The sequence below is a fragment of the Amborella trichopoda genome, chromosome 4 (genome assembly GCF_054954075.1).
Source record: "Amborella trichopoda isolate Santa Cruz 75 chromosome 4, AtrichopodaSantaCruz75HAP2 v2.0, whole genome shotgun sequence".
Taxonomy (NCBI): domain Eukaryota; kingdom Viridiplantae; phylum Streptophyta; class Magnoliopsida; order Amborellales; family Amborellaceae; genus Amborella; species Amborella trichopoda.
In genome coordinates, this window is record NC_142339.1 from 58306281 (window position 1) to 58419237 (window position 112957).

Consider the following 112957-nt stretch of genomic DNA (forward strand, 5'->3'; position numbering starts at 1 on the left):
AGATCTAGTTTATATGTTAGAAACCTCATGATAGCTTGAAATCTATTTTTATCTTCAATTGTAAAATTTAAAATTTTAAAAATGATACAAATTGAGTAGATCAATCATCATGAAAATAAAGGTTAGATAATTTGCTACAGGATGTGCAAATTTTAGGACTTGAATTTTTTTTTTTGATATCTATACATTTTGAGGACGAGACAATCAAATTGGAGAGTTTTTCACAATCAAATTGGAGAGTTTTTCGCTATCAAAATACTATCTTCCATAGAATTTTTAACATAAATTGTATACAATGAGACCATACAATCATCCGATGTGAAATTTGATAGCTTGGATGTATCACAAAGTTCAAATTTTTTTTTTTTTGAACTTTGAGCTTGGTCAATGAAATAAATTCAATCACCTAATCTCATATCCAATAGTCAAGATTAATTGTGACCACCTTGTAGAAGGTAAATGGTCTCATCCTATACTTTCCCTTGTTAAAATGCATCTTGAATGTTCACACTTTATATAAACTCTTTCTTAAATTATATATGTATATATAGCAGATAATATAAAATTTCCACTTATTTGCCTCCCTAACTCATATAAAGGTCTTGTTAATTTTGCCAGACTCCTCGTCTCTCGTCTCTCTCTCTCGTTACTCAAATTCCTTCTGTCGCTCGTCTGTTTTTCGGTTTCATCGCTATTCACTTTTGAAAACTGTGCAGCGAAATTCTGGGCTTTCTGCGGTTTTATAACGAAAAGTTGCCGGTATATCGTACAAATACCAGGCAACAAAAATTTCAGGAATCGTCTCTTTCTCCCTTGCCATGCCACCTTATCTTGTTTGTCCTATCACTGAAACTAGGATTAGGGCTTTGAAAAAACCTTTTTTTTTGGCCTCATCCCATAGATAAACGAGCCAAGCTTCATTATTCGCCATAGTCTCTCTGATTCTTTCGAAGTGTTTGAGACCATGGCTTCTTCAATGGCTTCTGTTCTTTTACAGTCCTCAAGCTTATGTAATTCTCTTACAAAGACCATTTATAGAGGAAATTATGGGTTTATTACCAGAAATAGAAGGTACCCATTTAGTCTTATTCCTAAAGCTTTGGCCTTTCAAAACAATGGCCTTTGTAGAAGCTTCAGGGATGTTAAAGGCACAAGGAAATCACTGGTTTTAGGAAGAGGGGAACTTCTGATAAGATTTTACAGTTCTAAAGGTTCCCCTGGGATGAATGATCCAGAAAAGGTGAGGATTCTGTTGAAATTGAAGCCGGTGACTAAAATTGGGGAGTTTTGTTTTACTATTTTTTGTAAGATGTGATCTCTCTCTCTCTCTCTCTCTCTCTCTCTCTTACATTGCCAAGTGACAGGTTGTTTTCACTAGATATTATACGAGATTTCATTCTCAGTAATTTATCGCGAATTTATCAGTCAGTTTATTAACAACAATTTTTTTTTCTTGGAAATGAGCAGATTGTGGTTAAAAAGTACCTACACTATATTTTTGGAATTACATAAAAGAAGATTTGAAAGTGTTAAATATCCATTAATGTCAAGTCGTATAGAGCACATAAAACACAAATGCTCATGCTCCATACTGTCAGGACATGAGGTATGATAAGTAAAATATAGCATATGATTGTTTTTAGATTGTGACCACTTAGTACAATGTTGCTTTATGATGTGTTTCTTTGTTTTTAAAAAATTTATTGCACTAAGGTTATTCTATTTGACCTTCAAAAACTTAATTGTAGTGTTAAAATTATGTTTTCTAATTACAGAGCTACAAAACTATTGTTGTTCATAAAGCATTAGAATATCTAAATTATGTATTTGGTTGTATTTTTTTTAGGATTCAGGAGTAGGTTGGCCGATTCTTCGGAGATGGGATGTTCCATGGAAATGGCAAACTGTGTTTCTCACCATGTTTGCATGTGCAATAAGGTGACCAATAATTTCAAGATTTCTAATATACAAATTGGGTTCTCAGTTATTTCTTTTCTATTCATAACCATATGATTCATAACTAATGAATTTGCTTGAATAGTTCAATTGGACAAGCTTTGAGCATAAAATATGGATTCGCAGAGTGAAACTGAGGGTGGGCACTCAGCTTTGTTTTGACAGGATTGGTGGAGACAGCAGTTGTACCATATCTAGGGTTCAAACTAGAGGACTTGAGTTTAGATGACAAGGCTGAACTCCTCTTTGTGGACCAGTTGTAAGAATAACTTCTCCTCTTCTTCTTCTTATTATCATTATTATTCTTATTCTTATTATTATTCTTATTATTATTATTATTATTATTATTATTATTATTATTATTATTATTATTCTTATTTAGGTTACCATGTTTGCTTCTCCTTTTAGGTGAAATTCTTTGTTTACTTGATAGTTTACAGGTCTATTCCTTTCTCAGAACACAAACAATCTTGACCCATTTACCTTTTGCAGCATTGTAACTGCTGTTATACTTGGAGTTGTTTATGGTTTCACTGGCATTTTCAAACCACTTCCAGATGACATTTTCTGCTACAGTAAGTAGTTGGTACTTAGAAGCCATATCATTTGATTATTCGAGTTTATCGAGTCTTAAAATTACAGATTTTGGGATGGTTTTGTAGGTGGGATCAAACCCCAATTTAAAATTCTGGACTTGATTCAGCTAAATAGAAATGAATTGGGGCTTTTTACTTGCATATTTTGGCAAAGGTGGTATTTTTTATATGGAAAACAGAAATATAGACCATCTTTGTCATTTTTGCCATTAAAAAGTCTAGAAAACTTGATTTTGGCCAATTATGATCTTTATACCTGTGTTAGCTCCTGGAAAGTTCCAAAATTATGGCGGCTTTGAAGTTTCCATCTTCGTAGTGCCATTTTTTGTAACATAAAGTAGAATATTTCTTTCAGAGGTCCTTTTTGGAACTATCTGTGTCTTGTTGAATTTTCTTCATTTGTCAAGAAAATTGACTCTCTCTTTTTTGTTGTCAAAGAATTGAAGGATCCATTCAATCTACAGAATGGGTGGCTTCTATGGGCAGGGGTTGGCCTTGTTGGTGCGACTCTTGCAATAACTTTGACAGGAGCTATCCAAGCCTTATTAAATGGCGAGAACCCACAAAGAGAGGTTGGATCAATTGTTTTTTAGTTCGATATTCTTCAATTCTAGCAGTTTCTGTATCATGGGTTTGTTACTTTTTGTATGGTTCAATGAAGTTTTATTGTGATGTAATTGGAACCAAAATGAGGTTTACCAATTGGTAGATATTCTTTTGTTGGTCGAGAAATTATTGCTTAGTTATCAGTTAATAAGAATATTCTACTGATTAGCAGAGAAAGCCTTGTTATAATATGAAATTAGAAACCTGCTTGTCAAAGTAACTTACTCAGGCAGTTATACAAAGCCCGTAACGAATCTGGGGTTGGATGTGTCCTTACTTTATTTAAGTTGCTGAAGTTTCCTCCGACTTTATACTGTGGTCTGGGGGGCTAAATGTTTGTTTAATTGCATGCTCTAAAACATCGAGTTGTAAGTTGTGACTCTTTCAAATCAACTAAGATGGGACTGAATTTTGGATGGAATTGAATTCCATGGACGCCCAGTTTGAATCATTCTTTTAGACTGACATATTTGCCTGAAAACTTCTTTTCAAAAATATATTCTTATATATTTTACTGCAGTTCGATTCACCAGTTGAAATGCATTGTGATTGATGGTATTCAGTTTGAAGTTTATTTCAGACTGATGCATTGGTTCGCTTGCTACCCTTAATTGGCAGTTCAAGTATCAGGTAACTATACAGTTCTGAGGCTTTTTACTGGTCCTTGACTTCTTATCATTTTGTTTCAAGGATTCACTTATGGAGCTCTATCATGAGAAGGAACACATTTATTTTCTTTTATTTTCTATTTTGAAGCACTGCCTGTCTGGTGGGCATAACTGGGGTTCTTGCGCCAGTTCTTGAGGAAACTGTATTTCGAGGGTTTCTGATGGTCTCACTAACAAAGTGGTAATGTCAACTTCTATTGTGGAGAATTTTATGGGCTCTTTTGTTGTGCAGTAATGTATCTTGTGAAGTGATGTTGTGTTGCTTCTTATGCTCAGTGTGTTACATACGTGATAACAATCACTAAATCACATGAACTTTGCCACAAATCAAGATACTTGTTTCTTTTTTTTTTGGTTAATAACAATCAAAGTTAGTTGTAATTTTCGAAGTTATTACCCATTTTATTTATTTTTAAAGTAATTACCCAGTTAGTGTTAGTTATTTTTGGCTTTTATTCTGTAGGGTTCCGACACCAGTTGCTGTGCTTCTGAGTGCGGCAGTTTTCGCCATTGCCCATCTTACTCCCGGGGAATTTCCCCAGCTTTTTATACTTGGTAGGGTCTTTGTGTGTGTGTGTGAAAGAGAGAGCACTCTGAATCAATTTGTTCTTGTTTTATGGTTACAATTGGTCTTTTTCCTTGAGTATGACAGGAGCTGCTTTGGGGTTGGCTTACGCTCAGACTCACAATCTTCTTACTCCAATAACAATACATGCTTTCTGGAACTCAGGGGTGATCGTTCTGTTAACTTTCCTCCAGGTGATAAGTTGCTCGTCCACCTCAGTTTTGAGAGAGAGAAGCGAATACTCTCGAGTCTTTTCAAAAGAATGAAAGACTTGTATTTTATTAGCTCTGATCTTCTTTGTTTTGTGGTGTTTCTTCTTAGAAGCAGCATCTCTGTGTTCTCACTCATTAAACTCATTTTCGAGATTCAACGTGAAAGGGTCTTACATTTAAATGGCTTTTGCAGGTTCAAGGATATGATATACGTGAGCTAATACAGGGATCCTAACCATTTATGGTCGGTGAATATCCTTGTTCACAGAAGAGTTCAATGCATAAGCCTGTCTGCTCAGTCGAGACTGTGATTTGTGTAAACAATTTTTGTTCTTTTTCTCAATGGTCTCTGAGCAGGGTTTTTATGGCCTCACATAGTTAGGCAGAAGTTTCATTGTATTATTGTCTAGTGCTAAATGAGATCCAGAGGGATGCATTAAGCAAGATTGTAAATGGTTATATTGTTAATTAGAAAATTAAGTTTTGCTAGGCAGATGGTAGTTTTAATAGATAACTAATAAATATGGTCCCCGTTCTCTTTTGTGAATGTTAATTAATTAAATTTTCATTAGATAAAAGAGCAAAGCTCCAAAAGTACGACAGTAAAAGGAGGGGAAGAAGTAGAAGAATACAAGTAGTATTCCCTACTTCCAGAGAAGATTCATATTGACTTCCAAACACTGCAAAAGCCCTGACCTCGAAGGATCCTATGCCATTAACTGTCAAAGACCCCATGTAAACTACACAAAGCAGACATCTAGCTCAAGCTTCTCATAAAGACACTCTACATTGTATTAATAGGTGTGAATATAAGCACTGCATATGCCTTCAAATTTCATTTCATACTTAGTTGGAAAGGGTCCTAAACTTTGCTAGAAATAACAAGAAAGAGCTTTCTTCTTCTTCAAGAAAAAAAAAGCTCAAATAGGATTGTGCATATACTATCTTAGTAGCATGCGCAATGACCTAATTATCTATAATTCCAAAGCAAGTGTGCAGGTTAGAGAACTGAGCATAAGATAGATGCTGAGTTTTTATTACCGTTTGAAAGCTTCTTTATACTAACCATGTTCTTCGGCCGAATTGGTTGAAGTCTTTGATCTTAGGTACAAAAACTGAAGCAACACGGATCATCCCCATTAATTTGAATAATCATTGGAAACTTCAACATATATCTCTAACGCAAAAAAGATTTCATGTTCCTGGGGGAGGATCTTGTCTATTTACTCCCTGGAGTAGATTCTAATTTAGGAGCATTTTTAGAACCCAAAATTTAAGATGCAACTTCTTCAACTCGTATACGGAAACTCAATAAGTTTTTTTTTGCAATTCATATTCTCTATGGGCTTCAAGAAAATAATGCCTCAAGATGGAATAGAAACCATGTAATTTTTCAAGGGTGAGCTAAGTGTCAAGAAACTCAAAATTTATTATTGTTTTTTTCTTTTGAATGTGATTGTCTAGTGATTTTAGGTGGTCCCTAAAATTATGGATAAAAAAAAATCTTCTAAAAGAAGTCTTTTGCCCGATGGATAGGGGTGGCAATGGACCCAGACACGGCCCATACCCACCAGGTATCCCCAATAGGTCCTGGTATAGGTCCAAGTTTTGGACCCAAGGGTAGAGTCCGGGTCCAATAAAAGATATCCAAATAGTCTCAAGTAGGATACTGTTATACCCGACCCAATAGGTACCCAGACCCGAATTTTTAGTTTACCCAAAGGCCAAAGCTCCAACTCTAAAATCGTTTCAATACCCGTAGTTCCCCAAACCGCAAAACCTCATCACCATCCTCCCTCTGCAATTCTCACTCTCAATTTCTTGGAGACATAGCTCTCTCTCTCGATCTCAAATGCCTCTCTCTAATCGCCCACCCCTCAAAAATTAGTTCTTTCTTGTTCACCATTGTAGACTACAAAAAAGGAAGCTCATAGTGAGGGTGGCAATGGACCTGATGGGTTGGATTTGGGTCCAAAACCTGAACTCGAATATGTTCAAGTCTGAATCCAGGTCCAGCCGGACCCGACCCATTGCCACCCCTACTGAGGGAGTATACTCTTGTGGGAGCATGGCATACGTGCTCAGACTTAAATGTTCACAATGTATTGAAAAGTTCAAAAAATCCCTTTTATATAATACAATTTCAGTAAAACGCCTCTATAATGTTCAAAATCTAAGAAATTTTACTTTATATATTAAAACTTTGTGAAAGTTGCCTCGATACACATTGTTATTTTTTTATTTTAATTTTCAAGAGTCCACCCAAATACTGCCCCTGATCTGCTGAAGGGCAGACGCACTTTCCTTTCCTAGCCAAACAAGACTCCATGATTGTCCACCCAAGCAGGAAACAAAGGGAAATCCCTCTCTCTCACTCTAAAAATGTGCTCAAATGCTTATCAAGGTAGCAGACCGAGAATGGCAATGAAGCCTCTAACCAACCCAACTCCAATGAACACAATTGGGCTTGAGGAGGCCCCAACCAAGGTGTAAAATAGAGGAACTGCTACAAACCTTGCAATCCAACAACTTGATATCCAATACATGCAACTAAAGCGTAAATAAAACCTTGTCCTCAATACCAAAGAAGGTATTAAGAAATCAAATGAGTTTTTGCATTTTCATCCCATCAAACAATTAAAGTAACACAAAATCAACTACAACATACCCAAACTCAATTAGACAATATATCACAAGAAATATCCTATTTGAGCTTCATAGAAGCCTCAATGGGTATTAGCCATTATAAAGGACTTGAGCTTCATAGATTACTCAATGAATTTAAAAGGGAATTACAAGCATTGCAAAGTTCTTATCTCTCTCTCTCTCTCTCACACACACACACACACAATGCATTAGCACCAGTAATATTATATACTTTATAAAGCATGGTTTCAGACTTTCAATCATGCAAAGGCACAACTGTTGCATCTACCTAAACAATCGGTGGCTCGTTTTTTAATGATTATAAAGGGTACATTCAGTTGCAATTTGCGAAATTAGGAGCATGAAGGAAATGCTGAGGAAGCATCGCAGAGGCCCACAAAATCTCTATGAACAAATAGAACATCACATGAAACACCTCCATAAGCCAAGATGTCTGCATCGGCATATGCCTCCCATCATACATGAGAAGTGGACAATTGCTGAGACGAAGTTCCCTCTTCAATTTCTGCAAATATCATCCCCAAACGCCATCATGCAGTGCGTTCTGGATGCCCACCTTATGACATTGAGGCTGCATATTCAATAATACAAGGACCCTCTACTTCATGGACACAAACCTTCAAGCCTACCAGGAAGAACTTCACCTCTGCAGAGGATGAGTCACAACTTGGACTGTTTGGGACTCACCAGGTTCCCAAGCGTGAATCAGACTGGACCAAGTCTACGTGAATTACATAGAAGAGATCATGACCTGGTGAGACTTAGGTGGGTTGCAAAGTTTCTAATCCAGACTCGGTACCCTGCTGGGTCCCAGTGACTGGATGAGACCAAGCCAAGCACCCCGACTTCCATGTCAATTACTGTTTCCCAGTATACTCCTCCTACAGGGTTGCCTTTAGAGCTCCTATCAAAATTAAGTCTTAATCATCGCACTTGGGGTGAGGTTTTTGTGGGTTGGTTGGGGGGGAGGGGAGGGGAGAGGAGGGGAGGGAGGGGGGGGGTGTACTTTGGGCTTGACTTCAAGGAGGCCACTATGGAGAAGGCTGCTGACCTCCAATCTCCTAAAAAATCCGCCACCTAATAACATCCTCAAAGCTTATCTACTAAGTGCCTAGATAAATCGCATTATTACAAAACCCCTGCTTTGGAATGGTCCCTCCAATTGTCTATACCCTCTAAAGACGTGCGTCTTTCACTTATGCCATATCCCCCACAAAACTGTCACAGTGCAAGACTGCTATTATAATATGGCCGTCATAGGAAGAATAGGGAAGGAGGATATCAAAGCTGCAACATGTTCAGAAGTCGCCCAAACCTAACCAAATAAGTCTAAAAAGATTGAAAACACTGTCATCACAAAGGAACAAGCAATGAGCAGAAAACCTACAGAGGGGAGAGGGGGGGCGGGGGGGGGGGGGACTTTGGGCTTGACTTCAAGGAAGCCACTATGGAGAAGGCTACTGACCTCCAATCTCCTAAAAAATCCGCCACCTAATAACATCCTCAAAACTTGTCTACTAAGTGCCTAGATAAATCACATTATTACAAAACCCCTGCTTTGGAATGGTCCCTCCGATTGTCTATACCCTCTAAAGACGTGTGTCTTTCACTTATGCCATATCCCCCACAAAACTGTCACAGTGCAAGACTCCTATTATAATATGGTCGTCATAGAAGAATAGGGAAGGAGGATATCAAAGCTGCAACATGTTCAGAAGTCGCCCAAACCTAACCAAATAATTCTAAAAAGATTGAAAACACTGTCATCACAAAGGAACAAGGAATGAGTAGAAAACCTAGAGACTAACCTCATGACACATTATTATATACATATAGGGGATGGGCAAGCCCCCGATTCTGAAGGTGGTCTAATGCTAGATTACCATCTCTAAATGTCAACAATCCAAATGCAACAACTCTCATTGGTGCCATCCAACGGCAGCATCTGATTATCAGCAAAATTTATTGATCATGCCTTGTTTATTACAATTTCTAGTTGTGACTTGGTCCCATACAAGTAAGGTGGTGTCATAGCATACAAGGTTATACACTATATGCTTATTGTAGATGTGAAATGATCCCATACCAGTTCTGGATATTCTTCTGATACTTACAAAATATAACATGGTATCAAGAAAAAAATATAGCACAAGATGTCTAAAAACGATGTGGAGTTCAAGTATAAACCTAAAACATATAAATATGACATCTAAAACATAATTTATTATAAGGAAAATAAAGGATTTATATTTTACACTATATCCTCTCAAGGGCTTTCTAGAGAACCTACATTTTTGGTACCTCCCCCAAAACCTGGGTAGGACATTGATGCAAACAGCAAATTATACTATGTACCATAATTTACACCATATACAATAAACAATCATCATCGTCAAGGCCTTTTTCCCAACTAATTGGGGTCGGCTTTATATAATAAAAAATGTATGCATAATTTGCATACAGTGTTCCAAAAAATGCCGGGAGGCACTTAGGTGGGGGGATACCCCCATTTTTATCATTTCCACAATAATTACACCTAAAACGATTTTTTTCATTCGGATTTGGGTTGTGACCATACTTCTAACCTAGATCACCACTTTTAGAAGAACTTGGAGAAGATATTTCCATAAAACAAGGTTCATTTTCTTCCTTTTTTGGTTCTACCAAATTCAAATATTTCTAATCTCGTCCCTAAGAGCTTCAGGAACCATTTTACAAGAAGCAACATTCCTTTTAAAACCGGCTAGGTGTTTCTTGAATCGGTTAATACTCCCATTGGTATTTTTTTCACAAAAATTACACCTTAGACAATTTTTACTGTTTGGTTTTGGGTTATAACCATACTTCCAACCTAGATCACCTCTTTCAGCAGAACTAGAGATAGACTTATCCAAATGACAAGGATTTTGTTCCTGTTTGTGTTTTACTGAACTCATATATTGCTTAATTTCCTCTCTGATAGCTTCAGAAACATTTTTATAAGGGGCAATATTCCCCCTAATAATGGCAAGATGTTTCTTAAACCGGTTTATGCCCACTTTTGTATCTTTTTCATTTATCCAAAGGATTCGGGTTATAGCCATATTTCCAATCTGGATCACCACTTCGACTAGATCCTGAAGAAGACATCCTCAAAATAATACAAGCACTCTAAAAAATAAAATTATGCACTTTGATTGCTCGATCTCCAAACTTCCACTTCTTAGATGCTTTCTTGTGCTAAAATCTTCAAAAAAGGATTAAAAAAACTCCTAAACTAAATCCTATCTCAATGGGTGATGTTTGTATACATTTCTTGTAACTTTGAGAAACCCTCCGATTATTTGAAAATTACAAAATCTTGTTTTTTGAGGTTTTTCTCCCTAAAATGGGCTCTAATGGGGTTTAAGTTTCAAATGAACCTAAAACCCACCTTTATTTTTTTTATAAAAAAAAAAACCCAAAAATGCCCCTCAAGAAGGTGTATTTCCTCCCCTGGACAGGCGCAAGCCCTGGGTGGCCACCTAGGGCTATGCGTTGGGCACCTGCCTATGTAGGTGCCCAAGGGCAGACCGCATATTTTGGCTGTCTAAGCATGGCCGAGGCACCTAGGCCCTCTAGACCGTCTAGGCGCTAGGCGGTCCGCCTTTTGAAACAATGTTTGCATATGAATTATTATAATAGTTAAATCATATACTAATATACATGTATCAACATGTTATATATGAATATCAGATGCTCAAATCCAGACTGTAAGTTCACCTCCTGAATTTTTATGAAGGCCAACTCATATATCCAATGCATATAATTGTGTCCATTGTGTATCTTAGCATGAGATGCTACATCTCTAACCTTGGCAAAAATCCCACCAATAGTCAACATTTCAAATAGGGTTTCAGGACCTCTGAAATATTATTTTTGTAAGAATAATTGCTAGCTAGATTCAAAGACAACCAAATGGTGGATATTCTCCCACTAAAGGTGAGCTGTAAGCTTACCAAGTATAGTTAGCTTATTGGCAGCATAATTTATGTGTCACTAAATAGAGTATGATACATGTTGCTGAAATTATCAGACAACTATTCATACTCCATGGTGACCTTGTAGATGGTTGTTCCTTGGACCTTCTATCACATTAGAAACCCACCTAGCAAGGATGTTCATTCTTACACATAAAAGCAAGTTCTCCTAATACTTGATGATGACAATCAGGTCCAATTTATTTTGTGCCTTCGGCTTAGTTTTCTCCCAGGAATGTGTTTCTTGACTCTGGGATCTCCAACTTCACAATAGAGAAGTACTAAGCCATGTCCACAACATGCAGTGTACTGCATGCTTTCAATCCCTCCTTGATGGAATTGGTTTATACTCAATTCTCTTGTGTTGTTTTTCATTGCAACGCCATTCATTATATATTAGTTGCTTATTATACTAGAAATAACGTAAAAAGTGAGGCATATTGCTACTTTGTAAAGGATAGGTTGCTATAACAATTCCTCCATTACCACATGTATCCAAGGTTGACTCTGGGATCCCCAACTTCAAAATAGAGAAGTACTAGGCCATGTCCACAATGCAGTGTGCTCCATGCTTTCAATCCCTCCTTGATGGAATTGGTTTATACTCAATTCTCTTGTGTTGTTTTTCATTGCAACACTATTCATTATATATTAGTTGCCTATTATCCTAGGAATAACATAAAAATTGAGGCATATTGCTGCTTTGTAAAGGATAGGTTGCTATAACAATTCCTCCATTACCACATGTATCCAAGGTCTTCAAACCAGGGTTTTAAAAATCGACGAGTCGTAACGGACTCACCCGAGTCGACACGACAATCGATCACCCCGTGTCGATTCTTCTGTAAAATCGGGAATCGCCCAATCCTAGAAGAGAATCAGCGATTTTGAGCAGTGAATCGCTCCGATTACGTCATAAATCACGATTCCAGACGCTTTGTGACGTCACAAGGTGAGTCCTTAACTGAGGACATTTTGGTAATTTTGTTCAAAATAAAACCACAGGCGTACCCTTTCTCTCTATCGCGCTAACATTAAAGCTTTTATAAAGATATTTATACCGTGTTAACTTTCTCCAATTCTTCTATGTGGGACTTGCGCTAAGCGATATTATGTTGAAAAGTTATTCAATATGAGTAATTATTGTAGAAGACTCTTTAATAGTGTGCGAAGGGCTGTGGTGGTTAGCAGTAGTGTTTCTATGTGTGACGTCCCAAGCTCGAATCCCAGTTGGGACACTATTGTGCAATTTACTTTTTGTCTTCATAAAAAATAAAAATAAAAAGAAGAAAAGTTTTTACTTTTGTCTTAAAAAAAAATCTAAAATGAAGAAAATAATATCATCAAAAAAATAAAAAGTAATACAACAAGCATTTCTTGCTAAAAAACAAAAAAGACAATACGTCTTCTTTTTTTCTTGTAAAAAAAAAGGTAATAAAATAAATATTTCTCGTCAAGAAAACAAAATAAAAGGTATAAAATATAAAGGTACCAGCAGCATTATTTTCTTATTTTCTTGTAAAAAAATAAAAAGTAATACAACAAGAAAAAAAAAAAGGTAATATAACATCTTTTTTTTCTTATCAAAAAAAAAAAAAGGTAATACAACAATATCATATTTTCTCATTAAAAAAAAAAAATACAAGTATTTCTTGTCAAAAAAATAAAAGATATTTCTTAATACAACAAATATTTTTTTAATACAAACTAGGAATAACTGATCTAATTATAATTTTTATTTTTATAATATGGTAAGCTTTAACATAAATTTAGGAATATTAATTTTAAGATATGATTCATACACATTTGAAATATCTCCCTGTCTCTAACAACTGATCTAATTATAGTTTTTATTTTTAGAATATGGTAAGCTTTAACATAAATTTAGGAATATTAATTTTAAGATATGATTCATACACATTTGAAATATCTCTCTGTCTCTAACAATCTCTTCCATTAAATTTATTCTAGAATTCTAAAAAATTATATTTTTCAAAATTTGAAGTGTTATTTCAAAAATTGACGCGCATTCGAATAAATTATATATTGATAATCAAATATTTTATTTATTTATTTGCATTATAAATCTTGTAATGTATTATTTTTCTTGCAGTTGTCAATAATACATTTTATATTAAATGATATTATAAAATATTTTAAAATTGTTATTATTTATATAATAAAATATAAACCAACAATTTTCGTTGCAATATATAATATAATAGTTAGATAGGTTGTAATAATTTTGGATTATAGTTAGTTAGGTTGTAATAATTTGGCTTTTTTTTTTTTTTAGTGGATTAGGGTTTTCCGCCAATTCGAGATTTTAGTGGCCATTTTTCATCAATTTAATCCATTATTTATTGTCTATGTATGATTGTATACTTTATCCATGGTAATTCTATGTTTTTTGTTTTATGTGATGCAAATTTAATAGTTAATATAAGTTCATACAGGGAAAGAACATCTTAATTATTCGCAAATTGATTACAAATGAAAGTTAATAATGTAATACCCGTATTTCTTATTGGATTATTAAAAAATAACATTTATAATGAATTGTCATAATTTTTTTGGATTTTTTTTAAGGCTTAATTGGACCGATTCGGCTGATTCCCGATCTGGATCGCCAATTCACCAATCCGGATGGGTTTTTGAGCTGCCCGATCCGGGGCACCGATCCGTTTTTTAAACCACTGCTTCAAACTATAAGTATCCAAAGGTCACCAGAATAGTGATAAGGGATCCTAGAAAGGAAAATTATTTGATTGATCCTACTCTAGTCGTTTAGAGAAACAAATATTGTCAAGACTAAATTCAAGCCTTCTAAAACACTCGCACCTCATAAAGGGGCTAGGGTCATGGTGGTAGCACCCCACACCCTAGTCACCACGTTGTGGTTTCCATTCCCACTACTAGCACCACCTCTCTAATACCTTCAAAAAGCTAAAAATTTCATAAATAAAAAAAAAAACACTCGCCCTCAGAAGGTAAATGGAGACCGAATGTTTTCCATACTTGTTCATCCAAACTCTAAATAATGTCCCTCGTGAAAAAAAGGGGAAGCTCTGGGAAAGCAACACCAGTTGGAAGAGCCTATAACATGCATTGCTCACGAAATTCTCAAGCTCAAAAATCTAGAAGTGCAAGGTAGCCTTGGAGGTCCAAAGGAAGATCCATGGTAAACCTAGAGTTTCAAATCCATAATAAGGATTAAATAGGGACCAAACTTTTTCACTCCTTTAGATGAGACAACCAACCTTGCTGCCCAAAGTTTACAACAAAACTCCTCTTAGATCCCAGCAAGGTACCGGGACTGGCCTCGGCGAAGGTACTCTTCCCTTGGCGGAGGCAGGTTACTCAAGCAAGTCTGAGAAACTTGCCTGAGTCTCGTCCGAGTTCAAAAAAAGAAAAAGAAAAAGAAAGTGTGCATATATATATATATATATATATATATATATATATATATATATATATATATATATAAGATTTCCTAAGCTACTAACTATAATGAATAGTATATGTTACTAGCTCCTAGCCGTTGGATCTTCATCGGGCGGTTCAAAATTCTTATCACTATCTGAATTTTAATCTTTTTTTCCAGAAATTAGATCGTAATGAAATGGTGGATGTGTGTACTAAAAAATTGGGCGCACAAAAAAAAAAAAAAAAAGAAACCTAAAATATGAAATGACCAAAATACTCCTAAAAATGATGGTGGTAATTTGGTCATTTTATATTATTGAAAGTAATTGTTTTATATTTTTATATGGTGCGCAAAAGTGTTAGGTATATACACCCAAAATTTCATCTTAATTTAATTTATAAAAAAAAGATTAAAATTAAAATAGTGATATAAATTTTGAACCACCCGATGAAGATCTGACGGCTGGGAGCCAATAGGTTATGCTATTCATTATAGCTAATAGCTTAGGAAATATTTTTCCATCTATATATCTATATCTACATATGTATATATAGACCTTTGTCTCACCTGTCTTAGCTTGTGCCGCCCATTAACACATGGTTGATAGATCGAGCCTCACGATTACAACATTGTGGAAGCCCTTAAAACTAATATATTTACAAGTTATACCCACTTCTCGCAAATACATTGCAAGGGCATCTTGGTTAGACTGTGTTCCCTTAACCAAAATAAAGTGTCACCTCAAATCCTTGTCCGTCATTCTGCTCTATCAAGGGATCGACTACACAAATCTTGGTCCGCCATTCTGCTCTATCAAGGGTCATACCCTTAATGAGGCATTTCGCACTTACCAGGGTTCTGGTACAACACGTTGCTTATGGGGTAACACCCTAGCATAAGAAAATAGGCTTTCGAGCCGTGGTTCATTGGGCACACTAGCTGCGAAGAAAACAACGTGCGGGCTAGTGAACTTAGGCTTTCAAGCCAGTGAAGACAAGTAGGCTTTCAAGCTGTAGTTTGCTGGGTAGATAAACAGACCAACGAATGCACTCTGGCTTTCAATGTAGTTTATTGGGTGCACTAGCTGCGAAGAAAACTATGTGCACGCTAACGCACGTAGGCTTTTGAGCTAGCGAATGCACATAGGCTTTCGAGCTGCAGTTTAATAGGCGCAACGTAGATTCATGATTCATGGAGAGTTTTGGCAAAGTTTTATATTGACTGCCTACTTACACAACCACCTTCTTTACCGGGCTTGGGATGGGATAAGGGAAAGTTCAAGGTCCTCACCCTTCTTAGATGCACATATATATATATGTCTCTTTTTTCTAGACTCGAACAAGTTACTGAGCAAGTGCCTTGACTGAGGCGAGTTCTGGTACCTTGGATCATAGTTGTTGGGATTGGGAGAGGGAGATCATGAAAGACTAGAAGATCCCTATGGTTGGGAGGGCCGTCCGTACATTGCATATGTTAAGGACCGAGATCATCAAGTGCTAGGGATCTTGATTCCAACCTTTTGGGGACGTCGCATGAACCTTAAAGAGTACATATAGTCCAACATATATACTATAGTGTAATATAGATACACTATAACGAGTGATTTCTTTATTTATAACCAACAAACAATGCAACTATGCTCAAAGAAAATCATCGGTTCGAAAGTTATCTTAGTCTTTAAGATAGGATCAAGATCCCTAACAATGGGAATCGAGATCCCAAAATTAAAAATTGAGATCCCTTGAAGATCTTTCCTGAAGTGTCGGAGTGAAATGCCATAATGGGTTTGCCTCCTAAGTTGGGAGATCCTAGCAACAATGGGTCAAATTAGTTCGGCTAGTAAGATTTAGATTCCTTTCCTTCCCCGAAGACATGTATTCTAGATCAATTGTACCAGAGTACAAACATGAGCTGTCTCCACATCATATCTCTCTCATACATGATACTTACATGCAATGGCAAAGCGCAATCCCCTAAACCCCACATGTCAAATATCTCATCCTAAATCTTATTAGTTCCTAACAATTGTTGCATGCTATAGCAACTCATCAGATGATGCTCATAGGGTCTTCCCTCAATCACTAGAGGTCAAAATTAACACTCCTTGTACAATGTCAATCCCATCCTTAATAACCCACTACATGCTTGGAAACAAGAGAAAATTTTCAGCGCCCATCAAATATCCCTAAAAAAGACGAGAGAGATGTTGAGCCCCCATTAACTTCAAATAAATAAAAAAAAAGGGATGCTGAGCCCCCATTAACTCATCTACAAACATCAAAGTTAAGCTTCAAACAGCAACATGCAACAGGAACCAGGGATCCTGTTTGTCGTTAGCTCTTATGCATGAAAATCCATGATTGAATGACTGAAACCAATGCCATTGCGATGTCATTTCACCAATTCACAACTACCATATACATACTCATGCCATCCCTCCAAAAAAAATTTCTAAGATCTACCTCCAGAATTTCACATGTTTCCACTTAAAAGAAGTCTTATATATATGAGAAAGCATAAACATCCCAAAGGGTAGTATTTGTGACTCAACTAGAAAGGAAGAACCAACACCATCGAACATGAAAGCAGTTCCACACAGATTTCAGAAATTGGTTTCAAAATGTATAAAACATTGGAATCGGAATATACAACTTTCATTAGTCATGCAGTCAAATATGTAATGATTTTTTAAAAAGTGCACTCGAACATAACAACAAGAAACAACATTAATAAAAACAGAAAGACTAACAACAATAAACAACCCAAAAAAATAAAAAGGGAACAATAACTTAAGAACTACCAACACCATAGCAGAAAATTATCCAGACACAAAAAAAAATTAGAAAAAAAGAAAAAAGAGATAGAATCTGTAACCATTTCAGTAAAGAGTGTATTAGATAGAAGTAAAGCACAAGTTTGTCAAGGGACATGCAATGAAGCCTAACCAGCCAAATGCATGTCCACATGATGGCACAATCTTACTCAAATGTCTACTAACCAAAATCCAAATAAAGAAAAAGCAACAAAAAAACAAATTCCCCAAAATGTCTAACATTATGAAAACCTCAACATGATTCTCAAGAGGCATCAGCAGGAGGTTGGGTGACCCCAAACCTCACCAAGTAGTTCTCTAGCGAATCAGCCGAGCAAACTTGGTACTTCACCTCACCAGAGGGTGATGGCAAGTATATTTTAGCCAACTCGAGCTTCTCCGAAGTCAAGCTCGTGCTATCCATCGTCTTGCTGAGAACCTTGAGCGCGAGCTGAACCGCCTCCTCTGTATTGATCTCATCCTTATACTCCTGTTTTAGCATTGATTGGGCAGCTTGGTTATTGGCCCCAATTGCTGCAGCTTTCCAACCACCATAGTTTCCACTTGGGTCACTCATATACAATTGAAACCCAAAGTTCTTATCCCAACCTGCAAACAGAAATGACACCCCAAATGGTCGAAGCCCACCGAATTGAGTATAACCTTGCTTTGTATCACACAAAGATTGAACCAACTGCTCAACTGGCATTGGCTCTTGATATGCGTATGTGTACCGTTGGGCTTGAACCCGAGCAGTGTTGATCAAAATATTGGCATCAGACATGATTCCAGCTACCGCACAAGCGAGGTGGTCATCTATTTTGTACATTTTTTCAGTGGATTTTGAGGTTTGAAGGAGTTTAGAGGTAACCTTTTTCTCTCCCACTAAGACAACTCCATCTGTGGATAAGATCCCAATTGCTGTTCCTGCATTTCCAATGGCTTCCATGGCATATTCGACCTGGTAAAGTCGACCTTCTGGCGAGAAAATAGTGGTCCTGCTATCATATCTCCGAGACATTTTTGTGTAATTTGCTGGAAAAGACAAAAAAGTGAACCATTAACTATCCATCTTCCTGATTAAGAAACTGGGGCTTTGATTTCCTTCTTGATCAGTAAGTAAGGTTTCCATTTCCAACTATGAATTAAAAACCTGGGTTTACCCCAATAGAAAAATTAGTAATTTTTCTCAAGGATTAGCAGCGATTTGGACGACAATCCATTCCTCACTCAAACACAAGGAAACAACAGTCCGTTAACGAATTTCGGTTTCTCATAAAAGAATTTGGTTCATTTATCTCGAGGATTGGAAAGGGAAAAATTGGGTCAGAATCCCCCATTCTGGATAAAGAAACTAGGGTTCTAACAGAAAAAGGGACTTTGATATCCAACAATCAGTTAACTAACTTGGGCCAGTACATCAGAAATAAAACTGTGTTTTTGCTTATGGAGATTGAAAAGGACTGAGGTTTTTTAATAACCTCGAACAACAGAGAGAACACATTCTCAATGGTCTTATAGGAATGGGTTATCACCACAAAACAGAAAGAAATACTCTAGAACTCGCAAAACAAAAATAAATCAGAAGAATACAATGATTCTCTCCAGAAACTGATCTGAGAGAGAGAGAGAGACACTAATTTACTCTGCAATTTAGACATAAATAACATACAAAAGAATGGAGATACATTGAAAGATAAACGGAAACCCTAAATCTAGTTAATAGGCATGAGAGCGAAAGAATGATGATGTTAGGAGAGATGAACTTACCTCCAAGTTTTGCTCGGCTTCCTTAGAGAGAGAGAGAGAGAGAGAGAGAGAGGAATAGAGGTTCCAAGGGCGGGCGGTAAACTTTCGCGTACAGAGACGATCAATTTCCCCCTTGTATACAATGCGCCACGCCGCTCTCTCCCTATGCTCAATTTCTATTCATTTTTAGAGCTTCCTCACCGCGAATTTCGTAAACAACCTCACCTCCCCTCCCCTCCCCTCCCCTCGTGGTAGACCTCTGTCTTTCGAGCGGTATTAGGAAATCTAATGTTTTTGAGATTTTGTCGAATTTTTTTATAATCGATTTTTTATCATAAAAAATTAATTCTAATTAATTTTTTAATTTTAAAAAATTTTGAATTTTTTTTCTCTTTCTTCTATTAAACAAAATTTTGAGTTGAAATAATAAAATAACTTTGTTAAGGATAATTTTAATGATCAAAAGTCAATAAATAAGCGGATAAGAGCTTAAAAATATAATAATATCTTTAAAGGTTTTTTTAGACCTCTTGAAAGAAAAACATAAAAAAAATTTACCATAAAATAATACAAAAAATTAAAATTCTATACAAAGTTTTTTCTAATTTTTAACCTTCACTTTCTCTCACTAACTAACTCGAATACCTTTCTAATCTCTTATGTAGGTTTCCCCCCTCTATCTCTCTCTCTCCATACTTTCTCTCTCTAAGTTTACGATTCGTGTTCAAGTCAGGCAAAGAGTCTACCCCCAAGGGTTTGAAATTGCGGCATTTTCAGATCGTTTTGGTCATGGAAGGCTTTAGAATTTCAGCCCAATTTCGGTCATATGATCTATACCGCCAATGCTGTGATGACCGTGGGTTTATCACCGTCCCGTCGATGTGTTGGACGGAGATGGAGGATTTGGGTCTACCAAATTTTGTACACATCAGCTTCCCGTTCATAATCATCTAATGGTGTTTTAAAATGCACCGATCCAGATTGAGAATGGCCAATCTATATCAATAAACAATAGTGATTGACCCTACAAGAGGTGTTACGATCATTGATTGAAAAGTCGGCTGACTTTTAAAAAATCGTCCGACTTACTAAGACTCGAGCAATGGCCTAGCCCAAGTATTCTCGATTGCATATACCATATATTGGGGAATTTCCCTACAGTGCAAATCGTTCAATTTATATACTAATCGGCCACTTTGTACATTAATCGACAATTTATTGAAAAAATTGATAGAAGTTTGCATTGTTATAATACAACTTTTATCTATTTCTTGAGTTGGGGCTACGTGTACCAACCCATCTCTTTCTTAGGTTGGGACGGCATACCTGGCGTCTTCTCTCTCTGTTGGGGCAAGGGCCTACCCGAACCTCTCTCTCTCTTTATTGGGATAAGGGCTTGCCCTAGTTGTGTCGGGGGCTTGCCCCAACCTCTTTCTTTCTCACAGGTTGGGGCTTGTACCCCCAACTCCTCTCTCTCTCTCTCTTTTTATTTGTTAGGGGAGGGGCTTGCCCCAACCCCTCTCTCTCTCTCGGGTTGGGACAAGATGCTCCAATCTCTCTCTCTATTCCCCTTTCTCTCTTTGTCTGAGTTTCTCTCTCACTCACTAAAACTCTTCCCCTTCTCTTTTTCTCGAGATCTCTTTCTATTTTCCTCTCAAATTAAATGTTTTAGAAAAAAATATATAAATCTACTTTTATTATCAAATTACTAAAATATTTTCATACCCCTCAAGACTCACTTTACTCATTTCATGCCTTACTTCAAATCTCAAACCGTGGTTTTCCATTTTCAGCTACCCTCCAACACAATCAACACCTTCTAGTATACATAAAGAAACATCCCTTGGAGCAACCACCGCAACAAAAAACACCTAAACTTTTGTCAAATGAACTGTATTGCCAAAGTGAAAAGAGAAGGGCAGCTTGGTATCAAAAGAATCAAGGACATAAACATGTTCTTCATAGCTAAACTTGGATGGGAACCGACTAGCAAAAGCCAATCCATGTGAAAAAATTTAATAGAAAAGATTTATCTTTAGAGAAACCCATATGGAAAAAGTTGCTAGGTGTGGATATTGGGGTGAAAATGAATACATGATAGGTAAAAGAAAATAAAAGAAATAAAATCCAAAGATTGATTAGACAATTGAGAGTGCTACCAAATTTTCATAGCATTTTGGCGGTAACCTATTCGATAGCTTTTTTCACACACTCACTCACATACACACATACATACATGTATAAATAAAGTTTTGGTGAGTTCTCATTCAAATTTGATCTCCTTCAAAAATCCATATTATATATCAATTTAGACGGATTTTTTAGATTAAATTTTAGAGTTTGATAATCTCAGCCGTGTGGGGGATTTAAACTTTAAAGATGGGTCATTTTGTAATGAATTAAAATGCAAGTCCAAAAACAAAATTTAAAATACCTATTTTTAGAATTTAAAATGTATATTTATTTTATATTCATGATCGTGGTGGTCAAAATTATCGACATGTTAAATTTTAGATCTAAAGATCTACCTCCAAGATTTTGAGGAGGAGACAACACACGCACACATATTCCGTGGTAATTTGAAAATAGCACACCATAGAGAGGAACTATAGGAAAAAAGTCGTCACTGAAAGGGTGAGACAACATAGGTGCAAGCTTAGAAACGCTATAATACAATTAGGGTAACGGACCTGGGTATCGGTGGCAAGTAAAGGGTTTTGCAATATGATGTCTTGGGTTCCATTCCGACCATTAACATTCGAAAAAAACCACAGAAAAACAAATGTTAGGTTTCATTCCGACCATTCGAAAAAAACCACAGAAAAACAAATGTTAGGTTCCATTCCGACCATTAACATTCGAAAAAAACCACAGAAAAACAAATGTGGTTAAGAATAGTGATAATACAAGTTAATGACAAAAAAAAAGCTACTACTTTCATTGGATCCACCATCGATGTTAACCGGATATAAGACATTGGCCTGCTTTTAAGGCCCAAGACCTGCCTCCATCATCCTTTGATGAAAATAGTTTTTGGACACGGTTTTTATGCGGGCTAGCCCACTAGCCCGCATAAAATCTCCACCGCTCATGTTAGTTGACAGTCTGCAATATCCACCGTCCAACTACCACGCGGGCATGAAACAATTTACCATAGTATTTTGGACTCGATAAGAGCAGGTTGTCTATTTCATGGGCCGTAGATCTAGTTCATTAATAACTCAAAATTATTCATTTAGTGATGATGATTGTTCATTTAGGGATGATGATCCTATATACCAAATTTAGGATAAAAAAACAAAAAACTAAAACTTTGATCTGACACTATTTTTTTCTTTACTAAAATGAATGATATATATTTAGTGTATTTTTTTCTTTTCTAAAAAAAATCAACCTTTTTCAAATAAAAATAATTCAGAAAAAACTTTGATGATGGTAATGATTTATTTATTTAAATCACGATACTCCCCCAAATGGCTATAAAAGATATGCTAATTTGAGGTCAAACAAAATGCCTGAGAGAAATACTATTTCATCCGCTCTCAGTCGATCAATTGTTTTCCAAATAAAATTGGTAGACCTAGAGGAACAAGGAAATAAATAGATTGAGAAAACAATTGATCGACCTAGAGGAACAAGGAAATAAATAGATTGAATTGTATACGGTAAACCTATTTAAATTTGGTGCAAGGAGATCAAAATCATCCATTGTCGTTAAATATAAAATTTGACAATTTGAAATATGTCACAGAGTTTGAAATTATTTTTAAGGCACTAAGCCTAACCAAGGAGACCACCAAAATGCCTTATTTTTCATCTATTGATTAAAATTAATTATGATCTCTTACTAAAACAAATGGTATTTATTTTTGGGATTATCTATAAAAGAGGTCATTTATCTTTTGTAAATAAAGGTCACAATCATCCCCACTCATTAGATGTCAAATTGGATAGCTTTGAGTGAGTTACAAAGTTCGAGAATTATTTTTTTGAAATTTTATGTCTATTCAATAACACTCTTACAACCACCCATTTTGAAATTTAATGGACATGAATGATTTTGACCTTCATGTACAAAAGAAAGGAAAATTTATTTGATAGGATTGTAATTATATCTAAATAAGCAAAGCCTCACATCATAACTCATCCAAAATTATAATTCAAGTACTGGAAAATGTTTAAATCGATCATCTCGGTTTGAACATTATGGTTGTGAAAAAAAATTAAGATTTCAAACTCTAAAAATAGGGCACAATATAACAAATTATCTAGACCGTTCATTTCTCCCTAAAAATAAGCATTCAAAGATTGACAAGATTTGTATATTTTTTAATTTCAAAATTTATTGTCAATGTTAGAAAATTGATTTTAGAGCCATCACATAGATTTCTATTGCTAAAGTGTTTTCCAGACGAGAATTTGACATGAGGCTTTATTTTGTTTGTATAAAGGTCGACGATCCATTATTTTATATTATGCTTTCCATGTGAACATAAGTGCAGGTGCAAAAAACTGAAAGGAAAAATTATGTAAATATTCATTTTAATTTTTATTATTACCAAAATATCATATACTTTATGTTTTACTATATGCCTGTTTTTTAGATTTCACAATAATTTTTTTTTAAAAAAAGAAAAAAATATCTATTTTTTAATTTTTCAAAAACCAAAATCAGATCAATTTCGACTTTTAAAAAATCAAAAATTTAAAATTTTCAATTTTTCAAAAACCCAAAAATTTCTTTTTTATGGGCTCTATGCGTATTCTCTCTTTACCTCTCTCTCTTCCATCGAAAAACCTGTCTACGCAATACTTTTTTGTCATTTTTATTCATTTTGTTTTTAGAGCATGATGAATACCATCCGATAATGATTCCACTGCTTTTTTACCCTACGTTTATCCCTGATTCTACTTGATTATTTTATTAGCCATTTCTGAATTTGGTGCAATTTTTTTTTGTGGAGCGACAAACATATCTCCAGTTGGTGGGGAAAGTTAAAGGAAGAAAACCGTAAAAAAGAATGGCTTACGGTTGCCATTTCTGGGCTATCTACTGGTTATTTTGGATCCACTGGGGTTCTAGAGTTCCCTTATCGTTGCCGGATTTGGGAATTTATCATAATAAGAAATGTGTGAAAAAGAATGTTATGCTCTATATGGATGGTTGCTTTGATCTCATGCATCATGTGCATGCAAATGCACCAAGGCAGGCTAGTGCTTTGGGTGATGAATCGGAGGTGGGCATGGTGACCGATGAAGCAGTTTTAATGGTTTAATGGTCTTGGTTTTTTAAAAATCGAAATGGGTAGTTTTTTTTTTTAAAAAAAATATTATTATAAAATTCAAAAAATAAAAATATCAATAATACTAAAAAGCAATGGTTTAAAAAACGGATCGGTGACCCGGATTGGGCTTCCAAAAAACCGATCCGGATCGGCGAATTGGCTATACGGATCGAGAATCGGGTGAATCGGTCAGAATAAAGCTTAAAAAAAATCCGAAAAAAATATTAAAATTCATTATAAATATTATTTTTTAGGAATTCAATAAGAAATGAGGGTACTCCATTAAGAATTTTCATGTTTTTGAATGAATATGTGAATATTGATATGTTCTTTCCCTGCATGAACCGCCATTCAGCATTTAATTTACATCACACAAAAGGATAAACATAGAATTATCATAGAATAAGTATATCAACATACATGGACTACAATAAAGCATAAAAGTAGTAACATATGATCTAAAAATAAAATGATAGACGACGTTATTGCTCTTCTTGGTCACGCTGGTGCCATTGATTGAATTCGTTTAACAATTCATTGATTCGATCTAAAAACGAATCATCGATATTAGCAGGCGTCTGACTATTCCCAAATCCCTGAGTGTTAGTGTTTTGTTGTGTTCCCAATCTAAAATCCCCGAAGATTGTCCATCCTTCATGCTCACCTGCACTGTCGTGCTCATCCCTATATTGTTGCTGTTGGGACTCGATATATGAATAATATGGCTGGGATAGGGTGGCCTCAGAATCATCATCTCTCTCATTTTCTCTTTGAATAATATGGATTAAAAAAAAAAAAGAACAAATTTTCAAAAAAATCGATCATGGATTAAAAAAAAAAAATCACAAATTTTCAAAAAATTTTATCATGGATTACAAAAAAAAATTCGATCATGGATTAAAAAAAAAAATCACAAATTTTCAAAAAATTCTATCATGGATTACAAAAAAAAATTCGATCATGGATTAAAAAAAAAAATCACAAATTTTCAAAAAATTCAATCATGGATTACAAAAAATTCGATCATGGATTACATAAAATTCAATCATGGATTACATAAAATTCGATCATGGATTACATAAAATTCGATCATGGATTACAAAAAAAAACAAAAAATTCGATCGTGGATTACAAAAAAAGAAAAAAACAATTCGATCATGAATTACAAATTCAATCATGGATTACAAAAAACTCTATCATGGGTTACAAAAAAACAAAAAACAAAAAATTCGATCATGGATTACAAAAAAAAAAACAAACATTTTGATCATGGATTACAAAAAAAAAACAAACATTTCGATCATGGATTACAAAACATTCGATCATGGATTACAAAAAATTGTATCATGGGTTACAAAAAAAAAAAACAATTCGATCCTGGATTACAAAAAAATCGATCAAGTATTACAAAAAACTCTATCATGGATTACAAAAAAAAAAAAAAAAAAACCGTACGGGACTCGCCGATTTCGTACAGTGAATCGACGAGTCACTGTGCATAATCGTCCGGTTCTCTCTAGAACCGGAGGATTATCGTTTTTTTCGCCAATTCGATCCGTCCATGACGATTTTCGAGTCGAACCGGGCTCGATGTTTTTTTAAACACTGCTAAAAAATATTCAATACTTTAATAATAACGAAAACTAAAAAGAGTGACCTAATGGAACGGTAGCTGGTGGGCTTACATATATCATTGGTATGTCCCAAAAGATTGTGAGGTTAATATCAATCAACACGGCATTATGCCACATAAGACATGGCCATTATAGGCGTTGATATGATGACACATGGTGATTTTACATTTCCATGGTCCCCACACATGACAAGCGTGGTATAAATTGTCCAACGTTCAAAGCCAAATGATGCAGCAGGAGTATATTATTAATTTATTCCCATGTAAAACCTATCCGGGGTTGATTTTTGGATCCTAAATTTCCGGATGCAACGTTTTCAACCCTATGCTAACCCAATAAATTCCTAATATCCCCATTTGTGCACTTGATAAAAAAAATAAGGCCTCAAAATTGAATAGAGACCATCTAATTTTTTTTAGAGAGTGAAACCTAAGTATTAGGTAACTCAAAATTCAAAAGTTTCTTTTGGGGATAATAATCTAGTGATTCTTAGGAGGATTCCAAAATTTTTAGTTTGAAAAAATCGCTTCAAGTAAGTCTTTTGACTGAGGGAGTCGATGCACACTATGCTCCCGTAATGTATGGTTTTGAATTCCGCATGAAGCAAAAAAACAATATGTACCTGCGCGAATATACTGTCCATCCACTTCTACAAGTTAAACTCTATTTAGCACTATTTCTATGCAACTTCCTCAAAATTTGTGACTGGCCTACGTATGTTTGTTTGGTTTTTTGGAGCTAAATATCAAGGGTTTGATCTCTTTAATTTCCTCTTTCGAAGTGATACAAATCGTTCACTTTTTGGACAGTTTGATCTAAGTATTTCAGAACTTAAAACTCAAATTCTTTATGAAAGTACTTGATAAATTTAAAGTGTATCCTAAAGCTTTAGACTGAAAGAGTCATCCGAAGTAGCTCTTTTACACACAGGACTATGTGTGCATTGTGGTCCGGCAGGAGTAAGGTTACGCACTCGTGTGAAATTTGAATTACATTTATAAATGATTCTGCGCAGGAAATATATGCGTAGGAAATTTATATTATGAGATGATTTATTTACTTTTTATACAGGGAGATGGCAATAATTATTGACCATAGGATGTGAAATCAGGTGGTTGAGAAAGTTACGGATAAATTATGTATAAAACAACTAATAAACGATCAAATTCAAAACTAGAGATCCAAAGGAAAGTTTTTAGAATATCATGAAAGAGATAAATGATTTAGCAAGGGAGTATTCGTGTTTTAAGTTACTACGCACAGTGAAATATATAAAACTTGTTTGAAGTTTTTTTTGGATAAAAATAAAATAATAATAATTATAATTTGGGTTCTCTCAATTTAAACATGATAAGAAAGATTTTCACCAATTAAGAAATTCTCAGCCCAAATTTTCAAAGGCAAAAAAAAGAAAAGAAAAGGGAAAAGAAAGAGGGAAGGTAATTTTCATTTATGTGGAGTTTATATAGCATACTCCTGTGGGAGCACAATTATACTGACTCCTGTAGTTTGTGTTCAATCTTAGAATGTTAAGTTTTTTTTATTTTTAAGACAATTAGATCTGATTATCCAAAAAATTGGAAGTTCTCTTTTCAATCTCAGGGCGTTATTCTTCTGACACATATAGATTATGCATGAAAATCCTTCTTTTTTTTTTTCGAGGTTGGTTTAAGTATGATCTTATTCTTCGTCTCTCTTTTTTTTTTTTTTTTTTTTTTTTTTTGTATTTTTTTTTTTTATGTTTTTTATTTTTTTACAATTGCTAGGTTGAGAAGGTCGTATTGCAAAATTTAGCCGCCTTATGTTCTCCTATATAATTGGATGATTTGATATGATGGCTTTGATTTTATACCTGAGATAGAATACATAATACAATCCATGTTGTTGGAGCATAAGGTGGGAACAGGACCCTCCTATAATTTGGAAAGGGACCCTTTATTAAGTTATTAAGTCTCAATCATATGTGATTGCTTGTAAAATCATGTTTTTTTGTTAAGACCATATTGTATCTTTCTCTTTAAATATAATTAAAAAATTCCTCCATCGTCTTTAAAATTTATTTAGGATTGCTAGGAAATTTAAAACCATCAATCAATGATGTAATCATATTAATTAAATTAAGGCCTCATTAAGCATCTCCTTCAAAGGATTGCACCCCCTATGGCAAAATCAGCCACAAGTAAATCCAAGTATTTTTCCTTAGATCACCATGGACAATATATAGTATTATTTTAAATACAACAAAACGACTAGTTGGAGCTCTCATGCGGTTTTATTCAATGCCATGATGTCTTAAAAGAGTAACTTAATAATGAAGATATACTACCAAGATTGGATTACACAATTCTCAAGCTATTAAATAAAAAATTAAGATTAACAATTAATATTAAGCTATTATGATAACGGTTTTTATTAACATGTGCCACTCTCATGCGTGCATGTGGATGTCCACGAATGCAATAAAAATTTTATCCTCCATGTAAAAATTAATCACAAAATAATTACCAAAATACCCTTATAGTGAATACAACAATGAGGGCTCACAATAGGCTGGGCTGTCTGAATTGGCCTGGTCTGCCTTGGGAAAAGCTAGGGCTCGGGCTACAAAATATGGCCACAAGGCTATGATTAGGGCCTTGTTCATGGCTGGCTTGGACAAGGCTATGGCTAGGGCCCCTTTGGCTTGCCCCTATAGGGACCCAAGTTGGGAAGGGTTAGCCTGGTCTAGCCCAGCTTGTTGCCAAACAAGTGTATAAGGGTATTTTTGGTAATTTTATTTGATGTGGAATAGGGGTGACAAGTGGCGGGCCGCTTGCTTGGCCCTAAAAAAATAGGACTTGGGCCACGAAATGTAGCCCAAGGGCTAGGCCAGGCCACAACCAAGACAGGGCTAGCCCCGGTTAAGTAAGCCTAGCCCGGCCTAGATAAGGCCAAGGTTAGGCCTGGACCAGGTCCTCTTTGGAATGGTTAGGCCAGGTCAGGCTTGAGCCGACCTTAGGGGAATGGGCCAAGGCTATCCACCCCAGGGTCGGCTCTCAACCCTATCATGGAAGAGACCATTTTAGGTGGTATGCACGATCAATCAAAATTATGATCATGATGAAGATGATGATACTAACAATGTTAAAGATTTTGGTAAGGCCACTACCTACTTTACTGTATTTGGTAAAGCCGCATGACCAAACCTATTTGGTAAAGCGGCATCACCAAACTTCGTCAGACAAACCAAATCAATTTTTAGAAAACTTTGGATCACAAGAAAATCTATTTTTGCTTCTTATGGTGGAATTTGAAGCTCCAAAAATATTGTGAACCTGACAAATATGTAAAGGCTTAAAATAAATCGTCCAAAAGAAAGTATTGCAAGACTGACCAGTTTAGCACAAAAAAATCCCTTTTTGTCTTTCCAAATACAAGATTGTCAAGGTGGAGATGACTGATTTGTAAGTTTTTTAACGTGATAACGAGCTATTGAGTTTTGATGTGAGGTTGTATAAAATCCTCTTTTTTTTAAGCAATAATAATAATTATTATTATTATTATTATTGCAGCAGTAGTAATATTTATAGATTAAATGTTGGAGTAATTTGAAAGCATGAAGAATTAATCTTGGGATGTTCTGGGAATTTGGAATGTGAACTAGCAAGATAAAAGTAGCGCTCTTTTCGAACAAAATGGAGGTTTTTAAAATTCACATTTAAGCTTGGGTGCATTGGAAAGATGGGCCATTTTTGGAGTTGGAAGTTCACATAGAATGAGGAAGCTTGGGTTTGAAGAATTTGACCCAATTTAAGATTGGTTTGCACGCTTTAAGGCGAGATGGGCATGAACCCTAGGTCAAGATAAAAAGGACAATAGGGGGTTTTAAAACGAGGGTTAAATTTGGGGAATTCCACTAAATTTGGTGTTCCCAAGCTTGATTACTTGACTGGGGGATCCTGTCATTTATGATTTGTTGTCCATATTGAAGACATGAAATGTATGATTATGGGTACGAGGATGGTGTTAGGCCAAATTGGGGAATTGGCTTATTATAATAATATGCTCACTAGACATAAAAGGAATAAATAAATAAAGTTATGTAGACATTACGATTTGAGGTTGTAAAGCTAAAAGTAAGGCCGTTAATGGTCTGGTTGAGGGCCTTGCCAGCCAGGTGGCACCGGGCCAGGTTGCACTTGGCCCTAGTCCCCATAGGGCCGGCCCAGGTCAGCCCTGGTCCAATCTTGGCCTGCCCGTCGGGCCACATTTTATGGCTTTGGTCCTAGATTTGTAGGGCTAAACCGGGCCATCCGCCCAATGCCACCCCTATTACCAGCCTTGGCCTAAATTAGTGTCGCATAGGGCCATCCGCCCAATGCCACCCCTATTACCAGCCTTGGCCTAAATTAGTGTCGGATAGGCTTGTCTAAAAGTTTACTTTCTAGCCTAGCCCGAAGTCATGATAACAAGGCCCCGAGCTTTCCCTATACTGAAAATTTGGTTAAGACCAGGCATTGAATAAACTTAAAAGAAACATATTTAACAAATGTAATATACACTAAAAAAGTACTTTTTTTTTTTTACACTAAAAAATAAAATTGTCGAACCGGTGTTAACCTGGGTCCCAACCCTACATATTTCAGGCCTTCCGTGGCGAGACTGCGGGCCTTGTCATGCAACGCAAAAACCCACAGTCCAGCCCAGGCTAAGAGTGTGAACTTTAATAGCAACACGTAAAACTTCAAAATATATATATATATATATATATATATATATATATATATGAGAGTTGAATCACATTGAACAATAACATAGACAAGTATATGCACATACACACGTAGGGCCTAACATGAACTTTGGGAAAGAGACATATACCAAGAAAGTCTTGTGTGCATGAGACACACACACGTGGGAACTAACAAGAAGTTGGAGAGAGAGAGTTACAAAGAAAGTTGTGTGTATGAGAGAGAGTCTTTCAGCTCTGTCGTAGAAGAAGAGAGGAGGGAAATGTTGTCATTAGATCAAACAAACTGATGCTGATGGTCCTACTTGCTTTTTACATAATGCGTATTAGTGCTTTATACGGTATGAGCGATACAAATGTCATCCTTAAAGCTGGCTTTTTAGATTTAAAAAAAAAATTATCACACTGATTAAAGTTCGGAGTAAAGATTTTAGATGACATTAAATCTTCAAAAGTAGAGTTAAAAAAAAATTATAAGTTTTTAAAGTATCACACATAATGCTTGAATCCTTAAATTGTTAATATGCATAAAAGTTCATAAACAGGATTGTCCATGCCACGTAGTTATTTAATAATGAGACTTTTTTTGGGTTAAAAAATCTATGTTTGATATTATCCAAAGAACCAAACTATCCTGCTAAAATCACTAGCTGAACCACCCAAGGGTGCCATTTTAGATTTCCAGGCTAAAGGTTCAAAATATGAAGTACAAATGCAGAAAAAAAAAGTAAATCTTTTAATGTTAATTGGGATATTTTTCAACTCTTTAACGATTTTACAAAACTCCTTAAATGTTATTTTCCCATTATTTTTGCTGCCATCCATACCATAACTGCTTTTGTAAGATTTGATGGTTGGTTAGTTGGTCAGTACATGATCTGATGCTTAGAAACATAGTTAAGCATAATTTTTTTGAGTATTTGATAGCGTGGAAAGCGCAATGGAGTAATTGCACTTTCTGTTGTGCAGTAAATTTCCCAATTTAGTTTAAGGGTAAATAGCAACTGCGGCGAATAGTGCCTTGACATGTTATCCAACACACCCTTAGCAACCCCCAATATCAAGTTGATAATGATGAATGATTTTTCCCGGTAGGAGGTGTGAGTGAGTCGAAGTGGAAATCTCAAAAAAGACGATGGGTTGGTTCAAAAGGACATGATTGAAAGTAACAAAAAAATATATGGGGACATATAGCCTCATTGAAGCTATAGTCCTTGATAAAGGAGAATAAATGACTATGATTCGTATAGCCGACTCCAAATAGTTGAAAAAAACTCTGATGATAATAAATGATGAATTGATTCTCCAAACCATCCATTTAAGAGAATTAAATTAGGTTTTGAGAAGCTCAAAAGCAACCATTATTTCTAAAAATGTAACTTTTTCCCTTTTCCTTTCCTTTCATAACTTTATGAAGTAAAATCAAAGATAATGTGAAATTTCAAACTAAAAGAACCCCCTTTTATCTTGGATGCCGGACCATTCATTTGAAGTGGTCTTGTTGGACCATTGATATGCCCCTAAAAAGAGAGACTTGCATACACACATTTCAAAATTTACTTAGAAGTCTACACTTTGATGGTTAATTTGTCTCCAAACTTAAACCATTTACCACTTGATGAACAAAAAGACTATTTTACCCTCAATGCGTGTGAAACACTCATAATTGCATATGCATGAAAGTCCTTAGAAACATAGGAGAAAAAAAACACACTTTACTTGTAAGTAATTATTAGTGTCCTATTCACTATCCAAATTCCAAAACCCATCCTCTCCCAACGTTACCATGCCCTTAATAAGTTCTCTAATGACTTAAGACACCTTTACTAGGTCAATTTCCCACAAAGACCCAAGTACCCTCGATCAATTTTATAATGCCCCACCTAGACAATGTGGATGTGCTGGTGAAAAAATTATTGTTTAAAAGTTTGTATAGAGTCAAGGCTCTAAATAATCAAATTAGAGGTGACCTCAAAAATTTACTAGAAAAGGTTGTTTTGATGCTTGAATATCATTAAATTAATCATCTCGACTTCAAGATGCATGGACATGAGAAAAACTGAATTTCAAAATTTAAAAATAGTGTATCTTGTAATGGATTTTTTGACCGTCAATTTTCAAGTTTTTATAGATTTGCTCGATCTACATTATTTTTTAAACTTTAAGTTTTATAATTAAGGATGGAAATATATTTTAAGGCCATCACAAAGATTTCCAACAATGAAACCATATTTCTTGACAGTATTTGAAAGTGCACTTTACTTTGAATGCATAGAGCCTCGGCTCTATACAAAACTGTACCCTTCCCACAGATCCCTTCATTTCCTCAAAGTAATGTTTGAAAACCCAGACTCAGGCTGGAACTTGACCTGACTTACTAACCCTCTAGGCCAAGTTGGATCGCTTAACTAAGCCGAGTTTCATTAAGAAAATGGATTGTATGAGACCATACTCAAGCTGGAACTTGACTTGACTTACTAACCCTCTAGGCCAAGTTGGATCGTTTAACTAAGCCTAGTTTCATTAAGAAAATGGATTGTATGAGACCATTTACCTTTGATGTAAAGAGGTTACAATTAATTACACCAATCCGATGTGAAATATGATAGCTTGGATGTGTCAAAAATTTCGAAAAAAGTTCTTTTGAAGTTTGAGATTGGTTCTGGAATAAATGTAGCTATCCAATTTAACATTCAATGGTCAAGATTAATTGTGACCACCCTTGTACCAAAAGTAAATAGTCTTGTTGTATACTTTTTTAAAAAAAATGTTGAAAGTCTCTCAAACTTGACTCACCCAGTTTATGGGGTTGGTCATCTGGACACCAATATTTCTGACTTGGACGAATCCGAACTCGAATGATCAATTGCTCTATCGCTAGTCGAAACAAGCACATGAGGTGAGTTCAAGTTGAACGTGAGTTCTTGATGCACAAGCCCATGTGAGCTTTGATCTAAACCTCAATAGTGTTTCTGGTTAGGCTAAGCTGTAATTGGGGTTGCCTAGTAGTTAGGCCCTAATGTCTATGTTGACGAGGTTCACGGACAGTGGAGATGAATGTTTGTGGGGAGCTCCAAGAATCAAATCGACGATATGTATTAAAATTTAAAAATCTTGAAAAGGGGCAATTTGAAAAAAAAAAAAAAGAAAAAAAAAAAAAAGAAAAGAAAAAAAAGTAACTGTCGTAAGATATATTATTTATAAGATTCGAAATTTTTTTTATTTTTGTCCCATATATCCCAAAGTCATGATGATCAATCTCAAAGTTTTTCAACATCATAATACTCTTTTTTTCGATGTATTTTTGAGGTGTGAGCCTTATATAAAATTTTCCCTTCTCTATGTGAGAATTGCATGTAAGCGTCCTATGAGAATATCATTTTAGCTTTTAATTCAAAATTTCATGATTACCCAATATGGGCCAGTTTGGACACACCAATTATTAGAAGTAATTCTATTTCCCTACCCGGTTACTTGAAACAATAGAAATCGATGTTAGTTTGGCTCCTGCTAATCATGAATAAGTCTTGTTTCTTCTATTTCATACTAAAAATTGGGATTATCTCTGCCACGAAGTTAAAACCCTTGTTCCCATACCTAAGGAAAACGTTGATATAAGGTGTCAACTTTCTACTATAAAAGTAAATACACTTCAAAAAGCTACCAGAAAACATTATGTTGCTGGAATCGATCGTCTTCGAGATATATGGATATGTAAAAATAGGGATTTCAAATTCCAATAACTGTTCATTTTGTGATAACGTTTGAACCGTTCGTTTTCAAGACTTTCTATAATTTATAGGTTTATTGGTAAGTTTCTGATCCCCAAACTATATCTTTAGATAGAACTTGAAGGTCCCCGTTATTTTGATTGTTTACGCCTTATATAAACCTCACCTATCCTCATTAACAATATATTTATGAGAATGTCTAAACTAGACCTAAAGATTGCCGCTTATTTTAGTCATTTGAAATAGATAATTTATCAAAACATGTGGTTTACAATCCAATTAAGGTGCGCCTCCAAAGTTTATCATAACATGTAATTTTCGTGAAGTTCTTTTTAGGATTATTTCAAAATCTATTTTCATATCTAATTATAAAATTTTAAACTCCAAAAATGGTTAAAATGCAGCAGATCTATAAATATATGAAAATCTTGATAATCGACGGTCTAGATAATTTATTGCAAGATGCACTATTTATGAGACTTAAAATATATATTTTTTCTTTCATATTCATGCATTTCGAGAAAATGCTTTTTCCAAATAAAATATCAAATATCTCATCTTTTATATATATTTTGATAAAATGTTCTTTGTTATCCATTTCAGAGGGTAAAATAGTAATTGCTATTTCAGTCCAAAAGAATCTTAATTAGATCCCAAGAACATATGTATCCATTGACATATAAGGGGTATTATCTAATTCTAGAGAGAGAATAAGGAATAGAATTATGGCAGAGGTTGACAAGGGGGGTTTTGGATCATGGGTGGTATAGAATAAGAGATTTAGTAAGTAAAAAGGATGAATTTAGAGGGTGGGTCCTGGGGATTGAATTGAATTTTGAGCTTTTGTGTTGGAAGTTGATCAATATTTGAATTATTTTACAAAATAAGCCACCAGAACCTTGCTTTGTCCTGGTTTTGGATAGGATAATAATCCCCCCAATTAAATAAACAGTGTGATCAGTGTGAAATCAGAGTATTTTGAACATCCCCAAAAAGCTTCTGATTTTGCAGTCTCTGGAGATCCCTCTCATTGGATTTAAGAACAAGGTCAACATAAAAAACTAATAGAAGCGCGAGCAAGAGAGAGAGATTTTAAGACTTTTTAAGTACTAGAGTTTCTTGCATTGAAATTCACTGTTAAGACTCGGGTTTCTTGGTAGTTGTTTAAGCTGTGTAATTCGGTCTTCACAGAAACACATAAGGCCTCCATTACTGCCCCTTCCCTTAAAGACCGGCCTAAGCTTCGGGGTTAGCCTCCTTACGAGGAGGCATATAATGGCATTGAACAAAGAGAACAAGACCATGAATTGGAACTGTAAATTCTTAGTCTTTTAGAATTTGCAGTCCAGACTCAGAAAGACAGAGTGATTAAGAAGAGCTTGAAGCTTACTCTTGAGCTTTTTTGTCTGAGAAAAGTTGTTGGGTTCTGTTAGTTTTAGCTTAGCTACAGAGAGAATCAAGGGAGGAAACTTTGTGGGGTTCAGAGTTTTCTTTGAGCTGTTTATTTGGGTATCTTGGTTTTTTTCTCTCTCTTGAGATTTGAAGCCAGGGAGTGTTCTAGAGTCCGAAAGCTTGGGTGGTGAGAGAAAATGGATTACAAAAGTGAGGGTGATAGGATGGATGAAGTGATGCTTCCTGGTTTTAGATTTCATCCAACTGATGAGGAGCTTGTTGGGTTCTATCTCAGGAGGAAGATACAGCATAAGCCACTCTCAATTGAGCTAATAAAACAGCTAGATATCTACAAGTTTGATCCCTGGGACCTTCCCAGTAAGTAGTTTCTCTCTCTTTCTCCATAACTGCTCTCTCTCTCTCTCTCTAGGAAGTCTGCAGCTTGCTCTGGTTCAACAGTATCCTATTGCAAGAAACCTTTTCCATTGAATTCTCTCTTGGGTCTTCTTGATTTGTGAAGTATATACACTTAAAACTCTTCTTCTGAGGTTCTGGAGAAGCTCTTAATCTTTTTCTTCATTATTGTTCTGCCTTTCAGGTTCTTCAGAACTGTAGTTTTGGAAAACTTCGAAGAAGATTTTTGTGATGAATTAAATTTAGAAAATTCAAGAACTTTCTTGTGGCTTGCTGGTGCTGTATTATACTTTCAGTCACTGTGTAGCTGGTGATCTTAGCCTGGGCTTCATCAGATTTAGTAGAACACTTTCATGAAGCTTCCTTGTTGAAAATACTTGTCCTCTTGTCTCTTTCGTAGCTTTCAAATTTACTGCTTTTCTGTGGACTTTTGCTACCTGTTTTCAAGATTTTACTGCTATGCTGGTACCTGATAGTAAAAAAAATTATTGCGAAAAAATATGAAAATTTCAAGGTACAACCACTAAATTCATGGGAGCCTTATCTCAATTTGACTGGATTCAAGGTTATGAGATGCCTAATTTTGTGAAAGTTTCTATATTGATATTTGAGACATTTCATAAAATAACCCCATCATATAAATGAAATACGTCTTTTTCCTAAATTCTATATCATGTCTAATTTCACATTACTATTCTCAGGATTGGAATTGAGATTTTATTTTACTTGTGAGTTTCAACAATGGAAGCTGCCCCTCTCTCTCTCTCTCTCTCTCTCTCTCTCTCTCTCTCTCTCTCTCTCTCTCTCTCTCTCTCTCTCTCTCTCTCTCTCTCTCTCTCTCTCTCTCTCTCTCAGTGTTTGTGCGTGTATTTTCATGTACTCTCTTTAGTTTTGCTACAATTCATGTGGCCTTTGTTTGAGTATTCCCCATATTGAAGTTGTGAATGGAGTTTGTTATTATGAACAATAGGATTAGGAGAAGTTTTTATTATCTAAGTTTCAACCAAAAGTAGCTTTTGCACTGTAATACTAAGTGAATCAAAATTTGAGTTTGACTCAAACTCGTCCTAGTTGGTGTGACTCGTCAGGCTACCAAATCCGGAATTGGGCCCCAATATTTTATTAACTTTTTAGGACTCCAATGAATCTCTAACAGACTCAGCCAAGTCCGAGTTTCCAGATTTGTGCTTAGCACCCTAGGGAGTCCTGACTTGAGTCTTCTTTCTAGATCACTATCACTGCTAGTACTATGAGTTCCTTCCTCTCTCTCTCTCTCTCTCTCTCTCTCTCTCTCTAAGATCACTGCTACTACTACGAGTTCCTCTCTCTCTCTCCACCCAAATATGTGTGCGTCTCTATCTTGTTTTGAGCTAAGTGTACTATATGCTTTTGTACATAAAATTCATTACTCGGTAATCAGGCATTAGTGTTATAATATTCTACCAAAGATGTCTTCTTTTGTGTTCTCTCTCTCTCTCTCTCTCTCTCCTGTTTTTCCTTCTGTTTCCAATGAATCTGATCAGGATTCCCCTTCCATGTTTTATGTGAGAGAAGAGATGGCGACTATAGGAGAAAAGGAGTGGTATTTCTATTGCCCAAGAGACAGAAAATACAGGAACAGTGCTAGACCAAACAGAGTAACAGGAGCTGGGTTCTGGAAAGCCACAGGAACAGATAGACCTATCTATTCATCAGAAGGATCAAAGTGTATTGGTCTCAAGAAATCGCTGGTTTTCTATAAGGGGAGAGCTGCGAAAGGAATTAAGACTGACTGGATGATGCATGAATTCAGGCTCCCCTCTCTCACTGATTCAAACTCTCCAAAGAAGCCCCTTGACAAGAACCTGCCTGCAAATGTAAGAAGCTATAGAGTAACTATAGTACTTCTCTCTCTCTCTCTCTCTCTCTCTCTCTCTTTCTCACTACTGATTTAACAATAACTCCCTCTTTCTCTCTGCTGGTTTAAAAATTGTACTGGTGTGTGTGATTTATGGAGTAAACTACTCACTCTCCCTTAGAATTGGAGTTAACTTCTCTTCCTCTTGTACTCCTGATTTAAAAGACTAAATCTCCCTCTCTCACTCTGCTCCTTTAGGATGGAACTGCTCTCTTACATCCGGCTGACTAAGACTCTCTCTCTCTCATTTAAGGCAATCATGCTTTTTTCTACTTATTTTTCCCTGTTTAAATTGTGCAGGATTCATGGGCAATATGCAGGATCTTCAAGAAAACCAACTCCATGACACAAAGAGCACTTTCTCAATCATGGGTCTCTCCATTACCAGAAACCAACAATCAAGACATATTCTCAAATAATATAAGCTACACTAATTTCTCTTCTGAGAACATCTCTTGTACCAGTGAAGCTGGACCAGGCACACAGTTCTACAGTGAGATACTGCATGCTTCAAACCCTGATTTCTCTCACTTAAACTTAGCCTCTTACAAACCCATCAACTCCACATTGAGCAAACCATTTCCATTAACCCAAACGTCAGCTCCTGAGTTTGCTTTCTCTCCTCTTGATATGTTAGGACCTGCAAAATCCACCATGGATATAGCCTCCATGCTCCTCAATCTCTCTCCTCAAATTCTTGGTGATGGTGGAAAAGCCTCTGCAAATGTCGAGTTTGGGCAGCAACTGCAGAACCAGAGTAGCAGTTTCGGTGTGAATTTACAGCCTCAGATGAATGAAAACTCGCAAAATGGAGAAGGGGAAGCTTGTTTGACTAAGAGAGAAAATAACAGTCGTGATGTCAGTGGTAATCAATGGTGCAATGCTAGAGCAGGCGGTTTTCCCTTGAATTTGCCATCGGCTCTATTCGATGCCTGGAAACCAAATTGGTCATGGGATTGTTCATCCTGCCCTAGTGAGATGTCCACAAACTATTCCACGAGTAAGAGTTATACATGATGAGAGAGAGAAGAATAAAGTAATTTGTTACAAGAGTGAAGAAAGAAATGTTTAGGGACAGTTAGCTCATATTGTTGTTATAAATACAGCAAAGAAGGTCAAGTTTTTATTGTGCATCAGACCAAAGCTTTCCGAGGCCTGTGAATATCAGAAAGGCCCCATAATAGTATCATGGATTTTTTGTGTATCTTTAAGCAGCCCCCTTCTCTCTAGGCCACTCAAGATTATAAATACTATGTTTTGCTTAATTTTGTCTCTTTGTTCTTCCATTTTCAAAATCGGACTCGTCCTTCACATCCATCTTTCTCATTAAGCTTCTGATGTCTCTAACTTCTTCCCATCCATCAGCCCCTGCATAGTTAAGAGTGAAAAACACAAGCTCCAGAAACCCGAAGAGACAGTGAACACCATCCATCCAGGCTTTTGCTTACTGACATGGTCTCACCGACCAATTTGTTTTTGTATCATGAATTCTCTCACATAGAACTCCATCCAGGCTCTTTGTTCACACCCATCTCTCTCATCAAGCTCCTAATTTCTCTAACTTCTTCCCAACAACCAGCTTCTGCATAGATATTGGAGAGACAAACATAAGCTCCAGAATCCCGTGGCTCAAGCTCCAAAAGTTTTTGAGCTGCAAGCTTCCCCAACTCCTCATGGCCATGAACCCTGCAACCACCAAGCAATGCACCCCAAATCAAAGCATCGGGCTCAATAGGCATTGATTCTATAAACCTCCATGCTTCTTCAAGCTTACCAGATCGACCAAGCAAATCTACAATGCAAGCATAGTGTTGGGTTCCTGGTTTGAGGCCATAATCTCTCACCATTGAATTCAAATAGCTAAAACCTTTTTCAACTAACCCATTATGGCTACAAGCTGTGAGAACCCCAACAAAAGTCACAGAGTCTGGTTCAACACCTTCTCTCTTCATCTTTTCAAACAATTTCAAAGCCTCATTTGCTTGGCCATGCTGAGCATAAGCAACAATTATTGCAGTCCAAGAAATCAAACAGGGCTGCATTATAGAGTCGAAAACTATTGAAGAGTCATATAAGCTCCCACATTTCGAGTACATTGTTATGAGAGAGCTGCTCACTGAGTGATCGAGGTCCAACCCTGATTTCACAGAAAGAGCATGGATCTCTATACCCAGTTCCAACTTCACAGAGGAGCCGGATAGGCGGAGAATCGATGAAATTGTGAACCCATCCATGTCCAAATCGGAGATCCTCATATCTCTAAATTGTGCCATCACCTCCATGGCCATATCATTCTGAGCATAACCTGAAATTAGTGATGACCATGCTACTAAATCTCTTTCATGCATTGAATCAAAAGCTCTTTGGGCTAAAACTAGAGCACCACACTTTGAATATAAGGTAACCAGAGCACCCCCAAAAAGGGTTTCAGACCCCACTCCAGAAACTATTGCATAGCCATGAACTTCTTTCCCTCTCTTCATGGACTTGCAGGCCGTACAAGCACTGAGAACAGCTGCTAAAGTCACCTGGTCAGGCTTCAATTCAGCCATTAACATGTCTTGAAACACTTGAAATGCATTCATCGGCTGGCCATATTCAGAAAACCCTGCAATCATAGAGGTCCATGACACCGCATCTTTTTTTGGAATCAGCGCGAAAACTTTATAAGAATCGTCTAAGCACCCGCACTTGGAATACATGGTGAAAATAGCACTACCAACTGAAATGTCCATGTCAAGTCCAGCCTTTATGGCAAAGCAATGGATTTGCTTCCCCATATCTAGAAGACCAATAATGCTCAAAACACTAGAGCATGCGAAGCACTCTGGTTTCAGGCCTTCATTTAGCATTCTTTGAAACAGTTTGATCGATTTCCCGCCCATATGATTCTGAGCATAACAAGTCATCATGGAGGCCCAAGAAACAGAGTTCTTCTCTCCACCCATTCCCTCAAACACCCTCTCTGCAAAATCGATGGACCCACATTTTGAATAAGTGTTTATCAGAGCATTTTGAACTGCACAATCCTCAAAAAACCCAGTTTTTACAGTCAAACAATGGACTTGGGATGCCTCTTTAAACCAAGCAACTTGAGCACAGGCACATAATACACTTGTTATAGTGAATTGATTGAAATCCACCCCAGTTTTTCTTTTATCTATGAAAAACCGAAGGGCCGAGACAGGGTGATCAGATTGGACAAAACCCGATATAATTGCAGTGCAACAAACCTCATTCTGATCTGGAATTCTCTCGAAAGCCTTAACTGCATCCTCCATTTTTCCACATTTCGAATACATATCAACAAGAGCAGTGCCCACAAAAACATCACCCTCTACGCCAGACTTAACCACCCATCCATGAATCCCTTGACCAAAAACCAGAGCCTTCAAACCAGAGCAAGCACCCAAAACACTGGATAGCGTAAACGAGCTTGGTGCAGAAAACCCATCTAACATTCGAAGGAAAAGTTCCAATGCCAGCTTGTAATCCGCATTTCTAACTCCCCCAGCTATAGTGGTGTTCCAGGAAATGACATTTTCTCGATTAGCTCCATTAAAAACTCTCAAAGCTTCATTAAAACAATGGCATTTTGAAAAGAGACCAATCATCCCAGTACAAACATAATCATCTGAAGAAAACCCAGTTTTTATTGCATGAGAATAGGCTTGAAGGCCTGGTTTTACAGCTTGAGAAGCTGCACAAGCTGAAAGTAAGCTGCCATAGATGAACTGGTTGGGCTTGAATCCAAGTCCAACCATTTGATAGAAAGGTCGCCATGAATCTTCGAGTCCAGAGCTCTTGCAAAATGGTGAAATTTTCGAGGAAACGAAATTTCGGCTCGAAATTTCATCGAACAAATGGGGTGCAATGACTTTGAACCCTTTGTTTAGAGGGGAATTCAGCATCATAATCGCATCAAATTAATAATCACATCAAATTAACTTCGTTGCATCGACATTTATATTTAGAGTGACAATTTCCTTTTTCATCTGCTCAGTCCTCAAACTTCTAATAGCTATGTTTTTTCCTTCAAGCCCAAAAATGTTTATTTTCTTTTCCCTCGATGCCGTCTATCATGCTTATAATGTTTTGGCAAAGGGAAATATCTTTTGTACTTGGTGAAGAGGAAGGGAAACCTTTTCTTCTACCTCTACTCTTCACACACATAGAGCTTATATAAATATCTAGAGGCTCATAGTTGATCGATCTTGATTTAATATTTTGAAAATCAATTAAAAATAATATTCATCACATAAAAATTAATGTTTTATTGTTACCATGCTCCATGACCTCTCGACGATATGATATAGTTGGATGTCTCTTTACATGTCCTATGTGTGTAGAGGTGTATGTAAGGTATCTACACCTCAAAAACTATTGAAAATTGTTGTTTCGATGTTGAACAACCTTCCAATTGATCATGTCAACTTCTTGATTTATTGGATATAAAAAGAATTGATTTCAAGTCCTAAAGTAGAGTATTATGTAACCACCCATTTTAGGATTTTCAAGTGTTCATAAATCTATGCTATCTATACTTTTTTTTTTTAAGCTTTAACTCATCCTTAAGATCAATTTTGGGAGATTTGACTTACCAGACCAGGGTTGGCAATAGGGCTGCATGGTTGGCCATTGGGTATGGTCGACAAGCAAGTGGACCCGATTTAGTTTTGGCTCTGGGTCGGAATATTAGACCAGATCAAGTCCAGGTCCTAATCTAGCGGTCTAGCCTGATCCTATGGGACCAAGTACATATATGTACAATGCAAATAAATTATATAATTTTAAATACAAAATTATATGTGTAATATTTTTTTCTAATTTATATCTTGAATCGGACCCGACTCAACCCATTGGGTAAGTTCTGGTCCAATGCCTTGGACCCAAGCAAGCCGTAGCCCAAACTTAGTTGAGTTGGGGTTGACCTGGATCGACCCTTTAATGTAGAGACTGGATGCGGACAAAATTATCAAAATAAATTTGTCGAATTTTAACCTCTTTTTCAGAAAACCAGAAGAAAGTCATCACTGTGGTATCGTTGTAAAAGGTTTCGATGGTTGAAGTGAAGAAACTTAATAAAAGATATTGACAAGTATAAATTACGATTGTCTTAATGCCAACAAAGTCAAGATGGCCGAGTTGGTCTAAGGCGCCAGTTTCAGGTACTGGTCCGAAAGGGCATGGGTTCGAATCCCATTCTTGACAATGAAAGTGTTGTGGCATTATTTTTAATATGATATGCAAGATAAAATTTTGTTTTCAATGCAAAACTTGATTTGCCGAATTCCACTCGGGAAATGGTTTAATTTATATGTGAAAATATGCAAGATAAAATTTTGTTTTCAATGCAAAACTTGATTTACCGAATTCCACTCGGGAAATGGTTTAATTTATATGTGAAATGGTATTATTTATGTGCAAAATAAAATTTTGTTTTCAATGCAAAACTTGATTTACTGAATTCCACTCGGGAAATGGTTTAATTTATATGTGAAATGGTATTATTTATGTGCAAAATAAAATTTTGTTTTCAATGCAAAACTTGATTTACCGAATTTCACTCGGGAAATGGTTTAATTTATATGTGAAATGGTATTATATTATTTATGTGCAAAATAAATTTTTGTTTTCAATGCAAAACTTGATTTACCGAATTCCACTTGGGAAATGGTTTAATTTATTTGTAAAATGGTATTATTTATGTGCAAAATAAATTTACCGAATTCTACTCGGGAAAAAATTTAATTTATGTGCAAAACTTGATTTACCGAATTCCACTCGGGAAAAGGTTTAATTTATATGCAAAACTTGATTTACCGAATTCCACTCAGGCAATGGTTTAATTTATATGCAAAACTTGATTTATCGAATTCCACTCTGGAAAAGGTTTAATTTATATGCAAAACTTGATTTACCGAATTCTACTCGGGAAATGGTTTAATTTATGCAAAACTTGATTTACCGAATTCCACTCGGGAAATGGTTTAATGTACGCTATTACTTTACATTTCAAAGTGGTTTGCTCTCCTATACAAAATTAAATTTTTATATGCAAAACTTGATGTACCAAATACTTTATATTTTAAAGCGACAACTCTATATACAAAATTTTAGCTTAATATTTTGATGTACCAAATACTTTATACTTGATTTTCAAAATTTCACTCGAGAAATGGTTACTTCATATCATTGTTTTAAAACAGGGTTGTTTTTTAGCTGGAGCATCGGATGGGAATTGGTCAGGACCGAATAGGCTTTGGAATGGTTTGGGTCCTAACCTGGTTCCCCCATAAAATCTCTTTTTATTTATTTTTTATTTTTATAATTTTATTTAATATTTTTTTAAGTCCCCACTATATTCCTATCCTACAAACCCCTATTTTAATTTTATTTTATTTCATTGATTTTTTAACATTTTTTAGATCATTAATGGGAACGATCGGGGTATCAAAACATAGCTTCGTACTTTAAAATGGTTTAGCTTAGCATAGAAATTTTATTTTATAAGAGAAATTTGGTTTAAAATTTTCACTCAAGAAATGTGTTCTAAGAGATTAGTTTTTATTTCCAGGACTTTTTGTCCAAATCCTTGATATTTCAGTTTTATTCCGAATCATTTGTTGAAGATATTGCTTTTATATATATATATATAATCATGTGATTCACCCATTTAGTTCCAAGATTTTCTCCTCATATTGCACTTCCAAATTTTTATTAAAATATTACTTTTTATTATAGGTCCAAACAGTGTATACTCCAATGAGAGCACAATGTACATTTACTCCCTTGCGTACTCACAGGGAGAGGCTTTACTTATTTTGATAGGGTTCTAGCCTTATCAAACCATTTTCCTTAAAATATTGGTGTAATGGCAAATAACTAACATGTTTGTTGCATTATCACAGACTTATCTCGAACCTTCAGGTACCCATTTGTATACGCATACAAATTCATGTGGACCATTTACCATATCATTTATATATGGAAAAAGTTTATATAAGGCTGCAACCTTAAAATGTAGATGTGCCTCAAAAATCCATCATAAAATGTTATTTTAATGCTGGAATAACCTCTAATTGGTCATCTCGATATCGAGATATATGCTTATAGAAAAAAATTTATTTTGAGTCTAAAAAATAATACATCTTGCAATACATTATCTAGACCGTCCATTTTCAAGATTTTCATATGTTTATAGATCTACTTGATTTTAACCTTTTTTTGGAGTTTTAAATTTTATAATGAGATATAAAAATAGATTTTGAGATAATCCTAATAATTTTTCTTACCTAAATTACATGTTATGGTACAAGTTGGAGGTGCGCCATAATTGGATTGTTGTTTAAGGTTGGAACCTTATAATATACTTATAATATATTGCACTTGGACACAGGTACATTTGTATAAAAGAGTAATGCATATGGTGTGATCTAGTGGGAGTACACTGTAAACTTACTTCCTCAGGAAAATGTGCTATTTAGGAGGATTTGTTCTATTGGACGTCTTAGAATCACTATGCGAGTATTTTCGAAAGACGAATTTGTATTCTGAGTATCTAAAAGGAACATCTGACCATCTACGTCTACACATCAGGCGGTCCTGATTCAATCATAGGAAGCACACATGCATACACACGCCAACAGCACATAGATTGGTCGGTTGAGAAGGTTATATCCCAAAATTTGAGTTCTTTAAAAATACGCGAAGACAATATTTGACCTGCAGGAGTATATAGTTGAGATGCTCCTGCAGGAGAGTAAAAAAGAGTTTGAGAAATTTGACTTAATTTTAGTCCACTATGAGCATCTATAAAATAAAAGCCTAGTATGACCTCCACCAAGAAAGCACAGTACAATAAATCTTCAACGCCAAATTCACCCTCAAGTGCTCTAAAAACACTTCACAATCATTTCAAGTGAGAAGCCATGGCCCCTGTGAAGCTAGCTAATTGGTTCTTTTGGAAGCCTCTTTGTGATGAGGATTGAGTTGGCTCTCAAGCTCAAAGCCATAAGCTATGAATACTTGAGCAACAAGAGCCAACTCCTATTACAAAACATAAGAAGGTCCCTGTGTTTTTACATAACATGGCGGAAAGTCAATTGTTGAATCTCTCATCATCCTTGAATATATTGATGAAAATTTGAAGGATTTACCAGCTTTGATGCCTGATGATCTTTATAGAAAAGCAATTGCTAGGTTTTGGGCTGATTTTTTCAATCGTAAGGTAAGGATTGGTTTTAGTTTTCTTTTTATATTCTTAGAGATGGAAGCTATTCTCGTGCCAAGAGTTTCATTGATAAAATGAACTGGTTTTTTACCGAGAGAGGGCGCATATAACAGAGATAGACTGTCTAATTTTTCGATGGTCATATCAATGTTTTTAAGAACTCAAAATCCATTTTTTTTTTTTTAAAGATATCCGTCTCTAATTCTAAATTAGATCCCAAAAATTTTAATGGCAAAAACTTCTATAGTAGTTCATATTGTTTAGGGAAAACAAAAATATCAATTTTTGAGTATAAAAAAGAAATATTCACAGAGCTCAAAAAGATAATCTTTTAGCTAATTTTCTTTTTTCATTGCCTTAGTTTCTAGCCAGCAGGGCAGCTGTTCTCAAGACTGAAGGCGAAGAAAAAGAGAAGGCCATAGCTGAATTCACAGAAAACATTATGGTGCTCGAAGACGGCTTTTGTAAGGACTTCAGCGACCTCCAACCTTTCCTTAACGGCAAAACCTTCGGCTACCTTGACATTGTTGTGGGTTCAAGCTTGGCCTGGATCAAAGTACTGGAGGAGATCACAAAAGAGAGGTTTCTTGCACTAGAGAAGACCCCTTTCATCTCTTCTTGGATGTCTAATTTCTGTGAAGTTGGTGTTGTCAAGGAAGTTTTGCCTGATCATGGCAAGCTACTTGCAATCTCCCAAGGCTATAGAGACAGGGCCCTTAGCTCTAGCAAATAAGTTTAAGAATATAAATAATTTCTTATTATTCTACCTTTTGTGCTGTGTATTTTCCTATATCTCATATTTCATCTGTTTATGTTGAACTTTCGAATTTTATGATAGTATTTTTTAATGTTACTAGCTTTTTATCTTAAGGTTGCAAGGAAAGTATGCGATCAATTTAAAAATGAAATATATATTTCTTGTAAGGAGAAAGTTTATATAAGGTATTGACTTTGTAGTATAAAAGTAAGGTGCAATTTGAAAGTCCATGTTGATTTGATAAGGGAAGACTTTCAAATTGGTCATTTCGAACCTAAGATATATGCACGCGAAAGAAAACAATTTCAAGTTCTTAAAATCATACATCTTGCAACACATTTTTTAGCTCATCCATTTTGTAGATCTACTTGATTTGTACCAAGTTTGGAGCCTTAAGTTTTATTATAGGTGTAAAAGTAATACTATTGTAGGGGCTTTCAATACCGAAACTGCATTTTATGCATGGATTTGGAGGTGTATTTTACTTTGATTGTTTGAGGTCGATTTGTCTAATTTGAGCTCTGCGAGCTTTTGAGTCTGGAACCAAAACCTAGGAATCAGCAGAGTTTCAAAGTTCCTAATATTTTATTAAAAGTTTGTAAAACAACAAAAACTAAAAATAAAAAAACTTGGCAAGTCCTTTTCACTCGACAGTTTCATCATTATTCAAGCGTTATCCCAATTATTTCGGTTCAGCAACTTATGAGAAGATGTGTACAAAGTTTTACATTAGCTATATGTAATGCAATCCACCTCCTCTATCCGAACGGTTAAAGGAAGGTTTAACATCCTCATCCCTATTAAACCAAAATCTTGGGAACCTGTTAGAATCTCAACAATCCCCAATATTTATTAAACTTTTGTATGACTGCATAATTTTGAAAAATAAAATATGACTCCAAAATTTAAAACGAAAAAACTTAGCAAAAATCATGCAAGAAAATTTAGCTGAAATTCAAATAGAACATAAAAAAATTTGCAAAATTCAGCAAGTCCAATTTGACTCAGCAGGCTGATGAGTTGGAACCAAAATAATGGGAACCGACTTAATCTCGTCAGTTCATATGTAGAAAAAATTTTAGGACTCAAAAAAATTAGGGAAAATTACGTAAATATCTATTTTATTTTATGTAATAAAAAAAACTATTAGGTATTTTCGTGATAACAGATAATAAAAGGGATATTTACATAATTTTCCTAAAAATTAAAGCAAAAAAGTTAGCAAAAATGAAAACAAAATATTCGTGAAATTAAAACAAAAAGTCTACAATAATGGTAAAATTCAGCAAGTCTAATTTGAACTAAGCAGGCTACCGAGTTTTTATGTTCATAAAAATATTTTTGTACACAAGCCCTCCCTTTGACCACGTGACACTATACTTGCGGTACACGTGTTGACTTCAGCAGGCCAAAAAAATCACATATGGAAAAGAAATATGAGACTCAGAAGTCTGATTGGAAAAAGCCATTTTGATCTTGAAAAACCATCCAAGTGCTCGTTTTGATGTTGAGATGTATGCATATGGAAAAGAAATATGATTTGAAGTCCTAAAAATAATATAGAGCAATGATCCAATACAACGGTTTTATTATAGTATAATGCAACGACACTTCTAGAAAATCATGTTTGTGATATTTGTATTACTCCAAATTTTGCACACACACTCTTTTCATCTCAATAATCAATTCCCTCTAAAAAAAAAATTCAATTTGAACCCTATATATGGTCAAAATGAGTCCCCTCCAAAAAAGAATCTAGACCGTTCATTTTGTGAATTTCAAGATCTTATCCTTTATAAACTCAAAATCATTTTTTTATTTTTTAACATTGTTCATCTAATGATAATAAATCCATCCAAACAAATTGGAAATGGAAAAATCTTTCTAAGGCCTAGATCTAAGCATCTCACCAAAATGAACGACCTATGTTAATTGGGCTAAAAAAATACTTTCTAGGTTGTGTTTTCAATTTTTTCTTTTTTTGTGATTGTTCATTAGAATTAAAAGAGTATATATTTCAAAATTTGGATCAAATAAATGGCCATAAGATGGTTTTTTAAAGTTGTTGTATCACATTACTATACAACGGTTGCATGGAATCATTGCCCAATAGGAGCAATGATCCAATACACATTATCTGGATCATCCATTTTTAAGATTTTCATCCATTTATAGATGTGTTTTATTTGAATCATATTTGGACTTTAAACTTTTCTAATTAGAGATAAAAATAGATTATTGGGCCATTCGAAGAATTTTCGATGTGAAAATTATATCTCATGAGAAAGTTTGGACATGCACCCTACTTTGATTGTTTAAAGTTTCAACATTATACAAACTACACCCGAAAATAAAATATCAACACAATATGCCCTCTAGAAAGTGGAACTTGGGCCTAAAATGATAGAAAAGACTAAAGTAGAATTTTTCATCTTTCTAAGTAGCAAGTACTAACATGCTTATCATTAAGAGAAAACGATCTCTACCCCCCTCCCCAAAATTCCATCTCTATTAGCCCATTGAGTGACCAAATCCCTTGTACCCTTCAATAGAAAATTTTGAGACCTTTAACCCCTCAATTATGTTTTTTTCTGTCCGTTTTACAAATTTGATATATTTTTTTTATACAAAATGCTAAACCCATACATTAGTCATCTATATTTTTTTTGTGTGACTTATATACAAATTGTATTGATGATAATAATGATGATGATAATTATTATTATACTAATGATAATAACAACAACAATATATTAATTGTTAAATAATTTATCTTTTATAGGTATTTGATAAAATTATTTAATAAATGAATAGATAATAATAATAATTTATTAACAATAATAATTAAGATATTGATTAATCATTTTTCAAGTTTAAAAGATCTTGATGCAATTGTAAAATAGGTTATAATATTAAAGAAAATAAAAATCTAAATTTGTAGAGTGGGGTCTACAGAGGTAAGATTGGTTATGGGCAAGAGAAGAGAAAGTGAATGGAGTTGACTAACGGATGGGGATGGTATTTTGTAATTAAAAAAAAAGTTTGAAAGATAAAAAAAAACAAAAAATAATATATAAATGAAGGTCAACGGTCCTAAAATTTTAAATTTAAAAGGGCACATAAGACGAACCTAAAAAAACTAATAGGGTCATTTTCTCTATTATTTAACAGCCTGTTTTAACATTTTTCTTGGCCATTCTTCTCGGGGGAAGGGAAACACCACGGCCGTCTCTCTCTCTACACCACACCAAGCCAAAAAAATAACACACATACTGTCTTCTCTCTCTCTCTCTCTCTCTAGTACACATACAGCACCAAATGGGTAAGCAAACAAGTATAGAAGACAACCAACACCATGGAATAATTTGTCTCCACATGAACATTTAAATAATTGCAATCCAACCAACAATACAAACAATAAACATTTAACACTGCTAAAGAAATATCTTCCATGGACTTTTGAATCCTTACAAATCATGTTGCAATGCATTAATCATCTCTAGGAGACGACCCCATCCACCTAACCACAACCCCAATTCTAAAACAAACCATTAGTTAACAATATATAAAAAAAAAAAAGGAAAAAATTTATATAAGGTTAAAATGTTGTTTTAATGTTGAAAAATCTTCCAATCGATCATCTTGACATTGAGATGTATAAATATGAAAAAAAGAAGAAGATTTTGAGTCCCAAAAATAGTGCATCTTGCAGCACATTATCTAGACCGTTCATTTTCAAAAAATTTATATATTTATAGATATACTTGATTTTAACTATTTTTTAACTTTTAAATTTTATAATTAGATATAGAAATAGATATTCAAATAATCCTAAGAATTTTTTATACCAAAATTATATGATAAAATTTGGAGGTTCGCCATAATTGGGTTGTTTAAGGTTGCATCCTTATAGAAACCACACCCAAAAGTTTTTCAACCTTCTCTATCTCTCACAGCCCATCAACCACACCTAACCCCAATTCAAAAACATACCAATAAATAAGAAAAGGGTTTTTATGAGTCAGCGAACTCATATGTACATGTGCGCCTACCACTATATGTGTACCAAGCATGAATCTTTGAGAACAATGAAGGGATTCCATTGTCGTCTCCCACCAATCTAGATTTCAACTACAAAGATGCTGGTTTTGGCCATGGCCTTGTCACTCCTTCCTCTCACTCTATTCTTCCCTCCCTTGAGGCAGTTTACATTGCTGGTTTCTAGTATTCAGCTACTTGTGCACGATCTCATGGACTGTGTCCAAGGTTCATTATCATCCCGCGGGATTCCTTAACTTGAGGCTTTGCTCTGCAACTTTTGGCCCTCGAAAACAATGTTTCCCTCATCTGAAATCTCAAAGGAGAACTTTCTCCGCAAACGAAGAATCGGTAAGCTCTGAGGCTTTCTCCCAGTGAAAGGTTAGAGAGAGAGGAAGAGCAGTTCTGGTTTCTTATGTATTCAAGGCAAATTTATCAAATTAAGCATGATAGATGTACAGTTTAATATCTTACCTATATCTTTTGATTTAATCTCAAAATACCCATTAAAAAACACATGATTTTGAGTTGAAGTAATTGAAAAGAGTAGAATGTTACATAGGTCATCTCTCGTGGATATTTTGATAAATTTCCCTACAAAGAATCATAAAAATTATATTTTTTAAACATGTTCTTATATAAATCTGATGTTTTTGATGACAAGTTTAGTTATTTTTTCTATTTTCCTTTTTTCTAGAACTTTTGAATTGTTTCCAACCAAAAATATTTTTTTTCCAATTCCATATTTTGTAGATCTTTTTCCATCATTTTTAAACTTTTAATGTCGTTTTAGTTTTGTTTGCTTTTTACGTTATTTTTTTTTTAACAATTTTTTGTAGTTTGTTTTCCATTGTTGATCCGTTCGTGTGCTTCTACATGACTTGCCAAGTCCACTCGGACTCGACTCAGTTATTGGGCTCGGGCAAGTGGCTAGTCCTGAGCTCAAGCCGAGTTATTGCACACTGCTCTACAGAGATTGTTCAATGGGAGAAATTGAGGTAGCCATACTCGTGTGAAATAAATTTCTTTCAATCCATTGCAAATTAAAGGTAACCTTAATTGAGATTTGCACCGAATCCTAATAGATCCAGAGGGGAAATCAAGCTCATGGAGAAAAATGATCCGTGTCTGTTAAAGGATAACCAGTTGGGGTTGGATTTCTGATTCCCCATAGAAGTCTCTTTCTCCTGCTACTGTGGGAGTTCATGAGAGAAGTGGCAGATATTTTTTATGTGAATGATGAAAATGGAGGGTGTAGTGTGTGTGTAAGATTTAGAGAGAGAGAGAAAGAGACCAATGTTGGTAATGGTTGTGTAAAGGATAATATTTTCTTGATTGTGTGGGTTTCAGTCCTTGAATCTAAGCACGGCAATGTAACATTATTGTGCCCATTGTTTTTCGTTTTTCTCAAGAAAAATTGTTTCATGCGGCTGGGATGGCATTTCTTCATTTGCCGTCCCGGGCATAACATATCCGATGCATATATGTGGTTCATCTAGAAATAATTGAAACTAACCTAATGGTCCAAATGTTTTCTTGATAGAATTGTTATTTTTAATTTTCAAAATTTATTTATTTTTTCATATTCATTATCTTAGAGATTACATGTCCTTAAAAATTAAATCCAGAAATCCATTTCAAAAATAAATTTTTAAAAGGTAACTCATTTCTACCTAGACAAATAGAAACCATGTCGTCTTCTTAATGAGAGTGAATGGTCTTCATTTAAAAAAAAAACCTAAGACAAATTAATGACACGAGCAAAGTGACGCAAATACTTTTTGTCAATGTTCTAGAAAATGACAATTGGGATCGGGACGCAGTAACAAATATCAGGCTGTTTCCCACAAAATTGACCGATTCCCCGTGAAAAACGATGGGCTTTTTATGCAACCAGGCAATCAATCTAGTTTTCTGTAAGTAATTTTTTTTTCTTTTTATTTTTTTTAAATTTTTTAGTTCTTTATTGACAGATTCACACATGGTAGAATCTGTGGAATTGTCGATCCGGATCCGTGATTTGCTGATCCAAGCCGCTTTCCCATATGACCTATTCACCCGGCTGCTCCCGATTTTAATTTGAGTTACATAATAGAGAAATTGCCCCCAAAACATTGGGTGCTGAAATTTGAAACACAAGGCTCCTATTCTGTTAGCTTAGGATATCGTTTAGGGTAGCATTGAACCAGTAGATCGACTTTTTGATAAAAATAATTGTATACATAGGAAAAAAAAGGCACAAAAACATAGCATCATGAGACTAATTTTGTGATTTTTGAAAAAGAAATGAGAGAGAACCATTGAAAATAGCATATTAGGGGTTTGCTCATTTTCTTTTAATCATGGATTTTTTATTAAATAAAATCACAAGATTTTTTATTAAATAAGTTTTTGATGGGCACCTTAGTTCTACAGTATAAGGTTGATCTTTTATATATTTTTTTTTCTATTTATTTAACCTCTTGCATATCCACATTTTTACGACCCTAGCAAATATTCCCATGAAAACAATTAAAAAAAGAACTCAAAAAATTGTTTTATGAGTAAAGAGAAGACGGGTTCATGTTAGGTGTCCATTAGGTGCACTGTTACATCAAGGGATACATGTGCTCAACAACTTCTCTTTTTGTTTTCTAAGTTTTTCATGTAGCACTTGTAGAAATATACCTAAAATTTGGGTCAAACAAATTCAGTTCAGGGGATATTGTACTAAGGGTAGGTGGCAATGGACCCGGACTTGATGACCCGACCCGACCCGACCAAGGTCCGGGTATGGGTTCAAAAATTGAACTCGGTGGGTCGAGTTCGGGTCCAGGTCTGGGTTCATGTGGATCCGACCTGGACCCAACTCGAATAGTGTTATTATTTAAATATTATTTAATATATAATATTTTATTAATATTTAAATAAATATAATTATATATTTTAGTTATAAAATTTAAATAATACATATATATATTTAATATAATATTTATATATATTTTTTACTTTTTAGGTCGGGTCTGGGTATGATAACTTCAGGTCCAGTCAGGTCCCGGTCCGGACCCATTGCCACCCCTAATCGCAGTGTGTTAGCCACCTATTTCTCCCTCATTCCCCGCTCTTAGCCAACCTTCTCTCTCCGACTTGCTGGGGATGCAGATTGCATTGTTGAAATAATTTGCTTTTCCTTATTTTGCCCAAAGCAAAGACATGAGTATCTTTGCTTGTGTAGGGTAGATCAAATTGTTGAAATGCCTCCACTTGTCCAGGTTTTTCACTCCGAATAACGGCAATTTATAATTTTAAAAATATTTTTTAATTAGGTAAATAAAAATCAAAACATAAATTAATTGAGATCTTCTTACGCCAATATGACCCCTTTTATAATATTTTCCCGTATTTTCACTATGGGAAAAGTTTCTATAGAACTTAGGCTCTGAACAATCAAATTAGAGCTTATTTCAAAAATTTTATTAGAAAATATTGTTTTGATACTTAAATATCCTCAAATCGATCATCTCGACATCAAGATGCATAGGCATGAGAAAAAAATGTAATTCAAGTTTTGGGAAGAGTGCATCTTGTAACGTATTTTTGGACCGTCAATTTTCAAGATTTTCAAGCTTTCATAGATATGCTCAATATACACTATTTTTTCAGCTTTAAATTTTATAACTAAAAGTGAAAATATAATTTAAAGCTATCACAAAACTTTCCATTATTGAAACCATATTTCTCAACATTATTTGAAGGTGGGCTCTAATTTGATCATTTAGAGCGTCGGCTCTATACAAACTGCAACTTATTGCCATTAGGAGGTGATTGTTGGGTGTGACAATTAGTAAGCTCTATACAAACCGCAACTTATTGCCATTAGGAGGTGATTGTTGGGTGTGACAATTAATGAGGAGATAGTTAAATCATAACCACCTAATGAAGAGTCACATCTCTCCACTCAAAGGTCACTTCTTAAACTCTATAGTTGTTTTCTCCTCACCCCTATCCCCTCCGCCAAAAGAAAAAAAAATAAAATTAGTCCATTAAATATTTAAATAGGCGAAATAACATAAAAAAAAATTCTATTATCAGGTATCTTGAAGACGAGCTTGCCTACTACATCTTTATGCACACTGAATTTAATAAACAGGATGTAAATATTGTTTCGAGATAGCGTAATAGCATACCTAAAACTAAAAAAAGTCCATCTTCCTTTGTGATTTTCAAAGCCTCCACAACCCAAAAAATGTCAACTCCTTTTTCACCCTCATTCACTGTTTTAAAGATTTAGTTCATCATTAATGTAGTGAAGATACCAATAGTTTTTGTATTACAACTCTAAAAAGCTGCAAGGTGCCTCTCCCTTGAGAAATATCCTTAGCCAAAAAAAACATAAATACCTAGGTTAGTCCACCATTTATTCCTTCCAGGCACTAATGCACTAGAAATGAGCTCCACCAGAAAATACAAAAGATATGGAATCATCCCTCATTATAAAGAATGTGACATGCAACATATGGACACAACTAAAAACAACACCAATCCTCTATAATAATCAAGAAAATGATCTTATGCACCTCTCTCTCCCTCTCTCTCGCTCTCTCCCTCTACCTCTCACCTACTCAGAGAGGCTTCCATGGCTTCATCAGAGAAAGCAGTGAAGATGCTTGGCACTTGGCCTAGCCCCTTCTGCTTAAGAGTAGAACTTGCTTTAAAGCTCAAGGGCATAAGCTATGAACACATAGAAGAAGACTTGAGCAACAAGAGCCCTCTCCTTCTTCAACTGAACCCAGTTCACAAAACGGTCCCGGTTCTCATACACAATGGCAAGGCCATTGCTGAATCTCTCATCATCCTGGAATACATTCATGAAACTTGGCCAAAACTTGCACCTCTTTTGCCTGAAAATGCTTACAAGAAAGCCCTTGTGAGATTTTGGGCCGACTTTTTCGAGAAAAAGGTGAGATTTTCCGTCCATTTTGAATTGAGTTTTCAGTTTTGATTTAGGCAAAAAACTTGATTTCAGCTTTTCAATTGATATGTAAAACCCAACAGTTATGAAAAGTGGTTGTTTTTTGATATACATGTGTATATTTTGGCTTAATTATATGGACGTTTTTGGCTTTTTTAATTTTATTTACTGTTGTTTAGCTCATGTTAGGTTTGGTGATAGTCAAATTCACTGCATTAAGTTTTTTTTAAAAAAATTAAGAGTATTATAGTAAAAAGAAGACGCTTTTTTGAATAATAAAAAAGATGCTTGATAATCTTTAGAAAAGGGGTTCAAAGAAACTATAATACATATCTTCATTTTTTAAGGGTCACCCCTTTTGGGTTGTGGGAAAGGAACTCTAAGAAGAGATGGGTCTAGAATAGAGAGAGATGGCTTCTTGTAGATCTAGGAGAGGCAGTATTTTTATGGGATTTTGGATTGTTTAAGATTCTACTTCTAGAGAGATAGTCTCTCGGTTGTTCTCAAGGTATTTTTTCTAGTTGTGGTATAATGGTTTGGAAAAATGAGGTTGATGGACGGTATTGCTCGGTCGGGAAAGTGGGTTTAGAAAGAAAGATCGGTAAGGTTTTTATCAATATTTAGAGAGATGTATTATCTCTTGTAACTAAAAAATTGTAATTTTCATGACAGTGGAATCCTATTTGTAGAGACGGTAGACGTAGCGCTGTAGGGTGAACTACATAAATTGTGTGCCGCTGTAGTGTGATTTTAGTTTTTGCATTGTTTTTTGCACTCTATTTATAATTATATTAATTTATTTTACGTTTAACTAATTGTGTACATAATCTTGGATGGGATCCCAGTATTTGGGTTCCCGGTTTTGCAAGCGAGCGGTTCCCAAAAACCCTACAGTTCAGTTAGCTGATAATCACTATGTTTCTTGGATCATATTTTGAATTATTCAGTATTTTGGACTAAAATTATGGACGTTTTTGGCTTGATCTTCTGGTTTTCTCCATTTATTTTGGCTCAGCATAGAATTGCAGAGCTTCTGGTTTTCTCCATTTATTTTTGGCTTTTATCTTTTGATTTCTTGCATTGTCGTTTGGATCAGGTAACAGAGACTTTCAGAGCTGCTGTTTTGAAATCAGGCAAAGAGCAAGATATGGCAGTGTTATCGTTTACAGAGAACCTCAAGGTGTTTGAACATGGTATTCAAAAAGATTTCGAAGGCGAGAACCCATTCTTCAATGGAGAAAGCCCTGGTTTCTTGGGAATTTTAGTGGGTTCTCTGTCTACCTGGATCAAAGTCATGGAAGAGTTCCGTGGAGAAAGACTGGTGGAAACAGAGAAGACCCCTCTGTTTTGTTCATGGCTATGTGCTTTCAATGAAGTTGGGTTAGTAAGAGAGACCTCACTTGAACATGGGAGGCTGCTGTCTTATGTGAAAGCCTTGAGAGAGAAAATCTTCGGATTGCCAAACATGAGAAAAATCTAATGTTTTTGGTGGTGCTTCTTTACAAACAGTTGGGTTGTGAAATAAATGGCATTTGGAAGTCCGGGTTGCTCCCATACAAATTTGGAATTCATCTTTGTTTTATGGAAAATTTATGAAATTACTCATAAGAGATAAATCAATAGTTGTTTTATGGAAATTTTTTTTAATTATTCATAAGATAAACAATTTAACACTTTGCCTATATCATTTGATTTTAATTTCAAAATACCTGTAAAAGATGTATGATCTTGAGTTGGAAATTTTTTTTTGTTAATTCAAAAAATTTTGTTTTGACTTTTTCTATATCAATGTGATAGGAATATTATAGGACAAATTTGGGGAAACGATGAGAGAAAGAATAAAAGTTTTTTGACTTTGGGTGAAAAAAAAAAACATGAAATTCGGTCTCTCAATTTCTTGCATTTTGCTGTTCGATACAAAATATCAAATTGTATGCATACAAAAATGGCTCTCAAAAAGTACATTTCTACACTAATTCCGTGATCTTTTTATGGAAGAAATAGGAGAGAATAATTGAAAATGGCGATTAGTGTTTGGTTCGAAATTATTATTAAAAAGAAGATATTTTTATTAAAAAATAGGAAGATTTTCCCCACTGATCTCAAGCCAACTCGTGTTGGCTATCTCTTTTGTGCCCTGTTAAATCTAAGGATATTGGTGCTCGAAACACACACATTATCTCTCTCTCCTTTTGGGAAGTGGTTCACCTAGTGCTTTAGAAATGGGCGAGGTTTATATAAAGTGTCATCCTTAAACAATCACGATAAGGGGCACCTCAAAATCTCGTCACAAGATGTATTTTCATTGTTGAAATTCTCATTACGACCCAAGGGTATATTTTGTTGGGTTTGGTGGTACGCACATATGGAAATCTCATATTTTGTGGGATTGATTGAGATATTCTCATGTGGGATCCAGATATTTCTAAGATTGAGATTGATAGTAATTTTTCAGGAAATAGAAATCTAAAAAGATTAGGACTCTTGGATATATATCTTAATTTTTTGATATATATGTAAGATCTATAAAAAGTTTTCTATTTAGTATGGATTCTTAACTTTATAACATAGAATGAAAGGGCAGATAATTCGTGTGCCTATTTGGATCACCATATGGAAATGGTGGTTCCTCTGGAGAAAGAGGGAGGTAAAGTCTCTTTTAAACTCTCAATCTCTTTTGGTGCCTCTTTTAGAATCCCGAAGATTGAGAGACTTGTTTGTTTTTTTGTAGAGAATTGGTTACCAAAGATATTTTGGGTTGTTCCCTTTTTAGTAAGAAAGAAAGTAATTTTCTCGTTGCTCTCGTCTCTATTTGGTCTAGTGTTGTTGGTAATTGTTGCCAGAAGTAAAGAGAAGGAATGGAGAGTTGTTTAAAATTTATAGACTTGAGATTTTTGTCGATTCAAAATCTTTGATGTAACTTTTCTTGGTATATTAGATTTCAGTTTGTCGTGCCCGTGGATGTAGCCCTCTTGGGTGAAGCAGGTAAATCTTTGTGTATTGTTGTGGTGTGTATTTCATATTTTATTCTCATACTTTATTTGCCAAAAATCAACCCAACAAGGTTTAGAGTTTCCGCGCACAACAAGTGGTATCAAAGCAGAAAAAGTGGTATCAGAGCATAACATATTTCGCCACTTTTTTTTAAATCTTAAAAATAGATGTTGTAGATAATGTGTCACAAAGATGTACTATTTTTAAGCTTTAAAATTCATTTTTCTTTCATACCCATACATATTGAGATCATGATGATTAAGTGGAGAATTTTCTAGCAGCAAAACAACATTCTTCGATGGTTTTTGAGGTGCACCTTACTTCTCTATAAGATTGACACCTTATGTAAACTTTTTCCTTTGGAAATACACCCAAAATCTTGGTCAAATTCAATTCTATGAAGTGTTTAAAAAATCATTTGTCCTACTCTGTACTTTCCCTAACCTGTTCGATTGGAAGGTTAGCGATTCTGAAGCATAATACTTCGAAATTAAAACTATTGACCGTCTTCACCTGTTGATTATTTTTCCATTTTTTAGTTGTAATACTGAGACCATTCATTTTTTTTCAATCTTTTCATTTTTATTTTCTCTCATTTTTTTACATTTATCATTGGCCTATCGGGTTAGGGGTTTGCAAAACCATGAACTCAAACACTGAAAACTTAATCAAAAAAGCAAATTGCAATTAGGTGACGCATCTAACATCAACACAATGGACTTAACCAATTATGTGTCCAAAATAATCTTCATCATTACCAACACAACCAAGCATAGAGAGATAACAAGACAATTATTGCTCAATGCTTTTGCTGGTCTATATGACATTTTCTCGCATGGTTTTGCTGGTCTATATGACATTTTCTCACATGGTTGATGATAAATGCTTTAGTCCACTGGATGAGGTTTCTATTAGCCTAAGATTTATGAAAACACAGTAAAGCTTCCCTTCAAATGCTCGTTTAGAAGGCACTTTCGACAACGAAAATCTCTATGATGGCTCTAAAATCTATTTTCAATACAGATAATGAATTTTGAAACTAAAAAAACGGTACAGATCTTGTGAATTTATAAACACTTATTTCTAAGATTCAAAATGTTTTTTTTTCATATTCTTATATCTCAATGTCGAGAAGATCAATTAGAGAGTTTTTCAACATTAAAATAATCTTTTTCGATGGATTTTAACATGCATCTTTAATTCTATATTTTAAGGTTAAACTTTATATAATTTTTCCTTATAAAAAACATGGCCGATTTCTGCTCAACTATAGCATCTCACGTGTCTCAACTCTCAACAGAAGTATCCATGTCTCATATTGCAGTTCACAAACTTTTAGTTCTCTATAGTAAAAATATGAAAAAATATCATAGAAGGGATCATATTTTATGTTTTGCTTTTTAGGAGAAAAAAGAAAAGGTATACTTCCCTCTCTAAACTTATTATCCCAAAGAACCCTAACCCCTTGGTCCTATAAGAAGCTCATAGAATCCTTTAAGTTATACAAAAAATAACATTTAACCCCTTTTAACTTTTTTTTGTTGTCCAAATTACAGAATTTATATATATTTTTTTATTTTTCTTTGAATAAGCTCATCATAAAAATTAAGTTTGTGATGCATCTTTTTACTTACTTGTGAGGTCACAAGATGATAGAGAGGGATAAATATTTAGAGAAGGTTGCTAAAGAGAGAGAGAGAGGGATGAAGAGGTCCACAGGTGAGGAAGAAAGTGAAAGACCAGTACAGCTTTTCCAAGACTTAGATAACATAATGATTAAGAAAACAAAAAAAGATAAATTATGTAATTTAGACAATAAAAAATATAAAATGAATTCAATGTATTTTTTTGTTTAACTTGGGCTCCATGGTATATTTATAAGATCAAGAGATTATTTGGGATTATAGTTTTAAAGAAGGGATTTATGTATTTTTCTCTTATTTTTATTTCACTCATTTACCTTTTTTAAATAATAATCTCTAAAATGATGTAACCCCATTTATTGAAATTGGGCTGCAACCTTTTGCCCCTTCATCTAAACAGAAGGTGCATATTTTTCTACTCATTAGATATCAAATTGGACGGCTTGAGGTGAATCACGAAGTTCGATATTTTTTTTTTGGAACTGTGTGTTTGTTCAATGACACTCTTACAACCACTTATTTTAAAATTTAAGGGATAAGAATGATTGTGATCTCCATATACAAAAGATAAAGGGTGCGATTTGAATAGAGACGAGGCTCTAAACAATCAAATTAGAGCCCACTTTCAAATAGTGTTGAGAAATGTGATTTCGGTATTAGAAATATTTGTGATGGCTTTGAAATATATTTTCATCTTTAATCATAAAATTTAAAGTTTCAAAAATAATGTAGATCCAACCAATCTATGAGTACTTGAAAATCTTAAAAATTGACAATACTAAAATGCATTACAAGATGCACTATTTTCAAAACTTCAAATCCATTTTTTTCTTAACTTCAAATCCATTTTTTTCTTATGTCCATGCATCTTGACGTCGAGATGTTCAATTTGAAGATATTTAGGCATCAAAACAACCTCTTCTAGTGAAATTTTTGAGGTAGGCTCTAATTTGATTGTTTAGAGCCTAGGCTCTATAAAAACTTGTCCCAAAGATAAATGGTTTTTTTGATGTTTTTTCTTCTAAATTATTTCTAAAATACCCCCCATGGAATTTTTTCAAATTCCTTTTTCCACTACTTTTAAGCTCATTTAGATGTGGTTTGTTTAGTTTTACTTCACACATTTTTCTTATTTTTTGGATTTTTGTATTTTTTTGTCAACTCTTTGTTTTCTTTTTTTTTTTTGGTTATCGGCACATATACACCTTAGGCCACTTAGTTGGGGCAAAATATAGAAGAACGAATTATTTCAACAATACAAAATTGTGTTTTCAAAGCTAGAAGGAGAGAGAAGGTTGGCTAAGAGAGAGGAGTCATAGAGGAATGGCTAAGACAGAGGACTGAGAGAGAAATAGGTATCTAAGAGAGAGATGGTGGCAGGGCCGGCAACTGGTCGGGCTTTTCCCGGCCTGAGTCCCTAAAAGGTTGGTGCAAGAAAGGACAAGGTCAGAGGGCCCTGGCCCAGGCCCAGGCCCTGATTTTTCCGGCCCTAGTTTTTCTGTAGCCAAGAATGGACCGCCGAGCCTATTGCCAGGCCCAAAATAATGCACTGGAAATGAACTCCTCCACTAAATACAAAAGATATGGAATCACCCCTCATGTTTAAGATTGTAATATATGGACAAACTCAAACCAGCACCAGTCCCCTATAATAATCACGAAATTGATCACTTTCGCTCTCTCTTAAATCAAACAAGCGTCCATGGCTTCATCAGAGGAAGGAGTGCTGCTTAAGAGTAGAACTTGCTCTAAACTATGAATACATAGAAGAAGACTTGAGCAACAAGAGCCCTCTTCTTCTTCAACTGAACACAACTCACAAAAGCGTCCCTGTTCTCGTGCACAACGGCAAGGCCATTGCCGAATCTCTCATCATCCTTGAATACATTCATGAAACTTGGACAAAAAATGCACCTCTTTTGCCTGAAAACGCTTACAAGGAAGCCCTTGTGAGATTTTGGGCCAACCTTTTCTAGAAAAAGGTGAGATTTTCCGTCCATTTTGAATTGGGTATTGATATAGGCAAAAACTTAACCTTATTTCAACTTCTAAATCGATATCTGTAAAACCCAACCCTTTTAAAAGGTAGTTTTATGGGATATATGTGCATATTTTGGCTTAATTCTACGGGCTTTTGATCTTCTGGTTTTCTTCATTGATTATGGAGATTTTTCGTAAATATATGATTCTTTTGGGTTTTACCTTTTGATTCTCAAGTATAGTTGTTTGGATCAGGTAACAGAGACTTTCAGAGCTATTGTTTGGAATTCAGGCAAAGAGCAAGATATGGCAGTGTTAGCGTTTACAGAGAACCTCAAGCTGTTTGAAAATGGTGTTCGAAAGGAATTCGAACGCGAGAACCCATTCTTCAATGAAGAAAGCCCTGGTCTTTTGGGATTTTTAGTGGGTTCTCTTTCTTGCTGGATCAAACTCTTAGAAGAGATCTTTGAAGAAAGATTGGTGGAAACAGAGAAGACCCCTCATTTTTGTTCATGGCTATGTGCTTTAAATAAAGTTGGGGTAGTGAAAGAGAGTTCATTTGAACATGGGAAACTGCTGGCTTATGCCAAAGCCTTGAGAGAGAAAATCTTTGGAACGCCAAACATGGGGCCTAACGATTGATTGAGCGTAGAGAGGTTTTTGGCAGTGATTTTCTTTTTCTTTTTTTTCTCATTCTCAAAAAAAAAAAAGAAAAAGGCCTTGTCCAGTTTGCTCTCTTACAAAAGTAGAATCAATCGATGGAAAATTTCTGATAGTAGTCATGAGAGATGAATCAAAAGAAGTTTTATACGCAATTAATAAAATCCCTCAATGAGAGCAAAACTATTTAACCCTTTATTTATGTTATTTAATTTAATTTCAAAATACCCATAAAAAAACACAAGGTTTATTAATGGGCAAAATGTGAAAGTAGTTAATCTCTTGTGGGTATTTTAGGTAAATTTCTTTTATTTTTTAGAGTAAATATTACCGAATGTAAAACAACTCTTCGTAATTAGTATTATCAGGATGGATGTGTTATCAGGATCAGATCGGCTATGAATTGACATAGGGGGTTTAGTCTAGTCAAAATTTGGTTGAATTGTAGGTCAATCTGTTTGGATTGGATTTTGAAAAAATAAAGAAAATAGATTGTATACAATGCGATCATTTATCTTTGGTATAGAGAGGTCACAATTACTTATCACCATTCAATATAAAATCTGATAGCTTATACAACATCCAATTACATGCTCAACATATATTATTACAACCTTATTGCTGCAAGTACAATTTCCACTTATATAAACCTCTTCCAATTTATTTATTTTTATCTTTTTTAACTTTGGGCTTTTGTACATTAATGTGATTGGAATAGTACATGACAAGTTTGGAGAAATTTGGTGAAAACATGGGAGAAGAATAAATGATTTCTTATTTTTGGTTTAAAAAAGTCGTGAGATTCAGTCTCTAAATTTATTGCATGTTGATTTTTTATTAAAAAAATATTGTATGCATAGAAAGGGAGAGAGGATAGGTGGCAAGGGTTGAGTCTTCACCCCCATGGACCACCGCCTCTATCAGAGGGAGTGAAGATCCTTGGCACTTGGACTAGCCCCTTCTGCTTAAGAGTAGAACTTGCTCTAAACCTCAAGGGCATTAGCTATGAATACATAGAGCAAGACTTGAGAAACAAGAGCCCGCTTCTTCTTCAACTGAACCCAGTTCACAAAAAGGCCCCTGTTCTCATACACAATGACAAGGCCATCTCTGAATCTCTGATCATCCTTGAATACATTGATGAAACTTGGCAAAAAATTGCTCCTCTTGTGCCTGAAAATGCTTACAAGAAAGCACTAGTGAGATTTTGGGCAGACTTTTTTGAGAGAAAGGTGAGTTTTTTTGTCCACTTTGAATTGGGTTTTCAGTTTTTGTTTTGCCAAAATACTTTACTTGATTTCAACTTTTCAATCGATATCTGTAAAACCCAACATTTATAAAGGTAGTTTTTTTTTTGGGATATATATGTATATTTGGATTAAATTTATGGACCTTTTTTTTTTTTTCATATTTTTCCATTGTTATCTTGTTCAGTCAGCTGAGAGTCACTATGTTTCTAGGATCATATTTTGGATTATTCAATATTTGGACTAAAGTTATGGAATGGTTTGGCTTGACCTTCAGGTTTTCTCCATTGATTTTGGTTCTGTTAGCATAGAATTGCACAGTTTTGGGTTATACTTTAAATGAATTTTGCACATTAATGCTAAATCTATGGTTTGGCCTTCATCTTTTCATTCCTTCTATTGATGTCTCGATCAGGTAATAGAGACCACCATAGAGTTTACAGAGAACCTCAAGGTGTTTGAACATGGTGTTCAAAAAGATTTTGAAGGCGAGAACCCATTCTTCAATGGAGAAATCCCTGGTTTTTTGGGAGTTGTAGTGTGTTCTCTGTCGAGCTGGATCAAAGTTCTGGAAATGGTCTCTGGAGAAAGACTGGTAGTAACTGAGAAGACCTGTGTTTTGTTCATGGCTAGCTGCTTTCAATGAAGTTGGGGTTGTTAGAGAGAATTCTCCTGAACATGGGAAGCTGCTTTCTCATGTGAAAGCCGTGAGAGAGAAATTACAAAGATAGAATCAATAATTGTTTTATGGAAAATTTATGAAATTACTTGTAACAGATAAAGAATATAACATTTACTCGTATCATTTCATTTAATCTCAAATAGCCATAAAAAAACTCATGCTCTTGAGTTGTGATAGTTGTAAATGGGCAAGAGGTTAAATAGATATCTCTTACATAAATTTCTTTTGTTTTATTTTTAAGGTAAATTTTTCCTTTTGTACAACGTGGTCACAATCAGTGTTACCAAAATATGGTATTAAGATCAGATCGACTACCGAGCCAACAAGAGGGTTTGGTTCGGTCAAAATCAGCCAAAGCAATTGGATCAGATTAAAAGGCAATAATAATTTAAGGCGTGAAATCTAATACAAAAACTTGTTAGACGTTATGCATCTGGTTCAACCTATTAGATTGGATGGTCCAAACATTGATTTTGATTGGTTTTTTACTAAATTTGTTTTATATTAGGCAAGACTGGCTAAAGCACTGATTATGGCTAGTCTAGTCTGGTCTTGGTGACTAATCCCTTCTAGTTGGATGTGGAATTGACCAACTTGGGGTGTGTCATTGGCGACTTAAAATATTTGAGAAGAGAAATGATGCATCCTTAGCTGTTGATTTCACATATCACACTTAGGGATGATTATGATCATCTTATACCAGAAATAAATTGTCTTATACGATATACCTTTTATTCTGAAATGGCCAAGTCAGCTTCTTTCATTTTATGTTTGGGAGAAGAAATTGATTTGAGTTATAGCTTGTTTGGTTGTGCACTGATTTAATGTATAATTGATTTTCTTTTTGGTAAATAGAAGCCCCCTACCAGCTTTCCATTAATAAAATAAGGCGGATTACAATGTCTTATTTTACAACCCTACAATATGGCAATATATAATGGGTGTAGTTTTTATAAGGTCGAGGCTCTAAACCGTTGAAGTAGGGTGTGTCTTCAAATAGTATCGAATGATGTTGTTTCAATACTGGAAATCTTTGTGATGGGCTGAAAACTTATTTTCATATCTAATTATAAAATTTTAAATTTAAAAAAAGAGCAGATAGAACAGATCTATGGACACTTAAAAATCTTGAAAATTGGCGGTCCAAATATACATTACAAGATTCATTATTTCCAATACTAGAAATCTATGTTTTTGTCATGTCTACACATCTCGAGGTTGATATGTTCAATTTGAGGAATTTTGGGTATTGAAACAACCTCTTTGAATGAATTTTTGAGGTGCGCCCTAATTTGATTGTTTAGAGCCTCGCATTTATATAAACTTTTTCCATAGTAAATTGATTTGGGTAAGCATGTTTCATCTTTCCCTTCTGTTTTTTCTATGTTAATGCCATGGGATTATGACATAACAACATATTTTTGTATTTTGGGGGAGCCCTTTAATACTAGATACGTGCTTCTTTTGGTTTTGTTTTTGTGTTTGATCATATTTATCATCGGATTACTGTCTCCCAAAATGAGTGGGTAACTAAATGAAGTCCCTTATTATAAGCACGATAAAAGGTACTAAATACGCAATATTTTTATGCTTTTGGAACAAATTGCATCTTCTTTTGTTTCCATCACTTGTGACTTAGGTTATCGGCAATCAATGTTTTAAAACCTTGGGATTTTCGATCCTAATTGTTGATCTGGATGGAAATTTGTCAAGACTAAATAGGTTTTGGGATGGTAGAGGTTCCGGCTCGGTTCCCCCTAAGTCTTCTTTTATATATATATATATATATATATATATATATATATATATATATATATATATATATATATATATATATATATATATATATATATATATATATATATATATATTCCTTTTTTCTTTTTAAGCATGTCTAGTATTTCATTAAGTGCCCTCTAAATCCCGATCCCATAAATTCTTATTTTAATTTAATTTAATTTTATTTATTTTTTAATAGTTTTTGGATCATTGATTCGTACTGATCCGAATCACCGATAAAGCGATCCGATACGCATCTATGGGTGAATGTTCTACCCCACCAATTCATATTTTGAAATACTGATCCCCGTCTTTTGAGATGCGACCATTTGGAGGTTCTATTAGGGAGGATGTATAGCTATACCTTATATTTTAACTATTTAATATTTTATCCATATTTTTTAATTAATTTCAAATATCTCAATCACTCTTTTGACTAAAATTTAAATAGCCCATCAAAATGACACATCATGAATGCGTTTTAAACGTATCCAATTACAACTCGTTAAAACATTAAATAATGTAATGGTTAGGTGTAATTGGATACTTTTCCCCTAACATTCCCCATAAGAATCTAAGATCATAAGATTATATGCTCCCACATCTAAGATCATAAGATTATATGCTCCTGTGGGAGCATTTTATACAGTTCACTCCTATGTGTAAAACCCTGTCTAGGAATACTTTGAGGATCCCAATAATGGGGACGTAGCCAGCTCAACCAAGCAGCCAATCTCAATTAAAGAAAAAAAAAAGAAATCTATGAAAACTTGACAATTTCGAAAATTCACGGTCCAAAAATGCTTTTCAAGACACTATTTTCGAAACTTTGAAATCTATTTTTTCTCATGTCCATGCATGATTAATTTGAAGATATTTGAGAAACAACCTTTTCTAGTGACATTTTTGAATTTGATTGTTTAGAACCTTGGCTCTATATAAACCTTTTCCTTAGTTTACTTGCCTAACCATACCACACCTTTAGTCAAACATCCAACAACCTCACCTCGCAAACCAAGAAATCACAATCAATAAAAGCATCCATTCTCATTTCATTTCAGTTTACAGTGCTCAATAAATCAACCTTCCATAAAGAAACCATGGCCTCTCCTGAAGTGAAGCTATTTGGGATTTGGGCAAGCTCATTTTGCGTTAGAATTGAGTTAGTTCTCAAGCTCAAAGGCATAGCATGTGAATATACTGAGGAAGACTTGAGCAACAAGAGCCAGCTTCTCTTGCAACTCAACCCCATTCACAAGAAGGTCCCTGTGCTTTTGCACAACGGGACGGCAGTTGTCGAATCATGTATAATTCTCTAATATATCAATGAGACGTGGCCGGGGTCTCTGTTGCTATTGTCGAAAGACCCTTATCAGAAAGCCCTTGTTAGATTTTGGGCTGATTTCTTCGATAAAACAGTGACGAAGGTCTGACACACTTCTTGGTTTAGTGACATGAAGATCTGACCCACTTCTAATGCCCAAATGCTTTTCAAAGTTCCATAAATCAGCCATTTAAGTCGATTTCTCTCTTGATGATAAATATCCTCATCTTTTTTAATACGTAATCAAGATTTTTGGGCTAAAAAAAAGAAGTTTTTTATTTCCATTTGTATCTGAAGGTTTCCCCCTTATTTGTTTGTTTTCCATATTGTCTTGCAAAGTTAACTTCTTCCTCTATTTATATTTGGCTTCAAATGGTATTATTTGAACTCATCTATAGAATGAGTTATTTATTATTACAACACTCCATAATTACATCATGGCAATGATTTTGTATTCGAGATTGTATACAAAGAGACCATTTACCTTTAGTATAAGGTAGTCACAATTACATGTAACGACGTGAAAAATATCTGATAGCTTGGGTGTGTCACAAAATTCGAGAACATTTCTTTTGAACTTTAAACTTGGTCAATGGAATAAATGTAGCTACCCAATTTAACATCCTATGGTCAAATTTAATGTGACCCCCTCGTGCCAAAGATAAATGGTCTCATTGTATACCTTTTCTAAATATGATGTGAATGTGAAATATCTTTATCCAAGAGCACATATAGACGGCTCCTGATGGAGCAATACCATACACTTAGTCCCAAGGGTAAAAGCCTAGTTAAGAAGATTTTTGGAAGTAAAACGTTGGGATACCCATTAGGATTCCAAACGAATATTTAAAAAACAGAAGGTATATTTTTATTTCCTAAATACTTAGATCGCATTCTTTGCTCAATATTAGGGCATTATTTTTTCTGGTGTGCATATATTTTCCACTAATTGCGGAAAAACTATAACTTCCACTATTGTTCATATCCACTTGCTAAGGATTTAACTTGATCAAGTTTTCTTTGTGTTTTCTCTATTTTAGTTGGTGATATGTTGCGACAACATTCTTGCATCAGAAGGCAAAGAGCAAGAGAAGGCAGTCACTGAGTTCACAAATAGCCTTGAGGTGCTAGACCAAGGCCTTCTGAAGGACTTCAGAGGGGGACTACCAGTTTTTAATGGTGAGAGACGAGGTTTCTCAGACCTAGTTCTAAGTTGTAGCTCAGGTTGGCACAAAGTCCTTGAAGAGATTGCAGGAGTAAAGGTCATTGAAGCTGAGAGGAACCCTACACTTTATTCATGGAGATCACATTTCTTTGAACTCAATGTTGTGAAGGACACTTTTCCTAGCCATGAAAAGCTGCTCTCCTATGCCAAAAACAAAAGGGAGAAGGTCCTTCACATTGACACAAGCCTAGCATGAGAATTGCATCTTGGAGTAGCTTCGTTTGTCCTTGTTTATGGCTTTAATTTTTCATGTAATGGATTGTTACTAAAAGCAATTACTTTCAGATTGTTATCTTTTCTTTAGTACCATATGAGGACTTTCTAGTTGGTATATTGACCTTCAAAAGAAAAAGAAAAAGGTACAGTAGTTTTTTTTTTTTTTTCTTTTCAAATGATGGACAAAAGGCAACAAATGTACTGCACAAAAACTTTGAGGAGATTATTTGAGCATTTAGCGTGGTGATTAAAAATTCGTTGTTTTTGGCTCGAACTCACTCCAATCACTCAAACCCGACAAGATGCCAGATCAGGATGATTAACCCTAAACACTAGCCATCGATAGTTTATGCATTTTTTACCAAATACTCAACTGAGCAGGCTGTCAAACTCAGCCGAGGGTGTTTCTGAACTTAGGCATGGGACCCTAGCGAGTTAGAAACTGAACCAAGGTTTTTAAGCCCTCGTTTTGGTTTAGTGATTAAAGACAAAAACAAAAAAACGAATACTAAGAATATGGGTCGATTCGGAGCCTCATATATGCAAATCCTTCTTTTGTATAAGGAAATAGTTCTCGAGCCGAAGTATCTCTCTAGTTAAAAATGACAGGATTCTATGTTAAGCCTTCTATATTTTAAGTTGCGCGCATCACCCAAATTAAAATAAAAAATAAAAAATAAATTATATTATCATAGGGAGGGAGACATGAGCCAAAATTTCTCCAAATTATAAGGCAAACAAGTATTTAAGAATAAGAATAAAATGGTTTTAGAAAAGTCAGAAACAGGGGAAGAATGGTTAGTCCATACAACAACAAAACTCTCATGCTCACCCCAAACCAGATGTCTCTCTATATTGGCCTCTTTGTAGGTTAGCCTTTAGAAGTCAAAATTGCCACAATTTGTGCTTTTTAATCAGACATGACATGTGTTAAGCTTGGAGAGCAAGAGAAAGACCGCAAGTCAAAATTATTATATCACTCAAACTTGGATAAGAAGAAATAATTTCTTATAAGAACTCATACTCCTCACCTCATCTTACCTCTCTCTCTTTCAAGCCAAACTGAACCCTAATTTCTCTGGTTTTCATTCAAGAAGCCATGGCCAATTCCGAGGTGAAGCTTTTTGGTTTATGGGCAAGCTCCTTTTGTCACAGAGTAGAGTTAGCTCTCAAGCTCAAAGGCATAAGCTATGAATACATAGAGGAGGAGTTGAACAACAAGAGCCCTTTGCTCTTGCAACTCAACCCAATTCACAAGAAGGTCCCTGTGCTCTTGCACAGTGGCAGGCCCATAGCTGAGTCTCTCATTATCCTCGAATACATCGACGAGACGTGGCCCGAGTTGTCGGCATTGATGCCCGAAGATCCTTACGAGAGAGCCCTTGTGAGATTTTGGGCAGATTTTCTTGACAAGAAGGTAAAATATACTCCATACATTGCACCTCTCATGCACTCATAATAGTTCATGTATTTTATTTTTTTTCCTTTCTTTGGGGTGAACTATATCTTCATTCAACAAGCATACCTGAACAAGAATTTGTGTGTTTATTACTCTACAGTTTTTGGAGACGAGCGAAGAGATTCTAAGAACAGAGGGGAAAGAGCAAGAGAAAGCAGTTGCAGAGTATAGGGAGAACCTTGAGGTACTAGAAAAAGGTCTTCAAAGGGATTTTGGTACCAAAAAGCCCTTCATTAATGGAGAAACCCCTGGTTATTTGGATGTGATTTTGGCCTCGAGCTCAGGTTGGATGAAAGGTTTGGAAGAGATTGCAGGACAGAAGTTTATAGAGGAAGAGAAGGCCCCTCTTATGCACTCATTCATGTCTGCTCTCTGTGATCTTGGGGTGGTGAGGGAAACTATTCCTAGTCCTGACAACCTGTTATTGTACATAAAGAACAAGAGAGAGAAAGCCCTTGAGTCTGCCAAAAAAGAAGCATGAGATTTCTTTTTCTTTTTCTTTTTTCTTTTTTCTTTTTTCTTTTGGTTTATGCTTTGGACTAGGCGATTCAAGCAGTTGATTTGTGGAATAAATGATGGCTTGTGACCATTGATGCTACCTCTCTTTTTTTTATAAGTTTTTATTATTTTAATCCAATAAAATCCTATTTTATTAGGAATTAAAAAATATATTATTTTTTATATTTAATCTGAAATCAATTTATTTATTTATTTTTTTCAAAATTAGTAATTGGAAACTCCCGAACAATATTAGATTATTTTTGGGGATGGATGGATGGTTTGCCATCCCATTTGCCAAACTGTCTTCTTGTTGTCTTAGTATTTCAAGTAGCAGATCGGATGAAAACATAGCAAAAAAAAAAATCGTAAAGTGTTGCATCGGACCTCCTTCAAGGGTCGTCTCCCTTTGTTTCTTGTTTTTTTTATGTGCTTGTGGTTCGAGTCAGTCCCGCATTTCAAGCACTATACCGATGATGAGAAGGTGGTCCGGCACTTGCAGTTGCTAGACCAAACCATTATAAAAAAGTCATCCAGTGCTTTGAAGTGATGGACCAACTTCATAAAAAAAAAAAAAAAGTTTTAGGGTATATCCAGTATTTTGTATGGTGGGTAATTTGAAAAAAAAAAAAATTTTAAAACTAACGAAAAAGGGCCCCAAGTAAATTGTAAAATAATAATTATAATAATTCTAAAAAAATAAAAAGGTATATTTTAAATTTCCAAAAGCATAAATATTTGGTTTTACTTTCAATAGTATGTAATATTGATTATAGAGATTGTATACTAATATCATTAACTTTTGGTGCAAGAAGATCACAATTTTTTTGTGAAATTCGACATACTAAAATGTGTCATAACGTTCAAAAAAATTTATTTGAACTTTGTATTTAATCAATGATGCATTTTCAACCACCGAAATTCACATTTAATGGTCAATAATGATTTTGATATCCTTTTATTTGAACTATTTGCCTTATCAATGTTGCTATTTTTTTTTTTTGACCATTTCCTTTGGGGCCACATGTCAAACAGGGACCAAGTGTATATCCCACTCCCACCATCACCGTTCAACCAACCATTGGATGGTGATAACCTCTGTAATTATTGTGTTTCTAAGGAATATAGCTGTTTGTATAGAGCCGAGGCTCTAAACAATCAAAGTAAAATGCACCATCAAATAGTGTTGAGAAATATGGTTTCAATCCTGGAAATCCTTGTGATAGCCTGGAAATATACTTTCATCTCTAATTACAAAATTTAAAGCTTCAAAAGTAGTGTAGATCAACTAGATATATGAAAACTTGAAAATCTTGAAGATTGACGGTCTAAAAATATGTTACAAGATATATTATTTTCAGAACTTGAAAACCATTTTTTTCTCATGTCCATGCAGCTTGATGTCGAGATGATCAATTTGAGGATATTTGGGCATCAAAACAACCTCTTCTAGAGAAATGTTTTAGGTGAGCTCTAATTTGATTGTTTAGAGCCTCGGCTCTATATAAACTTTTTCTTTATATAATTTTGTTATTCTGTTTCCTTTACTGCACCCTTGTCAAAGGAAACCGTTACATGCAGCTCCATTTACATATAAAGAATTTGTGACTGATATTTCTAGTTGTCCGATCAATGGATAATTGGGCAAGCTTTAGTCATAATGTCCTGCTTATAGATCATTTTTACAGTAAATTTGGAGTCGCACACTTCTTACAAGGGCACACCTAACAAAAAAAATAGTTTTTGATAAGACACTCTTGCAAGTTGTATGGAATTTTGGGCAGTTCTTTTCGCGAAAACACTTCTATTCATCTATGAGAAGTAGCCACTTCCTAAATTTCATGTAAAAATAATTTTTAAAATTAAAAATCAAAATAAAATACTATGAGTCAGATCGAAATACTCAAAAGGTAATAACATTATGGTTGAGGCTATCCCAGCCATTCGGTCATATTCGATGGTATAAATTGTTATCATATGTGATTGGTTCTACATGTAAAGATTTCCTATAATTAACCATCAGACTAGAAGTTGCATGGTGTACCAATAGTTATTTTGATGATTTTAATTGGATTTGTTTAACGTAACATATGTTTCATTTATCTTGTTTAAGATATGGGTGTGGTTTGTATAAGATGTCAACCTTAATCAATCAATGTAAAGTACACCTCTATATTTTACTAAAAAATATAATTTTGGTGCCGAAAACCTTTACAATAACATAATAATCTATTTATACCCCTGATTATAAAATTTAAAGTTGTAAAAATTGTGTACATCTAATATATATCCATAAACATTTAAAAACTTAAAAAATTGATGGTATGGATAATGTGTTATATGATGCACTAATTTTGGGATTTTAAATCTTCAATTTTTTTCATATTCATATATCTCGAGGTCAAGATAATCAATTGTAGGATTTTTCAATGCCTGAACTAAGTTTTTGGATGGATTTTTAAGATGCACCTCATTTCTGATATAAAATTTTTCCATTAAGATAATGCACAACATTAAATATATCTATCCAAAAAAGAGTCATTTCCCTTCTCGATACCCCTTCTTTAGACAGTGCATCCACCTTAGCGTCCCACTATGCAGGATTGACAAGACAGATTACTTAGAAATTTAGATTGGAGAAAAATCAAACCTTGACCCTTTCTTTGGTCAAGGTTTCAATTCACTTTTTGACCAATTCATTCGTTTTTTATCGACCTTCACTTGTATCCGAAATAAATTCCATCCAACTAAAAGAAATATTTGCATTCCTCATTCATTGCACCTTAGAACAAATAAAGATAAAGAATCAAGAAAGCACTCAAAAATCAAGATCTTAGGCACCTTAATGAGCAATTATAGCACCTCATATGTCATCACTTACGCAAGGAAGCAGTCATATTCGACGGACCCATCTCCCCCAAAAAACCCAAATGTTAAAATTTAAAATAAAATAATAAAGGAAAAACCCACTCCCCACCTAAACATTAGAAAAGTGCCATTTACATGGGAAAAAATCTTTCCTCAAAAGCCAAAAAAAATCCATGCTTCTATGGAAGCATAATATTTGTTTACTCCCTCAGGCTAAACCCAATTTAGAACTGCTTTTAGGACCCCAAATTTCAGGGATATAATATCTTCAACGCACAGACTAAGCTCACTGAAAAAAAATTTCCAAATCATACTCTATTTGGGGTTGAGAAAAATAATGCCTCATAATTGAATACCATCCAATTATTTGAAAGATAAAATCTAAGCATTAGAGAACTATTTGAAATAATCATCTAGTGACTCCTAGGAGGTATCCAAAATTTTAGATTGAAACAATCGTCCAAGTAGATCATATGTGCAAGAGAGTGTGCATAATATACTCCCTTGGGAGCATAGTAAACATGGTATTCTCGAAAACATTTTATCTATTTGCAAGAAAGGCTTATAAATATTCAGGTTTCTCATGTGAGTTAGCAACCCAAAGCACAACATGTACTCATGAGAGATGGAGTCTAGGGAGGTGAAGGTAATTGGGGTATGGCATAGCCCCTATAGTTGGAGAATTGAGGTGGCTCTCAAGCTCAAGGGTATAGAGTATGAATTCATAGAAGATGACTTGAGCAACAAGAGCCAACTTCTTCTGCAACTCAACCCTGTCTATAAGAAGGTCCCTGTGCTCATACACAATGGAAAGCCTATTGTTGAGTCTCTCATCATTCTTGAATACATTGATGAGACATGGCCTGAATTGCCAGCATTGATACCAAAAAATCCGCATCAGAAGGCTTGCATGCGATTTTGGGCCGACTTCTTCGATAACACAGTAATTTATAATTTGCTACTTAACATGGTTTTTTATTTATTCATTTTTATTTTATTTTTTTGAGATTATTGTGTGAAAAACAAGCTCTATTGTACATTTAACATTCTTAAAGCTTAACCAAAGTTCAGGTAACCCCAGAGATTAGCTCAACTATTTTTAGAATGGTTAATGATCCTTGTTCATATTTTTTTTATATTGACGTGAGAACAATGAAAGTCACAAACACCTCAAAACATTGGGTTTAAAATCAGATGAACAGGTTTTATACATAGTTGGAAAAAAATTCACAGAATTCAAGCATGGTCGATACCCTTGACTACCCAATTTCGTATTTTGTGAATTTTTTGTAGGATAGTTAAAAACTCACATTCTAAATTTTCTCTTATTATATCTTTCTTTGACTCTATTTATTTTTTTCAAGCCCAAGACTAAGCTCTATTGATCATTGGGGTACAAAGTCAGTCTCTCTCTCTTGTGTGACCTCATTTTTTCTTTGCATTGCCTTAGTTTCCAGAGATTGGCAGGAACATTTTGAAGACACAAGGAGAAGAACAAGAGAAGGAAGTGATAAAGTTCAAAGAGAAACTCGAAGTGGTAGAGCATGGCCTTGAAAGAGATTTTGGTGGCCAAAAGCCCTTCCTTAATGGTGAGAACCCCGGTTATTTGGAACTAGTTGTGGGTTCATGCTTGGCTTGGGTCAAAGCTCAAGAAGAGATGACAGGGGCAAAGCTGATAAGCAAAGAGGAGACCCCATTCCTTTTTTCATGGCTATCTGAGTTTTGTGAATTTGGGGTGGTGAAAGAGGCTCTGCAAAATGGCCCAGATCAAGGGAGGCGACTGGAGCATCTCAAACTCAAGAGAGAGAGGCTCTTGAAGCTTACAATGGTTTAGACTACATCTCATGTCATGCCTTTTTCTTTTGGAGAGGGGTTTTTGCCAAGTTTGGTTTACCCTATTTAAATATAATAAGCTGGAGGCATGTATTACCTTATATGTAAGGCATAATGAGCCTATGCAAACATTCACTCCTTTTCTTTTTTTTTCAGTTGTAGTTGCATTTCCTCTTTAATTTAGATTTTAGTGTGTATATATGCACCACAGAAGAGCAAAATAGATACTTGTTGGGATTTTTTTATCTAAAATTTTGTGAATCACCATATACTCATTTCCTTTTTATTTTTCCTTCCCCACTATTTCAGTCAAGATTTTTCTTCTTGGTTCTCTAGCCTTTTGCATTATTATATATTTTATTTGTTAGAAAATTTCTCCTTGTTTTTAATTTGCGGGTGTACAGATTGCATTCAAGTTCAAACCGTTACAGAAGAAGAAAAAATTGAAAATAAAATAAGAAAGGCTAGCTCTTGTCATTGCATTGCATTTAGAAATTCGATGCAGTTTTGTACAAGGCCTAAGTTTTATGGGAAAAATGTAAAGCTTCTCCTTAAAGGGTGCGGTTTGTATAGAGCCAAGGCTCAAAACAATCAAAGTAGAGCGCACCTTCAAATAGTATTGAGAAATTTGGTTTCAGAAATATTTGTGATAGTTTTAAAATATATTTTTATTTTTAATGTAAAATTTAAAGCTTCAAAAATAGTGTAGATCAAGCATATCTATGAAAATCTTAAAAATTGACGGTCTAAAATGCGTTACAAGATGCACTATCTCCAAAACTTGAAATCCATTTTTTTCTCATGTCCACGTATCTTGATGTCGAGATGATCAATTTGAGAATATTTGAGGTGGGCTCTAATTTGATTTTTTAGAGCCACGGCTCTATATAAACTTTTTCCCACCTTAAAACCTCATTTGAAAAGCATTTTGGGCAGGGGAAATCCCTATATAGCTCTAAAATCTATTTTAACTAATAATTATAAAATTTGTAGCTCAAAAATCGGTACAGATCTTGTCGATCTACAACTCTTGAAGATAGATGGTTCAGGTAATGCATTACAACATGCACAATTTTTAAAGCTTCAAAACCTTTTTTGTTATTTTCACAACCATAATGGTCAAAGTCGATATGAACGATTTGAAGGTTTTCTGATGCCAAAACTTCAATTTTTGGTTAAATTTTGAGAAGAGACTTTTACTCTCTTTTTTCCATGAAGCCTAGGCTTTATTTTAACCCTTTCCTTCAAAATTTGTTTTCAAACTTACCACTCTTAGGTTAACCAAGGAAGAGTAATGTCTGCACTCTAATCAAAACTAGTTGCTTGCCAAAATCATATAGGCAAAAAGGTTTTTTTTTTTAGGTAGATCGACCCATCATGTTGTGGTACAACCACCCTGACCACTATGCCTTGAGCACAATTAGAAGAGACCGCTATGCCTTGAGCACAATTAGGAGAAAGAGAAGCATCCATGGAAAGGGCATTAGTAGTCGTGCTTTTATCTAAAAGAAGTTGGGAATGTGGTTTTTTTATTCAAATCCGAAGATGGAAGATTATGGGTCAATTTACATAAGTCAAAAAAAGAGATGGGTAGTGCAAGAAAAATCATGTGGTAGGTGAGATGTTTGTTTATTTTTAATTTTTAAATTTTGTTGTTGGTACGTTTTTAAATAGGTTACTGTGCTATCACTATTATGGAGACAACAAAGCGGATGTCAGTATCATGAATAGATTGGAGTTTTCCATAAATTTCTCTCTACTTTACGTTGGTCAAATGCAGCAAATATGGTTAGGCTTAAGAGAGAAGAAATAACTGAGGTTATCATCATGAAAACGAAAAAAAGTTTTGCACCCAACCCACAGGAGCACTTTCTCATTTTGTTCATTCTGTTTAGGGAAAAGTTTATATAAACTTGCACCTGTAAATGTAGAATTAAGGTGCATCATAAAAATCTATGATAAATAGTTGTTTTGATGTTGGAAAACCCTCTAATTGATTATCTCGACATCGAGATGTATGAATATGAAAAGAAAAATAGATTTCGAGTTCAAAAATAGTATATTTTGCAACACATTGTCTCATGTGTTTATAGATATACTTGATTTGAACCATCTTTTGAGTTTAAAATTTTATAATTAGATATAAAAATAGATTCACGAGCCATCTGAACATTTTTTTGACACCAAAATTACATTTATGATAAAATTCGAACGTATGGCTTAATTTAATTATTTAATCTTATGCAAACCACACGCTTAGGGTAAAACTTAACTAGGAGTATTTTTAGGACTTTAACCTCTTGAACAACCTCAAAATAAGATGAACTAAAATCGGACAATGTACTTTGGCACGGGGGAGTAAGTACAGAGCATGCTCCCTTGGGATGTACACGTGGTCCATCATGAATACTTCGTCGGTATAGTCCAAAGATTCAAAGCTTCAGCAGGAGCATAGTGTTTGTTTACTCCCTCCAGTGAAACCCAATTTGGGAGTATTTTAGGACCCCCAATTTTTGTTAATGTAATGTCTTCAACTCATAGGCTAACCCCAATAAATAAATAACTAATCCAAATTGCACTCTCAATGGTATCAAAAAATAATAAATAACTAATCCAAATTGCACACTCAATGGTATCAAAAAAATAATAATGTCAAGATTGAATGAAGACCATCCAGATTTTGGAGGGTGAGATCTAAGTGATAGAGAACTCAAAATTCAATTTTTTTCTTTTAAAAATAGTCAGTGATTCTTAGCTGGTTTACAAAATTTCAAATTAAAAAAATAAAAATCCTCCAAGTAGGTATTGTCCTGAGGGAGTAAGTATGCAATATATGCTCTTGCAATGCATAGTATACATACTAGTAAATGTTATATGTTTTGTAAATGGACGTGATTTATATGGTTTCTAAGACTCATTTGTAGAAATGAGTCCCCTCTTAAAAACACATTTTTAAGATGGATTTTGAACCTAATTTTTAAGAAATGTATAATCTCTATATTGGAGGTCATGAATATGTTAAAAAAAAAATTAAAAAAAAAAGGGTTAAAAATTAATAATAATAATTTTATGAAGCAAATATTTAGAAAATGGATTCTATCGTTTTTTTGGGAGGGATCATCCACTGTGCATATGTCTTTAATATGGATGGTTTATGCCTTTGAGGACAAAAAGGTAAGAATGCCTCCCCCGGCCGACGCATACAATATTTTTCCTTCGTAAATTTCCACCTTGGTCAACTAACGCACATTTAACAATTTTCCTTTGTAAATTGCCTTCAAATTTCCCACCTAAACAGGAAGGGTTATGTGTTTTGAGTCAAGATACTTATTTATTTGAAGCTAACAATGGAGTTGAGGTTTAGTTATTCAGAAGCAACCAGTAGGCAAACTCTCAAGAGTTCAATTTAGTGCTCGAGATTGCATTTGGAAGATGTCTCAGGAAATAGGACTTTACCCCCTGCACCTGGCTTCAGCCAAAGGCGATGTTGAGGCTGTGAGAGTGCTCCTGAGCTTGGACCAAAACCTTGCCTTCGTGGTGGACAAAAATGGAATGACTCCTCTTCATGTTGCAGTAACTGAAGGGAGAGTTGAGGTGGTGAAAGACATGCTCATTGCTAATCTTCAGTATACTGAAGAAGGTGAGACAGTTATACATCTCTGTGCCAGAAACAACCATTACAGAGTCTTTGAATACTTGGTGAAATTGCTACATGTGAATGTCTTTGTTAACATGAGTGACAATAACGGGAATACTGTCATGCATGTTGCTGTCAGCTGCAAACAGCTCCAGGTAAGCTTTTTACACCAATTTTCTATTAGGAGCATGATGACCAGATAACCACACATCGGCATGTAGCATGTCGATGTGCACTGAAGATAGCAAGGAGAGAAGGGGTCGTTTGTGGATGTTGATAAAAAAATCGAGAAGGTGTACGCTAAACCAAGATAACAAAATGGGAGAGTTTAGGCCATAAACCGGCTCGTAACTGGAATCGAACCTAGGACATAGTACTCCAAACGTTAACAACTAAACATGAACTACTAACCACAAAGCCTACACAAAATTCCTAGAAATGGCACCATGACCAATATGTGCGCTTTTGTGCACATAAATTGTTAAAACACCGAATGCCTGGGTGGCTAAGTGCATTTAAGAAAGCTTCTATAATGAATTATGGGATGTAAAACATGAGGTGGTGGTGCCTGTTGCACTAGGTAGCATTTGCGGAAGCAGAAATGCATGCCTTCAGTATTCAAAATACTGCAAATAAGAGCTTGTTTGCATTCTGTTCAAAAAGCGGTCCGGAGTGCCGGACACCATTTTACTCCAGCCGTCCATCACACCCAAACACTACAACCAATCCCAAAGGAATCCTAAGTCTCAGCTCTAAGCCTTTCAGAAAGTTAGGCATAACCCTTTGAAACACAGTTTTGAAATGTTTTTCTAATATATTATATTATGTATTTCCTGATCTTTTCTTGCAAACTTACGCAATCTAATGAGAGGTTCTGGAAAAGTAAATTAAGAGATCACTCTAAATTGACCAAGCTTATACTAACCAAGACTCTGTAAATCCAGTATGAGTTCGAACAATTGTAGTGACTCTTCGCTAGAAAATTTGAGTGCAAACCCATTAAACTTTGAATTATGTTTCCAAGGCACCCCTTACTGAAAAATGTTTTTCTTGAGCACCATCGACATCTCTCCAACCATCTCTTCTTGATTGCCTTTCAATTATATAATCATGATTCTTTGCATTTTGCTTTTGTAGTTTGTGAAATTTTTGGTTACAGTGAATGGAATAGATTTGTCTGCTCTGAAATATGAAGGACACAAGGCATTGGATATTATATAGAAAGCCCCATGGGATTCCAGCAACATCGAAATAATACAGACACTAAGGCATGCAGGAGGAAAGAGGAACCAAGATTTAGAGATTTCCCAAGAAGTCAATCGTTCCGAAGCTCCTTTTCCACCAAACCTTCAGAGAAGGCTTGAATCAATTGACCAACATATCCAGGACAGTTCAAAAGGGAGGGACAAGATGTCGAAAAATCAAAATAATCACTGGCCGAATACTAGCCTGAATGCAATCATGGAGCTCGCAGACAAGTCAATGAATAACCTAGGTAAGCAGTGGCTGAATAATAGCAGGAACGCGATCATGGTGGTTGCAGTACTTATCGCCACCATCACATTCCAAGCTGGGATTAGCCCTCCTCCTGGAAATAATTGGCAAAACCCCAACAGTTCCACTATGCCTCTCACGTCTCAATACTCCCCTGTATCTTCTAGTCCCTCAAAAAGTTCTGACCTTTACCAGACGAATTACCATTATTTCATGTTTTTCGATATTGCTGGGTTCTTGACTTCGCTAATTGTCCTCTTATTGCTAATGAGCTTGGTCCGCACCCAACCTCAGCTTCTTATGAGGGTGGTGGTGATTTTTATGTGGATCTCTATTGTCTCCACTGCCTTGTCTTTCTTCCATGGGGTGCGTCTATCCAGTAACCTAGATGACTTCATTTCAAGGCTAATAGCATACTCTCCCTTGTTTGTTGTCACAGGCATTGGAATTGGTTTACTACTGTGGAGTATGGAGTACATATCTCATTTTTAGAGATACATGACGATGATGGGGAGAGTATTCGTCCTCATGGCATATTTGGCATGGTTTGTAGAGTATATTGGAGTGACATATGGAACATTTAGATACAAGACCATCTTTCTCTAGTATCTTCACTGTAGTAGGAGCAATTGTTGCTATTGGTTTTAGTGTTCATGCATCTCCTGAAGTGAGGGATGCAAGGCTGAGGAGGAGAAGACGGAAATTTGATCTTGAATGTGGGAGTCTGGACCATCCAGGGGAGAACATATGCCCTGTTTTCAGTAAAGATGCAGAACGTTTCTGCTATCTTTTGAAATTTTCATTTCTTTTTTCTTTCTCCTTTGTTCTATCTACTTATTTTTTCGATTGTCAACGAATTAGCATTACATGTATGTTACAAATCTTGCCTGAGAGAGTAAATGTACAATGTGCTCCTACAAGAGCACCTTCTCATCTTTGCCCCTTTTCCTCTATTTCGAATTACAATCACAAGAACTTGTAGCCTTGGGAGTCAACAAATGAGAGTAGATTAAATCGTGTACTATGAAAAATCAGCCAAATTTCACCACATACGCAATCACTCACCTCATATTTCGATTTTCTAAAGTTAAACATCAGCCAAATTTGACAAAATCTGATCACCCCCACAATTATAAATATGCACCCCACTCGCTTCCCACCAACAAAAAAATACACAACCACTTTTTTTAAAAGTTGTTGCATCATATTACTATACAACGGTTGCATGAAATCATTGCCTAGAAAGAAACCATGACCACGGCCACCTCTGGTGAAGTGAAGATAATTGGCCGATGTGCAAACTCCTATTGTGTGAGAATTGAGGTGGCTCTCAAGCTCCAAGGCATCAGCTACGAATACATAGAAGAAGACTTGAGCAACAAGAGCCCACACCTCGTACAACTCAACCCAATTCACAAGAAGATGCATGTGCTTTTGCATAATCGAAAGATAATTTTATAATTAGTTATGAAAATAGATTTTCAGATAATCCTAATCATTTTTTAAACCAAAATTATAAAATTTGGAAGTGCACCTTAATTCGATTGTTTATAATTGCAACCTTATAGAAACCACACCCTTTCATTAATAATGGCCCTAATAGTGGTGCATCTATCCACTCATGTAAAAACACGTTAATAAAAGCATGGGACCACAAAGAGAGATACCCCAATACAAAAGGGTAAGAGAGAGAGAGCGAGATGGGGTGGACTTTCAAATCTGTATGCCGAAGAGCTAATGCAAGGCTCATCGAGCAATATCAAAAAAAAAATTACCCAATTTTATCATTGCTCAATTAATCTCTCTCTTGAGAATGGGTCGAATGGGGTCTGGATCCATTGGGATTCGGATTCGGATTCGATTCCAGACCAGAATGGATTCAAAATATTCGGATATGGATCCAAATCCAAAAAATATACATGGGATTTAGAGGATCTGGATCCGAATCCAAATAATATTTTATATAGCATATAAGTTATTTTGTATAATATTTTAATAACTGGGTCATATCCGAATCAGATCCACCTGTACGTGGTTTCAATCCAAATTTTAGATCTGAATCCCACCTGTTGGATCCAAATCTTAGATCCATACCCAGATCCGAATAGGGTCCACCATTCGAGTTTTGGATCCAAACAGTTAAATTCTCACCCCTAACGCACATATTCATGATGTAAGGAATGTTTTCTATTGCACCCTGCAGAAGTAGGGCAGCGGCAAGACCATCTTCTCCACTCAAGGTGAAGAGCAAGAGAAGGAAGTAGCAGCGCGCTCAAGGAGTTCCTCAATTTACTAGAAAATGGCCTACGAAAGGATTTTGGCAGCAAGAAACCCTTCTTTCATGTTGAAACCCCCGGTTGTCTCGAACTGGTCATCGGTTCGATCATCGGATGGTTCAAATTACTCAAACACAAAACAGGAGCAAAGGTGATAGATCAAGAGAGCACCCCATTTTTGTTCTCAAGGATAACTGATTTTTATGAATTTGGGGTAGTTAAAGAAGCACTGCCTGATGAAGCCAAGCTACTGGCCTTTGCTAAGAAAAGGAGAGATATGCCTACTTGAATTCTCCAAACATTAGTAGAAACAATAAGAAAGAATATAGAAAATGATGAGGCTTCTCTTGTTGTAAGGCTATGTATGCAGATTATTACCCAAAATAAACCCTTTTGAGTTGGTTTTAGCTGCTTGAGCAATCGGAAACTCAATCAAAGTAGTGGGAGAGATACATCGTGTATTGTCGTGTGATACTTTGGTTATCTTGGATGTCTGTTTATTATTGCTTAATAAAAGGATGTGTTTTGTACAAGGTGCCAACCTTAAGCCATCAAAGTAGGGCGCACCTCAAAAGGTCATTAAAAGATGTAGTTTGGATGGAAACACTTAAAAGTGGTCTACAAATCCATTTTCACAACTAATTCTGAAGTTTAAAACTCCATAAAGAGGCTTAGGTCGAGGAGATCTACAAATGTCTAAAACTTTTGAAAATAGACGATCTAAAAAATATGCTTTCTTTTTATTACTTAAAATTCATTATTCCTTTGGTATTCATACATCATGAGAATAAGATTATCAATTGTAGACCTTTTCAGTGTTTAAACCACCTTTTGAAGTGGACTTGTGAAGTGCATATTACTCATGCAATATGAGGTTGAAACTTTTTATAAACTTTTCCCTAAATAGAGGAAAAAATGTGTGGCTTCAAGAAGTGTTACGGCAGAGCCCAATTTGCACAACTTGATGGGCAGAGCATTAACACTGAGACAAGGATCCAATCAAGCACCATATTTTTAAAGAATCAACGCTCAAATAATTAAATTTAATTAGCTTAGTTCACATTTATGGTGATCAACGTTATAACAGGGTCATTGAACCAAGAAATGGAAACTGTTAGAAAACTTTACACTTCAACAAACTCAACTTTGTTTCGTCTTACTCGTTGCCAACTCACAACCAATGAAAGAAACCTTATTATTATTTGTTATCTCACCATAAGAAGACTTCGATCCATTCATTTTTCTGCCCCTCTATAACACAGAAAGAAACTCTGTTACTTTAGTGATACTTCTTCCCCTCATACCAAATTCCAAATATCTAATGGTTGAAGTAGATACAAGGCCACATCCAAATATCTAATGGCTACAACCCTAATGGCTACAACCCACATAGGGTTATAATGTTTTATACCATCTATTAAAACTGTAACCTATAACATTACACCATCTATTAAAACCGTACCCTATAAGTATGACGTATCAACACCCTTTAATAAAGTGCCAAATTTGGACACAATCTTAAAAGGCATCAACTGCGTCAAACTGGAATGGTCAAACTAGAATGGACAGTATAAATTACTGTAAATCTGCAACCTTATGTTTACAAGTGGCGGCCCTGTACAAACTTCTTCAATACCAAAATGACTACGAAAATGAAATTATAGTACAAACAGGTCACGTCCCAGAGACTGGATCTGGCGCAAAAAGCTACAAAACTGGTATCTATGTCGAACACTTGTAACCCTATTAAGAGTTTGTGATGCTAACTATGAACGCAGACAAATCTTTCCATTGCTTTCAAGGGACATCTAAATCTTACCAAACCTAAAACTGCTACTTTTTTAGGGAAATGTAGAAGCCATTACAACATAATTGGGAAGTAATGAAAGCCCTCAAATAAATTATAACAGGATAGAAAAGCAACACTACAAAAATTCCAGACAGCATTACAAGAAAATTTCTGATAGTATTAAAAGGAAATGAGAGAGCCAAACAGACATGCAAATAGGAAACTACTGAAAACTTAAACCTTACAGTTCCTTTCACAAAGAAATCACTAACTGATATTGCTGGAGAAACACCAGAAAAGGGACAGGATGGAACAAATAATAAGAAACCAACAAGATTGAAAAGAGGAATTGTCGCCAAGTACACAGCCGATACAGTCTTTTATCATGAGCTTCATTTAACTGTAATCCAAAATTTGTTTCGCGTACAGAGCACACGGAAGCTTTTCGTACTTAACTCTTGGCAGCCTGCTTTTCTTTGGCCTTCTGGATTTTCAAAACCTTCTTGACAATCTTTTGCTCCTCCACCAAAAAGGCCCGAATGATCCTAAACCAAAATTAAATGAAAATATTGATATCCATCTTTTAAATGAGAAGTAGAAGGTGCCCCCAGGCTATATTTATTTGACTATGGTTTATATTTGGAAATTCTTTTCATGGAAAAACACCGAAGGATAAAAAGAAAATGAATGAAAAAACAGAACATAAAATTAATGAAATAAACTGTAAAATCTTAGTTTCCTATATTTTCAAAAATTTAAGCTTTTCCTAATTCAGTCTTATATAGTTCCAAAAACAATCAGATGTAGGGCAAATTTCGACTCGCTCTATAAATGATGAAAGGAAAAATAAAATACACAAAGCAAAAATGAAATACATCAAGAATGAAATTTCAAAGTCTTTAAAACAAGTGCCCCATGCAACAATTCATGAAATTATTATGATCGACATTTGATTTCAGAGTAATTTAGAGATAATAATGAAAAGACTTGGGTATATACATGTGAAGAGAGATGTCATATACCTTTCACGAACAGCACCACCAGACAAAACCCCCCCATAAGCACGATTCACAGTCCTCCGGTTCCTTGACAGCCTAGTCCTCTTATATTCAGTAGGTCTCAGATGAGGAATCTGTCAAACAAAAACACCAATAAATTAACTATCATTTCACAACGACCTTCCCCAAACCAAAGGGTAAGAAAAAGACGTTATAGCACAACATCCACTTCACCAATTCAGTAAAGAGACATTCAAGACTGATATAAAGGTTATTAATCAGAGTACTAAGAAGTAGGGGCCATTTTTTATTGAGAATACAAGCAAGGAAGACAATAAGTAATAATAAAAAGTAAAAACAAATATTGAATGGTCAAAGACTTTATCATTTTGAAGAACTTACATAATTCATACATTATTTCATTCACATCGATAGAACAACTAGATAACATGATAATGAAATCCACCATCATGGCATATTCAAGTCAATAAACCACCAAAGTTCAGTATCATGTTGAAACCGAGTCAAAAGAGGAACCATGATATTTATGCAACACTTTGATGCAGTAGTAGCGTACATATCAGCATGTCTTTTAGGTCACAGATGGGGACGGATCACCTCAAGCTTAAAAAAGGAATACACAAAGGGCATATCTTAGAAGACAAATTGCAGTTGAGTACCTTATCAATATACCCAAAAAGCCTATGACGTGTATTACTCACCATCAATCCATGCATATTACAGGCAATTGCACAGTTATTATTCATGAACGACCAACTATATGACCCTTTGAACCCTTCAAAATAGATAGTCACATGGACACATGCACACACACAAGCCCATGCACACGCGTACACACAATCATTAATTACAGGGCTTTTTAAGATAAAAACATGTGAGATATTTTTTAATAGTTTGGAAATCTAGGAATATGGGTTATGACTTAAGTATGCCCCTGCCCATGTGATCATTTAAACGCAGCAAGTGACAAAATTACCCCATTATCCAATAAAAAACCCACAACCCCACTCTCTCCCTATCCAATGAAATTACGATCTCTCTAAATACTCTCGCTAAGTACCCAAATGAATTCTCTTGTTCTAAATCCAATTTGATTAGAGTGTGTGGTTTCTTTCCACATAGGCAGACATTCAGAATGCAAGTGTGTGACAAAGTTAAAGTTAAGAGAAACAGAACAGATCTAGAAAGAGGAGGGACACTGTGGTTGTGGAGAGAGAGGGGGAGAGAGGTAGAGATAGGGAGTAAAGAATGCATTCATATATTTAGAGAGATATTCAGAATGCCCACCACTTTCAGAAGCATGCCACGCCCATATTCTTCAATCCAACAAAACCATTATCATCTTTCAAAAAATAAAGTCCCCTCAATCTCACCAAACAATCAATCAACATCTGACTATTCCCATTCAAGAAAACACCATCAAATGTCTGCAGCTTAGGCAACACCACCTTAATAGATGCTGAATTCAGTGCAACCACCACCAAAACCAGTAAGAAAGCTCAATAATCTCAGCAAGCAGCCATCCAACCTTGATCATTCCATTCCACAAAAATGTAATTATACCTCTCCATCTCGTCGGCACCCAGGAAACTTGTCGGCAATTTCCCAAAAATCACCACCAAAATAAGAGGACTGCCAAACTTGTTCACCATTTCCATAATCTGCAGTCAGAAATAGCAGCATGGACCTGCAGGAATTCCATCCAAATCTCAATGGAGTACCAAAACCTCTACAAATGGGGTTTATTTGGCTCATCCCTAACATCTTCACCCATGACACCTCTCCAGATTTCAGAACAAATCCTCTCTAAGATAAAAGTCCAGATGTTTCAGGGCCCAAGTCTTCGCTCTCATCTCTTTCCCTCTTGCTCTAATCGTTGTGGCTTTAAAGTTCAATAGAAAACAGTGACAAATTGATGGGCTGGAAGGGGGACATATTTAGTTCATTTCCCATTTTAAATGACCACGTGGCACAAGGATGCCCGAAGCAAAATTGAAAGTTTCACATGTCCAAAGTATTTTTCACAAATCTTTTCTCTTAAAAAGCCCTCAAATAAATACACATTTCAAGTTCTCAGAGAAGTACAGTAGCATTTCAAATGTAATCATCATGAAATTTTATTCGTGCAAATACCCTTACACTTTAGTTAAAATTTCAAATGTGTCAGTATGAAGATGACATACGCACCCAATGTCCTCTACTGATATTTACACATGTACCCTTACTCAATAACCAAGCCACCCATAAAAAAAACTTTTAAGTAAAAAAATAACACATCAAGTAAATACACCCTACACAAGCTATTATAACCACAACCTTTGTATTTTGAAATCTTAAGTTTAGTTTATCCTTATAATCTACACTTAACACAACACTTTAAAATACAAAGGTTAAGATTAGAATGGGGTTGTGAATAGTGCATTTAATAAAAGAAGTCACCACCTTTTAGTAAAAACATGTTTTACATGAGTAGCTTGCTCATATATAAGGGCATATGTGTAATTATCACTAAAAGGCAAGGGGTACCTTTACAAATTTAACAAGGACAAAGCTGAAATTTTCACCAAATCCAATGGCTTTCACACTAATCAAGTTTCAAGACAATTACTTTGAAGATACCAACCTACTTTTGTGGAAATATCAAATGTATCCTTATCTATAAAGGGCACATATTTACCCAAAAAATAGATTACAATTCATAATACATACATCATAATCCATCCCCAACCATATCCTTTGTATTTTGTGCAGTTCTGAACTATCGACAAATCCCTCATAAGGGTTTTAAATGAATGTGGTACCGGCATTCAAATATGATTCCTAATACAAAAATTTAATTTCTGCAAATATATGGCAATTTCAAATAGATAACATCACATTATGCAACTAATTTCTGCAAATATATTAGTTAGACATGGTACATCACATTATGCAACAATAGATTACAATGGCGACACCATTGACTTCAGGACAGTTAGTAGTACTGTACTTTGAGGCAACAAAAAGAGTTGGGTGAAATTAATCCCTATCTCTATAAACTAAACGGTAACCCAATTAGTGTTCCAAACCCATAGATTTGAACACACTACCCTAATACAATATTGAAATCCGGTAAGCCATATGAATATCTCCAAGTAGCATCTTTCACTATGTCCTTCAATATTATCAGAAGCTTCAAATATAAGTTGGAAAATATTTTAACTAATAGTTCCCTTTCGACATTTAAAATTTGACGAGATTATAATAATTAACTAAAAAAAAGAGACCATCAAGTCTTACGTAGCCACCAAAAAGAGTGGGGGGGCACCTAAAGTCTTATATTAATTACTCATATAAGCAAAATGGTTATCATAAATTCCGTTCCACAAATATGGCAAACGTTACCTTCACCAGCCATACATTCTCAGGTTCAATCATGCTACTGCACGACCAGAAAAAGCAGTCTCCATACACAAGTCAACTTAAGTACCTTTGATCCAAAAATAACCTTACAGATAATTGTTTTGTATTACAAGAAAATCCATTAAACAATCAAACCCACTACCCATTGTGTATATATAAATGCAATGTCTAAGACATGGTAGTGGTACAGAAAAGTTCACCACAAGCATCAGATGATTCTATCACTGAACAATATTTCATTCATGAAAAGTACTGTGCAGAAGAATCAAAAGCATCGCAATATTTCATAATAGGTTTCAATAGATGAACAAATATAACAGCTTTTACTAGATGAAATATCTTTCAATCAATGAACCCATATAGTTATCCGTATGCAACACTAATAATCTAGATTGAAAAACATAAACAGTAATTAATTCCATACCCCTTGGATTCTTTTGCCTGTGACTGGGCATTTTGGCCCACTTGCCCTCTTTTTAGCAGTCTGATACACGAGCTTTCCACCTGCACTCAATCCAAAGGAAAAATGATTCAGAGAGAATCCATATATTCTAAAAAAAATCTCCAATAAAACCGGATAGGCCAGTAATAAAATTAAACAATCAAAGGATCCAGGTCAGAACTTAGAGGATAAAAAGAAACAATACAGCATTAAACCAAAAGAAAATCATCGACTTAAAATGTTTACTAATTTTAAATCAGAATAAGACAAAAAAAGACAAAGAAAGAGATGAAAACAAATAATGCATTCTTTTGGTTGGAGACTAAAAATTCAGAAAAAAAAAAAGACTCAGCAACAGATGCCATTTGTAGAACTCCAGTTTAAGCGATCTGAGGAAGTAGAAAATGCAACACAACAAAACCCAATAAACAGAACTTCAATGAAAGCTGCAATTCTCAGAACAAAACAAATGGCAGAATGAACATAAGTAGATTAGACAAAACCCTAAAATGGTAATACGCTATGATAACATGTCTCGGTGTATGCCACGAGCACCGGAAAGAACCAGGATTTGATAGAGAAAAACTAGGGCTTTGGAATTAGAGCTGAAGGGAGAGAAACTAATGTTTTTTTGCAGAGTACCTGGGGTTTTGACGACCCTGGTCTGGTTCGATTTGGTCGCGTAGCTATGGCGCGTGCGATAGGTGAGCCGCTGCACCATGTTTCCTCTCTCTCTAAACCTTCTCTCTCTTCCTCTCCAGAGAGCAACCCCGAAGTGAAACAAGAGGGTTTATCTTCCGCTCCAACAGAGCAACGGACTTCTATAAAGGAGGGGACGAGCCTGAAAACCCTAGATCCGGAGGAAGAGTTTGATCCAACGGTCGGGATTGATTTTGATTCGATAGCGTGAATAGTCAGATCTGCGTTCTGTTTTTATATAATATCAAAAATACCCTTTGGCATTTTTATATCGAATGAGTTTTTATGAGTTGCGACCTATACTTTAGTACCTCAAAAATCTAATAGAAAATGAGTATTTAGAAGCCAAAAAAACCTTCCAATTAATTTTTTAGGCCTTAAAATGTATGAATATAAAGAAAAAGATTTTTAAATCTTTAAAATAATAGATCTTATAACAAGTTATATGTAGTGTCTATTTTTTAGATTTTCAAGAGTTTATAGATCTATTTTATTTCAATTTTTTAAAAAATTTCATAATTAGTGACCGTCAAGTTTTTGGCACTCAAACTAAATCTTTAAAAGTGCACCTTATACAAACTTTACCTCTTTTTAATATTGGAAGTCGCGGTAAGAGTGACCTTGTTTTCAAAGGAACTAAGTAGGATTATTAGTCAAGTCAATCGACCCATGGACCCAATGGTTTGATTGGCCCAACTCATGTTTCGGTATGCTTCCAGCTTCTTGACCCAGCAAGTCAGATCTAACTTTATAAAATGGGCTTGATAGTCGGTAATGTCCGGATCTGATTCAAAACGAAACTTGACGTGATCGGGTCTAAACGAACCCCCCTAGGATTTGTTTATGAAGCTCGGCTTATACTTAAGATATCATTTTGCAGCCGGTTGGCTCATAGAATAATCTTCGTGTTTATTTACTCTGAATCTTGAATTTAGTAGTGAACCAGTAGCCATTATAACTTTCTCTTTGAGTTCTAGTCAGTAGTTTTCAATTTATTAATTCAATATTGTGTTTTGCAATTGTAAATTGGTTATTCATTGATGAAAACTAAAAATCATTTTCTAGACAAACCATTAAAAAAGGATGCCAAAAGATGTATTGTTCCTGCGGGAGCATACTGTCCATTTGCTACTTTTGGTACGATACCTAAACAAATAGTCTTCTGAACCCCAAATTTCAGGGATGTAAAACTTAGGATCAGGCTCAAAAACAAAAAAAATTCAAATCTCATTCTCTATATGCTTGAAAAAATTGTCTTTATAAAATTAAACAGGGGTCATCTAAACTTTGGCGGGCGTGAACTCAAAATTCAATTTTCTCTTTCTATCATCTAGTCTACCTTAGGTGGATCACAAAATTTTAGATGAGAAAAATCATCCCAAGTTGCTCTTTTGTATGAGGGCTTTAATATGCAGCGATGCTCCCGCAAAAAATAGCCATCTGCCTTGAAGAAACTAACAACCATGCACTGCATTGGTTGCGGATCGGTACCATTTCTAGAGCTTTGAAGCTCACACTGAGTTAAAAATGGCAGCCATCACAAGATTTGTCGGTGTTGCATCTATGTTTGCTTACAGGGTTTTGAGTCAGGGCGTTACGAAATTTTGTAAAGTTGCGGATATACCAAGACCCCAACCTTAGTAATCTTCCAGTTATACGGTCTTTACATATTTGGACATAGTGGATTGATATTTAAACATGTCCTCAATGTATTTTTCCACAATAATCCAATCAAATGCTTGTAGTTTAAACCATATCTGCTGCATATACTCACATACTATGCCATCAATAGCATCCTCACACAAATTTGAAAAAAAAAAAAAAATATTGGGCAAAACCATTAAGGTGGTATCAACACATCAGACACAATGAGATCTAATTAGAAATAACCATGGACTGCTAGAGATGGTTATTTGCATTTTATTTGCATAGAGATGGTTATTTACATGATATTATTTTTTCTAGCATGGAAATAGAAGAAACGAGGGTTCCCTATAGACCTTTCTATCCTTGAGATGGATCCTATCTAGTTTCTTTTGGCACCAAACAAGTTCATCAGTTGTTAATTTGGACATCTTTAACACCCTAGATACCAATTTCATGTCTATTTGAGAAAACAATATGGTTTGATTTGAGCCATCATCTTGCTTGTGGTTGAACTTCTTGATCAAGCAAGTTCCACTCCTTTGCAAGTCTCTTATTCTCCTCTCTTTCTGCCAAAGAAAAAAAGAAATAACAATAAAAATAAAAATAGTGGAAAAGATAAAAATTACAATCAGTAATAAGAGCAAAGCACAGATAAAGTAAAGCATAAATGGACAGGTGAACTTTTGTGGCAAAGTGATTTTAGGCCCTGTGTGGACATACCAACCATAGTCTGGATGTTATAGACCCATCTCTACTGTCCCCTGCGACGAGAGATGGTGAAGATGAGCCTTTTACCATATACTGTCCCCACTCAATGCATTTAGTTTGGTTTCACGATCGCTTGTTTCTGTACATTCTCGTACTTTCAATTTACAAAAAAAAAAGGAGGTTTTCAACATTTTAATGTTATCGATAATAGCAGGTGATTCTTTGGTAAACGGGCCAACAGGAGTAGGGTATAGCGGGAGCCGACCAGACTCTATTTTTTGGCTTTTGAGTGAGCTAACAGCATTTCATGCTGGAGTCACTAGAAGTAGTCAGTCCAAACAGGCCCTCATTAGTCCATAAAAGTCTATGACATTCTCAAGTAATGAGAAAATGTAAACACTTTAGAAGAAAGTTAGGTGTATCGTCTATCTAAGAAAACCACCGATGTAGATCCTAAGGTGTATCATCTATCTAAAAAAACCAACGATGCAGATCCCAAAGTCAAGAGGCAAATAATATTGGGGGAGCAATCGTGATCAATGATTGGTATTCCTGTAAATTTGTTGACACGCAACTACACGAAATTTGTTTTTTTTTTGTTTTTGTTTTTGTTTTTGTTTTTTTATAAAAGGAGGGAAATCCATTTAGAAGTGGTCCATCCAAACAAGGTCCTTATTAGTTTGTGAAAGACTACATTCCTATAAAGTGAGATAAACACTCCAAGAGGAAGTTAGGTCTATCATTTTCCTTGTATCTGGTAGAAATCCAAGTAGAACAACCACTTAAAAGCCAAAAATTATAGAATTGCACACGGTAAGACTACTAATTTTTTATACAAAAATGTCACAATCATCACACGAGCAATCCAGTAGTCAAAGGTCTCTTGTTTTTCTACATAGAGCTTAAAAAATTTCTTTTAGACTTTGAGTGCAGTCATTGCCACACATCTCTACATGTGATTGCTAAGGTGGTTGTGACCAGTGTTATAGAGAGCACCAAACTGGTTAAACTCAAACTATCTACAAAAGCCTTGGCAGATCTCATCCAAAGCAAAAAATAGAAGCCTTGGTAAATATGATCCAAAGTAAGAATCATATTTAGTTTAAATGAATCAAAACCAACATTTAACTTTTTTTTGCCGGTTGGAACAATCATTTGTTGGCTGATTGGACTCGCCAAACAACATTTGGCAACTCTTTTGTAATAGGGAAAGTGTACAATGAGACCATATATATTTAGTACAAGGTGATCACAATTAATCATGACCATTGGATGTGAAATTGGGTGGTTGTATTTATTTAATTGACCAAACTCAAAGTTCAAAATAAAATTTTTCGAACTTTGTGGCACACCCATGCTATCAAATTTCACATCAAATGGTAGTAAGTAATTGTGACCTTCATGTACCAATAACAAATGGTCTCATTGTATACAATCTCATTGCAATATATCCTATAAATAAATATCCCATAGTTATTTAAATGTTCAATCAAACTAGTTTGATTAACATTCGGATCGGTTTTGATTGGACCAAACCCTAATTTCAGCATATAGTTAGATTCTGCTTTTTTTTAATAAAAATAGATTGTCTTATTATGTATTATGTTTTATAAAATATAAACAATGCCGACAATCACGTCGAATGATGGGCATTTTTGTAATTTTGTCCCCCGCACACTTGTTTTCTAAGAAAATGAGGAAAGTACCTTTGCAAGAGTGGCTTGTATTTGTGTGAAGAGTTCGGCATCTGTGGGGTCATGAAACTCAATCTGTGGACGCAAGAAGCCTTTCAAAACAGTAGGAGCATCCTCTCTATCTGACCTGACAAATTCCGAAAATACCCTTAAGGATTCCTCCATTATCTCAACTAACCTTGTTGATGTGATCTTGTTTTCATTGCTTGTTCTCTCTCTCTCTTGGGATTCACCCTCTGCAAAATCCATCACACACAATCCACATGTTGTTTATTAAACCAATTCATGATTCACAATGAAAAAAGTTAGGAAGTTATTTGCATTTAGAAATAAAACTTTGATGGGGTTAAAAGATACAAAATACAGATTAGAGACTTCGAATGAAGGCCTTCTCAATCATAATTTCTAAACAAATGGAAAAGGGATATAAACTGGGGAGGTTGGGAAAATTAAAAAATAAAAGAATAATCTTGGAAATTTTGGAGTATCTTTTATTAATTTAAAATGATATGTATTTAGTCTTAGATAACCTAACCAACCAAACAAGAAAGAAGACAAAATAAGGTGGTATTCTTAGTTATCAAATCAAGGAAAAATGTTCTACTGGGCCATGGCCTAAACATTGCCTTAGGGGGATTTGTTTAGCCCCAAATTTATCTCTAATATTTGATCAAATAAAATGATGAGAAAGTTATAAATAAGAGATTTGATCCAATGCAACGGTTGATGAGAAAGTTATAAATAAGAGCAATGATCCAATGCAACGATTGTATCATAGTATAATGCAACGACACTTCTAGAAAACCATGTTTGTGGTTTTTGTATGACCCCAAATTTTACACATACACTCTCTTCATCTCAATAATCAACCCCCCCACAAAAAAAAAAAAAACTCAATTTGAACCCTAGATATGGTCAAAATGAGTCCCCTCCAAAAACAAATCTTGACCATTCATTTGTGAATTTCAAGATCTTAGTTTCTATAAACTCAAAATCATTTTTTTATTTTTTAACATTGTTCATCTAATGATAATAAAGCTATCCAGAAAATTGGAAATGAAAAAATCTTTCTAAGGCCTAGATCTAAACATCTCACCAAAATGAACGGTCTTAATTGGGCTAAAAAATTATTTTTTATGTTAATTTTTTTTTATTTATTTATTGTTCATTAGAATGAAAAGAGTGTATATTTCAAAATTTGGATCAAAAAAATGGCCATAAGATGGTTTTTTAAGGTTGTTGCATCATATTATTATACAACCGTTGCATGAAATCATTGCTCTATAAATAAACCTATTTAACATTTTTACATGTTCTTTTGTTTGGTCTCAAAAAGCCCATCTAAATACATAGGATCAAGACTAAGAATAGTTAAAAATGGGTAAAATACAAAGCATATATTTTGATTAATTTTGCTCAAGTGAAATGCTCCAAAGCAAACTATGCTCGAAAACAGCAGTGGACCGTGCAGTTGTTAAATAATCAAAGCTTAAATTCATGTTGTTTTTCTTTTAGAGTTGGTCACAAAATAAATAAAAACTAAGATTTAAAAACCTTCAAGTCATAAAAATCCCCCACCTTGGTTCTTTGGTCTACAAAATGTTCTACCCCACTAAAAAGAACGAAAAACAAAACAAAAAGAACAAAAAAAAGAAAATAAAATGGATCCAATGGACGCTTTCTCCATAAATCAATGTTAGTGTTGTTATTTTACCCAGAATGAAATTCAATAAAGTGGAGCACTCACCAAATAAAAATAACATTAATAATAATGATAATAATAATAACAGCAATAATGGCCCTCTCCATGCATACGTACAAAACACTATTTTCCTATGAAAGGCTATTTTTTCAAACATCTTGGTGAAAGTTAGGTAATTTAAATAATTTCCCGACATTGATAATGAGCATAAGTGGTGTGTATGGAGAGAGACAGAACTTACTCATATGAAAAGCATAAACTTTGGATGTATGGTATAGATGCCAATCCAATTATGTTTATGGAAAATACACTCTTTAAAAATTGTTGACATGACTTGAGGCCTTTGTCATATTGGATTTGGGAGCTAAGTAAATTCCATTCTTTCTAATCCCGATCTCTTATTCTTCATAATTTTTAAATTTTACCATCATCAGATGAGGTTTACCCAATTTATATAAAGGTCTGTTTGTAAATTAAAAATTTATTCTCATTAAAATCCCGAGTCTCTTTTTCTTCATAAATTTTAAATTTTTTCATCATCATCCAAGCCCTGACTATATAAAGTCGACTGGTTGTAAATTTAAAATTTACTCTCATTAAAAATGTCCGCTCCAACCTTCCAACATAATTGTACAAAAAATAGAAACATTGTTAGTTTTTTGGGTACCCTTTCAATAAAAAGGAAGAAAACAATTTCTAAAAAGATAAATGATTTTGTTTCTTTTAGCTTTGAATAAGCAAACTATGCTCAAACGTAATTGGAAGTTTTTTGGGTACCCTTTCAATAAAAAGGAAGAAAACAATTTCTAAACAGATAAATGATTTTGTTTCTTTTAGCTTTGAATAAGCAAACTATGCTCAAACGTAATTGGAAAATTTACAAGAAAAATATAAGATGCAAGTTTAACCACAAAAAACATGAAGGATATTTATCATACATTGATCATTTACGTTCTCTCCCTAATTCATTTTTAAAAAATGTTAAAGAACCCTGCTTAGGCCTCAGCCTTTGCCCGAGCTGAGTAACTCTAGTACATACCCAAAAATAGTTCATCAATGCAAAAAAAATTACAAAAATATTGTTAAAAATAAAAACCAGAAGAAGTAATAAATAATATTAGAAGTATGCAAACCCAGAAAAATGTGTAAAGTAGAGACTATGGGAAAAATTCCTATGTAGCAAAAAAAAAGAGTATTTTAACACTTTTTTTTCTTTTTTAAGTTCTGTAGTCAACTTGAGATATAATCGTTGCATATGTCGACTGCAAACCACTCAAGCCAATCTTTTTAATAACTATTTCAAATGTCAGCCATTAACCACTCAAATTCAACTTTTTAATAACTATTTCAATTTTTGATTTTTTTCTTGCATTCATTTCCTTTATTGATTTTCAAAAGAATTTTCAAGAAACTCCCAAAAAACCAAAATTTTGAAAAATCCCTCTCCAAACACATTTCCAAGGATTTCATAGAAGAATATTTCTTTTTCTGAACAAATTTCATAGAAGAATATTTCCTACAGTGACGTTTTTGAATTCTGATACTAACATTTTAACTGAAATTATTTGTAAAATTTTTAAATAATAAAATAAATATAATAAGGGGAGTTCGAAGTTCGAACCTTTAACGAGTGGGACCTGAAGCAAATTCCTTAGAACACATCGATTATTCACATAATTTTGGATTCTTGGGCCTTCGAATCTCTCATTCTCCATGAATCTCTGCAACAAGACTTGAAATTGCTGAAATTCCATGGCAATTTGGTCGTACGAATACGGTCTTTCTCGTACTTCACGAAACTTGAGGTATTGCCATTGAAGGAACTCCCAAGACAGGCATACCTGACCAACATAGACTGTTTCTAATTCACTCTGCAACTCTTTGATGAATTTCAAAGATGGGCCTTTCTCACTTCTCTTTCCTCTGCAAAGCCCGAAATTTTGGAGCAGGATTGAGCTCTTTTGCAAGGATACCGATCGGAGGTGGTCCTTGGATTGTGGAAATCCTGATATATGATAGAGAAAGAATGTAAGAGATATTAGTTATCTTGGTTATTGATTTGAGAATTGAGATCATATGTTAATGAGAGAAAAGAATCAGTATTGAATAGCTTCTCTCTCTTTCACTGTATCATAGAGATAGAGAGAGAGAGAGTTTTGGGCAGCAATTCAAACATACTCCATCTGGTGGGAGTCACCCGAGACAAACCTGATCAGGAGGCTGGCAATTCTGTGCCAAAAGATCCCAGAATCGCCCGAGTCTTTGATTTTTCTAGTAGTTTGAGCTTGTTGTTCTTTTTTTTGTTACTGTAGTTCAATCTGCTTCAATAGTCACCCGAGTCGGACTGGGCAAATTAGGTTTGGACCCCGGTGAGTCGGAGCCAGACTCCGATTTTTTAAATCACTGATTTTGTGAATCATTCACGATAAGACCTTTATGCATGAATTTACCCAAAAAAATACCTTTATGCATGAATTCCAACTTAAAAGATGGTGGTGGTTGTTGTAGGAATAATTCTAAAAGAAAAGGAAGGTAAAATGAAGCTTCCTTCAATTCCAGTTTATAAAGTAGCAATCAATTAAAGAAACACAAGTACTCTCACTTTCCTCAAGCAACATTTAAATAGCTCCTTAGTTTCAGATTTATTTTAAAAGAAGACTTTTAGAATAAATGGCATTGAAAGTTCAGGCGATGGATGGAATTTTCTCTGTTCCAAACTAATCAATGATTGTGAATCTGGTAAAGTATGACATTTTAAAAATATATTTAACTAAGATACAGTTAGATATATCAAATTAGCAACTATAATCAACATAAAAAATGAGAGAATTATTTTTTAGCACAAAAGTCTTACCCATTGCATACATCTTCTGATAATTCAAGATATCAAATTTCCTCATTCTCTCTCTGTAACTCTTGTAAAATTTCTCCAATTCATCAATTGGGTCCTCCTGCAAAAGCTTTTCTTCAAAGGACCACGGCTTCAAATCATCAACCATTTTTGGGCACTCTGATTCTTCCATGATAGTAGGCAAACCAGTTGCCCTAACCTTTCTAATCTCGGATCTCAACTGTTCAATGAGATCTTGGTGCTCCCATAGAGCTTCCAATGAAACGTCAGAGCCTTCGTTTTCTTCCGAATTCAAATTCTTGAATTGGGTTTTGTCTGGTTCCTTGAAATCATCAGTAAAATCTGAATTTGGCGGGGAGAAACTATGGTATTTTTCATTAGAAAAAATTTGATCTCTGTGAAATTCTCTGTTCTCACTGAAGTAATTAAAGTTCGAGTCCATGATTTTCTCCATATATGTCCGAGTATCTGGAACTGGCTTGTTCAAGATATTTGATAAGAACTGTTCTTCATCAGAGAGAAGTTCTTCACTCATGAATTCATAATCTGAACTTATGATGGGTTCATCTGATGCATCTTTCTCACTCAAGAAGTCAAGAACTGGACTAACATTTGTTTCTTCACTACTTGCGTCATTCTCTCTCAAGAAATCATATTCTGGACTTACAATTGTTCCTTCACCAGTCATATCTTTCCCCCTCAAGAAATCATGCTCTGGACTCACAATTATTTCCTCACTAATCATGTCTTTCTTTCTCAAGGAGACATGCTCAGAAATTACAGTGTGTTCTTCATGAGACATATCTTTCCCATATAAGAAAACTCGGTCTGGACTTACAATTGTTCCTTCACTTGTCACATCTTTCTCTCTCAAGAAATCATGCTCTGGACTCTCAATTGTTTGTTCACTAATCATGTCTTTCTCTCTCAAGGAGACATGCTCTGAATTTACAGTGTGTTCTTCATGAGATATATCTTTCCCATATAAGAAAACTGTGTCTGGACTTACAATTGTTCCTTCACTAGTCACATCTTTTTCTCTCAAGAAATCATGCTCTGGACTCTCAATTGTTTGTTCACTAATCATGTCTTTCTCTCTCAAGGAGTCATGCTCTGAAATTACAGTGTGTTCTTCATGAGAAATATCTTTCCAATATAAGAAAACTGGGTCAGGACTTACAATAGTTTCTTCACTAGTCACAGTTTGCTCTCTTAAGAAATCATTTTCTGGACTTCCAATCGCTTCCTGTCTAAGTATGTCTCTCTCTCTCAAGATCTCATGCTCTGAACTTGCAGTTTGTTCTTCCTGAGAAAGATCTTTCTCACACAATAAAATCGGATCCGAGCTCATGGTTACTTCATCTTTCATGTCATTCTCACTCAAGGAATCATGTTTTGGAACAGAACTTTGTTCTTCATGAGACATACCTTTCTCACTGAAGAATTCGTGGACTAAAGTCACAACTGCTTCTTCTTTAGAGGTTTTTCTGCTAAAATTAAGAGCTTCTTTTTTATCCATGGATTCATCAAGGTCTTTCTCTGATGGAAACTGATTGTTTTTATACGAATACATGGATGATTCATTGGAATGTAAAAATTCTTCCCTGAAATTTATAGCTACTGGCTCTGTTATGAAGCCAGTTAAAGCCTCTGAAGATGAAGATTGGTGCTTCTTGATTTCGATTGATGGCTTGATATCATTCTCTGAGAGAAACTCATCTCTATTAATACTTTCTGAAGTCTCTCTCTCTCTAAAATAGTTAGCATTTGAAGGGACCCCATCACTGAAATTCGAAACTTTGGATTTCGCTCCAACAATTTCAGAGCTTTTCTCAAAATGGGGCATCTCATCTTTGCTTTGTTCATCTTCCGTATCACCAATTCTATCACTCTGAAACTCTATAGACGAACCTCTATCTTCCTCAGTGCTATTTATCTTCTCAGGATAAAGGTTTTCTGACACTGATAAAACTCCCTCAATCGAATCCTGAAATAAAGAGTACTCGATCAAATCCTCTCTCTGAGAATTCTCATCTGCTTTTTGCCTGAAAGAAACAGAAAAGAAGAAAACCCATTAATTTGGAGACATGAAAAAGCCTCTATAAGTGGGTTTAAGCCATGAAAGAACAGAGCTTTACCTGAAAAGGGCTTGGACTATGGGCTTAAAGAGGCCATTTATGAAGTTGCAGAGCCAAATCCAGCAAGCATGAACAAACAAGCCCATAATTCTGCAAAATTCTTTTGACATAGACTCAAATCTCATCAATTTGAACTGGGTTTCGAACACCAAAACCTTCTGGTTCCCCATTGGATCACTGAAATAGGTTTCTTCTGATGTTTTTGGGGTCAGAGAAAAGCTGCAGAAGAAATTCCTGAACTCATTTCTCCATGGAATTTTGCAGATGAAGTGGACTTCTTACCTGTAAAATACGAGAACTTTGTTGGGTTTTTGTTGCTTCAAAACTGGGTTGATGTTCTCCTCGTTTCTCTCTAGAACCATTGAAAACAGAGTTAAAAACCATAGGTATCTGAGGCTAATGACCTGTTACCTAATTGAAACAGGGGTTTCAAACATTGGAAAATAACACCTGAGCTGAATTTAAAACCAATGACGTTGCTTAGATCACCTGAATGAGTGCAATTGGAGGAAGAAATTAGCAAAATTGTGAAAATTATTGGCTATACATTAAGAAATATTTAGACTGTAAAAGAGTCCATTTCTCTCTCTGATTTATTCTCTGCATTTTTTGAGGAGAGAGAATCGGGTTTTGTTGAGAGGGAAAATTACGCAAACTCGGTTGCCTTATTATTCGGGAGTTGAATTGAATGAGATGCCCATGACATCATTAAAAAAAAAAAATTTTTTTTGTTCGATACATCGGTGTCTTCTCTCTCTATAAATTACACCAAGTCGTTGCACACGAGAATGAAGAATTTCTCTCTAGAAATGACCGAAATTTCTTTTTCTTTTTTTCGTGGGAATATAGAGGTCACTGTATATGCTTGTCGCCATCTTTGGGAAGGAATTGAACCCCAGGCGTGGGATGCATTTCAGTTGGCTCAGTCGGCATGAGAGAGAGAGGAGGACTATGTAAACGCGGACGACATGAGAGACAGATTTTGTGCGTACGTACTGCCAAAAGTAGGGACGGCAATGAACCGACTGGACCCAGGACACGTCCAGTAGACTTGACTTCAAAGCTGGGTACGGGCCTAATTTTTGGACCCGATGAGTTAGGTTCATATCCAAAACCTAGACCTCAATATTATTCGGATTCGAGTTTAATCGGACCCCGTTTGTACCCAACTTATACCCGTAAACCGTTGGAGATAAAATATTTTATTTTGAACCTTATTTGTTTGGGTGTATTAAAAATCGTATACAATAAAAACTCGTAATCATATTTAACTATTAAATTACAAATAAACGGTTTGAAATTTAATGACGTGCGATTGTAACATTCTTGTCAATTATAGAGGTAAAAGATGGTTCAATAATAGAGGTAAAAGATGGTAAAAAAATGACAAAAAAAAAAAACAACAAAAAAGCTCCGAGTCATAAGGTCGCAATGGAACCGACCAGACCTAGGACCCCACGTGTAGACTGGGACCCGACGGATACTGATATGGGTCCAATTTTTTGACCCGATGGGTTAGGTCTGGGTCTAAGTCCAACCAAACCCGACACGTTGCCACCCCTAGCCGAAAGAGTGGATTATGTAAAATCTTTTGAGTCTAGTCAATGACAAACAGACAAGAACGATTATGATCTCTTAATATTAAAAGTAAATGAGCACTTTCAATAATTTCCTTTTTTGTGATGTCAAAAGATTGGGGAGTCATTTCATGCAACGGTTGTATGATAACATAACGCAATCACACTTCTAGAAAACTATCTTTGTAGCATTTGTATGACCCAAAAAATTACATATACCCTCTCTTCATGTCAATAGTCAATTTTCAAAAAAATAAAATTCAATTTGCATCATAGATATGGTTAAAATGAGTCCCCTCCAATGTTGAATCTTGACCGACTATTTTATGAATTTCAATATCTAAACTTTTATGAACTCCGTACCATTTTTTTTTTCAACATTGTTCATCTAATGATAACACAACTATCTAAAAATTTTAAAAAGAGAAAAATCCTTCTAAGGCCTATGTCTAAGGATCTTAACAAAATGGATAGCTTATGTTGATTGGGCTAAAAAAACACTTTATAGGGTGAATTTTCAAATTTGGTTTCTTTGTGATTTGTTCAATGGAATGAAAATAGTGTACATTTAAAAATTGGGATCAAACAAATAGCACTAACATGGTTTTTGACGGTTGTTGCATTATATTACCATACAACTGTTGCATAAAATCATTCCCCAAAGATATTATATTGGAGTATACCGTTGCTCCCGTAGGTAAAATCCCATTTAGAAGTTAGAATTAATTTTAGGACCCTAAATTTTGGGGATGTTACATTTTCAACCCATGGATTAACTTCAATAAAAAAAAATTCTAATTGCATCTTCTATGCACTTTAAATATATATATATTGGGATTGAATAGAGATCAAATTTTTAGATTGTGAGTCTTAGTGTTCAAAAACTCAAATTTCAATTTTAATTTTTTTTTAAAAAATAATCGTTGATTCTTAAGTGGTTTCCAAAATTTCTGATTGAAAACCTCCTAAGTAGGTCGTTTGACCTAGAAAGTAAAAGTACATTATGCTCATGAGGGAGCATAATATATGTGTTCGTAATACCCTGGCGTGAGAGAGAGAGAGAGAGGGATTGCCATTTTTTTGTTTTGTTTCGGGCCAGTGAGTGTCTTAGTCCGTAATGGAAGTTTTGTATTTGGGGGAGAGTGAGTGGGAGAGGTTATGTAACATGGCATTGTGTTCTATTATTGATTGTATGTATCGGTATCATAGATATACACTTATGTAGATATTTTAGAAATTTAGACATTTTTTGACATTTATTTTCAAAATCGTAATATACGAGTACTAATGCTTAATGCCACCAAAAACCATGTTCCCCTATTTTAAATGATGTATATTTATATCAAACAAAGATACATTATCGGTACCTTCAAAACAAATGAGATTTATTTATTTATTATTTTTTAAAGTAGATTATATTGGTTAAGGAGCGACCACCTAATAGTTAAAACTAGAAACTCAAATGAGACTTATTTTTTAAGTTGTGAGGTGGAATTAATAAGAAGTCTCACCTACTAAATAACGGGTCAAGGGGGGAATAAGTGTGGACATGAATAGAAATTCTATGCGCTCAAAAGAAAATTCCCGGTCCACAATCAACGGTGCAGATTTACCTTAGAGAACATAAACTATGCTCCCTCGGGATTATAGTATACATTTATTTTCAAGAGGGAAACACGTGTTTAGGAAACTGTTTCCGATTTGAAATATTGGGATCCATCTCATTATAACTAGATTATTGTTTTTGAAATAAACAATCTAGTTTTGAGTTCTTGAGTATGTGTATCGGTCCCTCTAAATATTGGATGATTCCAATACAATCTTGAGATGCCTAATTTTTATGCACATAGAGAGTTTTTTTGCCTTTGAGGTTAGTTGCGAGTTCTAGAGATCACATCCCCAATTTTTGAGATCTAAAAGATATTCTTATTGTAAATTTTGCTGAAGGAGTAGATGGATTGTATACTCCGGCAAGTGTAAGAAATTTATTGGGCTTTATCAGAATCAAGGGCAAGCTTTTTATGCTTTCCCCTGCAGTATAAAACTTATATACTTCCTTTTATCCAACCGTCCATTATGAATTGAGGTCTAAGATTGCCCCAATCACAATGTCACGTCTCTACACTGTTTATTTTTAATTTTTTTCTATAAATTATTCTGATATCAAATTTTGGACGTTCAATCCTCTATTAAACTCACACTAGCGAAATATATGAAAAAATATATTTCCAATAAAATAAAATAACCAAAATACCCTTAAAAGTTTCAAAGGGTATTTTAGTCATTCTATTTTATAAAAAAATTAATTTTTTTATTTTTTATAGGTGCGCCCCAATGAGAAAATGGCACATACGAAATTTCATATTCATTTAATTTGTATAAAAGAAACTAAAAATAAAATACTTCGAGACGTTGGATCTAAGATCAAACGGTGAATGACTCTCTTGATCAAAATTTAACGGCTGGATGGTAGGGGAAGCATAGATCTTCTATGCTGTAGGGGAAGTAAAGAAACCTTTTCCCTTAATCAAATGAAAACATCCAACGTCCCAACCCCTCTTGGGCATTCAACAGTCACGATTTTGCGCTAATTCATAAGCTTGAGATGTTTGTACTCCAATTAACAGTGGGATAAATCGACGGTGACAATTCCACAAATCATGGGATCAATCTCAATGGATTCAATTCTAATCCTTCCACTTGGATGATCGTCAGTCCACATTTGTAATATGATCAAAAGACAGATTTTATGAACATCACATCCGAATCTTTCAAGTACTTGAACAGTGATGTCCCCCTAAATTTGTACATTCTTTCAAGAGCCGGCCCGGGAAACAGGCCCTCTGGAAATCTGGTCCAGATCGGCCAACTAAACCTATTCTCTTGTGTGGAAAATTTTTCCCCAAAAAAAAAATATAATTTTTGAAAAATAAAAAAGTTTAATAAAAATAAAATGGGTGAAACTTAAGAGATTCATGCTATTTGGATTGGTTGGTTTCTTGATAGACTCTTCTGGTTCTCTTACAAAACCGAGCAAGTCTATAAAAATCAGACGGATTTTTTATTTTGACTAGAAACCAGATTGATCCCCACCAATTCCCAATCCGGAATAGTGAAGTTTGAAATACAGTAAATATTGAAGGGATAACCTTTATATATATGGGATCTACAACTATCAACCTTATTTAGATAACTGGGAATGAGTTTAGAATAATAACACAAACTAGTGTCAATTGTGTCAGATGATTAACATTATTGTCCGCTTACTCCAAAACATTCTATTAAGATTTGACAACTAGATATCTTTGAACACACTTGAACATATAAATTATATGTTCAAAGAGACAAAAATATTGCCCTTAAATGCATTTTCTGGTGTCAATCCCAGAATATGCAAAATATGATCTACATACCCTTGGATCCAAACTACTAACTATCATGAAATTTTGAAACCTAAAGAATCTAAGCCCCAGTTTTGTGATTCTTAGCAACCCTTGAGCTTAGAAGTCCGAGCCCTTTTTTTTCTAGTGGTATTAATCAAAAGAAGGGTGGCCTTAACTTGTTTTATCAAGCTACATACCCTTTTTCCCAGGATGGTTTTGACTGGGTGTGCCAGTCTCGAGGGATATTTTATTGGGAGCAAACGTGAATCATGGTGCAATGGCCATGATTTGATCCCTAGGTGGACCAAGTTTGTCATTATTTGTTAACTGCAAACTTTGTAATCAGTATGTAAATTTTACTCCTAAATTATTCCAAAAAACTATCAAAGGAAATTTATCATAATCAGCTTGGACTCTTTGAATTTTTAGGGACATTTATCAAAATACTAATAAGAGATAAATTATTTATCATTTTATGTCATTAATTTGATTAAATTTCAAAACACCCATCAAAAAAACACAAGTGACACAAGTTGGAAGAGTTGCCAGTGTTAAATGTCAAATACTTGGACGCCACACCACTCATAGGAGTGGGAATTGGGTTGGGTAGACCTGACAGGGTTTGGGTGGGTATCTAGATTTCGGATTGACCCGATCCCAGTCTTGTCCGGGTCCTAAAACAGCTTAAATCTTGTTAGGTTGAGTATGGGTCAACCTGACCTATTATATATTAGTGTAAATACGTATTAATAATACTAGGGTGCTGTTTGTATAGAGCCTAGGCTCTAAACAATCAAATTAGACTCTACCTTCAAATAGTATCGAGAAATGTGGTTTCAATATTGGAAATCTCTGTGACAACCTTAAAATATACTTTCATCTTTATTTATAAAGTTTAAACCTTAAAAAACAGTGTACATTGACAGATCTATGAAAACTTAAAAATATTGAAAATTGATGGTCCAAAAATGTGTTATAAAATTACACTATTTTCATAACTTAAAATCCATTTTCTTTCTCATGTTCATGCATCTTGATGTCGATATTATCAATTTGAGGATATTTGGGCATCAAAACAACCTCTTCTAGTGAAATGTTTGAGGTAGGCTCTAATTTGATTGTTTAGAGCCTCGGCTCCATATAAACTTTTCCCATAATACTAAGTTGTATAATAAAGAATATATACTACCTTTTTCTTTATAATTTTTGTTTAGGAGACCCCCACAAGGGCTCCTATCCTGGTCGAACTATCTTGGACTCGATGGTCCAGGTTAAACTTGTAACTAGTCGGGTAAGGTTAGGGATCGACCTGAACATGACCTGATTCATTCCCACCCCTTACTCAGGTCAGGTATGGGGTATGGTGGGCCTAACCCAGACCCGACCCACAGACCTATCTCTCTCATACACGCTTCCAAACCACTAAACCAACAACCCAGATTTTTTTCCACGCTTCTAGAGACATTTATTTTGTCGTTATTAACTATAATAACTCCTTTCTTAATGGTTGGGGTCCGTATATAATTTGTTCTCTTTGCTATTGGGCAAGGGATTTGAAATCTCGATTTTTTTTTAGAGAGAGGTGAAAGATGTTGCCGCGTGCCCTTCCTTATAGTATAAGGTTGCATTCTTATATTTATTTTTTCCTTAATTATATGCTCCATTTCATTGTCTTTCGTAACACGACCTTGCGTACATAATTTGACAAAAACAATATTATTGGCATTTTTCTAATAAAAGATATATGTTTCACCTCCCCCAAATAGTATGGTCACAAAATGTCATTTTTCGTGGGCCCATGCTGGACCATCGGCAATAAAACCACTCACGCGTGTTAGCCGGCCTTAATTGTGGGCAAATGAGATTGATGTACTCATATTCGTATGGGGAAAGACAAAAGGTCGTGTGGTCCCACGGGAGCATATCCCACATTCACTCCCTAGAGTTAGGGCAGGCAATGGCTCAGGTAGTCCGGCCCGGCCCGCCCTAAAAAGTAGGCTTGGCCAAGTGTAGCCCACTTTGCCCCGGCCTGACCTTTCTTTCTTTTTTTTTTTTTTTTTTTTTTTTTTTTCATTAGTTTTTGGCCAAACACTCCTTGTTGTTACGCTTACGTAGGGTAAAACCGGTATGTTTGGGACCCTAAGGTTTGAAGGATTGAACAAAGGGAAATGTTTTTGTACTTCTCCTGTAGTATAGAAGATCTAAGCTTTACCTACCATAGAAGATCTAAGTTTCTCTATGGAGTTGGCTTTCAATTACTAAATAAGGTAGGGGAATCTCTGAGATTGATGTGAGGTTGAATTTATTTAATCTCGTATTTTCCAGAGTTGTGAGGAGCAGTCTTATTGGTTGATGGCTACCTCCTCTGCAGGGCTGTTTCAAGTTAAATTTTAATAGTAGCTCTCATGGTAACTAAGGTAAGGCCGGTATTGGGGGAGTAGTGCATGATTGGAATGGGACAATCATTTTTGCTTATACAAGACTGATTGATTATGCAACAGCGAATTTTGCGGAATTTGCAGCTCTTTTTTGAGGTCTTATGTTCCTTAGATCTCAAATTTTGGGGACTTCTTGTATGATGGAAGGGGATTATATGGACGTTATTAGATGGTGTAATAAGGAGCAATGAGTCCATAGGATGCTTTGGTCAACGTGGTGCCAAGTATAGTTATCAATTCGGTGACTAATAGTTAAATTTTTCAAAAAATTGGCAAATTTTTGGAAAACTTTTTAAACATCGTTTTTTTAAAAGATTGTCAAAAAGACATGTATTTTTCATAATACCGTTAAAATCGCGCTTTTTGAAAAACGAATAAAACATGACCAAAAAAACGTATGTGAAAAAATAAAAAGGGCCATGTTTCTCTCTCTAGAATCTCTAGGAAAAAAAGGTCTTTATCTTCATATAATTAAAAAAATCTCGATATGAATTAGTGAAAATCCTCATAAATAAGAGTAGCAAAAGTTTTATATAAAGGAGATGAAAGCTGCACAATGTGGAATTTCGAAAACAATCGAAAAACACAATGCCAAAGTTTCAAAAAGCTAAAACGTAGAAAATCTTTACCCTGTAACATTTCGAATCAAGAAAAAATGATTAAGTGAATAGAAAAACAAATAAATGAAGGGCGTTAATCTAACAAGTGCGCACCTTTTGTACGCATTTATGAGATCTGAAGTAGAGCACTCCTTCTTTAACTCTAAAATTGCATAAAAATCATTGTCTTTCTGTCCATGGGCGGCCATTTTTGCCAGAAAAAAAGCTTTAGAGATCACTTCCTTCCCTCTCAAATCTCAATCAACATATTCCGTGAATTTCAACGCCTGGTTTCTGCCAAAAAAATGGTAATATCGACGAATTTTATTGCAGTTCTCCGTTCTTTCATTTTCTCCTCTACGCCTTCTCTCTCTAGAAAGTATAAACAGAGGACCTAAACCCACCCAAATGCAAGCATGCATATAAAGTATAAATCCTAATCACTAACCATAGCTATAAAGTTATTACATCATAGTTAAAGCATCTTATGATAAAAAAGAAAAAGTTTTATCTTTTTTGGTATGTACTTAAGTGGGTATGATATTTGCTAAAGTATTTAATGAGAAAATTTATATGGTGTATTTTTTTTATATGTATTTAAGTACGTTTGATATGGTGTATTTTTTATATATGTATTTATCCGATTTCTTGAGCCTAGTCCGATATATTGGCTATATCTTTACATGAAGTATTTTTACCGATCTGTATTTTTTATCCGATTTTTTCATCTGACTTTTTAAAATAAAAATGAATTTTTCCCGATTTTAAGGTAGGCCGATTTATTGAAAGTCCCCACTTGCTAACTATGGTTCCAAGTGATAGATATACTTGAGATATCGGTATCATTCCATCATGTGTACATAGAGGCCAATAGTGTTGCAGATGGTTTGGCCAAAAGAGAGGTTACTTCTTAGTTGATTTTAATTCTGAAAGATGTAAATCTAGAGTAATTTCAACAATAAAATTTGATAATTTCTGTAAAAAAAATGATGTAATTGTTGATATAGTGATTCTAAAGTCGATCCCAAAATAGAATTTCAAAAGCATCCTCTCAACTATTAGTTAGATCTTTTGGCTGAGGGAGTAATGTACAATGTGGTCTGGTGGGAGTACACCAAGCTCCCTACCGAAATTTTGACTGAAATGTTTTAAGAGGAATGTCTTGCACTAAGTTGTGGGCCTCTTTAATCGGAGGTTGCTTTCATGGCGTAAATTGGATTTATATAAACAAATGGAAAATTTGACTGAAAAAATTTAGAGGACGAGAATGTAGTTGTTGGCCTCTTTAAATAGCGGTTGCTTACATGGGCCTCCTATGCTAGAAAGAGAACAAGAGAATAATAGATATTTCAAACAACATGGTGGGAGGAAAATCAAGGATTCAAGGTCCATTGGATCATAATAAGAGGATCACTAAAAACTTTTTTGGAATATTTACAACCACAAAAAATGATATACATCGATATTCTTTGTTTTGATTCAAAAACTTTTGCTAGAACTTTATAGATCAATATCTTAAAAACATTTTGGGACAAATTTGAATAAATTTGGCGCAACATTGAGTGAGGAATCAAAAATTTGTTATTTTGGGTAATATCAGATAATTTCAACTACACATCTCTTCAAATAATGGCTACACTCTAAAATTTTGCTAGAGGTTTTTTACATGCTTTAACACCAACATTTTGGATTAAATTTAATATTGTTTGGGCAAAAAATGGGAGAGAAATTACAAGAAAAGCGGATTGTTTTTTGGGCAAAAAATGGGAGAGAAATTACAAAAAAAGAGGATTCGGCTCTACGACTACAAATGAGTTTTTTATTGAAAAAAATTCATTCACAATCTTAATTCCCCATCTGATTTCACGGTAGACCCTCTTGCTTTTTTTTACGTTCAAGCAGCATAAAAAAACCCCTAAAGATTTCAAGGTGCCCCGCATCTCTTAGTTCTTTGTTTTATTCAATTTTTGAATATACAAGTTAGTCCCAAAAAACTATTTTATACCACTTTAACCCAAAAACTTTTTTTTACCATGTTTTTACCATTTTCAACCGCTTAGATCTCCCCCTGTCTCATTTAATCAAGGTGAGTTCTCTCTTCACTATAGCAAGGGCTTTCTCTCTCAATTCACCACTATGCTAACCCTAACGAATTACTCACCTCTTTCTCTCTCACGATAAGTCTCTTTTTCCATGAGAGAGACTTATATGAGAGAGAGAGAGAGTCCTCAATATGGTGAATTGAGAGAGTGGGAGACCTAATGCCTTGAGGGGTTGAAAATGGGGAAAACATAATAAAAAAAAAAGGTTTTTGGAACGTGGTGAATTGAGAGTGGGATATATAATAGGGTCGAAAGGGAAAAAAATGATAAAATAATTTTTGGTTTGAGGTGGTATAAAATGGTTTATTGGGGCTAATTTTTATGTTAAAAAATGAATAAAACAGGGAGATAGAGATCAAGGGGTACATTGAAATAACCGATCGCATAAATAATTATATAAACATATAATCGAGAGTATGTAGATATGTTTCAAGCATTTATATAAATAATTTTGTATAAATATGCAATGGAATAATATATTAATATGTGGTAAGCGATCACCTAAATAATTTCATAATTTTCCTATGGAAATAATTAAATGATTTTCCAATGGGAAAGTGAAACATATTCGCAATATTTATCTATGATTCTTATTACATTTACATTTACATAATTGGTTTAATATTCATTATACTATT

General features: G+C 34.9%; 10 protein-coding genes, 1 non-coding gene and 1 pseudogene across 23 annotated transcripts; 8 read left to right on the top strand and 4 right to left on the bottom strand.

The window, feature by feature from the left end:
* Positions 1 to 591: 591 nt before the first annotated feature.
* LOC18422201 (CAAX amino terminal protease family protein) lies at positions 592 to 5096 on the top strand. 10 transcript variants are annotated; one of them, XR_016055076.1, is made up of 10 exons: positions 592 to 1240; positions 1847 to 1938; positions 2108 to 2215; positions 2449 to 2531; positions 2991 to 3124; positions 3729 to 3788; positions 3915 to 4007; positions 4290 to 4381; positions 4479 to 4585; positions 4797 to 5096. XR_016055076.1 is itself a non-coding variant. In XM_006827154.4 (10 exons), the coding sequence occupies exons 1-10, from the start codon at positions 965 to 967 to the stop codon at positions 4836 to 4838; spliced, it is 1077 nt and encodes a 358-aa protein (XP_006827217.3). In that variant the 5' UTR covers positions 592 to 964; the 3' UTR covers positions 4839 to 5096. The 10 variants fall into 10 exon arrangements, 8 of the variants coding, with proteins under 8 accessions (XP_006827217.3, XP_020522484.1, XP_020522486.1 ...); XM_006827154.4 differs by having other exon boundaries at positions 3739 to 3788; XM_088866122.1 differs by having other exon boundaries at positions 626 to 1304; positions 3739 to 3788.
* A 12475-nt stretch (positions 5097 to 17571) lies between these two features.
* Positions 17572 to 19438, bottom strand: LOC18422202 (proteasome subunit alpha type-4). The gene is made up of 2 exons (XM_020663721.2): positions 19278 to 19438; positions 17572 to 18542 (listed from the first exon to the last, which is right to left on the bottom strand). The coding sequence occupies exon 2, from the start codon at positions 18526 to 18528 to the stop codon at positions 17773 to 17775; it is 756 nt and encodes a 251-aa protein (XP_020519380.1). The 5' UTR covers positions 18529 to 18542; positions 19278 to 19438; the 3' UTR covers positions 17572 to 17772.
* Positions 19439 to 35798: 16360 nt separating this feature from the next.
* NAC094 (NAC domain containing protein 94) lies at positions 35799 to 39607 on the top strand. Its single transcript, XM_006827156.4, has 3 exons — positions 35799 to 36402; positions 37993 to 38294; positions 38636 to 39607. Exons 1-3 carry the CDS (start codon positions 36222 to 36224, stop codon positions 39350 to 39352), a joined length of 1200 nt encoding a protein of 399 aa, XP_006827219.2. The 5' UTR covers positions 35799 to 36221; the 3' UTR covers positions 39353 to 39607.
* Positions 38679 to 42755, bottom strand: OTP87 (pentatricopeptide (PPR) repeat-containing protein). Its single transcript, XM_006827157.4, has one exon. It carries the CDS (start codon positions 42247 to 42249, stop codon positions 39829 to 39831), a length of 2421 nt encoding a protein of 806 aa, XP_006827220.1. The 5' UTR covers positions 42250 to 42755; the 3' UTR covers positions 38679 to 39828.
* Positions 42756 to 43465: 710 nt separating this feature from the next.
* On the top strand, positions 43466 to 43546 carry TRNAL-CAG (transfer RNA leucine (anticodon CAG)). Its single transcript has one exon. It is a non-coding gene; the product is annotated as a tRNA-Leu (tRNA).
* A 2650-nt stretch (positions 43547 to 46196) lies between these two features.
* Positions 46197 to 47334, top strand: LOC18422206 (glutathione S-transferase U17). Its single transcript, XM_006827158.3, is given in 4 exon segments — positions 46197 to 46391; positions 46394 to 46425; positions 46428 to 46565; positions 46930 to 47334. Coding segments are annotated over 4 exon segments (618 nt in total). The 5' UTR covers positions 46197 to 46315; the 3' UTR covers positions 47302 to 47334.
* A 7683-nt stretch (positions 47335 to 55017) lies between these two features.
* Positions 55018 to 57874, top strand: LOC18422207 (glutathione S-transferase U7). The gene is made up of 2 exons (XM_011623883.3): positions 55018 to 56302; positions 57411 to 57874. The coding sequence occupies exons 1-2, from the start codon at positions 55979 to 55981 to the stop codon at positions 57792 to 57794; spliced, it is 708 nt and encodes a 235-aa protein (XP_011622185.1). The 5' UTR covers positions 55018 to 55978; the 3' UTR covers positions 57795 to 57874.
* A 4779-nt stretch (positions 57875 to 62653) lies between these two features.
* On the top strand, positions 62654 to 65753 carry LOC18422209 (glutathione S-transferase U7). The gene is made up of 4 exons (XM_088864672.1): positions 62654 to 62674; positions 63187 to 63411; positions 64452 to 64823; positions 65254 to 65753. The coding sequence occupies exons 1-4, from the start codon at positions 62654 to 62656 to the stop codon at positions 65482 to 65484; spliced, it is 849 nt and encodes a 282-aa protein (XP_088720798.1). The 3' UTR covers positions 65485 to 65753.
* A 2646-nt stretch (positions 65754 to 68399) lies between these two features.
* LOC18422210 (putative glutathione S-transferase pseudogene) lies at positions 68400 to 70121 on the top strand (annotated as a pseudogene).
* A 722-nt stretch (positions 70122 to 70843) lies between these two features.
* Positions 70844 to 76974, top strand: LOC18422212 (glutathione S-transferase U10). Of its 4 annotated transcripts, none has more exons than XM_020663496.2 (3): positions 70844 to 71481; positions 71624 to 71707; positions 76340 to 76974. In XM_020663496.2, the coding sequence occupies exons 1-3, from the start codon at positions 71164 to 71166 to the stop codon at positions 76721 to 76723; spliced, it is 786 nt and encodes a 261-aa protein (XP_020519155.1). In that variant the 5' UTR covers positions 70844 to 71163; the 3' UTR covers positions 76724 to 76974. The 4 variants fall into 4 exon arrangements, with proteins under 4 accessions (XP_020519155.1, XP_088722251.1, XP_088722252.1 ...); XM_088866125.1 differs by lacking the exon at positions 76340 to 76974 and adding an exon at positions 73418 to 73543 and having other exon boundaries at positions 71007 to 71481; positions 71624 to 71911; XM_088866126.1 differs by lacking the exon at positions 76340 to 76974 and adding an exon at positions 73418 to 73543 and having other exon boundaries at positions 71007 to 71481.
* Positions 76975 to 86075: 9101 nt separating this feature from the next.
* Positions 86076 to 91573, bottom strand: LOC18422214 (large ribosomal subunit protein eL34). The gene is made up of 4 exons (XM_006827166.4): positions 91424 to 91573; positions 90764 to 90843; positions 86941 to 87050; positions 86076 to 86463 (listed from the first exon to the last, which is right to left on the bottom strand). The coding sequence occupies exons 1-4, from the start codon at positions 91500 to 91502 to the stop codon at positions 86370 to 86372; spliced, it is 363 nt and encodes a 120-aa protein (XP_006827229.1). The 5' UTR covers positions 91503 to 91573; the 3' UTR covers positions 86076 to 86369.
* Positions 91574 to 93351: 1778 nt separating this feature from the next.
* Positions 93352 to 103144, bottom strand: LOC18422215 (uncharacterized). The gene is made up of 5 exons (XM_006827167.4): positions 102221 to 103144; positions 100086 to 102127; positions 98853 to 99236; positions 95542 to 95765; positions 93352 to 93693 (listed from the first exon to the last, which is right to left on the bottom strand). The coding sequence occupies exons 1-5, from the start codon at positions 102388 to 102390 to the stop codon at positions 93442 to 93444; spliced, it is 3072 nt and encodes a 1023-aa protein (XP_006827230.1). The 5' UTR covers positions 102391 to 103144; the 3' UTR covers positions 93352 to 93441.
* Positions 103145 to 112957: the final 9813 nt, after the last annotated feature.

Coding starts and splice junctions, on each gene's coding strand:
- LOC18422201 (XM_020666824.2), top strand. CDS start 965: ATGGCTTCTTCAATGGCTTCTGTTCTTTTACAGTCCTCAAGCTTATGT. Junction 1,939..2,107: donor ATGTTTGCATGTGCAATAAG/GTGACCAATAAT, acceptor GTGGGCACTCAG/CTTTGTTTTGACAGGATTGG. Junction 3,789..3,914: donor ATTGGCAGTTCAAGTATCAG/GTAACTATACAG, acceptor TCTATTTTGAAG/CACTGCCTGTCTGGTGGGCA.
- LOC18422202 (XM_020663721.2), bottom strand. CDS start 18,528: ATGTCTCGGAGATATGATAGCAGGACCACTATTTTCTCGCCAGAAGGT.
- NAC094 (XM_006827156.4), top strand. CDS start 36,222: ATGGATTACAAAAGTGAGGGTGATAGGATGGATGAAGTGATGCTTCCT. Junction 36,403..37,992: donor TGATCCCTGGGACCTTCCCA/GTAAGTAGTTTC, acceptor ATGTGAGAGAAG/AGATGGCGACTATAGGAGAA. Junction 38,295..38,635: donor ACAAGAACCTGCCTGCAAAT/GTAAGAAGCTAT, acceptor TAAATTGTGCAG/GATTCATGGGCAATATGCAG.
- OTP87 (XM_006827157.4), bottom strand. CDS start 42,249: ATGATGCTGAATTCCCCTCTAAACAAAGGGTTCAAAGTCATTGCACCC.
- LOC18422207 (XM_011623883.3), top strand. CDS start 55,979: ATGGCTTCATCAGAGAAAGCAGTGAAGATGCTTGGCACTTGGCCTAGC. Junction 56,303..57,410: donor CCGACTTTTTCGAGAAAAAG/GTGAGATTTTCC, acceptor CGTTTGGATCAG/GTAACAGAGACTTTCAGAGC.
- LOC18422209 (XM_088864672.1), top strand. CDS start 62,654: ATGGCTTCATCAGAGGAAGGA. Junction 62,675..63,186: donor TGGCTTCATCAGAGGAAGGA/GTGCTGCTTAAG, acceptor TGTTTGGATCAG/GTAACAGAGACTTTCAGAGC. Junction 63,412..64,451: donor AGATCTTTGAAGAAAGATTG/GTGGAAACAGAG, acceptor TTGTATGCATAG/AAAGGGAGAGAGGATAGGTG.
- LOC18422212 (XM_020663496.2), top strand. CDS start 71,164: ATGGCCAATTCCGAGGTGAAGCTTTTTGGTTTATGGGCAAGCTCCTTT. Junction 71,482..71,623: donor CAGATTTTCTTGACAAGAAG/GTAAAATATACT, acceptor ATTACTCTACAG/TTTTTGGAGACGAGCGAAGA. Junction 71,708..76,339: donor AGTATAGGGAGAACCTTGAG/GTACTAGAAAAA, acceptor GCATTGCCTTAG/TTTCCAGAGATTGGCAGGAA.
- LOC18422214 (XM_006827166.4), bottom strand. CDS start 91,502: ATGGTGCAGCGGCTCACCTATCGCACGCGCCATAGCTACGCGACCAAA. Junction 90,844..91,423: donor CAGGGTCGTCAAAACCCCAG/GTACTCTGCAAA, acceptor GATTGAGTGCAG/GTGGAAAGCTCGTGTATCAG. Junction 87,051..90,763: donor CAGGCAAAAGAATCCAAGGG/GTATGGAATTAA, acceptor TTTGTTTGACAG/ATTCCTCATCTGAGACCTAC.
- LOC18422215 (XM_006827167.4), bottom strand. CDS start 102,390: ATGGGGAACCAGAAGGTTTTGGTGTTCGAAACCCAGTTCAAATTGATG. Junction 99,237..100,085: donor TCAGAAGATGTATGCAATGG/GTAAGACTTTTG, acceptor ATCATATATCAG/GATTTCCACAATCCAAGGAC. Junction 95,766..98,852: donor TCAGGTCCCACTCGTTAAAG/GTTCGAACTTCG, acceptor TGGATTTTGCAG/AGGGTGAATCCCAAGAGAGA.